This window comes from Rattus rattus, chromosome 2, assembly GCF_011064425.1.
Source record: "Rattus rattus isolate New Zealand chromosome 2, Rrattus_CSIRO_v1, whole genome shotgun sequence".
NCBI classification, from domain to species: domain Eukaryota; kingdom Metazoa; phylum Chordata; class Mammalia; order Rodentia; family Muridae; genus Rattus; species Rattus rattus.
The window spans coordinates 74,058,397-74,190,434 of record NC_046155.1 but is presented as its reverse complement, the minus strand read 5'-3'; the positions used below and the strand labels follow the sequence as shown (position 1 = coordinate 74,190,434).

At 49.3% G+C, this 132,038-nt stretch overlaps 9 protein-coding genes and 1 long non-coding RNA gene across 25 annotated transcripts in view; 6 read left to right on the top strand and 4 right to left on the bottom strand.

Annotated features, from left to right (window-relative positions):
* The first annotated feature begins 3,132 nt into the window (after window positions 1-3,132).
* On the top strand, window positions 3,133-8,381 carry LOC116893896 (cardiotrophin-1). Of its 4 annotated transcripts, none has more exons than XM_032895614.1 (3): window positions 3,133-3,225; window positions 4,368-4,486; window positions 7,160-8,381. In XM_032895614.1, the coding sequence occupies exons 1-3, from the start codon at window positions 3,201-3,203 to the stop codon at window positions 7,625-7,627; spliced, it is 612 nt and encodes a 203-aa protein (XP_032751505.1). In that variant the 5' UTR covers window positions 3,133-3,200; the 3' UTR covers window positions 7,628-8,381. The 4 variants fall into 4 exon arrangements, with proteins under 4 accessions (XP_032751505.1, XP_032751506.1, XP_032751507.1 ...); XM_032895615.1 differs by having other exon boundaries at window positions 3,145-3,225; window positions 4,371-4,486; XM_032895616.1 differs by lacking the exon at window positions 3,133-3,225 and adding an exon at window positions 3,385-3,466.
* A 799-nt stretch (window positions 8,382-9,180) lies between these two features.
* LOC116893894 (cardiotrophin-2) lies at window positions 9,181-17,083 on the bottom strand. The gene is made up of 3 exons (XM_032895613.1): window positions 17,068-17,083; window positions 13,823-13,962; window positions 9,181-9,644 (listed from the first exon to the last, which is right to left on the bottom strand). The coding sequence occupies exons 1-3, from the start codon at window positions 17,081-17,083 to the stop codon at window positions 9,186-9,188; spliced, it is 615 nt and encodes a 204-aa protein (XP_032751504.1). The 3' UTR covers window positions 9,181-9,185.
* A 17,903-nt stretch (window positions 17,084-34,986) lies between these two features.
* On the top strand, window positions 34,987-54,931 carry Fbxl19 (F-box and leucine rich repeat protein 19). 5 transcript variants are annotated; one of them, XM_032892545.1, is made up of 11 exons: window positions 34,987-35,310; window positions 36,417-36,617; window positions 37,786-37,929; window positions 38,057-38,143; window positions 38,223-38,441; window positions 38,934-39,095; window positions 40,110-40,621; window positions 48,878-49,041; window positions 49,124-49,285; window positions 53,431-53,649; window positions 53,759-54,931. In XM_032892545.1, the coding sequence occupies exons 2-11, from the start codon at window positions 36,441-36,443 to the stop codon at window positions 53,935-53,937; spliced, it is 2,025 nt and encodes a 674-aa protein (XP_032748436.1). In that variant the 5' UTR covers window positions 34,987-35,310; window positions 36,417-36,440; the 3' UTR covers window positions 53,938-54,931. The 5 variants fall into 5 exon arrangements, with proteins under 5 accessions (XP_032748436.1, XP_032748435.1, XP_032748434.1 ...); XM_032892542.1 differs by lacking the exon at window positions 34,987-35,310 and adding an exon at window positions 35,343-35,757 and having other exon boundaries at window positions 38,934-38,966; XM_032892541.1 differs by lacking the exon at window positions 34,987-35,310 and adding an exon at window positions 35,344-35,757.
* Window positions 54,932-55,478: 547 nt separating this feature from the next.
* Window positions 55,479-60,695, top strand: Orai3 (ORAI calcium release-activated calcium modulator 3). Its single transcript, XM_032892546.1, has 2 exons — window positions 55,479-56,216; window positions 59,254-60,695. The coding sequence occupies exons 1-2, from the start codon at window positions 55,788-55,790 to the stop codon at window positions 59,896-59,898; spliced, it is 1,074 nt and encodes a 357-aa protein (XP_032748437.1). The 5' UTR covers window positions 55,479-55,787; the 3' UTR covers window positions 59,899-60,695.
* A 1,497-nt stretch (window positions 60,696-62,192) lies between these two features.
* On the top strand, window positions 62,193-85,807 carry Setd1a (SET domain containing 1A, histone lysine methyltransferase). 5 transcript variants are annotated; one of them, XM_032892536.1, is made up of 20 exons: window positions 63,074-63,233; window positions 63,822-63,986; window positions 64,215-64,310; window positions 66,367-66,637; window positions 69,529-69,653; window positions 69,875-70,104; window positions 70,906-71,357; window positions 71,388-71,791; window positions 71,918-72,706; window positions 73,205-73,381; window positions 73,571-73,658; window positions 74,319-74,476; window positions 74,577-74,682; window positions 77,571-77,891; window positions 81,379-82,440; window positions 82,796-82,968; window positions 83,051-83,161; window positions 83,327-83,446; window positions 84,754-84,891; window positions 84,987-85,807. In XM_032892536.1, the coding sequence occupies exons 2-20, from the start codon at window positions 63,837-63,839 to the stop codon at window positions 85,158-85,160; spliced, it is 5,145 nt and encodes a 1,714-aa protein (XP_032748427.1). In that variant the 5' UTR covers window positions 63,074-63,233; window positions 63,822-63,836; the 3' UTR covers window positions 85,161-85,807. The 5 variants fall into 5 exon arrangements, with proteins under 5 accessions (XP_032748426.1, XP_032748424.1, XP_032748427.1 ...); XM_032892535.1 differs by lacking the exon at window positions 63,074-63,233 and adding an exon at window positions 62,193-62,592 and having other exon boundaries at window positions 70,906-71,791; window positions 74,595-74,682; XM_032892533.1 differs by lacking the exon at window positions 63,074-63,233 and adding an exon at window positions 62,193-62,972 and having other exon boundaries at window positions 70,906-71,791; window positions 74,595-74,682.
* Window positions 76,728-91,721, bottom strand: LOC116891460. The gene is made up of 3 exons (XR_004386837.1): window positions 90,782-91,721; window positions 83,684-83,686; window positions 76,728-76,780 (listed from the first exon to the last, which is right to left on the bottom strand). It is a non-coding gene; the product is annotated as an uncharacterized LOC116891460 (long non-coding RNA).
* Window positions 85,940-89,569, top strand: Hsd3b7 (hydroxy-delta-5-steroid dehydrogenase, 3 beta- and steroid delta-isomerase 7). 2 transcript variants are annotated; one of them, XM_032892538.1, is made up of 7 exons: window positions 85,940-86,377; window positions 86,731-86,902; window positions 87,112-87,267; window positions 87,481-87,589; window positions 87,663-87,762; window positions 87,973-88,042; window positions 88,456-89,569. In XM_032892538.1, exons 2-7 carry the CDS (start codon window positions 86,737-86,739, stop codon window positions 88,869-88,871), a joined length of 1,017 nt encoding a protein of 338 aa, XP_032748429.1. In that variant the 5' UTR covers window positions 85,940-86,377; window positions 86,731-86,736; the 3' UTR covers window positions 88,872-89,569. The 2 variants fall into 2 exon arrangements, with proteins under 2 accessions (XP_032748429.1, XP_032748428.1); XM_032892537.1 differs by having other exon boundaries at window positions 87,880-88,042.
* Window positions 91,722-92,581: 860 nt separating the features above from the next.
* Window positions 92,582-108,851, bottom strand: Stx1b (syntaxin 1B). The gene is made up of 10 exons (XM_032892539.1): window positions 108,745-108,851; window positions 100,312-100,386; window positions 100,029-100,128; window positions 99,877-99,951; window positions 96,515-96,588; window positions 96,267-96,375; window positions 96,024-96,097; window positions 93,454-93,591; window positions 93,241-93,351; window positions 92,582-92,997 (listed from the first exon to the last, which is right to left on the bottom strand). Exons 1-10 carry the CDS (start codon window positions 108,772-108,774, stop codon window positions 92,917-92,919), a joined length of 867 nt encoding a protein of 288 aa, XP_032748430.1. The 5' UTR covers window positions 108,775-108,851; the 3' UTR covers window positions 92,582-92,916.
* Window positions 108,852-115,507: 6,656 nt separating this feature from the next.
* LOC116893893 (thymosin beta-4-like) lies at window positions 115,508-116,100 on the bottom strand. The gene has a single exon (XM_032895612.1). The coding sequence runs from the start codon at window positions 116,034-116,036 to the stop codon at window positions 115,902-115,904; it is 135 nt and encodes a 44-aa protein (XP_032751503.1). The 5' UTR covers window positions 116,037-116,100; the 3' UTR covers window positions 115,508-115,901.
* Window positions 116,101-126,220: 10,120 nt separating this feature from the next.
* Window positions 126,221-132,038, top strand: part of Stx4 (syntaxin 4) — a 7,510-nt gene continuing 1,692 nt past the window's right edge. Inside the window, exons 1-8 of one of the 4 annotated variants that reach the window (XM_032892528.1) lie at window positions 126,221-126,768; window positions 126,962-127,063; window positions 127,143-127,242; window positions 127,381-127,455; window positions 128,372-128,442; window positions 131,410-131,518; window positions 131,589-131,665; window positions 131,862-131,999. In XM_032892528.1, the coding sequence (XP_032748419.1) occupies window positions 126,739-126,768; window positions 126,962-127,063; window positions 127,143-127,242; window positions 127,381-127,455; window positions 128,372-128,442; window positions 131,410-131,518; window positions 131,589-131,665; window positions 131,862-131,999 (702 nt within the window). In that variant the 5' untranslated portion in view covers window positions 126,221-126,738. The remainder of the gene's footprint in view (window positions 126,769-126,961; window positions 127,064-127,142; window positions 127,243-127,380; window positions 127,456-128,371; window positions 128,443-131,409; window positions 131,519-131,588; window positions 131,666-131,861; window positions 132,000-132,038) is intronic. The other 3 variants (XM_032892529.1, XM_032892531.1, XM_032892530.1) reach the window with 3 other exon arrangements.

The following is a 132,038-nucleotide window of genomic DNA, read 5'->3' as shown; positions in this document are numbered from 1 at the left end:
CCTTGGGGAGCAAGTGAGTAAGCAAAGTTCGTCCAAGGTTTTGCTTCAGTTCTGGCCTCCTTCAGTTCCTGCTTTAAGTTCCTGCCCTGACTTCATAACAGACTATAACTGCAAGCTGAAATAGATCGCGGTGTTTATCACAGCAGTAGAAACCTCACTAGGACGAAATGTGTCTGTATGAACACCAAGATATGTATACTGGGAAGTTCGGTACTCTTCATAATAGCACCAACCTGGGAGCCACTCAACAGAATGGAATGGAAAACCAGTTACAACCTGTTTATACCATGAGCACAGACAAAACAACCAGAAAAACCAAAGTCCTGCTATGTGCAACGGTGGGGATGGGTCTGCAACCAAAGAAGCCAGATGTGACAACATGCATTAGATAATTCCACACCTAAGTTCAGAACACAAGTACATTCATGGTGTCTTCCCAGAGCTTGTCACACTTGTCTTTAGTCTGTCAAGATGGACATTTATTACTTGTAATTTTTCTTGTGTGTATTATAGTTCAGCTAAAGGTTTACTTAAAGAAAATGAATGCTGTCAAGATGTCTTGGTGAACAAGGGACTTGCCACAAAGCCTGATGACGTAACCTCAATAGATGACCCCACATCATAGAAGAGGGAACCTACTCCTGACAGCTCTCTGACCTCCACACACCTGACATACCATACATAGCCAAAATAAATGTCGGGTTTTCTTTAAAAAAAAAAAAAACAAACCACCAGGTTGGTGGCTCACACCTTAATCTCAACACCGAGGAGGCAGAGGCAGGTGGATCACTATAAGCTTGAGGTCAGCCTGGTCTAATAACAAGATACATAGTAAGCAAGAAAATAGGAGCTGGAGATGTGGCCCCATGGTTTAGAGCTCGTACTGCTTTCTCAGAGAACAGTAGTTCTGTCCCCAGCACCCACGTTGCACAGCCTTCAGGGGACTCCATGTCCTCTTGTCTCCTCCAGCACCCACACTCAGGTGCACAGAAGCCTCCGAACACACATAAGTAAAGGGGAGGATGATGAGACTGTTTCAGCTGAGTTTTATTTGAAGCTGGCCCATCGCTAGATAGGACGTGTCTGCTGTGCTATGTGTGAGGGGTATCTGTAAGGCTTTGGTGTGATCCTGCACACCATGACTAACAGCATTTCCAAACTGTAAGAAGTAAAACCTCGGGCTGGAGAGATGGCTCAGTGGTTAAGAGCACTGGCTGCTCTTCCAGAGGTCCTGAGTTCAACCACATGGTGGCTCACAACCATCTGATGCCCTCTTCTGGTGTGTCTGAGGAGAATGACAGTGTACTTATATAAAATAAAAAAATAAATATTAAAAAAATAACATTAAAAAAAGAAGTAAAATCTCTCAGCTTGTCACTTGTTACCTGCATGGCTGCGGGCAAGTCCTTTGTCTTACTGCCTCCTCTGACATGGAAATAAGTTACTGTGTATAAAACATTTAGGATACTGCTTGGCACCCAGGAATACCCAATAAATACTGCTGGTTTGTGTGTGTGTGTGTGTGTGTGTGTGTGTGTGTGTGTGTGTCCACTGCAGACAGTGTGGCTTCACGTTCACCTGTGCTACACTCTGCCGGTGAACTTTGTCCTGACGGTCTGCTTGTGGTGACATTCCCACACAGGCTTTTTCAGTTCCCTTTCTCACAAGCTCCACTGAAGTGGGAACTTCTGGTTTGCTTGGGAAGTCATTTATATCAAATGAGTTTTCTGGGACACACAGGCTGAAAGGATGTCTTGCTAACACAGACACATGAAAGAATGTTTTGATATAGCAAACATATAGAAGGACCTGTGTTGAAGGAGTATAACTATGACCTCACAGACAGTGGGAGATTAGCACTGAGCATTGGTTTGCTTTGTTCTGCCTCAATATTTTTTGCTAACGACACACATGTATTGGTTCGCCTTACCTAGTATTGTCGAGCTCAACTTGTGATAACTCCAACATTGAGAGAAGCTCGCCCAAGAACTGCTCCTGAGGTTCCTGAGGCAGCTTGCTGCTTCTGAAACCTTTGACCTGTTGGTGAGCTTTGCAGTTTCTTCAGGACTAAGCTACAGCTGCTGGCTCCTGCCTGGGGTCTGCCTGCCTGGAGGACTGGACAGTAGCTGCTGAGTCATATTTGGTGTTTGCTACAGGACTGAACTGCTGCCAAAGAAGATTGGAAACATTGCTGAACAGGTCCACTTCCCCCATATCCTCATAACTTTTCTCTTCCACAACCTTTGTTGGGTGGTGGGCAAGAGGAGAGGTTGAACGTTTATTAAAAGTAGGTTGAGGGGTGGGGGATTTAGCTCAGTGGTAGAGCGCTTGCCTAGGAAGCGCAAGGCCCTGGGTTCGGTCCCCAGCTCAAAAAAAAAAAAAAAAAAGTAGGTTGAAAAAAAAAGTAGGTTGCAAAAGGTGTGCCTACACTCCATTATCTGAAACCTGAAACCAATGTGGATCCTCTGTGCCAGTGCCCAAGGCGCTTGGGAACCAATCGCAGAGGCAAGTGTGTCCAGTCCTTTCAGAGTCTACCCCGGGTTGATGAGTCGCTGTTTGGGTGTGTCCTCTAAGCTTGTGTTCACCTGTGTAGAAGACTGGGTCCAAACGCCTTAGTATATCTGCCTATGTGTGGGAGGGTCTGTAATGGTAAGTGAGGGGCAGGCTGTCTCACTTCTGATCAGTGTGACAGAGAAAGTAGAAGGCATCCAAGTTAACTAGACCGGAGGTGCATGCCTTAGGTGCACCCTAACCTAAACAGGGCTCCCCTGGCCTCTCTTTGTCTTCCCCCAAAAGGAGGAACTGCTGGCATTCTTCTCCCACCAGTCCTGCACCTTTCCTCTCGGGTTTCCCAGCTTTTCCCTCCAAAGCAGACAATAATCGTGCTCTATCTCAGGTCTGAGCCTGAGTCTCCTCCCAACAGGACACAGAACTGCGTTTAAAGGCCCAAGTTCCCATTCACTGTGCCAACACCTGCCTCCCAATTCTGGCCCCTTCCCAGTCTAAGCTCACAAGCCGGTTACTGAGCTCTGGGCCAAGGAATTTTGCCTGAAAGTAATGGTGGGAAGGAAATATTTGGGGTCTGAGCTATGATTGGCCGAGCCCGAGCCACGCCCCTAGCCCTTTCCCCCTTTTTCCCCCCTCCCCTCCTCCTCCCCGGTAAGGGTGTGTGAAGGAAACAGGATCAGCCTGGGGCCAGCATGAGCCAGAGGGAGGGAAGTCTGGGTAAGGGACTTAGTGACTGGTCCTGGGTCCCTGGTGGGAATAGGAGTCCGGGGTCAAAAGCTGAGGTTTGGATGTCTGTCAGCACCACCCCACCCCCAAGTCTGGGAGGGGAACGGCCTGGGCGGGGGAGAGGAGACGCCGGTGTCAGGTAACCAGCGGGTGAGTTGGGAAAAAGAGCAGGCGCAAGGAATTGAGGCTTCAGGGCCTTGGGTTCAAGGGTTAGAGCACCGAATATATATGGGTGAGTACACCCTGAAAAGGGGCTGGGGTCGGGTTGGGACAGGAAAAGAGTGTTTCTTGAGTATTAGGAAAGAATCAAAGCTAGAAGACTGAGGGAGAGGCCAAGTTAAGGAAGTCTTTGATCTTCGAAGAAGCTACAAGTGACAAGAGCACGAAATACAGGCTTCTAAGTGCTCCGCTGGCGGTGGGAAACTCCGACAGAGGGGATTGTCGGGTTGAGACTACATTCCCCAGCATGCATTGGGGTGCCAGCAGCGTGCATGTTGGGAAATGTAGTCGGCTTCCTATGGCACCCTCTAACCAGGGAAGGCCATCCTGTCCTTGATTCATTGCTGCTGCTGAGCCTAATATATCACGTTGGGGCAACATGAAGGGAATAGGTTTTCTGTTTCTCTATCTGAAGCGGCCGGAAAGGCTCGTTCAATGCTTCAAAGATACCAACTGAATTCAAACGAGTTGGAGGAATCCAAACATATGTGAACTTTGTCCTTAAAGAGTTTCTGGATAGTATTGGTGGTAGACAGTGGTGTCTCAGCATCAGATAGATTCACATGGATAAAAGAAGCTACTTTGGAAGTATGAACAAATTGCCTGAAGTGGAAGGAAGAAACTGGTTTGAGAGTAGGGAGAATGGAGGCAGCACTAAGAAGGAGGTGTCTAAATTTGGTTCCGATAGCATTTCAGTAGTGGTCTGGGGATAGGAGAGACATCTATGTGGAGAAACTGCTTTGCAGAAATCTGGTGCTTGGTTTTTCCTGAGTTGAGACAGATTCTTCATAGCTTGAATATTGGCATCCAGAGCAGAGCCTCTGGGTTCAAGAAGAGCCACCTTGAGAAAGATGGTTGAGGAGTGGGGTTTGGGTTGCCCTCGTAACCTCTCCTTCCCTCCTCTTTCCCACCAGAAGACCACCAGACTGACTCCTCATTCTCATTCCTACCCCATTTGGAGGCCAAGATCCGCCAGACACACAATCTTGCACGCCTCCTGACCAAATATGCAGACCAACTGCTGGAGGAATATGTGAGTAGGCGCAGGGTTGAGCGCTCGCTCTCGATGTCTTCAGGCACCCGTTTCTTCCAGCTCATCCCCAGCAATGGAAACCAAAGGTTCTGAGGGAAATGTTAACTTTCTCCTGGCCACATAGTAAAGGACCTGGCAATATTTATCCTTTTAAATATAACTACTATTTGTACCCACAAAAGACACACGAGGTGGGAGCTGTGTATAAGCCTGCTAGTTCAGTCAGGAAATTTTATTTTCTTAACTACCTACAAAATATCTATTTACGAGCCTGATTCTGCAACTCAACTGCTAGCTCCTTAGAAATCTCCTTCTAGCTGTCCTTCTACCAAGCTAGTTTACCTTCCTTCTGAGCTCCTCCAAACCCAGGAGGGCTCCTTAGCTCTTCCCTAGAATCCTGTCTCAACTGTGTCCTGCCAGCTGCTTCTCTACAAGCCCAGAGAGCTTCTTACCCAGAGCTTCTTCCATGAAGCTCCTCCAAGCCAAAAGAGGAGAGCCCCTAAAAGGTGCCCCCCCTCAAAGAAAGGTACAATTGCTATAAAAGAAGTCTTAAACTCTTCTCCCGTACCCTCGGGAGGCTGAGTTGTGTCACCGTGGTGGGGATTGGGTGCCAAGCCGAGTCAGTGGGAGCCCAAACCATTTTACCTTTCTGGTGGGACAGCTCAAGGCCATCCACCTGTCTGCCTTGGGTCCTAGCAATTTGCCTTAAAATAGGTAGGAACCTTCCATTCGTTAGCCTTCTGGTCTTACTAGGACTAGGCCTTAAAGGCGCAAATCACCTCTCCAGGACACATTAACTGCATCTGACAAACTCATCATCTTTCTTACCTTGGATATTTTGCTAACAGTTAGGTTTTCTTTGAACCACAATCAAAGATCCTGCAACAGGACCTGTCAGTAGTCACAGGATAATGTGCCTCAGCTTAGAGGCTCCATCCTCGGTGCCAAAAAATTGGAGCCATTCTGAGGGAACAAAGGGAACTCTGGAAATCGGAAACCTAGATCTGGGCTCAGTATGATGGGGATGTTTCAACTCTCTGGGCTGTAAAATGAAATAGGAGAATAATATGAACTATGAACACTCCCACCTGGGACATTAAGAGAAGCTAAGGGGCTGGGGATTTAGCTCAGTGGTAGAGCGCTTACCTAGGAAGCGCAAGGCCCTGGGTTCGGTCCCCAGCTCCGAAAAAAAGAACCAAAAAAAAAAAAAAAAAAGAGAAGCTAAGAGGGGGTGTCAGTCGGGGGCAAAAATTCTTCCCATTGAGGGTCCCTTTACAGAGGAAAGGGTCTTGCCATCAGCCTGGCCTCCAGATTACTATAGTGTAGTGGGGGAAGGCTGGTGTTTTGGTTCCGACAGACTGTGAGGTTGCTAAATTGTGACCTTGGTGGTAATGGTAACATTAAAATGTAACCATGATAACAAGTGGCAGTAGGGTGGATACAGCAAGCTTTGTAGACTTACCAGCTTTGATCAGGATTCCAGTCTGCTGCTTCTGGGATAGTAGCCTACTGCTTCGGGGGAGTAGTCTACCCTCAATCATTGTTTGTATTCAGGTCCTTTTATAAAAATTATATTCATTTATCTTGTGTGCTTGTGTGTGGCTACACAAGTGCCATGCTGTGTACATGAAAGTCAGAAGATAACTTAAGATAATTTGTTTCTCTCCTCTACTATATGGACCCCGGATCAAACTGAGGCTGGCAGGGTGGCAGCCATCTCAGTGGTCCCTATTTTCTTAATTACAAAGTGATCACCCATCACTGCCATCCTCACTTTTAGGAAGACACCTTATCCACAGTGGCAACCACAAGGCCTGCACCGGTGCCCAGAGATGTGCGAACCATAGATATTATTCTCACAGCATTTGGCAAATTACAAATCCCCTTTGTTTCTCACTTGTTCCTGCAAATGAAGGTTATCCACTAGGGGAAGAGGAAGTGAGTCTGATCTGGCCCCTGCACTGCTTCTGCGATTCTCTAGGGGCGTCTGATAGAAAGACAGAACAGGGAACATTGCTTGCTTTCAAAGATCAGACGGTGGAGCCAAAAGAGGGGAATGGTCTTGCAAGAACCCACAGCTAGTGAAGTGGCAGAAAGGAGTCAAGCCTAAGTCTGGGATTGAAGATACAGTTTAGCTGGTAAAGGGCTTGCTAGGCAATTTGGTAACCAGAGTTTAGTCCCCAGAACCCACATAAAGGTGGACGAAAACTGTGCAGTGTGGTACCATGCTCCCCCACACACATAAAAAAATAGTAGGGCACACACTATTTTTTGGGAGGCAGAGACAGGCAGATCTCTATGAATTTGAGGCCAGTCTGTCTGTTCTCAATAGTGAATTCTAGGCCAGCAAAAGCTCAAAATAAACAAGTTAAAAAAATTTTAAAAATAGCTAATATTTATTGAGCTCTTCCTGGGGACCCACACTTTGTTGTTCAGTCCCTGCACACTTCTGACTACATTATGAAACTGGCACTCTTATTGGCTGTTAGAGAAACAAAGGCAGTGGTGTGCAAACGCCCATGTGATTTTTTGGTTTTATGTCAATAGGCTCTGTCTCTCATTTGCAAGATGAGGAAACTAAGGTCCCAGGAGAGGGGAAGAGGGCTGTTAAGAGTGGACAAACCCCCATCACGTTCCCTGGAGCCCGGCTGACCCGTGGCTATGTCTCCACAGGTGCAGCAACAGGGAGAGCCCTTTGGGCTGCCGGGCTTCTCACCACCGCGGCTGCCGCTGGCCGGCCTGAGTGGCCCGGCTCCGAGCCACGCGGGGCTACCGGTGTCTGAGCGGCTGCGGCAGGATGCAGCCGCCTTGAGTGCTCTGCCCGCGCTATTGGATGCTGTGCGCCGCCGCCAGGCGGAGCTGAACCCGCGCGCGCCGCGCCTACTGCGGAGCCTGGAGGACGCGGCCCGCCAGGTTCGGGCCCTGGGCGCCGCGGTGGAGACGGTGCTGGCCGCTCTGGGCGCTGCAGCCCGCGGGCCCGTGCCAGAGCCTGTCGCCACCTCCGCCCTCTTCACCTCCAACAGTGCGGCAGGCGTCTTCTCAGCCAAGGTGCTGGGGCTCCACGTGTGCAGCCTCTATGGCGAGTGGGTGAGCCGCACCGAGGGTGACCTGGGCCAACTGGTGCCAGGGGGCGTTGCCTGAGACTCAGTACTTGTTCTTGCAAGCTCACTCTGTCCCGCCTCTTTGGCTTCTAATTCTCTGTCTCTCCATCTATGTCATCCATGTGTGTTCTTGGGCTGTCCCTATCTTTCTGCATTGTGTAGTCTCTTTCTCTTCTGCTCTCGCCTCCTCAGGGAGCTTCTTGTGCCCACTAATTTCTCATTTTGTCTTTCTCTCCTGTCTTGAACTCTTCTGTCTCCAAGAGGTTTCTGTTTCTGTTTCCTTGTCTCTTGGTTCTTTCTTTCTTTGCTTGCTTGCTTGTTTGTTTTTGAGACAGGGTCTTACCATATAGCTCTAGATGGCCTGGAACTTGCTGTGTAGGCCAGCCTGGCCTCGAACTCATAGAGATTCACCTGCCTCTGACTCCCAATTTCCCCATCTGTCTCCCCGTGGTCTATATGGGTATGTGTAACTCTTACTTCATTTCATGGAGGTGACCCTTTTTGTCCCTTCAGTTTCTTTGTTCTTTACTAACCAGAAAAGTGCCTACTTGTCCCCTGGTGGCAAGACCACCCACCCTCAGGACCTTCCCACCAGTTCCTTTGTAGGCAAATCCCTCCCCCTTTGAGGTCCTCCCATTTCTTGCCTCCCTACTGTGTTTTCAATGGCCCCCAGCCCTTAGGCTGGTCAATGGGAAGGGAAGGGCAGAAAAACATCTTAAGAGTTTTATTTGAGAATAAATTAAATTTTTGTAAATAAATTGTTTAACAATAAAACTAAAGTTTTATGAAGCATAGTTGCATGTGGGGAGAGTGATTTGAGGAGATGGGATCTTTAGAGTTCCAGAGGCTCCCCTTCCCGCTCAGTATCCACAAAGGCACAGGCCAGGGATACCACCTGTCCGTTCTGAACAGGAAGTGGATATTCCCCGCAGGAAACAGATGCAGCATAAGTCCTAATGGCTGGGATGTGCATTGGGCCACCATCACTGGAGAGCTCAATAGAAACCATTAATGGAGAGGTAGACCAAAGAAAGGAACTCCAGCAAAAAGAGACCTGTGTTCAGAAAGGCCAGGCCTTCATGTAGGAATCGAGGTAGACAGAGACACGAAGCCAGACCCCGGACTTCCTCAAACACAGGAAATAGAACATCAGGACAAGCCTGGGAGACCAAATGTTCTCTCCCTAGAGTAAAGCCTCTTCAGCAGGGCTCTTCTTTCCAACTAGGAAGTAAAAAAAAAAAAAAAAATCGATAGACTATTAGTTTAGTGATCCGTCAAATGGATCAGAGTGCCCTCCCCTCTGTATCTGGAAGGGAGTTTCTAGGACCTGGCAGGAAGACCCAGACAATAAGAAGTAAAGTTTGGGGGTTGGGATTTAGCTCAGCTGGTAGAGCCAATAAAAAAAAAAAAAAAAAAAAAAAAAAAAAAAAAAAAAAAAAAAGAAGTAGAAGTTTGACTTCCAAGGAATATTCCCAAATGCTTGGTACACAGACCCTGTCTGCCAAGTGGGATGTGGTGTGTTCTCAGTCTCAGAAGTAAGGCAGGAATGAGTCCTCTGAACGAGAAATTCTTGAGACGTCTGACAGAAGGCTGACCTTCTATGCTGGGTACTTGGCCTTGAGTAGAGCCAAGTCCCTCACAGCCCGGTCCGTCCAGTGACCATATTCCCGGGTCACTATGTAGCCTCGGCATTTCCTCTCAAAGGCTGAGGCCCCGAAAGGGACTATACCCAGAGTATCCTCTTCTGGAGGGACAGGCAGCCCCAGAGCAGTCATGATAGTCACCATGTTGCCCAGTAGGCCTTGGGCCCTGAGTCTTGCGGCTCCTAGCTGGGCCAGCAGGATAGGACTGCCAGGATTCAGGTCACTCTGGTCGTCCCCCACGAGCTGGAGGTGCTGGGTCAAGGCCAGGAAGGCTCCCTGGGCTTGTCTTAGCCGCTCTGCATCGCCCATCGCATGCCAGGTCTTGAAGGAGATAGCTGCGGAAGGCAGGGTGCTAAGCTGGAGCTCGGGAGCTGAGAAGCCAGGGTCACTGAAGGGGCTGCCCTGGTACTGGAGCTGCATGGATGAGAGGCAAAAGCAAAGGGGGTTGAAGGGGTGTCTGGGTGTATATCTTCCCTCTGAGACTGATACTGTCCCCGAGGAAGCCACCCTTCACCACCCTTTAGGAGCCTCACAGGTAATCAAGCGGACCACAGGTTCCCCTTTGTCCTCTGTGTATCAGCTGTGTCTCTCTGAGTCACAACAGGCCATAGCTCTGCATGACAGTGTGGTACAACAATAGGAAATAATGCACCTAAAAATGAACACACAGGGCTGGAGAGATGGCTCAGCGGTTAAGAGCACCCGACTGCTCTTCCAGAGGTCATGAGTTCAATTCCCAGCAACCACATGTTGGCTCACAACCATTTGTAAAGAGATCTGATGCCCTCTTCTGGTGTATCTGAAGACAGCTACAGTGTACTTATATATAATAAGTGAATAAATCTTTAAAAAAAAAAATGAACACACAGGGCTGGAGAGATGGCTCAGTGGTTAAGAGCACTGGCTGCTCTTCCAGAGGTCCTGAGTTCAAATCCCAGCAACCACATGGTGGCTCACAACCATAGGTAATGGGATCCGATGCCCTCTTCTGGTGTGTCTGAAGACATACGCACATACATAAATAAATTATTTTAGGGTTGGGGATTTAGCTCAGTGGTAGAGCGCTTGCCTAGCCCTGGGTTCAGTCCCCAGCTCCGAAAAAAAAAAAATTACCTTAAAATGAACACACAGCACCTAACAGCACCTAGCATGTGAGAAGTGATGACCACTGCCTACTGATACATGACTGTCAGCAAGCACTATGACTACAGCCGATGTCTCTTTTGTGTGTTTGTTTTGTTTTTCGTTTTTCTTTTTTCTTTTTTTCTTTTTTCCAAGACAGGGTTTCTTTATGTAGCCCTGGCTGTCCTGGAACTCTGTAGACCAGGCTGACCTTAAACTCTGAGATTTGCCTGCCTTCGTAGACCAGGCTGACCTCGAACTCAGAGCTCCACCTGCCTCTGCTCCCCCACCTAAGTGCTAGAACTAAAGGTGTGTGCTACCTTTCTTTTCTTTTCTCTTCTTCTTTTTTTTTTTTTTTAATATGAGTACACTGTAGCTGTTTTCAGACACACCAGAAGAGGGCATCAGATCCCATTACAGCTGGTTGTGAGCCACCATTGTGGTTGCTGGGATTTGAACTCAGGACCTCTGGAAGAGCAGTCAGTGCTCTTAACCACTGAGCCATCTCTCCAGCCCGCCTCTGACGCTTTCTTTCTTTTTTTTTTTTTTTCTTTTTTTTTTCGGGGCTGGGGACTGAACCCAGGGCCTTGTGGTTGCTAGGCAAGCGCTCTACCACTGAGCTAAATCCCCAACCCCCTCTGACATTTCTTATTCACAGTATTTAGTAGCTATAGTCTTACCTCATCTGGACAAGCCAAGACTCGCAGGTCCTTTTGGCTTATTTGTGGGTGGGTTGTTTTGTATTGTTTGCATTATTTTATGTATATATGGCTGTTTTGCTTACATGCAATCTCCATGTGTGTGCCCAGTGCTTACATGCAATCTCCACGTGTGTGCCCAGTGCTTACATGCAATCTCCATGTGTGTGCCCAGTGCTTACATGCAATCTCCATGTGTGTGCCCAGTGCTTACATGCAATCTCCATGTGTGTGTCCAGTGCTTACATGCAATCTCCATGTGTGTGTCCAGTGCTTACATGCAATCTCCATGTGTGTGCCCAGTGCTTACATGCAATCTCCATGTGTGTGCCCAGTGCCCTTGGAGGCCAGAAGCATGAATCAGGTCTCTGGGACTGGAGTTGCGGATGTCTGTGGGTGAGTACTGAGAACTGAACTCAAGATTTCTGGAAGGGCGGTCAGTGTTTTCCCCCACTGAGTGTGTGTGTGTGTGTGTGTGTGTGTGTGTGTGTGTGTGTGTGTGCACGTGCATGTGTGTGTGCTGTCTCCCCGGCTCCTGTTTTGTTTTGAAGACAGAATCCTGCTGTGTGATCCAGAACGCCTTGTATTCACAATCGTCCTTCTACCTCCTAGCTGAGGTGACAGGGATGTGCCACCATGTCAGACTTGACACTGCATGTATAATCTTCTTTTATATATAACCTTTTTAGAAAATACACTAAGTATTTCTTATGTGTGTGTGCACGCAAGTGCATGCACCTGACTAACGTGCCTTCCTTTCTACCTGTGGCTTCCCAAGACGGAAGTCGGTCGAAAGATTAGCAGCAAGCGCCTTCACCCACTCAGACAACCTGACAGTCCTTTTCTCCTAATTTTTGGTGTTTTTTTTTTTTTTTATCCAAAGTTTCATGTAGCCCAAGCTGCTCCTAAACTCGTTATGTGCCAAGGATGATGCTGACCTTGAACTCTTACAACTTCTGCCACCCAAGTTCTGACACTACAGATGTACGCATCATTCCTAGATACACAGATTCCTAATACACACTTACAGACCTGATAGGCCACCTAATCTCATATCCCCATTTTACAGGTGGAAAAGCAGAGTTACGGTATCTAACCATATACAGGGAATAGTGGTAGGGATAAGACTAGAACCTAAATATATTTTTCTTTTGTTTTGGTTTTTTTGAGACAGGGTTTCTTTTTATAGTCCTGGCTGTCCTGGAACTCACTCTGTAGACCAAGCAGACCTTGAGCTCAGAGATCCACCTGCTTCTGCTTCCTCTGTGCTGGGATTAAAGGTGTGCACCACCCTGTCCAGCTTAGAACCTAGAGTTTGTAACTGTAATGTTTTAAAGAACAATGCAGCAGAAGAACCGTAAACTCTAGGGTCTTGAGGCCAGGCAGCTGTGTAATTTAGGAAGGGACAGGGCTACCGTCAGGCCAAGTTTTGGCCAATAGGATCCCTGTCCTTTCCACTCAGAATGGAAACCAGCACCAGATGGGTTAAGCAAGTGCACACCCAAGACTCAGAAAGTAAGTGGCCAGTTTTACTTCTAGAGGCGAGTGAGCATGAGGGCGGGAGCTTCTAGAATGGAGTTCCACAGACCTGCTTCCAGACCCTGCTATTGCCCTCACTAGCTCAGTGCCCAAAGGCAAACCACTCCTCTCTACGACGCCATTTTGTCATCTATAAAATAGATCCTGGTTCCAACACTCAGAGGAATTTTAGGGGTTCATGAGCCAATGGGGCAGAGCACCAGAACAGACTAGAGCTGAAGTGAGCACAGGGCATGAGCTGGTTCCAAAAGAATGACTCCCTAAGGTTCTAACTGTGTCTTGTGTGTCCTCTGTGTGTATGTGTGTGTGTGTGTGTCCTGTGTGTATCTGTCTGTGTCTCTGTGTGCATGTGTATGTGGTGAGGTCCAGTAAAAACAGAGTCCCACGTTATTAGTAGCTTTTTAATAAGTGTTTGTTGCAGTTTTCCTCTTAACCCAGCTAGCTCCCAAATAATTGAGACTGGACTATTACAGCTATTTAACAAGTTTTAAGGGCACAACAACTGAGCAGTATTAATTTATTTTAATCTTTTAAGATATTTTGGCCACCTTCCAGTCAAAATCCCTATGATATTTTCATTTTAATAATAACCTAGGGGTTGGGGATTTAGCTCAGTGGTAGAGCGCTTGCCTAGCAAGCACAAGGCCCTGGGTTCAGTCCCCAGCTCCGAAAAAAAGAAAAAAGAAAAAAAAATGACCTGGTTCTCTCTGGGCTCCAAGTGTTTTCTCGTGGAGTTTCCTTGGCTCTTTCCCCAAGGCAAATCCCCCTTCCTCTCTCTCCTCCTCCCAGCCCCTGGCTGGGGGGAAGTCCAGCTCTATTCTCTCCCCTACCCAATCACTGGTTGATCAGCCTCTTTATTGGCCAATCAGGGAATAATTGGGAAGCAATGTTTACACAACACTGAGACAGGAGATTCTCAGAATAAGGATTGCAACCAGATACCAGGCACAGAAATCAGCATTTGAATAACACAAGGACAATCCTTACACAGGACACAATAACATTGTGCCTACAACACATAACTTGGCGAATGAGAAAGTCAGGACCGAGTTATAAGAGCTGACCAGGACAATGTCACTCAGCCATCAGTACCAACACAAGTAAATGTGCTAAGTCTGGCTAAGAGCCCCTGCCCACCTCAAATTCACAAAGGGGTCCTTTGGACTTGCTTTGCTCTCCCTGTCCAGACCAGCACCTTCTCCCCAACCCCTGCACATGCCCAATGTCACTCACATAGGTCTGCAGCAATGCTGATGTGTTCTTCTGCATGTAGAGGGCCAGGCTATAGGCTTGACCGATGGGTTCTGATGGGGAGATGGGGGCCGCAGGACTGAGGGGTGACAATAGCAGGCTCAGTAGGCAGAGGGGAGCTGCTAGGGGATATAAAAGACCATCATTAAGTCCCTGGCCCTCTGATTCATCATTCATTTATTCAAAGAATGTGCAAAGAAGTATTTGTCGCCTGTCTTGTCTATTCAAGTCAGGGCAGAATTACCTGATTGGCTGATTATTTCATGCCCAGAACTCCCCTTTGGGACAGGGTCTCACTGTGTAACCCTGCCTGTCCTGAGCTCACTATGTAAACCAGAGTGGCCTCAAACACAGAGATTCACCTGCCTCTGCCTCCTGAGTGCTCTGTACCTTATGCAGTTGTGGGAGTGTCGCTTATCTGAACAGTCATTAAAATGTCCCCTTTAGGGCTGGAGAGATGGCTCAGTGGTTAAGAGCACTGACTGCTCTTCCAGAGGTCCTGAGTTCAATTCCCAGCAACCACACGGTGGCTCACAACCATCTGTAATGAGATCTGATGCCCTCTTCTGGTGTGTCTGAAGACAGCAACAGTGTACTCACATACATAAAATAAATCTTAAAAAAAAAGTTCCCTTTATGGAAATCCATCCAACTCTACTAGGATACTTAGATTATAATGTGTACTTTTCAGTACATTTGTTACTTTCAATAAAAAGTTTGAAGTGGGCCAGAGAGACGGCTCAGCATTTAAGAGCACTGGCTGCTTTTCCAAAAGACCCAGGTTCAATTTCCAGCACCCACATGGTAACCTACAACCTTTCTTAACTCCAGTTTCAGGAGATCTGATGCCCTCTTTTGACCTCCTTACCCACAAAAAAAAAAAAAAAAAAAAAAAAAAAAAAGATAAAAATTAAAAACAATAGCAACAACAAACTTTGAAAAAAAAATCAAAGGATACACCCAGAATCTAATCACTTCTCTCCTTCTTGCCACCTATAGCACCTCAGGCCAAGCCCTGTCACCCTCTCTCTTCCCTGGTCTCTGTTCTGACCTGGTAGCCCTCTGGTATAGTCTCCACCCATCCAAGCATGTCCCTGTACTGCTGAAACATTCTCACGGCCCCCTCCTCATCCAGTGTGAACACAGGTCAGCAGAGGTTCTGTTCCCTCAGCACTGGCTTTGTTTGTGTTTTTCAAAACAGGGTTTCTCATGCAGCCCTGACTGCCCTGGAACTCGCTCTATAGACCAGGCCGGCCTTGAACTCACAAATTCACTTGCCTCTGCCTCCTTCTACTTTCATGTCCTGTAGATATACATTTACATTTATAGCTGGGCTGTGGTGATGCAGGCTGTTAATCCCAGCATTCAGGAGTTCTGTGAGTTTGAGGCCAGCCTGGTCTACAGGCCAGCCAGGGGGAAAAAACTTAGATTCTGCATATGAGAGAAATCATGCAGTATTTGTTGGAATCTGACTGATTTTGCTTAGCATAATGATCTCAGTGCCTTCATTTCGTTTGAAAATGTTATCGTTTCATTCTTTTATGGTTGAATAAAATTCCATTGTGTGTAAAGTAGCACATTTTCTCTTTCCATTCACCTATTGCTGGACATGTTAGCTGGATCCAGACCCTGTCCATTGTGCCTAGTCTTGTAATACAGATGTACAGATATCTCTGGTTTTGGTTTTGTTTTTTTCTGAGATAAGGTTTCTCTGTATCATGGAGCTCTGGCTGTCTTGGAGCTCACTACAAAGATCAGGCTGGCCTCGAACTCACAGAGATCCTCCTGCCTCTACCTTCCAGAGTGCTGGAACTAAAAGCATACCACACCATGCCAGGCCTGCCTTTTTGGTTTTGTTTTGTTTTATGTTTGAGACAGGGTCTCTAGCAGTGCAAAATCACACTCACTTTATGTTGTGTGGGAGAAAACCCCATAGCTATGTGCATGTAAGACATGTATTCTCCCATTGGAGTCAGAAAGCCTTTGTCTTGAGGTAGGGTCTCCCTAAATGCTCGGGCTGGCCTTGAGCTTTCTGTCCATCTTCCTGCGGCGTGCTCCAGAGTGCTGGGATCACAGGTGTTGGGAACCTGATTGTTTTCTATTTGAATACATGTTGACAAATGATCCTCCCAAATCCCTGGGGCAGCTTGTGCCCCCATCCACGGTGTGAGGTCACCCACCTGGGGAGGAGGGATGGAAATGTAGGGTGGTCTCCTTAGCTCTCTTATATTCCTAAACTCCCGAAGTTCAGAGCCACGCAGAAGAGAACCGAAAGTCAGCCAGGCTGTGTGTGCTTTTAATTCCAGCAGAAGGGGCAGATCTCTGAGTTCTTTATCAGTCTGGTTCACACAGTGAGACTCTGTCTCATTTTAAAAAGAAAGACAGAAGATGGAGCACAGAGATGCCTTCAACAAGGCTGAGTGGGCTCATCTCTTCTCACAAGCCATTATAATTTCCTTGTTTGTTTGTACACAGGGTCTTGTTATGTGGCCTAGGATGGAATTTGCTATGTATTCCAGGCTAGCCCCAAACTCACCATCCAGCCTCAACCTCTCAAATGTTGGGGATTACAGACCTGTAGCACCATCCCCCCGGTGACTTATTACTTTGTTACCTGTAGCACTGTGCCCAGTGTGACTTATTTCTTTGTTGCTTGGAGCACAAATCTGATAGGGTAATCGCCATCCCCCCTTTAGATGTCTGTTCCCTTCTGTGTATCCCAAATCTCCTTACAGTAGTTAGCCTTCTAAATCTACACCCATGCAACTGCAGATGCAAAATGACATTTGCAGTGGGCAACAACGATTGCTTTTCCTTGTCTCCTAAACGATACAGCACACTGACTACTCGCACAGAACTGACATCGCATCAACTGTTATAATAGTCTAGAGGAGATATAAAGTGTATGAACAGATGTGCATAGGTTATATGCAAATGTGACATTTTATTTAAGAGACTGGGGCATCCATCGTTGGAGTTTGTTCTCTGCTGGGCAAGTCCCAGAACCAATCCTCTGTGTATACCAAGAGACAGCTATACCAATACTTAGCGGGGCTTCCATAACCACTCCTTGACTGGATGGTGAGTAAGTCCTTCTATCTGTAAGAATGTACGTCTCCCAGCAGCTCTACAATCCTTGGGTAGCTGAGACTGAACAGCAGGATGAAGCTGGCAAAGCCATCTTTCCTCCTGGCCTCTGGGCCCTGGTGCCCTGTACCCTCACTCACCCAGCAGGCAGTACATGCTCCCTCCTTGGCTCCTTCCTCTGCAGTCTCTGGGTCTTTCCAGGGCACCTGTCCTCCTGTTCCTTGGGTAGCTTTATACCTGGGACTGAGCCCTAGAGCCGCCCAGGAGGGAGGGGAGCTAGTCCCTAGGAGAGCAGCAGACAGGGCCCTGCCAGAGAATGACACAGACCCAGCCAGGGGGCAGAATAGAGAGTTTTGGGAGGGACCAAGATGAGGGCATATATTCCAGACCAACCAGAAGCCCTCAGGGCAAGGAATATCCAGTGAAGGGGACACTGAGGTGACACCCTAGACCCCTAAAGCCCCCAAATTTGACCTTAAACCCTGGTGGTTGGAAAGGAGGGGGCAAGGGCGGGAGAGGATTATGGGGGACAAAGGGAGTCCTGCTCCCTGCTGCTCTGCACGTCCTGGGATCCAGTTTCCCAGGAGGAGGCCGCCCCCTGCTCCGCCCATGGGACCCAGGTACTGGGCCATGGCTTTCAAGGAGTTTGGAAAGGGAGCAGGAGGAGTGGTTTGAGAACCCCATGACCCACACCCAGGTGTGCCCCTGAATACAGGAACATGCACCGAACAGGCAATTTCACATGTTCATTTGCCCAAGGACTCGTGGGTCCTAAGCTGGTCCCTACTCCAGGTGCTTGGCACAGAATATGGAACAAGATAGGCAAGAATCACGCCCATGTAGAGCCCATCCTCCTAGGCATGTCTATACGCACATATCCTACCAGAGTCCTAGACAGATACGCACGTATCTGTGCAGAGGCACACAGACAGACAAACACATCCCAAACACCTGGAATCCCAGCTAGAGCACCTACACGTGCAGATGTGCACTTAGAGACAGTCACACTTCTCATATGCAGCTGACAGGAATCCTCGCCCAGCCATATCTCAGCCTCTGAGGCAGTCCTGTCCCTCTGCCTGGGTACACTATACATGTGCAGGTGGCCTCACATGCACGCTCCTGAGACTTGCTTCCTCCCTGAGGATGTCTGGGGGTGCAAAAAAAGCTCATTCTGGCCCCTCCTTAGAGCTTTGGGAACTTGTCCAGCATGGAGTGATGCCGTTTTCACTCTGTGTCAGAATGTGTCAGCCAAATGCTCATCCTTACCCCCTTGAGGGCCGGAGGACACCCCGCCTCCCCTGGTAGAGGGTAATGTGGAGAGAAACTCACATCCATTCACTTAATAGAGTATAGCACCTACTGTGTGTGACACTGGGGTAAATGGGAGGTATCCCAAGTGGAGAAGATCTACAAGAAACAGAAACTGATGAAAGCTAATGTTTCAGACAGTACGAAGCACATACTTAAAATCCCAGGACTGAGGAGGCTAAAGTGGGGGAATCTTGACTTTGAGGCCAGCCTGGACTACATGAGACCCTGTCTCAAAGTAAAATTTAGTAAAATAAATCAATACAAAGTTTTCTCAATGACAGGTACATAAGAAGGCAAAAAGGTTCCGAATGATAAGGTGGGGAGTGAGGCAAAATCAACTAAGGAATCCAAGGTCCAGAAACAGGTAGCTGCTTACCTGGAATCACACAGCAAAGCCCGGGTAAATCCTAGACCCTGTCCCCAGCTCGGGGATGGGAGTGGGTGTCCCGGATCTGAAACTGTGGACTCAGGAAAGAGGGTGAGGACACAAACCGTTCTGAGTAGGGGGTTTCTAGGCAGCATCTCCAAAGATGGGGGCTGCCAGGTTGGTGAGTAGGGCCAGTGCTCTAGGTAGGTGATGATGTCAGGGGATTAGGGAAGGCCTATTGATTGGGTGCACTGAGGCGTGGGCCAGGGCCAGAGCAGTGGAATAGAGGAAGGAGGCGGCGGGGAACAGATACACAATCTCTATTACTCACAGGTGAAGGCGTGCGTGGCCTCACCCAGAAGGGAAGGCCAGCCCCCACCAAAGAGCTGGAGGGTTCGCCTCCCAGCCCAGGGCCAGCTCTTTCTGTTCAAAGTGACCAGCTCGGTGTCGGGGAGGTCAGCAGCTCTGCCACCCTGTCTCACCTTGCCTGAGGGTCTGACTGACAGTACTGCAGTTCTGGTCTTGAGAGAAGCCAATCCCTTGGGAATCCTAGCAGTTTAAAGGTCAGTGGGCTTGAACGTCCTGCCTGTGTTCATCACTGGCTTGAGAAAGTTAATCTCTCTGAGATTTGGTCTTTACTTCCTTCCTTGTTGGCGGTATTAACAGAACTCGTGCGAGGCTTGGTGGCACACGACTTTAATCCTAGCACTAGGGAGGCAGAGGCAAAGGATCTCTGTGAGTTAGAGAAAGAGAGAAAGAAGTAGGGTTGAACCCAGGCCCTTCCTATGCTAGTAAATGTTCTTTTCCTGAGTTACATTCCTGGCATGCGATTTTGTATGTATGTATTTATTTATTTATTTAGGACTTATTTATTATATATACGTAAACTGTAGCTGTCTTCAGATACACCAGAAGAGGACATCAGATCTCATTATAGAAGGCCATGTGGTTGCTGGGATTTGAACTCAGTACCTCTGAAAGAGCAGTCAATGCTCTAAACCACTGAGACATCTCTCCAGCCCTGTTTTGTTTTTAAAGATTTACTTTTGGGGTTGGGGTTGGCTCAGTGGTGGCGCTACCTAGCAAGCACAAGGCCCTGGGTTCGGTCCCCAGCTCAAAAAAAAAAGATTTACTTTTATTATTTGTGTACATGTGCATGTGCTGTGTTCACACAGGAGGTGCTTGTGGAGGCCAGAAGATGGCGCTAAATCCTCCTGTAGCTGAAGGTGCAGGTGGTCGTGAGCTTCCTTTGAGCTGGTTCTCCAGTCCTACTTAGTTCTTCCTTTTTTTTTTTTAAACAGAGCTGGGGACCGAACCCAGAGCCTTGCGCATGCTAGGCAAGCGCTCTACCACTGAGCTAAATCCCCAACCCCTACTTAGTTCTTTTTCTTTTCTTTTCTTTTTTTTTTTTTCCCCCCCCGGAGCTGGGGATCAAACCCTGGGCCTGAGCTAAATCCCCAACCCCTACTTAGTTCTTTTTAAAGGACAGGGACTCATTCTGTAGCTTAGCCTGTCCTCTGACTCAACAAGTCTGCTACAGCCTCTCCAGGGCTGAGATTACAGGTGCGGTCTACAGTGCTAAGGACTGAACCCAGGACTTTTCAAATACTAAATAAACACTCCATCAATCAAACACCACCCCAAGCCCAATGTGCAAATTGTCCTCTGACTTCCCTTGCATGTGGGAACAGACTGCACACACACACACACACACACACACACACACACACACACACGCACACACACACACATACACATACACACACACACACACACACACACACACACACACACACACATCAACCTAAGTTGATTCTATAGCATCAGTGAGAAAATATCTCTCTTGTTGAGTTTGAGTCCCTGAGGTACAAAAGACCCTGCAGACTGTGGCCTTTATCGGTGGGTTGGTATTTTGAGACAGGGTTTTCCTATGTAGCTCAGACAGTTCTGAAATTCACGATGTCGGCCAAGCTACATTCTCAAACTCACAAGGATCTGCCTGCTTCTACCTCCCCAGCACTTCCAGATCCAGGCATGGCGGTGCACGCCTGGTGGCGGTGCACACCTTTAATCTGGGCCATACCTTCTGCTGGAAGCCTACATAAGGACAATGGAGAAAAGAAGACTTCCTTCTTTATCCGCTTGCACTTACTTGCCAGCACGTCTGTCTGTCCGGAGCCTACTTCTTCAGGATTCTGAAACATCTAGCCTCAGACTGAGCAACACAACTGCCCACCATTGAGTTAATTGGACTACAGACTGTAAGCCGTTCCAATAAGGTCTGTGATGCTGGAGAAGTCTAACCGATACAAATGTATTTATTTGTTCTTGTTTTATGAGTGTTTGCTTGCAAGTATGTGTATGTACCGTGTGTGTGCCTGGGGCTCACAGAGGCCAGAAGAAGGGTGTCAAATTCCCTGGAACTAGAGTTATAGCTGTGAACCAAGTGTGGGTGCTGGGAACTGACTTTGGTCCACAAGAGCAGCTAATGATATTAGTTGTTGAGCCACTTAAATTAACTAATTAAATAACTTGATTTTATCTTGTTTTTCCCAGTGCTAGTATTGAACCCAGGGCTTGTTATATAATGTTCTACCACTGAACTCAATCCCCTAGGCTTTTATGCAGGTGCTGAATATCAAACTTGGGTTCCTGTGTTCCCGCAGAAAGCATGTTACCACCGGAGCTGTTTCATCAGTTCCCCAATGAGGAGAGAATGTCTTGCCATGCTTTACTCCTGAGTCTAGTTCCTGTCCTAATTGCAAATGTGGTCCTCATAGATCTGATGGCTACTCATTCCCCAAGGAGCCCAAGCCCAATCCTAGCATCATCCAGAAATCGCATCACGAGGTTCACCCCAATCCTGTTTCTGACTGAAAGCCTTCATTTCTGTCTTAGACAGGAGCATGGTGGCAGGCTTCAGAAATGAGCAAAGCCATGGAAAGAGCAAGGCGATTGGTGGCTGGTGACATACTAGAGCTTAGGGGACAACAGGGCTTCTTGTCTCCTCCTACTACCCTGGGCCCTTCCCATGCCCCCCAGTCCCCTCAGTGTCTCCACCCCTTAGCCTGGCTTTCAAGACCTCCAGTTTCTGAGTCCCCCAGCGCTGCCTTTTGCTCTCCCCACCTTGTTCTCTCACCACACAACCCATTCACCGTTTCACAGGACATCACACCTTTGACCTGCATGTCTTTCTGACTCAGCCTTTCTCACATCCAAACATTCCACTGATTTCCGCCTCATCTGAGAAGCTCTCTGACCTTTACCCCTGGCTAGACTCTGCAGCTCCGTTGGACTTTCAGATCCTTGTGGCCCCTTGTCTATTGATTGGACACGTTCCTTATCCTTACCCTGTGTCAGTCTTTATCCCCTGCCATCTCCAAATCCCCAGTACAACAGAGAGGTGTCGGTGTTGGTTACCCTTTCATCTCCGTAAAAAGTACTTCAGAGATATCTCTTTTTTGTTTGTTTGTTTTGTTTTGTTTTCCAAGACATGGTTTCTCTGTAGCACTGACTGCTCTGGAACCTACTCTGTAGACTGGGCTGGCCCTCAATTCAGAGATCCACCTGCCTCTGTCTCCCAAGTGCTGAAATATAGGTGAGAACCACCACGCCTGGTTTTTGTGTGCTGGAGATCAGACCTGGGGCTTTGTGTCCGTGAGACAAGCACTACTCTATTGTAACTCCAGATCCAGCCTGGAGAGAAACAACTTAAAGGAAGACAATTTGATCTTTAGGACAGGGTCTCTCCATGTAGCCCTAGAACTCACTCTGTAGACCAGGATGGCCTCAAACTCAGAGAGCCATCAGACTCTGCCTCCCGGGTGCTGGGATTAAAGATGTGTGCCACCTTCCAGAAGGAGATATTGATCTTCACTCTTGGTTGCAGCTCCCTGTGCTTAGGCTGATGGCAAGGTGGGTGGGAGGGTGCAGTGGGGGACAGTTGTTTGTCTTTTGATAATTGGAGAGAAAGAGGAGTGATACAGTAGGGTAGAGAGATGTCTCAGTGGTTCAGACCATTTGCTGCTCTCCCAGAGGACCTGGGCTTAGTTCCCAGTACCAACTTATAAGGCTCATAACCTTACATGATTTCAGTTCCTGGGTTTGTGACGCCCTCTTCTGACTTCTGAGGCTATCAAGTAAGCATGTGGTACACAGACGTACACGCAAAACACCCATACATGTGAGGCAAGTGCTTTACCTCTCATCTGCACCCACAGCCCCGTTTTAAAAGGAGAATTTTGAATGTATCTGTGTTTGTGTGAATTTATGTGCATGCAGTTGCCCATGGAGGCCAGAGAGCATCAGATCCCATGGAACTGGGGCTATGTTGTAAGCCATCTGTGTTCCAGTGCTGGGAACTGAACTCTGGTCTTCTGTAAGAGCAGGGCGTGTTCTTTCTCAGTGCGCCATTCTCAAGCCCTCCAGTCCTTGTTGAATCTTCATTTCAGACAAGGTCTGACTAGCTCACCCAGGCTCACTCTGTAGCTTAGACAGAATTTATGAATAAAAAACACCTAACATTGCATCTGTACCAAATATGCACAGACATTTTTCTGGTCATTATTCTCAGGCGATAGTTTGCAGCAAGTATTTACACGAAGTTTACACTCTATCAGGTATCCCCAGCAACCAGTAGCACACATACACTCAGAAAAGCTGTCAGTGTGGCTTGGTTACCCTAGCTCCTGCTAGGATTGCTTGATGGCCTTCGATGGCCTTAGCACCAAACAAACAAAACAAGCAAATGCCAAATTAGGAATCATGGAATGATGTGCATTTCAATTGGGAAAAGGTAGCTATAGTTACAACGACTTGAAGCGAGACTGAAGAGAAAGAGAGGGAAAGAATGAGGGCCTTGGGCTGGGAGTCAGCCAGCCACAGCAAGCCCCTGATGGGTCCTGCTAAACTAAGGCAAGTGGAATTCCAGCCATTCTAGCAGAAGACAGAACCTTAAGTGGCAGCAAATGTAAGGTCTCAGAAGGTTCCAATGTCAGAGAAGCAGGACCCTGAGCCTCATTGTAGAATCCTTGGAAGCAGGAGTTTAGTGTAGCTACTGGAGGCATTGGAGGCGGGGTGGGTGGTGGGGAGTGTTAACCTAGGAGGTCTTTGTCCAGTATATCCTGGAAAAGCTAATCCCAACCCCCTGCTGTGGTTGTTTGAGTCGGCTTGGCCCAGGAAGAGGTGTGGCCTTGTTGGAGGAAGTGTATCTCCGTGAGGGGTGGGCTTGGAGGCCCTCCTCCTAGCTGCTTGGAAGTCAGTCTCTACTGGCTGCCTTTGGATCGACGTGTAGAACTTTCAACTCCTTCTCCAGCACCAGGTCTGCCTGCACACTGCCATGCTACCCGCCATGATGATAATGGACTGAACCTCTGAACCTGTAAGCCAGCCCCAATTAAATGCTGTCCTTTATAAGAGTTGCCTTGGTCATAGTGTCTCCTCCTAGGACACCTGCCCTTAGGTCTAAGGCTCTCTTCCCAATTTGGAAGAGAGTAAAAGCTGTAAGCTCAGCATAGAAGACAAATTAGTGCCTGTTCACTTAATCCAGTGGCAGCAACCAATGTTCACCTTGAGGTTTCCCAGGAAGTTACTTTTTTTTTTTTAATTTTATGTATACATGTACACTGTTGGTGTCTTCAGACACACCAGAAGAGGGCATCAGATTTCATTACAGATGGGTGTGAGCCACCATGTGGTTGCTGGGAATTGAACTCAGGACCTCTGGAAGAGCAGTCAGTGCTCTTATCTGCTGAGCCATCTCTCCAGCCCCTACTTTGTCATGTTTTTGTTCCCCAAAACTTTTCACTTTTTTAAAGCTGGGGTCTCTTTACATCTTCCTGGCCATCCTGGAACTCACAGAGATCTGTAGGGATAAATTTTTTGCAACATACTTTTTTTTTTCCATGTGGAAAGGTTTAATGAGAGAAGAAGAGTAGAAGAGGAGAGGAGTAGAAGCCAGCCATGAGCACGTGGAGGGGAGAGGGGAGGGGAATGGGGAGAGAAGGGACAGAGGGGAAGAGGGGGAAAGGGAAAGAACAAGGAGCAAGAGCGCAACATACTTTTTTTTTTTTTTTAAAGATTTATTTGTTTGTTTTATGTAAGTACACAGTACACTGTCATTGTCTTCAGACACACTGAAAGATCGGGTTCCATTACAGATGGTTGTGAGCTACCATGTGGTTGCTGGGAATTGAACTCAGCACCTCTGGAAGAGTAGTCAGGGCTCTTAACTGCTGAGCCATCTCTCCAGCCCAACATACTTTTAATAAGGGTTCAACCTCTTCTAGCCCACCACCCAACAGAGATAATGGAAAAGAAAGGTTAGCAGGCAGACATCAGGCACAAACCAGCAGCTGTAGTTCAATCCAGAAGAACCACCAGGTTCACCATCCTGCCTGAGGCAAGCTGCCACAGGGACCTTCTAAAGCAAGTTTCTCTCAATGGAGGCATTACCACAAGTTGAGGTTAACAACTCTATGTATGGCGAACCAATACATGCACATCATTAGTGAAGAATAGCAAGGCGGAGAAAACCAAACTAATGCTTGGGTCTCGTCTCCCTCTGTCTGTGGGGTCACAGTTATGCTCCTTTATCACGGGTCCTTTCACGTGTCTGCTATATCCAAACACCCTTTCACCTGTGTCTGCTTCAGGAAAACACGGTTTCCCGTGCCTGCTTTAGCAAGACATCCTTTGACCTGTGCACTCCAGAAAAATATCATTTGACATTACTGCAGTAATTTCTTACCGCAATAAGCCTGTATAAAAAAACACACAACCCAGTTATTATATTTATAAGCTATGTGCCTATTGGGCAGATCTATTACTGTACTAAATTATTCCCCAGCTATGAGATCCCTTGCAACTTGTGCCTTCTCCAGGCCATGTGGTTCTGCTCCATCTTCCTCCTACCTCCTCTGTCTCCTCTCTCTCCTTTCCCTCTATTTGATCTTCAGTCCCACCTTTCCCTTCTACTGTCCAATCATCAGCTCTAGCCTTTATGTGACTAGTCAGAATGGGGAGAAGGTTCAGTGAGATGACCTGAGTATCCTCATGGGGGTGGGGAGGCAGCCCCTCTTGAGGAAGTAGAATTAACATCTAAATACAAACAGCACCAGGGCAACCCACAACAACACTTCTCCCTTTTTGTCCAATTAAAAGGCTCTTTTCTGCTCAGGTATAAATTGAGCATAACCCTAACAATTATGTAAATCACAAAGTATGAGATACAATTAACATCCAGTCCACTAGTTTGTCAATTAAAGGACGTTACCACCTACTCTAACAAAGAGCTTATACCTTTATACTTGAGTTACGTTCTGATTTTAGCTTGCATCACCATCTGAAAACTGTCCTTTTAACTCTAACGCCTCTCAACAGTAAATAACCTAAGTTTACTTATGAGACTATAACTAGTCTTCAATCCTGTCAGAAATCCGAGAATGAATTAAATATTACCTGGGTAACATAGCTTCTAAAACTTAAACAAATTGTAGAGACCACTGACTGCCTGGACAGTCCCTAATTCCTTATAATGGTGGCCCAGAGCCATCTGGCAGAACTTATGTGAAGCTGGGTATGAAGGACTAGCTTACCCTGTTTTGGCAGAGCTTAGCAGTCGACTACCTCACATCTGTTTGCCCTTTTTGGACAGTATTTTGTCTGCAGATGAAACAGGCCATTTCTGCCCAGTGGCTGCACGATGAGCAACCTTGCCTGGAGGTGTGGATGCTCAATATCTTATTTGAACTGTGAATGGGGTACTGTCAGGAGCAGACATGTATTATATTATATACATTATATTAGATATATAATATTATTTAACAAATGCATATATTATATGTAAATATATTATACACATGTTATATAATTATATTACATATTATGTAATATATATGCTATATTATATATTATAATATAAAAAACTGTTTAATCTTATTAGAGACATATGTCAGACCATTGTTTTAATTTGTATACATATTCCCATAATGGCCGTAACTTCTTTTTTTTGTTTTTTTTCCGGAGCTGGGGACTGAACCCAGGGCCTTGCGTTTGCTAGGCAAGCGCTCTACCACTGAGCTAAATCCCCAACCCTTTAAAAATGTGTAGCCCAGGCTGGCCTTGAACTCGTGATCCTCCTGCCTCTGCCTCCTTCAGCAAATCCTACTGGTGTGTGCCACCACAACCGGCGTAACTTCTTTTTTTTTTAAAGATTTAGTTATTATATATAAGTGCACTGGAGCTGTCTTCAGACACAACAGGAAAGGGCATCAGATCTCATTACAGATGGTTGTGAGCTGGTTGCTGGGATTTGAACTCAGGACCTATGGAAGAGCAGCCAGTGCTGTTAACCACTGAGCCATCTCTCCAGCCCATGGCCGTAACTTCTAACAAATGTGTAATTACAGAATCAGCCTTTTCTGATGCTAAGGCAGTTGTCTACTGAAATCCTGAATCTGTGTCTACAGTATGATATACATATGCCCGTTAACCAAACTCTGTAAAACGGAAAACATCCAACTGTCAAATGTCATTTCTTTGGGTACCTTCAGGTTACTAAGAAACTAGAAGTTCTTGGGTTGAGGGATTTAGCTCAGTGGTAGAGCTTGCCTAGAAAGGCGCAAGGCCCTGGGTTCGGTCCCCAGCTCCAAAAAAAAGAACCAAAAAAAAAAAAAAAAAAAAAAACTAGAAGTTTCCACTTCAGAGATCCAACAGCCTCTGCCTCCTGAGTGCCACCACACCTGGCTGTTTTATTTTATATTGGAGACATAGGGATCTCCAGTATTTTAGGGTGGCCTCAAACTCCTTACATATTTTAGGACGACTTCGATCTCCTAGTCTTCCTACCTCCACCCACTGAGCGCTGGGATGATAGGTAGTGCCAGCAACCTTCATGTAGACCTGACTTCGTGTAGGGCTGGGGATCAAACTCAGGGTTTTGAGTGTGCTTGGTAAATATTTTGTCAGCTGGGCTACTTCCCAAGCTCGGTTCACTGTTACTGTGTATGTGAGTGTGTGTGTGAGAGAGATGATATCTGTTCTCTCTTTCTTTTCCTTTCTTTCTCTCTTTTCCTTTCTTTCTTTCTCTCTTTTTTTCTTTTTCTTTGTTTTGGATAAGGTCTAACTGTGCAGCCCAATCTGGCCTCAGTGCTAGTATGACAGCATGCAACACTCCCGTCAGTTGACTCTTTGTTTAAACACAGTTATTAGTTAGGCCATTTCTTTGGGTCAATGTCCTAAGAAGCCAAAATGCATCTATTCAAGAAAATGCTTTCCCCACTTCTGTCTTCAGGCATGCAGTTCCCGTCCCTAGAGGTAGCATGCTTGCTTTTTCCTGATATTTCTGGGAGAGTTTATGTATATTTGATTGCTTGTGTACAGATTTTTTTTTTTTTTTGTCTTTTTGAAACAAATGCTGGGACACCATATACATCGTTCTGGATATTATCTTATATTTTGCTTAACTTTTTTTTTGCTCAAAATCATTCTATTCTAGTTTGCTGACTATACTTATGGTCACATATCTTATTTTTACAGAAAAGTAAACAGCTGGGATAGAGCTTAGCGGTAGGATGCTCGATTAACTCTAGCACGTTTGTTCTCTAGCATGACGTAAAGAGTAAAGGCTGGGGGCTCAGGAGCTCGCTCGTTGGTAGAGAGCTTGAGCAGCAAAGACTGTGGACTTCATCCTAAGGACTGGGAATGGAAACCGGCACCACATAGTTGTATAGCCAGTGTTCAGGAGGCTCAGGCAGAAGGGTCTTGAGTTTGAAGCTGGTCTGGGTTTCCTTGTGAGACCCTGTCTCAAAGAGAAGAGGAGGAGAATTAAATACACCCATCACTGGTTGTGGTAGCAAGAAAAGAATACTTTAATCCTACAACTGCCCTGGAGGAATACAGTCCTGAGGCCAGCCTGGGTGTCTTAGTTACTTTCCTATTGTGGTAAAGTCAATTTAGAAAGTGTTTTATTGGGCTGGTGAGATGGCTCAGCGGTTACGAGCACTGACTGCTCTTCGAGAGGTCCTGAGTTCAACTCCCAGCAACCACATGGTGGCTCACAACCATCTGTAATGGGATTTGATGCTCTCTTCTAGTGTCTGAAGACAGCTACAGTGTATATAATAAATAAATAAAAAAAAAAAGAAAGTGTTTTATTAGGCTTATGTTTTTAGAGGGTTGGAATCCATGCTGCCTGAAGGAAGGCGTGGCAGGAAGACTGGCTGAGAGCGCTATTCTTGATCCACAAGCAGAAGACAAAGAGCACACTTTGGGAATGGTGGGATCTTTTGAAACCCCAAGCCTGCCCTAGTGACACACCTCCTCCCCAGTGACAAACTTCTTCCCCAGTGACACACCTCTTCCCCAGTGACACACCTGCTCTTTAGTGACACACCTCCCCCCCAGTGACACACCTCCTCCAATAAGGCCACACCTCCACCTCTCCTTTTGCAAGGCCACACCTCCACCTCTCCTTTTGCAAGGCCACACATCCTGAAACAGGTCTTTCTCATTTAAATCCTCAAACCCACACTGTGAGGCTAGAAGAACTAGTTCCAGGCTAGTCTGGGCAAATTACTGAGACTCTAATTCATGTGGGTTCTTTTGTTTTGTTTTCTCCCTCTCTCTCTCCTCTCTTTTGGAGATAGGGTTTTTGCTGTGTTACTCTTGGGCTCAGGAAATGCTCCTACATGAGCCTCTTTGGCTCAACTCATGTTTTCATTCTACAACTTGTATTTGCTGGTGGTAAAATTTTCACTTAAGAAGTGGAAAGGTAAGTGTTGTCTTCCTCCTTCCATTTTCCCTTTTCAGTGGCAGCATGGAGCTCAGGGTTTAAAGCATGGTAGTCCAGCACTTTCCCGCTGATAAGCCTGAGCCACACCCGTCCTTTCCAGTGTCTTCTATGCAATCTCCTGTCTGTAGCTAGGTGTAGAAACTCTGCTAGCACTGAAGGACTGACCACATAGAAGTAGTAACTGGGTGTGACAGTTCACACCTTTAAAGCCCAGCATTCAGGGATAGCGGCAGCAGGCCTCTGGTCTACCTGGTAAGTTCTAGGTCACCTGGAGCTACATACTAAAACCCTGTCTTTAAGTAAAAGGAAGAAAGGGGGTTGGGGATTTAGCTCAGTGGTAGAGCAAGCGCAAGACCCTGGTTCGGTCCCCAGCGCCCGGAAAAAAAAGAAAAAGGAAGAAAGAAAGAAGAAAGAAAGAAAGAAAGAAAGAAAGAAAGAAAGAAAGAAAGAAAGAAAGAGAGGGCTCTTAGTTCTCAATAAACTTTTGTGGTTGTCAGAACCTATAGGAGAGGACTTACAGTGCTTTTGGGGAACAGGGGAGTATAGTGCTGAAACTGGTATTTGAGCTTTATTTTTTAAACTTTTTTTTTTTTAATTTTTATTTATCTAATGTATATTACAGATGGTTGTGAGCCACCATGTGGTTGCTGGGAATTGAGCTCAGGACCTCTGGAAGAGCAATCAGTGCTCTTAACCACTGAGCCATCTCTCCAGCCCTTGAGCTTTATTTTTAATATGTTTGTATGTATGTATGTATGTATGTATGTATGTATATGTTTTTTGAGACAGTTTCACTGTGTAGTCCTGGTGGCCTGGAACTTACTGTGTAGACCAGTATGATCTCGAATTCAGAGACCCTCCTGCCTCTGGAATACTGAGATTAAAGGCACACACTACCGCCCAGCTTTTTCTTTCCTGCATGTGTGCACCTCGTTGTGGTTAGGTGTGTTTTCATATAGGTGCCCTCAGGTCAGAAGTGTCACAGCCACTGAGTTGAGTTACAGGCAGTTACATCAGTTACTGCCTGATGTGGGTGCTGGGAACTGAACTCCTGTCCTTTGGCATTCCAGAGCAATGACAAATGCTTTTTTTTTTTTTTTTTTTTAAACTAATTTATTTATTATTTATTTATTTCTGCTGTCTTCAGACACCAGAAGAGGGCATCAGATCTCATTACAGATGGTTGTGAGCCACCATGTGATTGCTGGGATTTGAACTCAGGACCTCTGGAAGAGCAGTCCATGCTCTTAACCACTGAGCCATCTCTCCAGCCCCGCCAAATGCTTTTGACCTCGGAGCCTGAGCTATGGTTCTTGTTTTGTTTAAAAGGGAAGCAGGTGGGGTTGGGGATTTGGCTCAGTAGTAGAGCGCTTGCCTAGGAAGCGCAAGGCCCTGGGTTCGGTCCCCAGCTCCGAAAAAAAAGAATTAAAAAAAAAAAATTAAAAAAGGGAAGCAGGCACTTTGCTCCAGCTGTTCCTTATCAAACAATTGCAAACTAATTCACAATCCTAGACTTTTGAATTTTTTAAAAAAAGATTTATTTATTTTATGTATATGAGTGCTCTATCCGCATTCCAGAAGAGGACATCCAATTCCAGGATAGATGGTTGTGAACCACCATGTGGTTGCTGGGAATTGAACTCAGGACCTCTGGAAGTGCAACCAGTGCTCTTAACTGCTGAGCCATCTCTCCAGCCTGACTTTAGAATTTTTGAAGATACATTGGAAGTCTAATTTTGCACTCGAATTTTGCTGTGCTCATGTTAAACACACGTAATGTGTTTGAATGTCTGTGTTACAGAAGTTCTCAACCTGGGCTCTGGACTTGAGTTTAAGTTTTGGCTCTCTATCATTTATCTGTTGTGTATGGTTGAGTGTAAGAAATGTCAACGATGAGCCTTCCATACCACACACTATAGAAATGTGTGTTTTGGACAAGGACTTAAAATCTTTTTAATTTCTCCCTTCTTGTCAGACTTCTATACAAATTTTTTATTCCTCCCCACCCTGTAAAACCTTTGTCTACACAAAGGCCAACTACTCTAGTCTAGGAATTTGATGGCCTGGAGCAGAGACTGTTTTCCCCCTTCCTCCTCCATTTCCTGTGCGCCAATTCTTTTCAGACTAGTCAGCTGAATAAGATTGTGAGGCCAGACTCCAACCAATGGGAAAAGACACAGTCACTACCTGAGGTAGAACAAAAACTAAATTCTTTGTGTGTTCACTCTCTCAAGCCCACTTTTTTGTTGTTATTTGGGTTTTTGGTTTGTTTTTGTTTTTCACGACAGGGTTTCTCTGTGTAGCCCTGGCTGTCCTGGAGCTCACTCTGTACACCAGGCTGGCTGAACTCAGAGATCCACCTGCCTCTGCCTCCCAAGTGCAGGGGTTAAAGGTGTGAGCCACCAGGCTTGACTGCTACAGGCTTCTTAGGATCAAACGAGAAGCTGAAAACACTAAGTATTCCAAGTAGGACTGAGATGTAACTCCTCGTAGAGTGCTTGCCTAGCATCAATGATACCTGGTTTGATTCCCAGCTCAGCAAAACCAAACAAAACCTGTGAGGTGCATTCAGAAAGCTTACAAGTTAGTGGAAAGGACGATAAACACTGCTCATTTGGGAATTACTAGAAGGCTTTATTGCTGCAATGGAATTTTACTCTTTTTTTTTTTTTTTTTTTTTTGAAGCTGGGAACCGAACCCAGGGCCTTGTGCTCGCTAGGCAAGTGCTCTACCACTGAGCTAAATCCCCAACCCTGCAATGGAATTTTAATAGGAACTTGATGGATAAACAACTGGGTGGAGACGTGGGATGGATGAAAAAGTACAACTTTGGTCCATACATGGACAGACAGCGCTAGAAAAAGATCAGAAAATAGCCCTTGCCAGTTGAAATACAAGTTGTGTGGTTTTAAAATGGACAGACACTTCCCTCAGAGGCACAACTGTTAGGTGAGCTGCAAGGACTCTCTTACTTAAGGCTAGTAGTTCTAGCAAACTGTGACTTGCCACAGTTTTGGCCGAGTTAACTTCCTAGGCAGAAAAACCACACCCACCAAGTCCCCAGCAGGGCTGGAAACCCATCGGAGATAAGGAAGTAGAGAGATTGGCTTGGGATAGTGGTGTGCAGATTTTCTAGGGCGCAGAAAGAAATCAACATGGCACAAAGCAGTCTCTTTGGCAGCTGAGAGTTCAGAGGAAGCCTCCAAGGCTAAAAAGACAAGGCATGCGGCTTCACAGCTCGCAAAGGCTACAATTCAGGTTGAGGAAATTTGGTCAGTGTGCGTCCTCTGTTAAAAGGAGAGAGGGCGCCCCCTGGGAAGAGTGCTGGGTAGAGAAGGTTGGAAGACTCAGATGAGGACGGAAGAGAGGTGGGGGTTAAGATGGGGGTAGCCCACTCGTCAATTTTCTTTTCACAGAAGCTAACTGTCCGGCATGATGGATTCCTGAGCTTCCAAAACGGCTGGGCTGAAAGGGATCTCGAAAAAATAACCGCTGCCACATGCCCCGTGCCAGAACTGGTTACTTTCTTGAACACTTTTAACCCTAATTCTGCCTGGAGGTGAGTATTAATCACACCCCTTTTCGGGTAAGAAACTGAGGTTTGATGACTTCTAATGTGGAAAAGAGATTTTGTATATTCCGAGGTCTTCTTCCTTTGGTCTGCACCACGTGTAAGGTATCAATTTGCAAAGGTTTAGGATAGAAAGCATCGTGTGCGAGAGGTCCAGTCTTTATAAGGAACAACAACGTGGGTATACTTTTCAGAGAGAACCACGCCTCCCTTGTCGCGACAATATTGGTTACGATTGCTTTCTTTTAACATATGAAATCCTCACCATCGGAGAAGGCGGACATTCTATACTCCCTGATCACTCCGATGTTTCTCTCTCACCCGCACTGATTCCCACAGGTGACATCAATTCTCCGCCACCGGAGAATGAAAGCTTGGGACTACATTTCCCTGCAAGCCCTTTAGAAAACGAGGCCAAGAGCAAAGAGACTTTCCGTTTCCGTCCGCTTGCAATTTGGCGTGTTCGCGGTGATACATATTTCAACAGTAGCGTCCTTTCTCTGTACAACTAAAGCAGAGACTACATACCCCAGCAGGTACTGGCACCAAGGGCAAGCGACTAGGTTGCCATCTCTGCAGTAGTCCTTTGCTACACATCCGCCGAGAATAGTCTTAGCGGGTGGACTACAAATCCCATAGCATCGTCTGCTCCTTCACCCTCCATCTTTGTGGTAGTCTCCGCCCCGCTGACTTCCATTGTCTCGACAGAAGATAAAAGAGAGGAACTGGAAAGACTACAATTCCCAGCTGGCTTTGCACCATCGAGTGCGGGATTTTGATAGTTCAGGCGGGCGAGGAGCTCCAAGTGGTAGAATGAAGCGACCAGGAAAGGTTAGGTATCCTGCCATCTTTTCGGTAGTCTCTTTATCCTCCGGGTTCTGGCATTCTTAAAGGAACATAGGAAGGCTAGAAAACTACTATTCCCATCCCACTTCATAAGATCAACTTATTAGGTGTACGCCCCTCGTTCGCCATCTTGCTTGTAGTCCTCGTTTCTTTTCACCTTTCCATTGTTCCTGATGAGTAGAAATGGCAGCGGGAAGGCAGCAGATGGACTGCGACTCCCGTCAGGTACCACACACGCGGAGGGTTGTGGACCAGAGGGCGTGTGAGTGCCTGGAAAGGAGGTCGGGTCGGGGGAAAAGGCCATCTTGCTTGTAGTCATCCTTCCCGCTCCTTCTCGGTCCTGCTACGGGGAGTCTCTGGCCAACTGGACTATAATTCCCGCCATGCTCGGCTCCCAGCGTGGCAACCCTTTCGCCATCTTATTTGTAGTACCGGCTGGCCCTAGTGTGCCACTTTTCCCACGATAGCGCTAGAATTTGGAGAACTACAACTCCCGTCGTGCTTTGCACACATTCGTCCTGGAAAGTAAAGGTGGTGAAGGAAGGAGGGAGAAGGGGGCGGGGTTCCTCTGGGAGAAGGAGGGAGTAAAAAGGAGGAGGAGGTGGGAAGAAGGGAGGGGAGAGGGAGGAGAGGAGGAAGGAGGAAGGAGCTGAGGAGGGATGAGAGCGGCGACCAGGGCCCGGGGCCGAAGCAGCGCGAGGCTAGGGGAGTAGGGGTGCTAAGACATCCCAACTGCCCCCACCCCCTTCCTGCCTCTGCCCCATCCTTTCCTTATACCCTCCCATTTTAGGAGTGGATTTATTCAAATTTTATTTAAATCCTTATATCTTGAGGGTCGCGCGTTTGAAGGGGGGAGGGCGGGGGCGCGTGCAGGCTGGGGGGGGCGGGGCCGGAGCAGCTTCCTTCACCCCCCTCTGCGAGCCCTGTCTCTGTAGGTCAGGGGGCCGCAGTACAGGGGCGGACCCAGGGGAGGGGGGCAGGTTGCAGCGACCCCCCCCTCCCCGGGAACCGGCGGTGGGCGGGGTTTGAACCCCGGAAACGGTGGGGGGCCCCTGGTCTTTCCCTGGACCCCTGGGCAGTTGGAGCTGGGAAGGGGCCAGTTAAGGGTCGGGGGCTTTGGGGAAAGGTGGGGGTGGGGAGCTGAGACTCATACCCGGGACTGAGTGGGGCCCGGGCAAAAGCTGAGCACCCTGCGCCCAAGGAGCCCCCGTTGGCCTGGGGGGGCTGAGGGACTGAGCCCCCCAGAGCAGGACCTCCCCCTGGAAGGGCCGCGCCGCAGCCCGTGGGAGGGCCTCGCCCCCGGCGCTCCCCATCTCCACTCGCTGCTGTCCCGGCCTCCGCCGGAGGGAGGGGCCGAGCGCCCTCGGGGGGCCGTGGACCCCGGCGTTCAGAGCGTTCCGCGCCCCGCGCCGCCCGGCCCCCCCGCCGCCGATGGCCGCCGACCCGCCGGGAGCTGCCGAGAAGGGAGAGATGGCTCCCGGGACACGTGTGAGGTGGGTTCATGCGGCTCCTCCTCACCCCCAGACCTGGGCAGCTCCCATTCCCATTCATCCTCAGCCTGGCCTCTCCCTGCCTTCCCCGCCCCCAGCCTCACCCTCCCTTTTCTCCAAACTCTTCTCCAACCTTCTTTCCTATAACCTCCAACCCTAGGGAAGTGGCCTTCCTTCCCCGACCCTGCTGCCCCTTGCAGACCTCCCCGTCCACCCCGCCTCCAGTCGCCGCCCTCTAGGCCCCTCCCCCGGAGTGCTGGAGGGCCCCATACCCTGTGGATGGTCTGGAAGTCCTTGGAAAGGGAGACGCCAGGGGGAAGCAGGTCTAAGACTGATTGGGAAGAGACCCCCTCCAGGCTTGCTGAGTCCATGTGGGATTTCAGAGGATCTGGTTTCCATGGGCAGGAGAGCCCCAGGGATTCCAGACAATTAGGGATGAAAAGCAGCCTGGTAAGATGTGGATGGGGGCGGGAAGACCTAAAACCGAGCCCACCTTGAATTTTGTTGAGATGTTAGGGCAGCTTGTAGAATCCCAGGGAATTTGGGAGATTACCCAGATTGCCTGAAGGATCCTATTGGATAAGTTGGAGGAGAAGGACTTCTGTGTGGGCTGAGAAGGGACACTTAAGCGTTTCAGGGGTGTCAGCCCTGGGAAGTTGAGAGCCCATTGGGTCATTAGAAATGGAGTGGATCTGGTTAGAATATCTAGGTTTGAAAGCTTTGGATGACGTACCCATGAGAGAAAGAGAGGGACAGGGAAGAGAGTGGTGCTTACCCCTGGAATCTGGAGGTAAATCTGTGAGAGAATGGGGCCTTTGGGTAACAGGTATGAGCTGGAAGCCCCCTGAGGTAGCCCTGCAGATAGGAAGCCTTTTCCAGGAACCTTGGCTTGGGATGTTAGAGGAGGGGCCTCAGTGTCCCTCCTTCCAGCAGGAGGGAATGTTAGAGGAGGGAGGTCTTGAGGGAGTGGCCCTCTGCTCAGGACACACTAAAGGGCTGACCTTCTCTGAGGGTAGAAGCTCTGCCCCATCAGAGGTGCAGTGAGCTCGCGGCCTGAAGACTCTTAGGCCTTGCAGGCCTTCTCTTACCTTACCTCCATCTGCCTACAGCCTTCGGCGTTGCTGACGCCCCCAATGTCGTCGAGCAACCGGGGACCGGGGGCCGGAGCGCGCCGACGCCGAACCCGCTGCCGTCGTTGCCGGGCCTGTGTTCGAACTGAGTGCGGGGACTGCCATTTCTGCCGAGACATGAAGAAGTTCGGGGGGCCCGGGCGCATGAAGCAGTCGTGCCTGCTTCGGCAGTGCACCGCGGTGAGTCTTGACCCCCATGCCCGGTACGAGAAACCTCAGGCCTGTTGGCCCAGAGCGCCATCAGTAGTAGTACAAGGCCCGAGCATTCTCTGGGTGTCCAGTGGCAGCTTCCCTGAATTTTTCCTTTCTTGTGCTGTTGGTACACTCACTTCCTGTGTTTCTTCACTGATTTGTGTCTTTGTGGAAAAGTGGGATACACAGAAGATTCGGTCTCAGGTCTGTAGAAAGCTCAGCCCCTGCTGTATTCCTCTGCCCAGGTATCTGTGTAAAAGGCCAATGTCTACCACAGGAGATAGCTTTTGCCTTTCTGTGGTCTTTCAGGCACCTTTAGGTATCTTGAGATTGAGGCCAGGACCCCCTTCTTATGACCTTGAGCAATTCACTCAGAACTTCAAGTACGTTCTCTGTAAAATGTTTCTTTTGCTGAATTGCAAAGATTAGATAGTGGTACACTATGAATGTCCTATTGAAAGACAGGCCCAGCATGGTAGTTATCTGGAAGACATGGTTTCTTTTCTGCCTCCCTCATCCTTTCAGCAGCCTGGGGCACCAGAATGGCTTTTCCCAGCAGCCCGCCTCTCTTCCTCCAGCTACTCTTTCCTGCTTGCACTTTCACCCCTCAGCTCTTTCTCTTCCTTTGTCCCCCAGCCCCTTGCCTCACTTTCTGATACTTCTCCCTTGATCTAGATCCCTGGCTGTCAGCATCCCTGATAGGATTCAGTGCCGCCATTGTCTTCCTTGAAGTCACATTGTCTGGAGACTGCTGCCTTTACCCAGAGACCAAAGCAGCTGTGTCTTCACATGTCCCCTGGGCTTTTCTCACTGGTCTCACTGGGCTTCCAGAGTCACCCTTGGACTGCCCCCTGAACAACCTTAGAATCACCCCAGACTACCATCTGGGTGCTGTCTCTTCCACTCCAAGCCATTTCTGAATCCTGTGCTGACAATGATGACGACAGTAACTGTCTCAACCCCTCATGAGTTGTCTTGTTCTTAAAAATGGTCTTGCAAAGGAAAGATCCCTCTCCCCATCCTAGAGATGGAGAAGCTGAGGGTTAAATCCAGTGTTAAAGGTCGTCCTGGCCTGTGGGTTCTGAACCTACTTCACCCTATAGCTGACACAGAAGAGTCTTTCCTGCGGTCTCTGATGCGTCCTCTTTCCCGACAGCCCGTGCTCCCACACACGGCTGTATGCCTCTTGTGTGGGGAAGCTGGGAAGGAGGATACAGTGGAGGGAGAAGAGGAGAAATTTAGTTTGAGCCTCATGGAGTGTACAATCTGCAACGAGATCGTCCACCCTGGCTGCCTGAAGGTGATAACCCTGGGAACCCTGCAGCTCGGTTGGGGTAGACTATCAGGGAGCCAGGAGGTAAACCACACTGTTCCTGGGCATACATGTACTGGCCCCTTCTACCCATTATTCGGTCTCTTTCCTACAGATGGGAAAGGCTGAGGGTGTTATCAATTCAGAGATACCCAACTGTTGGGAGTGCCCCCGATGTACCCAGGAAGGACGGACAAGCAAGGTAAAGCAGCGGCTAAGATAGGGGCAGGGTGGAAGATCCGGAACTAGGTGGGGCCTCATCCCCAGCTTACACTTTCCAGGATGCAGGTGAGGGTCCAGGGCGCCGCAGGGCTGACAATGGTGAGGAAGGCGCTAACCTAGGGGGTGGATGGAAGCTGACAGAGGAGCCGCCACCTCCACCACCCCTGCCCAGAAGAAAGGGACCCTTACCTGCTGGCCCTCCCCCTGACGATGTGCCTGGGCCCCCCAAACGGAAGGAGAGGGAGGGGGGGAATGAGCCCCCCACCCCAAGGAAAAAGGTGAGCAGAAGGGGAAGGCTGGTTTAGAACATGTGATTCTGGGAGCTGAAGTTTGGTGGGTGGATTGGTTTTAGAGCCAGGTCCTACCCCGATCTGGAGAATGAGACCATGTGGATTCCCCCAGAGGTATTTGTGAGTTGTAGCCAGAGCTGTTGATGGAACATGCTCACTATGAAGAAGAAACACAAGCGAGGGGTAACTGGTACAGGCCAGGAATCTTTGAGACCTGGAGGATTAGGGAGGAGCAACAGAGCATGCTCAAACTACTACAGAGGCGGAGGGAAGGGCTCAGAACAAGCCTGAGGGGGAAGAAGGGAGTTGAGGAGCATGCTCAGTAAGACAAGACACTGATTACAAGGTTAGCTTGCTGAGCAGTCTTCCTAGGATGGGGGCTTCTGGGATTTGTAGTCCAAGAAGAGGACGGGAACCTTAGTTTGGTCGCCAGGGCCTCTAATGGGGTCTCTTTCTTCCCTGTATCTCTTGCCCTGGTAGGTGAAAGGAGGCCGAGAGAGGCACTTGAAGAAGGTGGGTGGAGATGCCTGCCTCCTCCGAGGAGCGGACCCAGGCAGCCCGGGCCTTCTGCCCCCCAGGGTTCTGAATCCGAGCCAGGCATTCTCATCCTGCCACCCTGGGCTCCCTCCCGAGAACTGGGAGGTGTGCCGGGGACCTCCTCCTTCCTCCCCTCCTCCCCTCCTCCCCACCCCCTTCCATCATAGAGACTGAGACCTGTCCTTTCCTGCTCACTTTGTCTTGCCCTATCCCTACATGGTCCCTATGGACCCCTAGAAGGAGTTGGGTGGGAGAATAGTCTGGGTCCTGGGTCCAGGTCATAGGAACCCCTGATTTCCAACAGCCATTAGGATAGTGTTTAGACCATCTTAGTTTTCTAAGCCTAAGTGGAAAGAACCGAATTTAAATTGCTTGCCAGATCACTGATTCTTTACATTCTTTACATGGTCTTGGCAACTTGTTACCTACTCTGGGCCGGCAAATGGCTTTTTTAATCTGTGAGATGAAGACAGACTACTTTCCTTACCCCTTCTCTCATCTCACAGCCAGATAAATCCAATGAGATATAAAAGTAATACGCCCAGAGAGGTTAAAGATTGGCCCAAGGTCACACGGCAAAGCTCAAATTCTGATACTACTTTGTACTAGTAATCTGAACACAAGGTTCTGCCTGTCCAAGCCCTTCACCAAATACCAGTTTGTAATTTTGGACAAGTCACCTAGTCTCTTTGAGCCACACTCAGTTTCCTGGATGAAAAGGAGTGGCGTGGCCCAAGTCACCTTTGAGTCAGAAGAAGGATGCTCTACACCAAGGCTGGGAGTGATGGCTGTTCCTACACTGTGGGCTTGTCTAGTTTAGCTGTTCCACGTTGTAGATGGTCTGTTCTACATCCCAGAATTGAAAAGGCAAGCCAGCACTTTACACAGGTGCCGGGAGGTTCACGAGCCATTGATTGACCCACCAGGCTATCTGGACTTTGAATAGTTCCCTCACACTGTAGATAAGGAAGCTGACATCCAGTGATGGACAGTTTGGGAACAATCAGGAACTTAGGACTGTGTCTCCTGGGGCTGGTCATCCTCTGCTGACTCCTTTTGGGTGAGTGGTTGGGAAAGTGCACTCTAGAACCTAGTACAGCCTCACCTGTCTCTTTGCAGAAACCAAAGCCACCTATAGCTTCTGCTGAGGGCCCAGCAGTGCCATCCCCATCGCCACAGAGGGAGAAGCTGGAGCGTTTCAAGCGTATGTGCCAGCTGCTGGAACGGGTGCCTGATACCTCTTCTTCGTCCTCGGACTCAGACTCTGATTCAGACTCATCTGGCACATCACTTAGTGAGGATGAAGCTCCCGGGGAGGCCCGGAATGGGCGGCGGCCAGCGCGGGGCAGCTCTGGCGAGAAGGAGAACCGTGGGGGACGGCGGGCTATACGCCCTGGCAGTGGAGGACCACTGCTCAGCTGGCCTCTGGGCCCTGCCCCACCACCACGGCCTCCACAGTTGGAGCGGCATGTAGTAAGGCCCCCACCTCGAAGCCCCGAGCCTGACACTCTGCCTTTGGCTGCTGGATCCGACCACCCTCTTCCTCGGGCTGCCTGGCTTCGTGTCTTCCAGCACCTTGGACCCCGGGAGCTATGTGTCTGCATGAGAGTCTGCCGGACTTGGAGCCGCTGGTGAGTGGCCAGACAGGCCTGAGGACCATTGTTGCCATCATTCTTGCTAAGGGTGTATTATAGGTCTCTGATTCTCTCTAAGTCTTGGCCTGTCTTCTTGTATCTATATTGTCATGCCATCCTTTCATGGTTGCTGTGAACTCACTTAACCTTCCCAGTGGCTCTGTAGAGAGGAGAACCAGGAGTTTGAACCTGACCTTGTGGCTCCAGACAATTTCCCTTTAGTGTTTACATATGTTAAGAGTTAGCATGTGCCAAGTTAAGGTCTGTCTTCTGGAGAGTTGTCTGATTTGGTCCCAGTTTTCCTTTGAGAAAACGTTTACAGGTAGCCTTTGGCCTCTGAAGCAGCCACCCCTTCCCTCCTGACTCCCAAAACCCAATTGCCTCCTAACCATGTTTAGAAATGCTAGTCATCCCTCAAAGCCTGTCTTCCCTCTGATCCTCTCCTGACAGGCTTCCTCTTCTATCAGGCTCCCACAGCATGCCCTTCCCCTAATGGAGCCCACAGAGAGGCCTTTGGCGTGTGGACAAGCCTTCATTCTTTATTTTTGAGTTCTCATCAGTTTCTGGGGTTGTGGACGAATACTTTGTATTGATTTTTATCTTCCTATCTCCAGCATAGTACAAAGGCAGTATGGATAGACGTTCAAGAAATGTTTCACTAAGTCAATTCAAGGTTTTCTCAGGATTCAGATGTCCATCAAGGCTTCAACAATGTTGCATCTCCTGCCCTTGGGAGCTGAGGCAGGAGGAGCCTGAATTGGAGACCAATCTTGGCTACATAAGATATTTTCTTTCCCCAACCCCCAAAGGTGGAGTTATCTTTGTTCACATCATAGCAGACCAGGAGGGGATGAGGCACACTGGAAGCTTGCTAGTCAAGTTAGGGGCTAAATTAAAGCTCCACCCTTTTCCTCTGGGACAAGGTCTGGAGAGCCAGTACCTTTGCCTTTGGTTTCTGTGGAGTCAGGGAGGCTGGTATGCAAGGAGCCAGAGGCAAATGCCTCTGCTAGACTGTTTGCTCCAGTGAGTCTGTGCCCTCAGGGTAGTTCTTTAACTTCCTCATGCCGTTTTTTTCTCTTTTTTTAAAATCCTACCTCCTTCCGTCCTTTCCCTATACTAAGAATTGAACCCATGGCCTGGTGCATAGGCAATCTTATACCACTGAATTATACCATAAGCTATTTTTTTCTTTTATCTTTGAGACAGAGTCTCCAAGTTGCCTATGCTGGCTTTGTACCCTTTTACTGCAAAGTAGCTAGAATTAGAGGTCTACATCGGCAAGCCTGGCCTCAGATTCTTCATTTCTTCATATAAAACCAGGATAGTTCTCACAGCGGTTTTTGTGAGATAGTACACAAGAACTGAGTAGAATACTTGGGATGTGGAAACATCTTAGGGCCTTAACTGTGATCGCGACTTCTCACTCGCATGCTCATTGGCTCACCTGTGCTCTGGAAGAGGTCATAGACAGACCGCAGCATGGGCGCGGTCACAGAAGTCACTGAGGGTTACCATGCTCTCTGATAGAGTCTGAAAGATGTTTGCTCATGCCCTTCAGGCTCATTCTATGCTTGACACATGGGGTCCGGAAAAGACCTGGTGCTGAAAGTGGACAGAGTGCAGAGGCCAATGAATGCACAGTAGTTCCCACTTGGGCCTTGCAGCCTGGCCTATGGCTTTTGTCAGTGGTGACTTATAGCTCTTAAGGTCTCTATTCTCACTTGTAAGTCTGGAATGAATATTAATGTAATTGGACCTAAGGTCCTAAGAAGGATTGGCTCTAAGGTTTCCCTCCACTTCAGGACACCAACATCCAAACTCAGTGTTTGAATATAATCTATTGAATCTCTAGATGATCTATGGTATCGAATGCAATGCAAATGATATGTAAATGTCTATTAAATTGTATTGTTTAGGGAATAACAAAACAAGTCTCCTTCAGCACATAAGCAATTTTTGTTTTGAATTTCCATCCGTGGGTGGGTTGAATCCTTAGGTGCAGAACCTCAGATACTGAAGCCAAGTCCTATTTACCTTGTGGGATTTAATGAGGCTGTTCCTGCACAGCATTCAGCAAAGTGCCTGAGGTACTAAGCCCTCAGTAAATGGTGCCTTCAGGTGAGAAGAACCAGCTAAGGGCAGAGACCGTAGGGATCACAGGGGGAGAATGGTCAGGAAGCTCTGGTCAGGAAGCTCTGGTGGATCTGGTCACTGAAGTAGGAAGGGCAGGGAGGGTGCAGATTGAGACTTTAGGGAGACGAGACAAGGCCTTGCTGCAAGCTCTGCTCCTCCTGCTTCAGTATTGCTCAAGACCCCAAGGAAAGGAGAAGCGGCACCTGGGCGTGGGGGTGTGGTGTGGGTCTGTAATCCCCACGCTTGGAAGGTTGAGGCAGAAAGATTATGACTTCCAGGCTACCCCAGCAAACTAGGACACACTTCTAGGTAAAAGGACTGGGAGAGCTGAGGAGGGGTGAGCACCTTTAGTCCCAGCACTCGGGAGGTGGGGGCAGGACTGCATCTGAAAAAGATAAAAAAGGGAAGGGTGGGGGCTTGGGTAGAGAGTTCAGTTGTGAAGACTTTTAAGTTTCATCCCCGGAACCCACCTAAGAGGCCAGCATTGAGTCAGGAGAATTCCTGGGGCTTGCTGGCCAGCCCGCCTAACCTGATCAACAAGCCCTAGTTCCAGGTAAAAGACCCTGTTTCAGAAAAGAACAGGAGGGTGGGGGATAGTTAGAGAGACGGCTCACCAGTTCACAGCAGGCACTGCTCTCGCAGCAGACAGGGATTTGGAGGTGGAATTTGGCAGCAGAGCTTCCCCGTCCTAGGTTCAAGCCTTTGGACTGCAGCAGAACAGCGTAGACGTGCTGACTCATTGCCTGTGAAGACGATGGCGAGTATAAGGAGATTTGGGACCCAGGAGCCTGGCTGGGAGATAGCAATATTCTTAGCTTGGGAATCACAGAGGAGGGACAGACAGTTTCAGCAGAGAGAGAACTTAGGTTTGATCTCTCTGGTCTGAGAAAAGCTGGTGAGCCAGTCAGAATCCACTACTGAGAAAACAAGGTCTGGTGCTGATTTGTAAGTTTTTATCCTGTAGGGAACAGATTTGACAGAGCTGTGATTCTTAACCTTCCTAATGCTGTAATTCTTTAATATAGTTCCTCATGCTGTGATGACCCCCAGCAGTAAAATTATTTTTGCATGCCTTTAATCCCAGCACTTGGGAGGCAGAAGAAGCAGGCGGATCTATCCACCCTGCTCTACTGAGGGGGTTCCAAGACAGCAGTGGGGACTACACAGAGAACACTGTTCCCCCCCAAAAAATGTTCTACTGTTATAAACCATAATATAAATAAACGTGTGTTTTCTAGTGGTCTCAGGTGACCCCTGAAGGGGCTTCGACCTATAGGTTCAGAGCTGCTGCGACAGAGCAGAGACAACATGAGTACAAGCCAGAGAAAGGGTAACCCGAGATTCCAAAAAAGGGGTCCTACAAAAAGGCTGAGGAAGGAAGGAGTAGATACTGTGGTGGGTGTTGATGGGAGGTACAGGAGCTCAGGAACCGAGGGTGGTTGCTGGATTCACTGTCAATGGCTGGTAAGAGTGTTTGCCTAATATCCAGAAGATGGACTCCATCTCCAGCAACACTTTCACATCTAAAACCTTGCTGTGCTTAGAGAGCGAGACAGAGGCAAAGGCATCGACAAAGACTTGGTGCATTGAGTCCCCCTGTATCCCTAGTTTCTGGGAAGGCCACTGAGGCAGTATTGAGTGAATGAACATAAATGGAGAAACGGGGTGTGGGAGAGGTAGAAGAGGGTGTAGCTGGAGAGGGTTGTAAGTGGGAGAGCAGGCAGTTGCAGGCTTTCCTGTCTGGTGGCTTTGATTATTTAGAACTGGGAGGCAAAGGGCAGGCAGGAGATTGTGCAGGAGGTGCTGATGTACTAGTAGACACTACTGTTTTCAAGGACAGGCAGAGAAGGAAGTAAGGAAGGGACTGGCACATGGTCAAGGCTGGCTGGTGGGAGAATGGAGGACTCTGGTAGTGTCCAGAATCCCAGAGAGCTCTTAGGGAGAACTAGCTGTGATCTCCGCCCACGGTGAAGCCGAATCTGCCCAGAGCACTTAGTTAGGGCTGGCCCAGCTCTGTCCCAGGGGGTTCTGCAGGATGGGGTTTGAAACTGCTGGGTTTGCAGGAGGAGGTATGGATTTGGCTGGAGCCAGGAGGATGTTCAGGCCTGCCTGGTCAAGAATTCTGTGTGTTCTGTCCTGCGAGTGCCACTTGTTTCAGTGCCCTTCCCCTTCCCCTGGCTTGGCTCTGTGTCACCTCAACCAATTCCGAGTCCCATTGGACATAGGGCATATGCTGGGCTCCAGAGAACCCTTCCTATGCTGTTCTCTTTGTTGGTGTTACAAGCCTTTGAAGTCAACTCTTAACCCCATTTTATGGCTTGGGAAATGGAGGCCGAGAGAGGTCTCCTCAGGTGTGGAGGTGGAAGAGCTGGGGTTTAGATCTCGACAGCTTACAGTCTTCCCCTCTGGTTCTGTATCTGTGGCTGTGTGTGTGGCCTGGCTTTGCAGTCTTCTTCAACCTCTCTGTGGCTGCCCTGACACTTCATTCCTGCCTTTTTCCCATTCAGGATTCAGGCTCCATCCACATCATACCTATGGGTCCTTGAATGAGGTTTTGTTTTTGCTTTTAATTAATTCGTGTATATGCGTGTGCTTGTGTGAGTTTATATGCGCCACAGACATGCATGAGCGTGTTGGATTCCCCTGGAATGGAGTTTCAGGCAGTTGTGAGCTGCCATGTTGGCTCTGAGAACCAACCCGGGGTCCTCTGCAAGGGCAGTAAGCACTCTTAACTGCTGGGCTCCCTCTCTGGCTTGTGAGTACATTTTTAAAACCTCCCTGGGCCTTATGTTTCTTAACTGTGGGAAGATGGCGGTAATCATCTCACAGGGGTGCTGTGCACTCGAAGAACAGAAGGTGATGCCTAGTAAGCCTTGGACAAACACGTGCTATTAGTCTTGTAGTCATCAGCACCATTGTGTTGAGGTGAATTGTCCTCATTCTTGTCACCTGAGTTTCCCAGAGCTGCCAGTTGTCATGGTCCTGGGCAAGACCCCTGCCTTTGTCTCCCCCCCCCCCTTTGTCTCCTTCATGAGTAAGGCTGCTTTCTTCACAGTCTCATCTTGGGCATTGTCTCAGTAGGATGTTCCCCTCTCCTCTGAGTTGAGGTACTGTGCCTTCACATGCCCAGAGGAAGCCAGATACTCCTGCCAATAGGACTTCTACAGTTGTTGGCTATCACACTGAGGTTTAATCCCCATGGCTTGGGACTGACTGCAATGGGGTGAGTTGGCTCCAGCCAAGAAACGATCGGGGAGACTTCTTGAACATGAAGGTCTAGAGTTAAATCTTGATGGACCCAGGATAGGTGGCCTTCCCAGTAACACAGAATGTACCAGAATGTGTTGACACTAGACGCCATTGGATGCCTAGATAGGCAGGTATTCTAGTCTGGCTTTTGTGGAATACGATAGAGAAACAAAATTGGGGACCTGTGGGTACCCTCAAATTAGGGTTTTCTTTCCAACTGTGGACAGACCAGAAGGCCTTCACGGTGCGGGCTCTTGAGCTGGGACTCAAGGCTGGACTGAGAAGGGCTTTGGCACAGCAGGAGGTCAGAGTGCCAAGGGAGAAGCTGCCTGGATAAGGGTCTGCTCCTGTGTGCTTTCTGCTTAGAATCGGAGAGGTGTGTTTGTTGGTTGAGTGGAGGAATGAAGAGGGGAGACTGGAGTGGCAGAATAGAAAGGACGAAAGGAGGAGGGTATGGGAGGAAGGTAGCGGAGGACTTCCTTCAGATTGAAGCCCGATTTGTAGCCTTCGCTGAAATGTATTCCAGCTGTGGAATGTTGGCGAGGTTTTTTTCTTTGGGGTTGGAAGGGGTTGGTGGTTTCTCTCGTATGTAGCCCTTGTAGACCTGAGGCACTTGATGCTCCTCTTCTTGGCTTCCCTGGTGCTGGGATTGCAGGTGTATATTCCCACACCCAGTTTGTTTGTGTGACAGTAAATCAAAACTAGATCTGCTCTTTTTGAAAAGGAAGTCTAGCTGAGTAGCTCTAGCGTACTCGTGAGGCAGAGGCAGGAGGATCTCTGAGTTCTAGGCCAGAGTGGTGTACAGAGTGAGTTCTAGGACAGCCAGGGCTACAGAGAAACCCTGTCTTGAACACCCCGCCTTCCCAAAATAAAAGTCTATTGGGAGCTATTGTGTCTTTAGTACCTTGCTAACCTATATCACTTGCTTGACTGTAGTTTTTAGGTAGCCTACATCCATAGAAACCCCTGGCTAGAATGTAATAGTTTTCATTGTATTTATTTATTCATTTGTGTGCCCGCATGCATGTGTGGGGTGTGCGTGTGTGTGGTAGTGTGAGCAAGTGGGGTGGGGTGAGGTGTCATTAGACTTGGCACTAGTACCTTTACCTGCCAATCCTCTCAATGGCTTTTGGTGACAATGTCCACTTTGCAGGATAGACTTTTACATTTTTTTGTTAGGAGGCGGTGTGTTGTTAAGCAGATATCTGAAGAGTCTGTTTTCTTTCCACCTTTATATGGCTTCTATGGGTTCTGGGATGGAATTCGGGCTGGCTGGCAGGCTTACACAGCGAGCATTTTACTGCCGGAGCATTCTTAGCCCTGACGTTTATTTTAAGCTTCCCACTTGTGTGGACCACTGCTGTCTGCTGTTTTGTTTATGTTTTGCCTAAGAGAGGGTCTGATAGTCGAGGCCAGCCTTGAGTTCCTGATGGTCCTGTCACCACCTCCCAAGTGTGAGAATTGCAGGCGTGTGCCACTGTTCCCAGCACACTAGTTTTAAGTGCAGATAGAGGACAACTTGAGATAAACTCAAGCCAGATCTTAGAGCACAGGCCAGAAGTCCAGGTTGAAGTAGGAAGAATATCTCAAGGTCCTTTGTTATTGGTGTTGTTTTTGGTTTTTGAGGCAAAGTCTCTCTCTACACAGCCCTGTCTGTCCTGGAGCTCATTATGCAGACCAAGCTGGGATTAAAGGTATGCACCACCATGCCTGCCTGGTCCACCTCAAATTCTAAAGTAGTCTAGACTACCTAGTGAGTTCCAAACCAGCCTGAGCTACAGTGTGATATCCTGTATCACAAACAAACCAAGAAGTTAAGCCCAGGTTATGCAGAGAGGTAGATAGCGAGACAGTTGGAGTTCAGTAATTCCTCTTTCAACCTAAAACTTCCCTGGTCCTGCTAATCTGACCGCCCATTAGTTTAGCCGGAATTTCCTCACTCAACTTTGAAATTGACATAGAAAACCTGGAGTTTCGAGGAACTTCAGTGTATCACAAGATGTTGACAGCTTCCTTCAGGAGAGGCAGGGAAAGGTCACTTGATAAAGTATTTGGGCATCCTTCCACTAACTGCACGTTGGACTAGTTGAGTCTGGTGGTGTGCTGGACTCAGACCTGTTTACCTTTCTTCAGGTCCATGTGTTTACATTTGTCGCTCCAGCGCCTAGGACCTATCGGGCCTTCCATAAACACTTAGTGAATAAATACAAAGTGTGAATGAGTCGTAGAGTAGTTCACACTGGCTGGATTCATTCAGTCACATGTGTGTGCTGACTGACCTGTACTTCACGCCGGCCTTTAGTGTGTGTGTGGACGCTGGGGACCCAGGAGTGAAAAAAGCCAAACCTGCCCCAGACGTACTTACTTCCTCGTGGGGACAGACAGAAAGTCTCAGGGCTTAAGTCCAGCACATTAGCTACACACATGGCAGAGTAAAGCTGAAAGGGCCTGTGAGCCGACAGAACAGTAAAGGAGAGAAATGGAGAAGCCCAGAGGTCGAGTCTGGGGGCTGCTTTCAGATCTCTTTGGCATTACATCAAATAATGTATATGGCATTTGTGTGGCTATCTGGCAAAACGCTTTATAAGTTGTAAGGTCCATGGACTGTAATTACCTCATTTGATCTTACTCAGGCAAGCCCCCCGAGTCATTATCTTTAGTTTATAACTGAAGTTTTTCTGACAGGGAGAGGAATGGACTTGCCCAGAGTCCTAGTTCTAGTTAGTAATGAGGTGGGGTCCTAAATCCAGTCCTTTGAGCTGGAGGCCAGAAGAATCTTGCATTCCTTGGGATAGGAGAGAACTGGGGTGCCCTGACTGGTTGCCTAGAGACTTGCGGCTTAGGACTCTGTCTCCCCCCTGTGGCTGGCAGGTGCTATGACAAGCGTCTGTGGCCTAGGATGGACCTAAGCCGGAGGAAGTCACTGACCCCACCCATGCTTAGTGGGGTGGTTCGCCGCCAGCCACGTGCTCTGGACCTCAGCTGGACAGGTGTCTCCAAAAAGCAGCTCATGTGGCTCCTGAACCGACTGCAAGGTAGGAGTGGTGATGAGTCAAGACGGATGGGAACAGAGGCTGCTGCTGGATGAACGTCTAGCTCCCGCCTCCTTCATTCTAGGCCTGCAGGAGTTGGTGCTTTCTGGGTGCTCCTGGCTGTCCGTCTCTGCCCTGGGCTCGGCCCCACTGCCCGCTCTGCGGCTCTTGGACCTCCGCTGGATTGAAGACGTTAAAGACTCCCAGCTTCGGGAGCTGCTGCTGCCTCCACCAGACACCAAACCAGGTTTGACCACCATGATCATCTGTAGATGGGTTAGGTAAAGTGGAGGCGTGGGCCCTGTAGCCTCTTGTGACGGGCCAGGGGTCAGAGTAGTTAATAAAGGAATGGGAGAAGACAGGAGTTTGAGTGGGAAGAGCCCTCTTGGCCACGTTTCGTTCACTTTTCCTACTGTGTGCTTTGAACTGAGTCTTAAAAAGGTGGGGTTTCCCTCAGGAGGGAGGAGAAGGCCTGGTGAGGGGTAATTATACTCAGAGCATTCTCTCTGGACCCAGTTGTATATTCATAGCAGAGCCAAGAAAACTACCCAGAAGGGCACAGCTGTTGGTGTCACCCTGTGCTTTAACTGTCGTTCTAATACTATGATTAAGGGCCACTTTTTGGTTTTCCGTGCCTAGGGGACTCAGTCCCCATGTATGTTAGGCAAGCAAGCTACCCACTGAGCTGACAGGGTTGGTTTTTGTAGTTACTGTGGTTTTACACAGGGTCTTACTCTGCAGACCAGGCTGGCCTCAAACTCACAGGAGATGAACTTGCCTCTCTCCCCCATGTGCTGGAAGTAGTGTGAGCCGCCAGACTGGACCACTTCCTGGTTTTCATTTTGCTTTGCTTTTGAGACAGGTTTTGTTCTGTAGCCTAGGCTGTCCTGGAAGCAATTTACAGATGTGTGGAGTTTACAGATGTGCACCTCCATCCTCGGATAAACCAGTGTTTTTCACTGTGGTGGCCGAGGGCTGGCTAGCTTGCCCCTGCTGCCTTATGCTATTCCTTTATTTTAGCTATTTTAGTCTTGCCAAGTTCTCTCCAACCCTGGAGCCATTTTCTTTCCCTGATCTTCTTTGCCTTTTATGCTGTTATCTTTCTCCATCTAATTAGTAGCTGTCCTTTTTATTTATTATATTTACATGAGTACAATGCAGCTGTCTTCAGACACACCAGAAGAGGACATCGGATCCCATTACAGATGGTTGTGAGCCACCATGTGGTTGCTGGGAATTGAACTCAGGACCTCTGGAAGAGCAGTCAGTGCTCTTATCTGCTGAGCCATCTCTCCAGCCCCTACTTTCTTTTTTTTTTTTTTTTTTTTTTTCAGAGCTGGGGATCAACCCAGGGCCTTGTGCTTGCTAGGCAAGCGCTCTACCACTGAGCCAAATCCCCAACCCCTCTCCAGCCCCTTCTTCTGATCACTTGCTTCCTCCCAGTCCAGGAAGCTGTCTCAGCTCGCAGGTTATTTAATGTGGTCAGATTTCTCACTCTTAGGACATACACTGGTGCCCCCTGCACTTCTTCTGGTAGACTGAGCGCTAGCCGGTCTGTAAATGTGCTTCCTCTCCAGGCTGTGAGCTCCTCAGAGTCGTGTGGACGGTGGAACTCTGGGCTCGCCAAGTTGAATACCCACAGAAGTAGTAGTAGAAGCTGTGTTTAGGTGCCAGCCCTTAGGCAGCAGCACCAGCAGCCCTGGTGCTGCCGTTCATTGTCAGGGTAAAGTAAGTATGGGTTTTCAGGAAAAGCTCTGTATCCAAATTTCTATATTAAATAAAAATGCCCTTTTAGTGGCTGGAGAGCCCACTCATTGCTCTTCCAGAGGACCTAGATTTGAATCCTCGTATCCACATGGTGGCTCTCATTTATCTATAATTCACAGAGGACCCAACACTCTTTTGCTTCCTTGGGTACTGCACACATGGTGGCACTTATGCAGGAAAACACCTTTGTACTTAAAAAAACTTGTAGCCAGGCGGTGGTAGTGTAGGTCTTTAATCCTACCCTCAGGAGTCACAGGCAGGCGGCTCTCTGAGTCCAAGGCAGCCAGGCTTGTTAGTGGTATGGCGGCACACTGCGAGGTCCCTGTACTTCTGAGGCAGAAACAGGCAATGAGATACATTTGAGGGTAGCCTGAGCTAAATATTAAAATACTGTCTTAGGGGTTGGGGATTTAGCTCAGTGGTAGAGCGCTTGCCTAGGAAGCGCAAAGCCCTGGGTTCGGTCCCCAGCTCCGAAAAAAAAGAATCAAAAAATAAAATAAAATAAAAAAATAAAATAAAATACTGTCTTAAAAACAAACTTTAAATAAAGAATAATTCTAGTGGGAGCCTAGCATAGTGCGTTCTTGTGATCCCAGGGACTCAAGAATTTGAGGCAGGAGAATCAGGAATTCAGGGCAGGCCTAGGCAACTTTGAGACATTGATCTCAGGTAAATGAGGTCACAGCTTAGTGGAGAGGATTCACCTTACATGCGTGAGGTCCTATGTTCAGCACCCCCGCACACACATACACACCCCACATGCTGAGTTTTAGCACTGTGCAGATGCCATAGCACATTTTTGGAAACTTATCTTGGGCTGTGACATCTGGTGATGTTTTTCAGAGCCAGGCTAGTGCCTGGCAAGTGAGGATGGTATTGGGATAAGATGAGATAAGAGTGAGTCAGCCCCAGGCCTGGGGTCCTGGCTCTGTTACTTTGTAGTCATGTGCTCTAGGACAGGTGACTCTGTAACCTGAACCTCAGCCTTCTCATCTGTAAGCAGAAATGATCAAATGGGGCTTGGCTTTCTTTTTATTATGTTAAATTATATGTGTATGTTTGTGTGGGGTATGTTCACATGCGTGCTGTGCTTACATAGACCAGGGTGTCAGATACTCCCAGAGCTCAAGATATAGATGGGTGTGAGCCATCGGATAAGGGTCCTGGGAATTGAACTCAGGTCTTTCTGGAAGAGTGGTATATGTGGTTAACCACTGGCCTCAAGGCTTGGCTTCTTGTAGTTAAGTGTAGTTAAAGGCTCAGCAGTGTTATCACAAGAGAATTTGGAAAAAAAGTAAATCTAAGATCTTGGGCTTCATACAATTCTGGGTCTACTGCAATTCTGGGGTGGGGCCAGCAGTCCACCTCAGGGACTTAAGCCAGTACTGTGGGGGTAGGAGCACTCTGCACTCTTTCCCCTGGAGATACGGAAGGGGGAGGAGGAGAAGGCCTCTGGACTCATTCTGCAGTGGCTAGTCTTCTCTTGAGCATAGGTCATCCCGTCAGGGTTTATGGACAGAGCTACTTGTGGGATGTAGCCAGTGTTCAGGGATGGGGGTTAGGTTTGAAGCTGAAACAATGGTGAGACTCAAAGAAATCAATGTTGTATCAGGGAGGAAGGCTGGCCTAGTTAGTTTTCTGTTGCTGTGTTGAAACATGAGGTCCCCAAAGGACCTTGGGGAGGAAAGGATTCATTTCATCTCACAGTTTATGGTTCATTATGAAGTCAGGGCAGGAACTCAGGCAGGAAGTGCATGAGGTACACTGCTTACTGGCTCGTACTCAGTGGCTTGATCAACTTGCATTAGTTTTACTTTGCAAGTCTACGTGCCCAGGGTGGAACTACCCACAGTGAGCTAGGCCATGTCATATCGTAAATTGAACATGGTTGAACATTAAGTGGACATAAAGAGCATGCCCTCACCGACTAGCTTGTGTCAAGCTGGCAAAACAACAAAACCAAAGGCCCAGCTGGCACGTACTACAGGGAATTTCAAGAAGAGGAGAGATACTATTCCATCTGTATTAGAGGACATTTTGCATTGCCGCACTCGGGGAGGTAGAGGCAGAAGAATTGTTGCTAATTTGAAGCCAACTAGGTCTGCACAGGCAATTCAGGGTGTGGGGAGGGTGTCTGCAGTCAAACCTGGTTCTGGTGGAGAAGGAACAAAAGGAGTTCAAGCAAGACTGTTGTTAAGCCAGAACAGTGACCTCACTAGTCATGGGGAGGGTGGAGGGTGCTGTTATTGGATTATGGGTGAAAACACTGAGCATCCTACTGGGGACAGAGCATTGAACAAAAGTTCCTGCTTGCTTGGAACTGATGTTTTTATGGAGCGAGAAAAGGATCCCAAAGAAAACAATGTATATACAGTGTATCAGATCCTGGAGATGGGGCTTAGGACTGAGAGGAATGTTGAGACTGAGAGCTCTCCCGGAGGCTTCCCTGAGGGGAAGGAGCAGGTCAGATGAGATGCCATTTGGTGCCGTGGGTGTTGTGAAGAGCTAGTCATGTGGAGCCGCAGCAGCAGGGCAGACTCACATGTTGGGAGCAGGTGTGGAGCAGATAAGGAAGAGCATGAGGGTAGTTTAGGAGAGGCCACTAATGCTACTCTATCTGCCTAGGGCAAACAGAGAGTCGAGGTCGACTGCAGGGGGTGGCAGAACTTCGCCTAGCAGGCCTGGAGCTCACTGATGCCTCCCTGAGGCTCCTATTGCGCCACGCTCCCCAACTCAGTGCCCTGGACCTGAGTCACTGCGCCCACGTTGGGGACCCCAGTGTTCACCTCCTCACGGCTCCTACTTCCCCTCTCCGAGAAACACTGGTGCACCTCAATCTCGCTGGTAAGTGAGATCTCCTGTCCACCTTGCTTGCCTGGCAGTGTGGGGTTTCTGTCTACTGCCTGCCATCTATTCAACTATCTAGTCTCAGCTGCCACTGCCTCATCCCCAGGGTGCCACCGCCTCACGGACCACTGCCTTCCACTGTTCCGTCGATGCCCACGTCTCCGCCGCCTGGACCTACGCTCCTGCCGCCAGCTCTCACCTGAAGCTTGTGCCCGGTTGGCGGCGGCCGGGCCCCCTGGCCCCTTTCGCTGCCCAGAAGAGAAACTACTTCTCAAGGACAGCTAGTTGGGTGCCTATGCCTCCTTCCCCCAGGACTCAACAAGAGAACCTGGATCTCTTGCCTTCATTTCACCCCCTGTCGGGAGGCCAGGTTATTTTCTTCATGACTTGGCACTCCTCGGTTTAATGACTTGGGATTCTCGCCCAGGGGCTTGAGCCAGCCTTCCCTTCTCCCACCTGCACTGATATCTCTGGGGGTCTTCGCTTCCCATCTCTCCCTTCCATCTGCTTCATTGTCCGTCCCCTCGGGGGAGTGGGTCAAGAGGTACTGGGGAGGTGCTGAGCCAAAGGGATGGTGGGAGGGGCGGTGGAGGTGCAAGTCTTGAGTAGGGAAAAATGAGGTGACTTGGTATCTTGCATACAGGATACTGGGGGGGGCTGGGGGAGGTGATGGATGGGGTGGGGAGGGCAGAAATCAGACCAACAAGGGTTCAGGGAACAAAGACCAGTTGGGTGGGATGGGGGACCAAAAAGGGAAACCAGAAGAGCAGTTGGGGATCCGGGTGTCAAGATAGGGGGCTCTACAAACCAGGAAATGCCAGGACTGGGGGCTGGGAGATGAGCAGATGTGGGGTTAGTAGAACTCTCTGTGTGGGGTTACCTCTCTCCCCTTCCCTCTACCCAGATTTCAGTTTTCCCGACCTTGACTCCTTGAACGTCACTGAAAATGGCAGCTATTGCAAGGAGTAGGGGCCGCGGGTCTACCTGCTGTTAAGCGTGGTGGCCCGGGGAGTGGTGAGGGGTAGCCCAGACCCCTGCCTGGCTCTCTACACAATACTTGAACATTCATCTGTACTGAAGTGTTACTTGAACCGGGGAATCTCGGACTTGGGGGAGTGTGATGTAAGGGGACCAACTTGACCGAGACTGGGCTAGTGGGTACCCAGTTTGGACTGTCCCACCCCCAGCGCTCTTGCTTTACTGTGTTGAACAGCTCCACCCTTCCGACCTGAGTTGGGGGTGGGGGAATGTCAGCTTAAAGATGGGCAAGATGGGACTCCTCCAGTTTGGCTCTTCCCATTCTTTCATCGTCATGGAAACTTGTATCCTATTTGCCCAGGGAACTGCCACTCCTGGTTGCCATGGAAATAGCAGCCAATGGACACCTCCGGAAATCAGTGCTAAGACTGGAAACGGTCCCTCTTAGTTGCTGTGGGAACTTAGTAACAGACTCTTGGCACCTCCCCTCTCCCCACCCCTTTCCTTTTGCCAGTGTGGGGGTGGGGTCTCAAGAGCCTGAGGGAGGAGTCGGGTCTAGGTCCCACTCAGGCCAGGGGGAACTGGATTGTACCACATGGGGGTGGGGGGAGGGGAATCTATCCACATACCTCAGGTAACAGGAAGGTGCGCGGGTTGGGGGTGGGGGCTGGGCGGACCAAAGGGCAGGAGGGGGGGGCTGGGGTTGGAGAAAGGCTTGATGATGGGGCCGCTTGCGGGAGGGGAGGAGGCACCCCGGCAAGGGGCAAGTGGGGAACCCAGCCGGGCTGGACCCCTAACCCCACAAGTCTGTACAATAAGGTTTGCTATAAAACTCAGAATCTACCCGGGGCCGCTGACTTCCTGTGTCTGTCTGCGGTGTCGAGTCTATAAATGGTGGGTAGGGATGGTGGAAAGGACTCCTATGGTCACTTCGGGAGGAAAATGGGCTTACTTTTTCTGAGATGTCTGTTAAAGGAAGAGTGTGGAAGTCTGGACACCTGAGAATGTCCAGGTATACACTGGGTGGTCTGAGATCAGCAAATTCCCAGCAGAAGCTATGTTTGGGCATTCACATTGATGGCCTGGGTCAGGGGGTCCCTTGAGATCTCTGCCCATGGGCAGACTGCAGGGGTTCGGTCTCACGGCTCCACCCAATCATGTGGTCACCGGGCTCCTCCCCTGCCCCAGTTCCTGTTTCGGCCCCTGGGCCTTCTAGACGCATCGGTAACTATTCCCGCTGGCTCTGCCTTACTGCCTGGAATGGGGTCCCGCCCGCACTTGGGCCGTCCCTTCTTGGGGCTACAAGGCGCCTCGGCCCCTCCTTGACCGTCGGCGTTTGTGGTGTAGCTGCTCTCAGAATGAAGGGCGGCGAGGGGGACACGGGCGAACAGGCCCCCCTGAACCCGGAGGTGGACAGCCCCGCGGGCTCAGCCACGTACCGGGAGTTCGTGCACCGCGGCTACCTCGACCTTATGGGGGCCAGTCAGCACTCTCTGCGGGCGCTCAGCTGGCGCCGCCTTTACCTCAGCCGGGCTAAGCTCAAAGCCTCCAGTCGCACTTCTGCTCTGCTGTCGGGCTTCGCCATGGTGAGGGGTGGGATGGGGGGCACACTGGGCGGGTGAAGCACGTGGTGGGAAGAAGAAAATGGGTTCCCAGTAAGAACAGGACTGAGTACAGGGGTTTCTTTAGGGTAAAAGGAGCGAAATCCCAAGGGATTGGAAAAACTCTTTATGTCGGGGATAGGGTTGTAGTAGGCACGGCTCTAGGAATATAAACAGACTAAAGATCGGTCCCAAAGGGTCATGGAAGAAGGGAGTGAAGAGGTCCGCAGATGCAAACTGGTGAGGGGAAAGTCTGTTATCGAAGTGGCTTAGTTACCAAGTCCTCAAGAGTTGAAAGGCAGCCAGAGCTGAATGAGAGCCTATATCAACCAGATCGGGAAAGTGGGTAGGGCATGGAAGAGTCACCTGACTGAAGGGCCTGTTCTCAGAAAGATACCCCCACCTTTCAGAATGCTAGAATTGCCGGGAAAACCAAAACCAGGGAGGAAGCGGCTGGGGAAGGAAGCTAATCAGGGAGCTAGCCGATGATAAGAGAATCTGATAAACTGTAGGTGTGGGAAGAGAATGTCAGCTAACGGGCCCAGCAGTGGCCCTGGGAAGTGGGACTGAAGATTACAGAGTGTGGCCCACAGATGTGTCCTGGTTCCTCCCTACTTATAGCCAGCTGTGTGACCCCAAGCCAACCTCCACTGCGGTTGCCATCTGTAGGAAATTGAGACCATAGAAGGTGCTCTCTTTGTAGTCTGCCAAGCTCTTGTCCAGGAGGATCTAGGGTTCTTCTGGAGCCCCCTAGAACTAGGTGTGTTAGAACAAGCTCCATTTAGCAAAGGAGGTTCAGAACAGTGTGCTAGCAGGACTGGGTGGAAGCTGATGTTTTGACAAGGATGCTCAGCAGGGTATGGGTGTGGAGTGAACCTCTGCTAGTTTTAGTTTTCTTCACACTTGGAGGAGGAGAAAGCAGGCCTGGAGGGAGGGCGTCCTTCATAACGGAGGGAGCTAAGGTCATATAAAAGTAACCCTGTGATCCTGAAGGTTGCTCTTGACCTGAGGTGCTGGTAAGGGGCTCAGATTCCAAGACAGCCCCATAGTTCTTGAGGGTGACATTTGATTGCAGGGATTCAGTTCCCATCAGTACCACAAAAAGAGGGCACAGCAGCCTCTGTCTGAACCACATGGCTCAGCCTGCTTCTAAAGGGACAGTACAGACTGCAGGAGCTGCAGATTGTTGAGGTGTGAGAGCTTTCTCTGAGGATCAGTAGGCTGCATGTGTATGTTCTGGGAACAAGGCCTGCCCCCAGTCCTAACAAAGAAGAGAACACTGAGTTGGACCCTGGGAGACACCAGAATTAAGTCTGGCCCTGATCCCTTTGTGTGGACACAACCTGCTTATTTGTCATGGCCTAATTCCCCAAAATACTCAATTTTAAGTACCACTGCCCTCCTGCACCATTCCTTCTAGCCCCAGTGTAATCTCAGGGAGTCTTAATAAACACAAACGGGGAGAAATCCGCTTCGACCCAGGTGACCTGACATTAAAATAACATACAAATATATCACAGGCTGTGACTCTAGCCTAGTTGGTAGAGTGTTTGCCTACCATTCAGGAAATCTTAGGTTCAATTTCCATCAAAAAACCATATATGGTAGGGTACACCTATAATCCTAGCTAGCACTTGAGGTAGAATTAAAAAACCAAGGTTGTTCTTGGCTATACAGAGAGTCAAGGCTAGCCTGGGCTCCATGAAATCCTAACATTCAGTGTTCTGTATCTGATATACTGCTTATCACTAGATGGCAGTTGTTCATGTGAGAAGAGGTCAGAGGTGCTGAGGCACGTTAGACTGCACAGCAAGCTAGTGACAGGATTTTGACTTCAGCAGCCTGGCATTAAAGCCCAAATTTGTTCATCAGCTCAAATGTTGGCAAAGTACAGGCTAGCTGGGTGGAGTCGTATGGTTAAGAGACTCCCTGACCTGTCAAAAATGAAGTCACGATTGATCCTGGATAACTGGCACATTTGAATGCAGACCTGGTGTGACTAGGTGTGACAGGTTTTTTAGAATGATTTGGAAACGTGAAGCTTCTTGAATTGTAAGAGTCGGCCAATTACTACCTTTTGGGTTTTTTCTTTTTGTGCCGTAGACATTAGCACGATAACCTCTAATAGTCTGTGCCTGGCTCTAGTCATAGAACATAATGTTTAGTCTTAACTTTCTCAATGAGACAGTTGTCCCCATTTCTCAGGTAGGAGACTGAGGAAGGCACTGGTTCAGATTGAACCTATTTGGGACATTGAAGTAGGAGGGTAGTGAGTTTGAGGCAAGTCTGGACTAATAGGCTGCTGTGAGGAAGTTACAAAGTGCAGAACTAAGAGTGGACCCTAACGGCCCAGAAGGTTTTGACTGCTTATTTGCTTTGGGTCTATTGTGACTTTTTGTTGTTTTTTGTTAGTAGGGTTTCTACATAGCCCTAGGTGGCTTGGTACTCCTTAGTTCTGGGATTAAAGTCATGTGTCACTACACCCAGCAGTTTTGGGCTCTTTTGAGATGAAGTTTCAATCATTAGGAGAAGTATAGGCTACTCTCAAACTTGAGATCCTCCTGTTTCGGCTCACCACATGCTGGAAAGCATGTAACGCCACACCAGCCTGAGTTATTTATTTATTATGGGTTGGGGATTAAAGCTAGAGTGATGTGTCAAGGGTGCCATCATTGAACAACATTCCCAGCCTGAGTCTGCTTTTTAACCAGTATATTATAACCAGATAAAAGCTCAGAAAAATGTTAGCCAGCCCCTTTGAGACTGAAATGAAATCAAGGTCTAGCACTCAGGAAAACTGAGGCAGGAGGATCACAAGTTTCAGCTTAACCTGCACTACCCAGCAGTTCCAGACTAGCCTAAGAACAAGAAACTACCAGAAAGGGGGGGTTGGCGTGGGGAGAGCCCTCTAGGTACTGCTCTTAAGTTTTAGGGATGTTGCAGTCATGATTCTAAGCAGGCAAAGGGAAACTCCTGACAAGGATGTCATAGGGACTCAATGTCTTCCCTTTTATGCCCACAGGTGGCAATGGTGGAGGTACAGCTGGAGAGCGATCATGAATACCCACCAGGCCTGCTAGTGGCATTTAGTGCCTGCACCACTGTGTTAGTAGCTGTGCACCTGTTTGCACTCATGGTCTCCACATGTCTGCTGCCCCATATTGAAGCCGTGAGCAACATCCACAATCTCAACTCTGTCCACCAGTCACCACACCAACGACTCCACCGATATGTGGAGCTGGCCTGGGGCTTTTCTACTGCCTTGGGCACCTTTCTCTTCCTGGCTGAAGTTGTTTTGGTGGGCTGGGTCAAGTTTGTGCCCATTGGGGCACCCATGGACAAACCAGCTCCTGTGGTACCTATGTCCCAGGTGCCACCTGTCACTGTCTCCCTTAGTTTAGCCTCTAACCTCACACCATCATCTGCTTCTGTAGCCACAACACAGCAGCCTCCCAAAGCCTGTCCACCCCGGCAAGTGTGTAGTAGTGCTCATGGACCTGGCTGGCAGGCAGCTATGGCCTCCACGGCAATCATGGTACCTGTGGGACTAGTGTTTATGGCCTTTGCCCTACATTTCTACCGATCCTTGGTGGCCCACAAGACAGACCGCCACAAGCAGGAACTGGAGGAACTCAGTCGCCTGCAGGGGGAGCTGCAGGCTGTGTGAGCCCAGCTTTAGACTGTTGCAAGCATTGCCTCAGAAGCTCCAGGTATCTATGGACCTCATTCCTTGTCCTAGGCTGGAGCCACCTCCTGTAACCTACTCTCAGGTAGAAGCCAAATTCCTGCTCAGAGTCCCATGCTTCCAGTGACGATCCCCATCACGTTCCAGTGGGTTTTGTAAGTTCTCTGCTTGAGGAACAAAAGAGGAAGTAGACTGTCTCAGTCTAAGCATCCTGGGTTAGATGAGAGGAAAGGAGGCCCTAGTGAGATCCTTGGTAGTGTTGAGAAGTTGCTTGCTCCTCTCCAGGAAGGTGACATATCTGCACAACTGTCCCCAAGGCAGGCAGCCCTTGCTTACCTGTAACGTGCTTTACAGTTGGCATCCTGGGAGAGATTTTACATAGGCTCCTCAGATGAACCACTTTATTCTTGGTGACTTGTGTGGTGTGTCCCACTGCCCTGAGCACTTAAGAGTCTTTGGCTAGAGCCGGGGAAGGAGAGATCTTTGAAGACTGAGATTGTGCAGCTAGCTTGACAAGGGTTGGGTGAGTTTGAGGGGGAAAATTTAGCCCTTAGAATACAGAGCTCTTCTTCAGACACTGATGTTTTTCAAGCCAGAGTATCACTGTTTGTTGCTCTGACTGTCCTGGAACTCTGTAGACCAGGCTGGCCTTGTACTCACAGAGATCCACTTGCCTCTGCCTCCCATGTGCTGGGATTAAAGGCATGCACCACCACCGCCCTGCTCAGACACTGAGTTTTTGATGCACCTTGTTTTGTAAATAAAGTGTCTCTCACATATGTTCCTGTGGCTGTGAATGGGATGGAGGGGAAACCTTGCTCTTAAGGGCCGCATGGAGGTAATGCACCTGATAAGCCCATCAGGTGCTGACAAGATCTGATAAACTTCTGAATAGGGTAAATTATTCCCAGACTAAGGCCTCCAAACTCTTGTTCTTTTTTTTTCTTTCTTTCTTTTTTTTTTTTTTTTTCGAGCTGGGGACCAACCTAGGGCCTTGCGCTTGCTAGGCAAGTGTTTCATCATGAGCTAAATCCCCAACCCCTGAACTCTGGTTCTTAAACGTGGGAATTCATGCTTCTTTCTTGAACGATCTCTTTTATCTTATAGGACTATTCACAAGTTCTCTCATGTAGTCATCACAGACATCTCAGTAAACAAGTTTTATATTTCCCATCTTATAAAGGCAGCTGAGGTCAAGAGGCTGACCTGGCCCACAGCCACAGAATTAGTCTATGACCTCAGTTACCTTTACCATCTTATAGGGATTTGGGGGAGGGAGAGGGAACTGGTACCCTTCAATTGGGACAAAACAAAGGAACCTCATCTCCTATACCTTCATATGCATTTTCCCCTCAGCCTCAGAATTTTAAGAGTATAAATCTTGGGGTTGGGGATTTAGCTCAGTGGTAGAGTGCTTGCCTAGCAAGCGCAAGGCCCTGGGTTCTGTCCCCAGCTCCGAAAAAATGAAAAGAAAAAAAAAACAGTATAAATCTTACCTTGTACAGATTCCTTTTATTACTTGAAATGGTCAATTAAAATGCGTAAAACCAGGCTCCAATAATTTCCTACCACTATCGTGAGGATTGCAATAAATATCGACCAATAGCCATCTATTCTGGAGGGATAACCTGAAACTGAGGGAAGTCAAAGGCTTGCCCAGTATCCTATAATGAGGGGCTCTCAAAGAGGGGACACTTAAGGTATCTTCAGCCTAGAAGTAGACTTGGCGACAGTGCAGTTCTTCCACAGACCAGAGAGCCTCTATACACCTGGTGAAAGGGGTGTTGAACCTTGGGACCATCTCAGCTCCGAGTTCCCAAGTGAAGCCTGAACCAGGCTTAACCTTAACCTTAGCACTGGGATCCTATGGGTATAGGGAAGCCTTGCCTAAGAACTGCCCAAGGATAACTGGGTTACTTTCAGACCTTTACTTTTTATAGGGATCCACTTAAAGGTCTTTGTGACTTTTTTAAGCTCACGGAACCCTGAGACAGCTTTAAATTTTAGCCTCTACTTACGCCTCCCTAATAGCCAAAACGAACACTTTAAAACTGGCCCAAGGGAGGTGTGACTAAGGTGCTGGCCTAGTACACAGAAGGCCCTGAGTTAGATTTCCCAGCATGCTATAAGCCAGTTATGGTGTGCACACCTGTAAGTCCAGCACTCAGGAAATAGAGGCAAAAGGATCAGGAGTTCGAGGCCATCCTCCGTTATATAGCAAGTTCGACGTCTTGCTGTCTGAAAAACAACAAGAGCCCGAGTAGAAAAGCGGGAAGGAACCGATCATTTCATTATGTGCGCCGGTAGGCAAAGTGCCTGAGTCACCCCTCCTGGTTGTATTTTTCCACCTCCCATCCCGCCCAGGTTTTAGTGGATTCTACGGGAAGCGGCCCGTTACGCCGTGCTCCGCACGCCTGGCCACGCCTCTCTCTCACTAGCCCCGCCCACAACAGGATCCGCAGATTCGCTATTCGACTCCTTAGGATTATTTGGGAAGCTTTCCTTGTCTGAAAAATTTCATGAAACGCTGAGAAGACTTTTCCGTACAACCATTTCGCACTAAACAGGAAGTGGGCGGCTCCTTGAGTTGTTCTACTAAGAAAAATCCAGGAATAGCGGTCAATTCCGCCAACAGGGCTTGGCGAACCAGGCGTGATTTTCTTGACTCTACCGCAGGTGAGAAGAGGTGACGACCAAAGCCCAGAACGGTGTCGAATCTGCACTGCAGCCTCATAGGCATTTGGGCTGCGCAAGGAAGGGGCAGGGAAGAGGAGCTAAGGAGCGCGCATCCTGTCCACTCGTTTGCCCCGCCCGCCTCGCGAATCTGCGTCGTTGGACGCACCACTCAAATCTCCCGAGCTCCGGCTGGCGTCCTCCCCCTCGCTCCGCCCCCCTTTCCTCAGGGGCTTGTCGCAGCTTTCGTCGCCGCCGATTCGTCAGGAACCCCAAGGCCGGAGCAGCTGGATAAGGGTGGTGCAGTCCACTCTCCGGGGAATGCGGCCAATCTTCAGGCTCCCTGGGCTACAACTCCCGAGCCTTCCAGGGCGCCGGCCGAGGCAAGGCCGCTACCCTCGGCCCCGTGGATCTCTCCGCAGTACTTGTAGCGAAAGTGCGGATGCAGACGCTGTGCCCGCTGGGCCTCGTGCAGGTGGCGGTGGTGTTTGGTGCGCGCGCCGGGGAGGTGGTGGTGGGGGGGCGCCGCCGCCGCCACCGCTGCGGGGCCAGGTCTGCGCTGCCGCCGCCGCCGCCGCCGCCGCCTCACGCCGCTGAGGTGCTGCGCGCGGTGGGGGGGAGGGTGAGCCGCTCGCCACGAGCGGGTGAGTAGGCCCTGGCGCGCGTGCGCGCCGACGGGGTGGGGGGGGCACCGAACGCGCCCGGGCGGGAGGAGAGGGCAGCGGCGCGCGTTACCTCCCCCCACCCCCCCGCCTGGATTCAGGGACCGAAGCTGGGTCTCAGGCTTGGTCTCGCGGTGTTTCCAACGCCCCGAAGAGGTGCCACCTCTGGTTCAGAGGATTGGGGCGCGGGGACGCGAGCGGCTGTGTGGGAGCGGGAGCGGGGCTTGGCCCGGGCCGCTGGCCGGTGAGGAGGCGGGAGGGGGCGGGGCCTACGAGGGGACGGGGGAGGGGTCTTGCGTGGAGGCCAAGTGGGGCGCGCTAGGGAGAGCGGGAAGGTAAGGGGGCGCGAGATGGGCCTGGGCCCTGAGGGTAGAATTGAGGGTGGAGAGGAATGGAGTGCTGTAGTGAACCTGGATCCTCAAGGCAAAATCTGAGGGAGCCATGGGTCATGCTGAGGTGTGGAAACTGTACTGATGTGAGAACCTGTAATCTGGGCTAGCCATTGGGGGACAGCAAGGGAGTCAGGCCTAAGTCTTGGACCCCCATTGCGTATCCCTCTTTTCCTGACAGTGTAAATGAGCAGAGATGGACCAGGAAGGTGGGGGAGATGGGCAGAAAGCCCCGAGCTTCCAGTGGCGGAACTACAAGCTCATAGTGGATCCTGCTTTGGACCCTGCTTTGCGCAGGCCTTCTCAGAAGGTGTACCGCTATGATGGAGTCCACTTCAGTGTCAGTGTGAGTGCCCTAGATCTTTTCGTGACTTGTTTGGACCTCCAGTCTCCCCTCCCCACTTTCCCCTGTTCAGTGTTCAACACCCAGACTTCCTATATCTGTAGCTTGGTGTTTTGAGAATGAGCAAGCTATCCCAGCTCTTCTGTATCTTGGCTTCTGCATGGGCTTTATAGAGTCAATAGCCTGGTATATTTTCAGCCTGGTTTCATCTCTTTCTGTTTTCTTTGTTAGGACTCAAAGTATACCCCTGTGGAAGACCTCCAAGACCCCCGCTGTCATGTCAGGTCCAAAACCAGAGACTTTTCCCTCCCGGTACCTAAGTTTAAGGTAAGTGCCTGCTGGTCTCCCTATATATCAGTCCTTGGAGCATGTCGAAGATTCTAGTACCCTGGTCTTCACACAGCCTGTCAAAGTGTCTCTTCCGAAGGAACATTGACAGCCAGATCTCAATGGTTTTTATGTCTGCGAGACTGAGATGTTTTGGACAGAAGATGTATATATACAGAGAGAGAGAGCGAGAGCGAGAGCGAGCGAGCGCGTGTGTGCACTGAGGTGACTCTAGTATATATCTGGTATATCTAGTATATAATGATGTCTGGAAGGATAAGGAATGTATTCTGAAGCCGCGTGACATCGTGATACCCAAGTTACTCAGCAATTAAGGATACTGCTAAGACCACCGCCCACTTGGAGTCTTCTGTCCAAACTGTCATTTGTGTGTGCTCCTCTGTCCTGTTTGTAAGAGCAGCTTCGTTTCCTACTTTAGTAGGATATTTGGACTTGAGTCTAGAAAATTGGTGGTTCTTTGTCTCCTAATTTTGTTTTTAGTCTTTGTTTTCTTCCTCTGATGATTGCTAAAGTAATCTGTGCAGTGCCTTCATCCCTTTTGGTTTCCCCTTTCCCTGAGCAGCTTCACTGAAAGCTCTTTTGCCTGAATGTTTACTTCTCATACCTCCTTCCTGCCAACATCTACTGAGACACAGCCTTATAGATCCCTTTCTCTTGACTGATAAATGGCAATACCAGATACTCAGCTGTCCAAGCTGGAAACCTAGAGTCACCCAGAAGCCCTTTCCTTTCCTCTTAGTCTTTGGTTTTCCATGTTCTTCATGCAGACTCCAGAGTTCGCTTGGTTTCTGTGACTCCCTCCATAGAGGCTCCATCTTGCTGTTATTTGTATCTGGTTCTAATGTTTTCTAAGTCTGTTTTCCCTTTTGATTACATCGTTTTCATGTGTGCGTTCACAGACGAGCTTGCACGCCATTGTACACAAGTAGAAGTGAGAACACAAGGTGTGGGAGTTGGTTTTTACCATGGATCCTAAGGGTCAAACTCAAGGTTGTCAAGCTTGGTGGCAAGTGTCTGTACCCACTGAGCCATCTTGCTGGCACGTTAAGTCTGTTTTGAGGCACTGACATGTGTGGTTATTAATCTGGGCAGGCCTTATCACTTCTTTGACACCATACCCCTTTAATATTCAACTAGACACTTTTCAGTGTTTAGAAAATATCAAGATGGATAAATTTCATGTCTTGGAACTCTGTTGTTTTGGTAAACTTTAGGCATCTACAAAGTCCAGAAGGAATGATAGCATCTTTGTGAATCTTTTTCCTGATTTTTCCCTGTCTAAAGGATTCTTTTTTTTTTGACTCCCAGATACCCTGTCTACACCTCTGCTACCACCATGTCATATTGGATTATTTATATCTGGCTTATCTTTTTTTTTTTTTTTTTTTTTTTAAAGGCAAGTACTCCCTATCCCTAGGTAGCCCTGGCTGGCCTTGGACTGAGAATTTTGTGCTTCAGCCTCCCATGTGCTAGTGTTTTAGAAGTGCACAGCACACTCAGTACTGTCTTGTCTCTTTTCTGAATGGAAACTTTTCCCCTGTTTCTGTGTTTCTAGTATCTAACCTGTGCTAATCAATACCCCTGAACTAATAGATTATTTTTTATTTTTTTAAATATTTATTTTTATGTATGTGAGTACACTAACTGTCTCAAGACACCAGAAAAGGGCATTGGATCCCATTACAGATGGTTGTGAGCCACCATATGGTTGCTGGGAATTGAACTCAGGACCTCCGGAAAAGCAGTCAGTGTTCCTAACCGCTGATCTATGTCTTCAGCCCCAGATGATTTTCTTCTATCACTTTCTCCTGTGTATGTTGACTCTTGAGTTGTTTGTGTCTTTTCTTCCTAATTGTTGCTGTTTATCCTAAGAGGAATTGAAAGGCAGGTCAGTGCTAATCCAGGTCTCATGCTCCCGCTTGACTTCTCTATCACAACAGATTCGTCTTCATCTCATGGGTGTCTCTGAACTTTCCCAAATGGTAAGAAAACTGCTCATTATGGAAACCTGAGGCCAATTCTTGTCTTTCCACAGCTGGATGAATTCTATATCGGACAGGTTCCACTGAAGGAAGTAACTTTTGCGAGGCTCAATGACAATGTGCGGGAAACCTTCCTGAAGGATATGTGCCGGAAGTATGGTGAGGTGGAAGAAGTGGAGATTCTTCTTCATCCCCGTACTCGAAAGCACCTAGGCCTAGCTCGTGTGCTCTTCACCAGCACTCGGGGTGCCAAGGAAACTGTCAAAAACCTCCACCTCACCTCTGTCATGGGCAATATCATTCATGCCCAGCTTGATATCAAAGGTGAGGACTCCGCTGGCTGTTGCTTACAGTTGGTTTCTAGTAGGCATTATATATGCAAATACTTAATTGGGCTCAGCTAAGTAATCAGGTCAGGTCTGTACTTAATATTTTTTAAATTTTAGAGGTTCATTTATATATCTATTTTTATGTGTGTGCCTGTTTTGCCTGAGTATATCTTTGTACAGCATGTATGTCTGATGCTCATGGAAATCCAAAGGCATCAAATTCCCCTGGTTGTGAGCCACCATGTGGGTGCTGGGAACTGAAGTCCGGTCCTCTGGAAGAGCAGCTAGTCCACTTAACTGCTGAGTCATCTCTCCAGCTCTTGTTTGTTGGTTGTTTTAAAATTCTACATATTTTGTGCTTTCTTCAGTAGCATATATACTAAGATTGAAGCTTCAGGTAACTGAAGAACTAGAGTTTTAGGTCTTGGCAGGCCAAAGCCACAGACCTGTGAAGATAAAGATGAATGAGGCAGAGTTTCACGGGGCACCTGTCTACTGTCCTAGTGTTTGGGAGGCAGCAGGAGGAGGACTTTGAGGCTAGCCTGTCTTCAGAGATAATTCCAGGCCAACTAGTGCTACATAGCGAGAGCCTGTCTCAGAAAAACAAAGGAGCCTGGAGATAACTTAGCGGGTAATAGTGCATACTGTACAAGTATGAAGACCTGAATTTGAGTCTCCATCACTCATAAAGTCTGGATACGGTTGTGTATGCCTGTAACTGCATTTTTGTGTGGTGGAGACGAGCAGATCGTAGAATCTCACTGACTAGCCAGAGTACAGATTGGCAAACTCCAGTTCTAGTGAAACCCTCTCTCAAAGGAGTAAGATAGAGTGCAATAGAGGGAGATGCCAATGTCTTCCTGTGGTCTCCATGTGTGTACACTTGGAAACCTACAAGTATATCTTACACACAAAAATAAGGAAAAATGGAGCAGGTTCGAACTGCTTTCAAGGAATGATAGGGGAGAAATGTCACACTAGTACAGTGCCATCTAAGGGAAGAGGTTGTTAATTGGTGTTTGCAAATGGGAGTGAAAACCAATGTTCCCAAACTTGACTTTAGACTTTTGTATGTAACCTTATGGTTTTTATGTGTTTTTGCAACAGAATCTCACTATATAGCTTTGGCTGGCTTTCAACTCTCTGAGATCCACCTGCCTCTTCTGTCTTGAGTGCTGGGATTAAAAAGCTTCAGTTGTTGATTTGCTTTGTTTTTAACGTTTTTATTTGTTTTATAGGTCTCACTCTATAACTTAGTCTGCCCTTGAATTCCACACCTGGTCCCAGGCTTTATTTTTGGTGTTTTACCTTTAAAGATTTATTTTTGCTTCTATGTTTGTTTGTTTGTCTAAATGTATGAACGTGTGTGTGTGTGTGCGTGTGTGCGCGCGCCACAGAGGCTGGAAGAGGGTATTTGTTGGCTCTCTTGGAATCGGAGTCGGATAGTTATGGACCACCATGTGGGTGGCTCTTTACAAGAGCACAAAATGGTCTTAACTGCTGAGCCATCTTTCCAACCCCTTGTTTTGGTTCTTTTGAGAGAGGGTCTCTGTATTTCAGATTGTCCTGTCATTTGTAGCCAAGGATGACCTTGACTTCTAATCCTCCTTTATCCTGGCTCATAGACTTGTGTACTATGCTTGGTTTATGTGGTCCCGGGTATGAAGCCCAGGATTTTATGCATACTAGGAAGGCACTCTACCAGCTGGGCAACTCTCTAATTCCTGTTCTGTATTTTTCAGTCAGTCTTGCTGTCTGTCTCTGGTGAACTATACTCACTCTGTAGCTCATGTTGAACTGAACCCTTGGCCTTGCCTCAGTATCCCAAGTACAAGGATTATAGTCATATACCACTGTACTTGGCAACTCTTCAATTTAAGGCCTTCGTTCTTCTCGAAGTTTTGTCTTATATTTATTTTTTGTATGCATATGCATATCTATTCTTCGTGTGTGGCTTCATGTGCAGGTCAGAGGGCAATGGGGGGTGGGGGGTATTCTCTCCTTTTTCCACGTGGGTCCCAGAGATCAAATGTACGTTAAGCTTGGTGGCAGGCACTTTACCCACCAAATCCTCTCACCGCTCAATTCCTTCCAAGAGTTTAAAAGTAAGTTTAAAAGCAAATAACCCTCCCCCCACACACACACCCACCCCCGATGGCCTGGATTGACTCTTGTAGTTGCAATTCTGCAATCTTTAGTTTATAACATAAAGGGGTATGGGGCTTAGCAGCAGATAGACCTCTACTTTTCTTGAAGTTTATAAAATACTCTAGATAATGTATGTGTATATAGTATGAGTTTATAAAATGTGGTTCGGGGTTGGGGATTTAGCTCAGTGGTAGTGCGCTTGCCTAGGAAGCACAAGGTCCTGGGTTCAGTCCCCAGCTCTGAAAAAAAGAAAAAAATATATAAAATGTTCTATTGAATTAGGGCCTTTTACATGCTAAGCCAAGCTCTATTACCTTCCCATATTAATGGGATATATGTTTAATAAGTGGAAATGAGCCAGATTTTATTTCTAAATCTGAAAAAGAGCAGTATGTGGTAATAAATATCTGTAATTCCTAAACATGGGAAGAATAGGGCCAACAGTATCAGGAATTCTCAAGGTCATCCTTTTCTACTTAGTGAGTGTGAGACTAGCCTGGCTATTTGAAACCTTGTCTCAATCAGTCAATAAGAATAGAAAGAAGCACGGATCTACTCAAAATTACACCAACCAGGTAGAAATAATAAGGTAACGGTTTCCCAGTACTGAGGGAAGGAGGAAACTAACATTCTGAGACTTTCAGCTAAATGGGACTGTAGGAAACTGACCACCTGAGGAAGAGACAAAACCACCAACAGGGAGGTTCTGAGTGTCGATTCCTATTTCTCTTCATCTAGGCCAACAACGAATGAAGTACTATGAATTGATTGTCAATGGCTCTTACACTCCTCAGACTGTGCCCACTGGGGGCAAGGCCTTGAGTGAGAAGTTCCAGGGTTCTTCTGGTGCAACCACTGAGACGGTGAGATGCTTGTAGCTGCCACTGTTTAGCCACATGTACTTGTTACCTAGTCACCAAAAGCAAGAGCCATCTGGGGAGATCCTAAACTTTGCTATTAAGTATAGGAACGACTAAGGAAAGAAACCTAGGTGCCTTCAGAGACAAAGAGCTGGAGTCTGGATTGGGGCAGGGACAGTTTCACATCATGCCTGATCTTTTTCCTTGCCTCACTTTATCTTTAGACTGAAGCCCGCCGACGGTCTTCCTCGGACACAGCTGCCTATTCAGCAGGCACTACTGTGGGGGGCACCCCTGGCAATGGCACTCCCTGCTCCCAAGATACAAATTTCTCCAGCAGTCGACAAGATACCCCATCTTCCTTTGGCCAGTTCACCCCTCAGTCCTCCCAAGGAACCCCCTACACATCTCGGGGTAGCACCCCCTACTCTCAGGACTCTGCCTACTCCAGCAGGTATGGGAAACACTTTTCTTGAGGCTTAGCCATTTGACTCTGGGGGCTGTAGCTGGGAAGAACAAGCTCCAGGTCTCTGTGAGAAGGACTTGGAGGCTATTTATTTTAGTCTCTGGTTTCAACTGACAAACATGCTGTTTTCAGGGACACTGGTGTGGGACCTCATCAGCAATTTAGAAGCAGATGTTGAGAAACCTGTTTTGAGTTTTGTGTGCCTGTGTGTGTGTGTGTGTGTGTGTGTGTGTGTGTGTGTGTGTGTGTGCGCGCACGCGCGTGTGTGTCACGCATGCACGCACGCTCCTGCTTACCGGTATGTATGCATGTCTGTATCGCACACAGGCATTACCCAAGCTAGAATAGGTACAGGTGTTGTTACATGTGGGTATTGAGAATTGAACCTGAACCCTCTGCGAGAGCAGCCTGTGCTCTTAATTGCTGAGCCACCTCTCCAACCCCTCTTTTAAGAGTTTTATGTGTAGGGGTTGGGGATTTAGCTCAGTGGTAGAGCACTTGCCTAGTAAGCACAAGGCCCTGGGTTTGGTCCCCAGCTCCGAAAAAAAGAAAAAAAAAAAAAAAGAGTTTTACGTGTGTGAATGTTTTGCCTACATGTATGTCTCTGAACACACAGTGTTCCTTGTACCTATGCAGTGGATCACCTAGAGCTGGAGTGGAAATGGTTCTGAGCCACCATGTGGGTGCTAGGACCAATCTAGGTCTAGTGGGTCTTTGAATATGAGAACAGAACCAGTCAGGTTTGGTCACAGAGGTGGGACCCTAGCTAACTCCTGGGTTCTTCCTCAGCACCACTTCAACCTCCTTCAAACCCCGGCGGTCAGAGAACAGCTATCAAGATTCTTTTTCTCGCCGCCATTTCTCTGCATCTTCAGCCCCTGCAACCACCGCTACTGCCACCTCAGCAACTGCTGCAGCTACTGTGGCCTCCTCCTCATCCTCCTCATCATCGTCGTCCTCTTCCTCCTCGTCGTCTTCTTCCTCAGCCTCTCAATTCCGTGGTTCTGACTCTAGCTACCCAGCATATTATGAAAGCTGGAATCGTTACCAGCGCCATACTTCCTATCCACCTCGCCGGGCAACTAGGGAGGACCCTTCTGGGGCTCCATTTGCTGAAAATACGGCTGAGCGCTTCCCACCTTCCTATACCTCTTATTTGGCCCCTGAGCCCAACCGATCCACTGACCAAGACTACCGGCCTCCTGCCTCAGAGGCTCCACCTCCAGAGCCTCCAGAACCTGGTGGTGGTGGTGGTAGTGGTGGTGGTGGTGGTGGTGGTAGTGGTGGTGGTGGTGGGGCACCCAGCCCTGAGAGAGAAGAAGCCCGGACTTCCCCACGCCCAGCTTCACCTGCACGTTCTGGCTCCCCAGCCCCAGAGACCACCAACGAGAGTGTGCCCTTTGCTCAGCACAGCAGTTTGGATTCCCGTATTGAAATGCTGCTGAAGGAACAACGCTCCAAATTTTCTTTCTTGGCTTCTGATACAGAGGAAGAGGAAGAGAACAGCAGTGCAGGCCCTGGGGCTAGAGATGCCGGGGGTGAGGTGCCTTCTGGGGCAGGTCATGGGCCCTGCACACCCCCTCCTGCCCCAGCTAATTTTGAAGATGTAGCACCTACAGGGAGTGGAGAACCAGGGGCTTCCCGGGAGTCACCAAAGGCCAATGGACAGAACCAGGTGAGCCTGGAATGGAAGCTTATAGCTTATGGGGGAGGGAAGGTGCTCAGACATGAAGACCAGTGTGAGGGCAAGCTCAGGGAGCTCTAGCAGGTGCTGTCTGTGACTCTCCTCCATACCCCACAGGCTTCTCCATGTTCTTCCGGAGAAGATATGGAGATCTCTGATGATGACAGGGGTGGCTCACCACCTCCAGCCCCAACACCCCCACAGCAGCCACCGCCGCCTCCGCCTCCACCGCCTCCCCCTCCTCCTCCCTACCTTGCCTCCCTTCCCCTGGGCTATCCTCCCCACCAACCTGCCTACCTCCTCCCACCCCACCCAGATGGCCCACCACCCCCTGAGTACCCTCCACCACCCCCACCACCACCCCACATCTATGACTTTGTGAACTCCCTGGAACTTATGGATCGACTTGGGGCACAGTGGGGAGGGATGCCCATGTCCTTCCAGATGCAGACCCAGATGTTAACACGGCTCCACCAATTACGGCAGGGCAAGGGATTAACTGCAGCCTCAGCTGGTCCTCCTGGCGGGGCCTTTGGCGAGGCCTTCCTCCCTTTTCCACCTCCACAAGAGGCAGCCTATGGCTTGCCCTATGCTCTGTACACACAAGGGCAAGAAGGTCGTGGGGCATACTCCCGGGAGGCCTACCACTTGCCCTTGCCTATGGCAGCCGAGCCCCTGCCCTCTTCCTCAGTCTCGGGAGAGGAGGCCCGGCTGCCTCATAGGGAGGAAGCAGAGATAGCAGAAAGCAAGGCCCTACCATCAGCAGGCACAGTGGGTCGTGTGCTGGCCACCCTTGTCCAAGAGATGAAGAGCATTATGCAGCGAGACCTTAACCGAAAGATGGTCGAGAATGTGGCCTTTGGAGCCTTTGACCAGTGGTGGGAGAGCAAGGAAGAGAAGGCCAAGGTGAGGAGGTCTAGTGCTGGGTTTGTTAGCATGTTCGGTTTTTGTTTGTTTGTTTGTTTGCTGAAAGAGATAGACCTTTGACTTCCCTAGATTGCCCAATTCAAAGTAGGGACAAGAGAAAATGAAATGGATGGATAGTAAGACTGTGGGAATTATGGGGTAGGGAATTATGACACAGAGCAAAAGGTGAGCATGGGCCTGTGTCAGAAGAGCTTTGTCCTGGCTTCTCTGCTGCTTTACAGTAAACTGAACATTAACATGTTTCTGGGCTTGTATTTAGTTCTACCATTTGTAACCTGGTAAGAATTAGTAACTGTTTCCTAAGGGTGGATGGCCTAAATTATCAGACTTGAGACACTGCTTTAATTTGCCAGAGATTGCTAGTGTTAGCAGAGTAAATTAATGCATGTTGGTGTTCCTGAGCACACTCTTGGTTCTTGGGCAGGAGGTTATACCTGTGTTCTGGGTTCTTCAGCTTGGTCTCCCTACTATTTACAGCCATTCCAGAATGCAGCCAAACAGCAAGCCAAGGAAGAGGACAAAGAAAAGATGAAGCTCAAAGAGCCCGGCATGCTGTCCCTCGTAGACTGGGCCAAGAGTGGCGGTGTCACAGGCATTGAGGCCTTTGCCTTTGGGTCAGGTCTGCGAGGGGCCCTGCGGTTGCCTTCATTCAAGGTATCCAGGAATTTATTGGTGGGGAAGCGGGTGGGCCTCCCTTCCCAATGGTGGGAAATGGTGTATGGGAGTGGGGTGAGGCTGTGGATGATGATGGTTGAGGTGTTTTTTGTTTTTAATTTTTCCTCCCTTTTCCTCATTCTTGTCTCTGTTTGAGCTAAGTAGGCCCTATCTTTCTGCATCTGCCAGGTAAAACGGAAAGAGCCATCAGAAATTTCAGAGGCCAGTGAGGAAAAGAGGCCCAGGCCCTCTACTCCAGCTGAGGAAGACGAAGATGGTAAGTAGGAAATCAGGCAGAAGGAAAAGGCTGGTCTCCTTAGTCTAATAGGAAACAGAAGGAGAGATGAAGAGGTCAGGGTATCTCTGAGGGCAAGGCACTCAGTGGACTTGATGCAGAGTGAAAGTGAATGGAAGCATTGCAGAGGCATCAGAGTATCAGACAGGCTTCTCCTCGCATTTTAGTTGTGGTTCTTTTCTCTGCTGTGCTGACATAAGTGTTTTTGTGTCTTGGTGTTTGCAACTACAAAGTAGGAATTTCATTGTCTAGAATCAGAACCTGAAGAATTATCTATCCAGGTTCACTACCCAGTGCTTCTGTTGTGCAGCCTTCCTAGTCTGCTGAAGTCTGGGCTTTTGATTGGTAGCTTATGGTACTTGAGGCTACTTATTGAGTCAGATGTGTCTCCCTGAAGAACTCCCTGCCTTGTATTATTTCTTGGCCCAGATAAAACAAGTTGGCGTCCTCTTTCACCCGGCTTAGAAAATGATCAAAGAATGTGTGGGGTGTACTTCAAATTGTATAACATGCCAGTGTGTTCCAGTTTCCGGACTGAGTAAGGGGGCCCTGTTAGTACAGTGGGCAATAGTGTTCCTTGCCTCCAGGATGGCAGAGCAGTAACTACTGATAGATTGCAACTGCTCTGACTTCCTCTTGCAGATCCTGAGCGAGAGAAGGAAGCTGGAGAACCAGGACGTCCAGGGACCAAGCCTCCGAAGCGAGATGAAGAACGAGGCAAGACCCAAGGCAAACACCGGAAATCCTTTGCTCTGGACAGTGAAGGGGAGGAGGCATCCCAGGAGTCTTCCTCAGAGAAGGTAAGATGCTAGCTAGGCACCTGGTGTTGCCTTTCCTGAAGCTGGCACAGCCAGCTTCTCACTGAGGTGGAACCCAGTGTCGTTATCCTGTTAGTGTCAGTTTGTCTTGTTTCTTAAGGATGAGGATGATGATGAGGAAGATGAGGAAGATGAAGAGCGGGAAGAAGCTGTGGATGCCACCAAGAAGGAAGCAGAGGCATCAGATGGTGAGTATAGGCCATTGAGTAGAGTTCAGGTTTGGGGATGAAGGAATTATCCTCTCTGGTTTGTCTTTTTCTAAATGTTTGTGACTTTCCTGCTGGACTTCTGGCCATTCTTGCCCTTTGCAATGACAGTTGTTTCTGCAATGTCCATTGAAATCCTGGGACTCTTTAGAACGTGAACCCCTTTAATTCAGAATATTCCCTTTTCTGAAACCGGTCTCTCTGTGGATAGCTCTGCACAGTCTGTTTCTTTCCCCAGTCCTCGAGGTGAAGGGTATGCATTCTCCTCTTGCCCTTTGGTACTACCAATCTGGGTGATCTCATCTTAGAGCTGCTTTTCCTGGAAGGCCGAGCCGCCAGTCTGTTCCTTTCTTTTCCCTTCATCTCTTCTGCCACCAACAGACACTCTTCCGCCTAATTGTGTGTCTGTTGGCTTCTACAGACTGTACATGGTTTAGTGACCTGCATTCCTTCAGAAGTATGTATTGAAGGACTGGAAAGAGATAGCACAGTGTTTAATAGAACTAACTGCTTTTACAGAGGACCCACGTTTGGTTTCCAGAACCTACATGGTGGCTCACAACTGCCCTTAACTTCATTTCCAGGAGATCCAACACATTCTTTTCAATTCCACAGACATACGGCGCACATACATACACTCAAGCATACACATAAACTAAATTTTTTTAGAAGAAATGTACATTAAAACCTTTCTCTCTCTCTCTCTGTGTATGTTTGTGCGTGCGTGCGTGTGTTTTAAGAACTTCAGACAAAGCCTTGATGCAGACAAGATGTGGTTCTGCTTTTAAGAACTTGTTGGAGGAGACTAGAAAAAGGGCAAGAGACAGGTTACACAAGTCCCTGTGTCATTGCAGATAGATTACATTTTAAGGACACTGAAATAGGGCAGTAACTTCTAATAGTTAGACCCGAGGAAAGAGCCACTGTTGTCTGCATGGCAGTCAGGGAATTCCTCAGAAACACTGTTTTCAGAGTGGCCGGGGATGATAGCAGTGATGATCTTGAGGTCTCACTGAAGAAGCACAGGACCAGGTTACCTGCTAAGAATGAGGACAGCTCCCTCCTCTTGGTCCTTTGGCTCCTCTCTCTTCAGTTCCTACATGCATTTTGAGTTTGTCACCTTTGCTCTTCTGTTCTGCTTTTCTCGTTTAGGTTCTTAGGCACAGGGTCTTTAGCCCAGGAGGGTCTTACTTTTGTATCCTTTTCTAGTTGTTCTACCTAAACAGTGCTAGGACTACAAATAGGCCATCGTGCCAAACATCCAAACATGCAGGCAGTGCTGGGGATCGAACCTTTGGCTTCATGCTAGACTAACATCCTACCACTGACCTGTAGCCCCCAGCTTCTCTGCTGCAGTCTTGACTGATTTCTACCTCTATTTCCTTCCTTCTGTTCTAATTTTTCGAAATTGCTAATAAAATTGTCTTTTCTAAAATGTACTCTCCTCTCTACAAGGTCTTTGCTTGACTCCCTGTTTTCTGCTAAAGTGACCTACAGGCCATTTGTATAGTCAGAAGTCTAGACCCTGCACATACGTTCTTTTCAGTTAGTCTCACCTTGTTCTAGTTTCTATCCCCACTACCACCTTCTGTTTACTCCATTATGAATTCATCAGTACATCTGTTTTTTCTCTCCCCCCCCCCTTTCTCTCTCCCTGGCCTCATTGACTTAGCCTTTCAGGTGCTAGAATTACAGCCCTTTCCCATTATGCTTCTTTGGAGTTTCTTAGTGCTCTCTCACCCAATACCGATCTTCAGTAAGTGTGGTGTATATAATGTTGTAAGGCTATGCCATGGTATGTGTGTGTTGTTCCACCATGCGAGTTTTAATGATCAAACTCAGGTCATCAGTTTGACAACAGGTGCCTACTAAGCTATCTTGCTGACACCTTGGGGTTTTTTTGTTTGTTTGTTTTGTTTTGTTTTGTTTTTGAGGAAGAGTCTCACGTAGCCCATCTCGACCCCTAATTTGGTATATAGATGACCATGACCTTCAACCAAGTCATCTTTTTTTTTAAGATTTTATTTATATGAAAATACACACACACACACACACACACACACACACACACACACACACACTGTCTGTGTCTTCAGACACACCAGAAGAGGGCATCAGATCTCATTACAGATGGTTGTGAGCCACCATGTGGTTGCTGGGATTTGAACTCAGGACCTCTGGAAGAACAGTCAGTGCTCTTAACCACTGAGCCATCTCTCCAGCCCCCCAACCAGTCTTCTGCCTCCATCTCCAGATTTCTGGCATTCCATGTACCACTACCGCTTACTTTTTTCTTTTAATTATTTTTGGTCTTTCAAGACAGGGTTTCTCTTTGTAGCCTTGGATATCCTGGAACTCACTCTGTAGACCAGGATGACCTCAAATCACAGAGATCCACTTGCCTCTGCCTCCTGAGTGCTAAGATTAAACGCGTACTTTCAAGGCATGTACTGTTTATTCCAGAATTCTTTCTGAGTCTATTTTCTACAGACACACTAGTCTAGGCCAACTGCTTGCCAGTCTCCAGGTTCGTCAGCCGGTTGGTCAGTTGGTCTGTCTCTCTGTTCGTCCATCCATCTGTCCTGGAACTCTCTCTCTGTAGACCGGGTCTTCTCCATTTCTTTGTGATAGATTATCACCTTGGTTTTAGCATTTCCTTAGGCGGGGACCTTCCCAGACTTGTTTCTTGTAGCAGAATCCAGGCCTTTCTTTCCTTCATTCTCCAGTTCCTTATACTGATGTTTGTCACTGAACACATACTTGCTTATTTAACTTCTTGGGCTTCCAGCACCTGGCCTAGAGCCTCACATCCAGAGTACTTAGTGAATGAGCCCCCTCTTGACCACTGATTACCCCTTGTGGATTTCCAGGTGAGGATGAGGACAGCGACTCGTCCTCCCAGTGCTCTCTGTATGCTGATTCAGACGGTGAAGATGGTAGCACATCGGACTCCGAGAGCGGTAGCTCCTCTTCCTCTCCATCATCATCATCCTCATCTTCCTCATCTTCCTCATCAGAGTCCTCCTCTGAAGAAGAAGAACAGTCAGCAGTCATTCCCTCAGCTTCACCACCTCCCAGAGAAGTTCCAGAGCCCCTTCCAGCTCCTGATGAAAAGCCTGAGACAGACAGGGTTGTAGACTCCCCTGTCATGCCTCTCCCTGAAAAGGAGACATCATCCACACAGCCTGCAGGTAGGTGGCATGGGACAGATGCTATGACTAAGATATATGTTCATCGGTGTCTTAGAGAATGGTCTCCACCTACAGTCTATCCCTGGGGTGCTTTGTCTGTGTGGAGCAGTTAAATGGGCACATAGTAACACTAGTTCGTAGCTGAGCTCCTGTAGCCTTGTGTAGTCCTTGTTACTCTATAGCACATGCATATGATGGTCCTACTGCAGGGACTATTTATTCATACAGTAGAGTTTATTGAGCACTACTACTCCTACTACCAGGAGCAGTACAAGATGTGATGTGTCTGGTGGGCACTGTTCTCATCTTCATAAAGCTTTCAGTCTACAGGGAAATAAGGCCAGTTAAGCAATAAATGCATAGAAATAACTATAATTTCAACCCAATAAGTTCTATGAAGAAAGAGTACAAGGAATTCAGATTCCTGAGGGCATCTGTGGGCCTGGGAACATCATCCTGCTGAAGCACAGTTGAGCTAGAGTCTGGATAGAACAATGAGGAGGGAGGAACAAGCGGATAGACATGCTCTACATAAGGTCCAGAACAGCAAGTTAGAAGGCTTGGAAGAAAGCTCACCCTTGGGTAGGTTGGAAATTTAGGGCGCAAGGTGGCCAGAACTGTAGAACTCGGTGATGACCAGCCCTGCAAAATGCAGAGCCCATGTAAGGGATTTTGTCTCTGCGTTGAGGGCCATTGGAAGCTACGACTGGATAGTGGTGATTTGAAAGATGCATTACAAAGAAGAGTGAGAGCGGGGCCTCTGGAGAGGCCAGAAAGATGAAGGGTGGGAAGCCGGGACTTACTCACCCTCGTAATTAACATTCCCGGCATCTACGGCACCTCGTACACTCCAGCTACTCCCAGTCTCTGGGCAGCTGACGGCCACTTAGAAGGCATTGTTCTTCTTCCATTTTGGGGGCCACATTTATGTTTCAAGAAGACCATTGTGGCAGGAAAAGAGGAAGGAAGATAAGAGTAGCATTAGAGAGGATACAGATAAAATAAAGCCTGGGGTAGGGATACAGCCTAGTAGGTAAAATGCTTATCACACAAGCCCAAGAACCTTTGAGTTTCATCTGTAACACCTACCTGAAAGTGTGGTGGCTTGCATTTGTAACCCTAGGTTTAGAAAAGTAGAAACATCCCTGGGGCTGAACTCCTTGTCCCAGTGAAAGACCCTATCTCAAAACCCCAAAATGGAGGGTTGGGGATTTAGCTCAGTGGTAGAGCGCTTGCCTAGCAAGCACAAGGCCCTGGGTTCGGTCCCCAGCTCCGAAAAAAAGAAAAAAAAAAACAAACCCCAAAATGGACAGTTGAGAAACTACACTTGAGGTTCAGAGACAGAAAATTGGTAGAAATGGAGGAAGACAGAGATAGATAACTTAGTAATACTACATGCCAGGAAAGGATGGACTTTTAGTAAAGTGACCTAGGATTACGGGCACTGATGACCTGGAGTTGAGTGGAGATCTCTGCCCCTCCAGTTAGAAACATTAGCAATTGGGAAGAACAGGCTGCCCGAGAGCAGTGAGAGCATTGATGTGAACTCAGCTGTTCACTCGAACTCTGGAGAACACAGGATGAGAGAGGGTAGGCAGGGGTGAGGTAAGGGACAGGTATGCTTTGTATATCAAGCTAAGCACCACTTTAAAAGGATGGTAATAAAAACCTGGTGTTGTAGTTGTGTACTAATATAATCCCAGTACTGGGGAAGTGAAGGCAGGAAGGTCAAAAGCTCAGGGTCATCCCTAGCTACACAGTGAGTTGGAAGGCAGTCTTGAGAGACACATATGAGACATTCTTTTTCTTTTCCTTTTTAAAATGTGTTTGTGTGAATGTTTATATATACGTCTATTTACCACATGCATACAGTACCCATGGAGACCAGATGAGGGTGTCAGAATTATATGTAGTTGGGTGCTGGGAATTTGACCTGGGTCCTGTGTAAAAACAAGAGAACATTCTTAACCACAGAGCCATTTCTCCAACTTCTCTATCTTTCAAAAAGGAGTGGGATGTTAGAAAGATGGTTCAGTGGTTGTAATCATCAGTGGCTCTTGCAGAGGAATCAAGTTTCATTCCCAGGGCTCCTAGCATATGGGACCTAACAACCTTCTGTGAGTCTCATTTTAGGGGAGTCACAGGCAGGGAAAGCAACCATGTATAGAAAAGTTTTTTGTTTTGTTTTCTAAAGGAAGGAGTAGCCAGGTATGGTGGCACAGGGGTATAGTCCCAGCTGCTTGAAAGTCGGGCAGGAGGATATCAAGTTTGAGGCTACTCAGGGCTAATCTAAGCATTTTAGCAAGACCCTGTATCTAAATAAAATTTTAAAAAGGGCCAGCAATCTAGCTCAGTGTGGCATGCATGAGGTTCAGTGTCCAGTACTAACTGGATGGGTGGTGGGTGGATGGATGGATACAGGAAGGAAAGAAAGAGAGAGAAAGAAAGAATGAATTAGAAAAGGCAGAATTAGACCATGTTATGGGGCCACAGGAGAAGTTACAATAAGGTAGAAGTGTCTTGGACCTGATAGGTCATTAGAATTACAAGTTTCAGGTGAATGGTTTAGATGGAAGGCAAGCGTTAAGGGATGGAGCTGGCTTGGACTAAGCAGCAGTTTTGGTGGTGTCAGTCAGTGACAGCCATGAGGGAGAAAACTGGGAGGACTGACTTAACTGTGAGGACTGACTTCTAGGGCCTTGTTTCTAAGAATCTTGGAATATAGGAGAGCAATTCCCAGGAAAAAAGGAGCTGTAGTGCCTGCGGGCTGCATCACAATTGTAGCATAAGTTGAAGGCCTGAGGCAGGGAGGGAGCTCAGAGACATCTGTGAAGAAGCAGAGTTGGATGCTAAGTTGTGTAGTTTGCCAAGACCCACATGACATCCAGAGCCGAGGTGCAACAACTGAAGGACCTTTCAGTGCTCCCAGGTAAGGAGCCCTCAGCTTGAGGCAGAGTGCACAGCTGATCCCTGCCTGCCCGGTCAGACATGGTACTGACTGCCATTTAGTTCTGAAAATGTTAGAACCAATTGCTAAAGTTCTTATAAAAACAGGCTAGAATTCCAGTGTTTCATGGGATTCCTTCCCTCCCTCCTTTTCCAAGTTTAACTCGACTAGATTGATTTGATTGGTTATCCTGTTTGAACAACAGCTTCCTGGGCTTATCTGTCTGCTCTGAGTTTTCCCCATACCTGACCTGGACATATTCCTTTGTCAGCTGGAATAATGAACAGGTACAGAGCCCCATTCTGTTCAGGGAGCTCACAGAACTGAGAATGGTGTGAGCAGGAGAGAGGCAAGCAGCATCCCCTGTGTAACAAACAGGTTTGTGCAGATATAAGCACGAGTGCACTAGATGGAAGCTGAGGCAGAACAGGATAGAACTTGATGAAATGAGGCTGCCTTGCTCTAGGATAGTTGAGCCCATGTCTCCTACCCTGCCAGTTTTGTCTGATGGGGTCTTTGCCCATGTGTTTCCATCCTTAGGTCCTGCTGAAGAACCACCTCCTAACATACCACAGCCTCCCCCGGAGCCACCAGCTGGACCTCCAGACCCTCCCCCACGCCTGGATGAGCGCCCCTCTTCTCCTATCCCTCTCCTACCCCCACCCAAGAAACGCCGGAAAACTGTTTCCTTCTCTGCTACAGAGGAGGCACCAGTCCCAGAACCTTCCACAGCCTCCCCACTGCAGGCCAAGTCTCCTGGTCCAGTCTCTCGAAAAGTTCCCCGGGTTGTAGAGCGGACCATTCGTAACCTACCCCTGGACCATGCATCTCTGGTCAAGAGTTGGCCTGAGGAGGTGGCCCGAGGGGGTAGGAATCGAGCTGGAGGTCGTGTCCGCTCTACTGAGGAAGAAGAGGCCACTGAGTCAGGGACAGAAGTAGACTTGGCAGTACTGGCTGACCTGGCCCTGACCCCAGCTCGCCGTGGGTTGGCTGCCATACCCACTGGTGACGACTCAGAGGCCACAGAGACCTCAGATGAGGCTGAGCGCCCAAGCCCTCTACTCAGCCACATTCTCTTAGAACACAACTATGCCCTAGCCATCAAGCCCCCACCTACCACACCAGCACCTCGGCCCCTGGAGCCAGCTCCTGCCCTTGCTGCACTCTTCAGTTCTCCAGCTGATGAAGTCTTGGAGGCCCCTGAGGTAGTGGTGGCTGAGGCAGAAGAGCCAAAGCAACCTCTGCAGCCGCAGCAGCATCCAGAGCAGGAAGGAGAGGATGAGGAAGAAGATGAAGAAGAGGAGTCCGAGTCTTCAGAGAGCAGCAGCAGCAGCAGTAGCAGTGATGAGGAAGGGGCAATCAGGAGGCGCAGCCTCCGCTCCCACACTCGAAGAAGGCGGCCACCACTCCCACCCCCACCCCCACCGCCTCCTTCCTTTGAGCCAAGGAGTGAATTTGAGCAAATGACCATCTTATATGATATTTGGAACTCGGGCCTGGACTTAGAAGACATGAGCTATTTGCGACTCACATATGAGCGGCTGCTGCAGCAAACCAGTGGCGCTGACTGGCTTAATGACACCCACTGGGTCCATCACACAAATATCCTGAGCCACAGAGCCCATTTTATTTGCACCCTTGAGTAAGACACGGGGCTGAGGCTTTCCTTGGGGTCATGTGGCTAGAAATGTTATCCTCAGGTCATTCCTAGGGCTGCGCTGGCCTCCTGTCTATATTACTGTGTCTTGCTTAGCCTTGGGGCTCTCCAGCTGCCAGCTGTCTTTCCCCTCTGCCTTGTGTCTCTTCTGATAGAAAGGTAAGGTCTAGACTTGCCTTCTCCAGTCTCCCATTGCCATCAGACAAGCAACCCTGTGGATAGGGCCTGGGTTGGACAGGAGGTGTGGGCCCCGAGAGACTGGCCAGTGAGGAACCTGTTCTTTTCCTTAACACCCTGCACTCACCAACCTAAGCACTCCAAAGCGCAAACGTCGGCCCCAAGATGGGCCCCGGGAGCATCAGACAGGCTCTGCACGCAGTGAAGGTTACTACCCCATCAGCAAGAAGGAGAAAGACAAATACTTGGATGTGTGCCCTGTCTCAGCCCGGCAGCCGGAAGGTGTAGACACTCAGGTAGCCCTACTATGAGTCCTCCCTAGTTCGCTACCTCCTTTCTGTCCTTCAAACCATCACCACCTCCTTGTCTTGCTCACAGGGGACTAATCGGGTACTTTCTGAGCGGCGGTCAGAGCAGCGGCGGTTACTAAGCGCTATTGGCACTTCAGCCATCATGGATAGTGATCTGCTAAAGCTAAATCAGCTCAAGGTCAGGAGGGGAAACTGGAAGAGGGAGGAGACCCAGTGAAAAAAACTACAGCAAGGAGAGTTGTCCCTGTGGGATTCTTTGAAACAAGGAGGGCTGAAGGGAAGGGACGGGAAGGTGCAAATTTGCAGGAGCATCCAGCAGTTAAAGCTACCTTCTGTCCCCTAGTTCCGGAAGAAGAAACTCCGATTTGGCCGGAGCCGTATCCATGAATGGGGTCTGTTTGCCATGGAACCCATTGCAGCTGACGAGATGGTGATAGAATATGTTGGCCAGAACATCCGCCAGGTGAGGTTCCACTCCCAGCACCAGGCCAGTTGCTGACTGGACAGTAATAGCACAGCATTTCACCCTACCTCATCTGTTCCTGCCAGACCCTGTGGGGCACCCTCCCACCCTGGTGTCTCCAGCTCAGTGGCCTTTCTAGTTGGACTGGATTATTAATAGTGAAACCCAATGCCACATTTTTTTTTATTAATCATTCCATTCATTTACATCTCAAATGATATCCCACTTCCCGGTTACCCCCTCTACCACACACCTCTCCCTCAAATGCCACAATTTTATAATGATGATATTTTGTATAGAGCCTCCCTCATTGCTACCACTGCCACTCCCCCAGGGAACACTGAACAGCAATGATATTAAAAGATGGTGTTTGATACTAGAGGGTGATAGGTATTGTGGGGACCTGGAACCTCCCAGAGAGCTAAAGGGTAATGAATTCCCAGGGCAGTTGGATGTGTGTGTTCTTGTTCCTGGGATACCATGTGCAAAGGCTCAGAAGCTACAGTCCCTTAGGACAAGGCCAAAACATCTGTTCAGGCAACCTAGTCAGGGCCAGTGACAGGTATGAGCCTGGATGGAGAATGGCTCGGGAGCTCTGCAAGCAAGGAGCTGGCCTGTGAGGAAAGGAGCTCATGTGGGCTGGCCTCAGTGGGACATAATGGCAAATCAGAGCCAAGGTATGGATGAGATAGTGGCAGCAGAGGTGACAGGGATCTAGCCTGTGGGTTCAAAGTAGTTGTCAGCCAGGTAGTTGGCTGTGAGGGGTGAAGATAAGGTGGTGAGGCCTTCTCCGGCCGTCCCCATTAACTCTAAGAGTGTGGCTGAGCAGAAGGAACAGAAATGTGATCAAAATTTGTTCCTGCGCATACGTGAGGCTCAGAGCTCTGCAAAGCGGTGAGGTCACCTGGTGAGAGTGTGGCAATTGCATTAACCGATTTCCTAGGAGTAGCAGCCCCTTACAGAACAAGGCCTTTGTCCTGGCACAGACCATCTGCCATCTGCTCTCACCAGCTGCCCAGTAGGTGCCTGTATAGGAAGGCTAGTCCTAGGAAAGATTTAGTTCAAGGCATGGTCACTGCCATTTCAGAAGCTGCCCCGGGCCCACAGCATGCTAGGGGCTCTACTATGGCCACACGGTTCTCAGAAGAGCCACTGCTGGTTTCCCCAGAGTCCCTAGATTGGGTGGAAGCAGGTAGACCTGGATGCAGGCCCAGTCAGCATGACTCCAAGGGCTTGTGGCTTGGCCAGAGGGAGCAGGTCTAGCCATGCAGTGGCTGGAGTCTCAGTGATGTGTGTCCTCCCCTCAGATGGTAGCGGACATGCGGGAGAAGCGCTATGTTCAGGAGGGCATTGGCAGCAGCTACCTTTTCCGGGTGGATCACGACACCATCATTGATGCCACCAAGTGTGGCAATCTTGCCAGGTTCATTAACCACTGCTGCACGGTACGCTCAGGGCTGGGCCGGCCAGGGCTGGGCAGGGCTGGGCAGGGCTGGGCAGGGGGGAGGCGGGGTTGTGGCTTACACTGTCCCTCCTGCAGCCCAACTGCTATGCTAAGGTGATCACCATCGAGTCTCAGAAGAAGATCGTGATCTACTCAAAGCAGCCCATTGGCGTGGATGAGGAGATCACCTATGACTACAAGTTCCCACTAGAAGACAACAAGATTCCATGTCTGTGCGGCACTGAAAGCTGCCGTGGCTCCCTCAACTGAGGTGGGGCAGGACCGGTGCCCTCACCCCTATTTATTCCCCCTTGGTGCCCTAAGCTCCCAGCACCCCCAGCCTTATTGGGCTCAGCAGGGCCCACTGCCCCCACCTCCACATGTGGGATAGGGAGCTCTGAGTCCAGCAAGGGAGCCTCAGTCCTTTGAGGTTAACTTCTGCCTTCCCTATACCCCATGCCCAACCGCCCTCTTAATTTTTTTTTCTTTGCGAAGAAGAAGCTGTAAATGTTTTGTAGCTGCCAGCAGCTGTTTCCTGTGGAAACCTGGGGTACCAGCCTGTATAGATGCTATTCTTGGGGGCTGCATAGCCCTTTGCTTCATGTTAATGGGGACTTCCCCTTCTGCCCTATGTGCACCCCTCCCCAGTTTAGGGGTCTCTGGGGCAGTGGCCATGTTCTCCCCCTGGGGGGGCCTTTGGCCCCTAGTCCTGGGAACTCTGTGCCTGGAACCCTGCCTCATCTGTTCCTGCCAGACCCTGTGGGTCACCCTCCCACCCTGGTGTCTCAGGGCTCTGGCTCAGTAGGCCAGGATGGTGAGGGGCAGGCCCTTCTTGTTGGGCTGGACTGTACATAGTGTTAATAGTGAAACCCAACACCACATTTTTATAATTGTGATTAAACTTTATTGTACAAAAATGCCTGGTCAGTATCTTTGGGAAGAGCAGGTTGGGGGATGCAAGTTGACACTGGGTGAAGCAAAGAGAGGGAAAATGATGGCCTGGAGTTTGGGTGAATCAACCTGCAGACACAGTGCTGCTCTGGACCTAATAGGCTACAACAACCATGCCACTATCACCATGGACGCCAGCCAGAGTTATATAAGATCAGGTTTACCTCACTCTTCCTCCCCAGAACCACAGCGGGTGGTTCTATTGGGCAACCCACAGGAGGGAAGGACCAAGGTTACATAGCAGTGATGAGATACCCTGTCTGCTCTACCCCATTATCCCTAAATACTTCACATTACCAAGTGGGCAGGTGCCCTTGGAGAGTGGACTGGCCACCAGGGGGCACTCTGGCAAGAGAATTCCCTCCAAACTGCCTTGCCCGCCCCTAGGGGTGGAGGCTGGCTGGTCTCCTTCCTGGAATGAGCCAGGAGGGAGGAGCGAGCGGAAGGAAGGAAGCCTGTGTGCATCTAGCTGGTCCACCAGTCCAGGGCACAACATCTCCCAGTGGCCAGTTTGGGCGCCCTGGGACTTCCTACAGGTAGGCAGAGGTGGTACTGAGGCCCGGCTGGCTCTTCTCTTACTTGTTCTGAACCCTTCCAACCTCCCTGTCCAACTCCTTGCTTTCTCTGCCTATCCTTGCTATCTTTGCCTATTTAGTCATTTTTTTCCATCTGTCTCAGTCCCTAATCCCTTTCTGTGTCCAATTCTAGTGACTCAGCAGTTAGGGTCAGAGGGCAGGGAGCCTTAGTGCTACAAGCACAGAAAACTGGAACCTACAGCTACTGCTCAGCCTCTCCACCCATCCACTGCTCCCACCTAATAGCTCTCTTCTAGGAACAGTGGAGCAGCTGGTATCAGGCAATTCTAGTGAGCTAAATTCTCTTCCCACAGCTGGCCATGGCAGACTCTGCACAGGTGCCAGCCCTGGTATACCTGGTCACAGGTGGCTGTGGCTTCCTGGGGGAGCATATTGTTCGAATGCTGCTGGAGCGGGAGCCCAGGCTCCGGGAGCTGCGTGTCTTTGACCTGCACCTGAGTTCTTGGCTGGAGGAGCTGAAAACAGGTGACTGGAGTGAGGCAGTGAGGAGGAGGGAGGTCCCATCCCTTCCCAAACTGGGATACCTCAGCTTGTGGAAAAGATGATTTCTGTGTTTGTTCTCCACCCCACGCAGGGTGAGTCATTGGTTCACGTGGCTCCCAGGATATATGCAGGCCAAACTCAGCAGCTGGCTAAGACTCCAGCCCTGACACTGCCTCGCATCTCTCCACCAGGGCCTGTGCAGGTGACTGCCATCCAGGGGGATGTGACTCAGGCCCACGAGGTGGCAGCAGCCATGGCTGGATCTCATGTGGTCATCCATACAGCTGGGCTGGTAGATGTGTTTGGGAAGGCCAGTCCAGAGACCATCCACAAAGTCAATGTGCAGGGTGAGGTGCTACCTACCTGTTAATCCCCAGTGTGTGGCCTGACACTGGCCAGTGATTTTTATGCAAGGACCTGCCTGTCCTTTTGATAACCTTGTCCATTCATTGCTGTCCTACCCTGTCCTGACCTGAGGTGGTTCCCCTTGGACACTGGGTGGGGTGGAAAGAAATCAAGAGGCAGGAAGACACAGCTTGCACTGACCCTTTCCTTCACAGGCACACAGAATGTGATTGACGCTTGTGTGCAGACCGGGACTCGGTTCCTGGTCTACACGAGTAGCATGGAAGTGGTGGGGCCTAATGTCAAGGGCCACCCCTTCTACAGGTGAGCTTAGCCCCACGTAATCTCAGAGCCCTCTTTTCCCTCCAGCACTGATCTTTTCTCTCCCCCACTCTAGGGGCAATGAAGACACCCCATATGAGGCCATCCACAGGCATCCCTACCCATGTAGCAAGGCCCTCGCTGAGCAGTTGGTCCTCGAGGCCAATGGAAGGAAGGTACACAGCAAAGACTGGGGTGCAGAGGCAGAGCCCGATTCCCAGGCTGCTTTGCACCCATCTCCAGCCATAGTGGAGAGGGTGGGCGCATCTTCCAACATCTCCCTCTGCCACCAGGTCAATGGAGGGCTACCCCTGGTGACATGTGCCCTTCGACCCACGGGGATTTATGGTGAAGGTCATCAGGTCATGAGAGACTTCTATCACCAGGGACTGCGCTTTGGAGGTCGGCTGTTTCGGGCCATCCCAGCTTCCGTGGAGCATGGTCGGGTCTACGTTGGTAAGGACAGGGGAAGGCAAGGGGAAAGCAGGGCGAGAGGACTGGCTCTGAAGGTGGCAGAGGCACAAGTGTATGCCTGGCCCCACGAGAGCAGACTCAGGCAGACAGCGGGCATGTGGGCATTTTCTGCATGAGTTGTAAAGGAAAAAGTATCCACAGCAGTCGGGAGGGCCGACATAAAAACATGTCCTAGGTTCTGCCAAACACTGAAGCAATGGGAGCAACAGCTCCGCTGGGAAAGGGGTAGCATCTACATGGGAACCAAGTAGCTTCAGGATACCCAGGAGGGCTGATGGCTACAGGGCCTTGGAAAGAGGCAACCTTGACTCTAGAGAGGTGTGGGCAAAATCTACGTGGGGCAGACTAGGGGACTGGACCAAGGCCAGCTTCTCTCCCTCCTTCCCTACTGGTAGGCAACGTGGCTTGGATGCATATACTGGTGGCCCGAGAGCTGGAGCAGCGGGCAGCACTCATGGGTGGCCAGGTGTATTTCTGCTATGATAAGTCACCTTATAAAAGCTACGAGGACTTCAACATGGAGTTTCTGAGTCCCTGTGGACTTCGGCTGATAGGCACCCACCCACTGCTGCCCTACTGGCTACTGGTGCTGCTGGCTGCCCTCAACGCCCTACTGCAGTGGCTGCTTCGGCCGCTGGTGCTGTACACACCCCTGCTGAATCCCTACACTCTGGCTGTGGCCAACACCACCTTTACTGTCAGCACCAACAAGGCACAGCGCCATTTCGGCTACAAGCCCCTCTTCTCATGGGAAGAGAGCAGGGCCCGCACCATTCACTGGGTGCAGGCCATGGAGGGTTCCGCCTGGTGATGGCAGGGCCAGGAACTGGAGACCACTGTGGCACACTCCAGGTCCTGAGCCCCCAAAAGCCTGGATGGAGAGAAATGGCTACCTGTTGAAGCTGCTGACTCTGCTAGACACATCAGGACTCTGTGATATGGATCCTGCCACGTCTGTGCCTGGTTCATATCCCAGTCTCCAAGTTCTAGGACAGAGTCTGGGTGCAGGCCTATCTTTGGTGCCAACTCGGGCCTGCCAGCTAGTTGGCAAAACTGATTCCTGAATGGTCTCACTACCCCTTCCTGTTTCTAGTTTCTCAAGCAGGGAGGGACAGAGACTCCAGAGGTCTCTTGCTGGTCTGCTTACTCCAGGTACCATTTTCAGACCTGGCTCCTGCCACATCTGGTTCTCCTTAAGGAGTTACAGTTTCATCTTTTTCTTTTCTTTTTTTTTTCTTTTTTTCGGAGCTGGGGACCGAACCCAGGGCTTTGAGCTTGCTAGGCAAGCGCTCTACCGCTGAGCTAAATCCCCAACCCCGTTTCATCGTTTTCTTAAGTGTATCTTTTTTAGACATTTTTCTTTTAATTTGCTTTAAAGAAAACTGAAGGAATGAGTGGTTTTCCATGTCTTGCCTCTCTTAACAAATTCAGCTATGATATTGTTAGCTTCCTCCCTGAGGATGCCAACCTGTATCTGGCCACGCCTGGATTAAAATCCTTTGCCAAGTCTGTGTCTGCTTGTCCCCCGACCCATTCACCCAAGCGCCTTCCCTTCCCCACGGCGCCTGTCCCACGTGAGGACAGAAGGAACAGAGCACACAGCAAACCCGCTGTTGGATTGGTTGCTATTTCTCCCGTCCCACCAGGCCCAACCCGGCCCAGGATGGGGTTCGGGGGCACTGGGGACAGGACATGCAGGTCTGGGGCAGGGGGTCAGAATTTCCTGTATTTTATCCATTTGCAACTTGGTCACCAATAGAGAGAAATAAGACTCTGAGGGCTAACAGGAGGGTGGCCAGGCTTGGGCCCCCAGCTAGGCCCCAGGAGTCCTGTCCCCTCAGGGGAGGGGAGGAAGAGAGTTCTAGAAACCAATGGAGAAAAAGAGAAGGGGGCAGGGGCTCATGTCAGCAAACATGGCTACATCACATGACACGCCAGCGACACAGAAACACACCAACGCACACAGCTGCACAGCAGGGCGTGGGGAAAGGCTAGGTGGGGGAGAAGGGAGCTAGGGGCCGACCGTCTTGTCCTCTGTTGGGTAGGTAGGGCAGGGCGAGTGCATAGAACACACATGTGTACACGCTCAAGGTATGACGGGAGCATGATGACCCATGGGCACATGAGATGGACACGCAGTGTGCTTTGTAAGAGGCAAGGAAAGGGAGAATGGAAGCATCGAGTCCTGGCTTGGGCCTGGGACCACCAAGGGGGCATAATTGGGCTTGATGGTTTGGGGTGTGTGGAGGGCACGCAGCACACATCTGAGAACATGCAACAGACACCAGCCCCCAGACAACCATCCAGGATACACATGTGGACAGCAGTCAGCGAACATGTCCATCGTGTGAGGTGTGAGTTACAGCAGACTCTCAGGGACGGCTCATCTGTTTGAGGCTCAGTGGTGGGCAGCTGTGGGCCCAGTGCCATTCAAAGAGGCAGGAGCAGCATGCCAGCCACAGCCCTGTCCTTGTGAACACCATGACTGGGGTGTCAGGGAGGCTGCTAGAAACATCTGAGTTAATGGGAGTTCTGGCTGGGCTGAAAGAAGAAGGGAACTAGATCCTGGGGCCTCCTCTGACATCTCCAAAGAAGCCACGGTGGGGGCAGGAGGTGCTGGGCCCTGCAGCAGAATATTCTGGAATGGACAGGCAGCCTCCTTCCTCAGCACTGCTAATCTAGGGGTTACATACATGTGGACACGGGCACACACACACACACCAGGTGGACAGGCAGGGAAGAGATCAGTTGTCAGAGCTGGCTCAGAAGAGTCTTGTTATCTGGAAAGTCACATTTGCAGGGTCACTCCCTTCAGCCCGAGTTCCGCACGCACTTGTGTACACATACACTTCTTGTGGCTACCCTACTCCGGGGCGGACACACGCACCTCTGTATATCCCCTCCATATTCATAGGACTTCTAGCTCTGTCCTTATCCCATTTACCTCCTGCCTGCTCTCAAGAGCTCATAACCTACACAATGTAAGACTTCCTTCATTCCTCACTGCCAGAGAACAGTCCCTGTCTCACCTTCCTGTCACTCAGCTGTGGTTGAGGCCATGGAGGATGTTTCAGCAGAAGACATGTCCAAGGGACAGGTCCAAGGATGGCCCTAAGTGACCATTCAGGTATCTGTGAAATCCAGTTGCTCAAACACAAGTTTTTTGAGAAAGTTCAAAGCATCAGCTGGGGCAGTGGGAGGATCAGTAGTTTCTAAGGTGAGTTTGAGAGGCAGGAAGAGGAAATACCATGACTTTCCACCTGCCACGGGCAGCCCTTGACCTCTTGCTCCATCAATCCTACCAAACCCCTCCAGGAGGCAATCATGTACAGATGGCTGTGGTCCTTGGGGGCACTATGCTGCTTATGTGTGAGGCCCCAGCACCTATGTGTGGCCACCCTTCTGGAGCTTCCTCGGCCTCCGCAGTCATGGGCACACTCGTGTACTAGCTTTCCAAGGCTCAGTTCTGCTGTCAGGCAGAAACAGAACGGTAAGAATGTGCTTCCCCGTCAGATGGTCTGATGAGGCAGGAAGCTCCACCCACATACTTCTGAGGAGCAGTGTGTGTGGCTTGTGTTTTGAGGAGATGGAGAGGGAACCTGGATGAGGGCATAGCCTTAAAGAGGTGTGTGTGTGTGTGTGTGTGTGTGTGTGTGTGTGTGTGTGTGTGTGTGTGTGTGACATACAGAAGCAGGAACACATTATGTAAAGTCCCTAAGGATGCACACACGCACAAATACAGTCATATCTGAGATAGCTTAGACACAGATATCTGTACCCACCCAAAACTAATGTCTGGTTCACAGCGTGGAGGGCTCTGTCTGAGGAGAAAACTATGAATACATCACACACACACACACACACACACACACACACACACACACATACGTCTTGTACAGAAGCCCTTTACATCATTTGTTGAGGAAAATACACATTCATACAAACTACGCCAGTTGTTTATCACTTACACACATAGGCTTCCAGTTGCCTCCTCTGAACTCCAAGACCCAACACACACACACACACACACACACACACACACACACACACAGAGAGAGAGAGAGAGAGAGAGAGAGAGAGAGACAGAGACAGAGACAGAGACTACTGAGGGACAGAGAGACAGAGAGACAGAGAGAGAGGCTGCGAGAGAGAGTCCCCAGGACATGATGTGACCCCTGGCAGTAACCAAGCCAGGAAAGTTTGTTCTACATCACAAAAGATGTGTGGCATGGTCACCGGGCCACCCTGGATCCTCTGAGGATGTAAATTATCCTCACATATGCCTCCCACTCCAAATGTAACAGATAGGAGAGAAGGTGGAGGAAATGCTTTGGGTTTTCACATTCACAAAACTCCATGTACATACATTGTATGGGCACAGATCTACACACACACACACACACACACACACACACACACACACACACACCATGTCTATTCACACAGAACAGGTTGGGCCATGGTAGGCTGCTACAGTCAGCACAGCAACCGGCTAGAGAGGGAAGTTCAGACCACACAGGATGAAGGTGGCGGCAAGAAGAGGCTCAGGGCATCTACATACATCTACACAAGTACACACACGCTGGGGTGTCCACACGTCTTGAGCATGTGCCCTCGGCATGCATGTTGGTGTGCATGTGTGATCACGCCTGCTGCTATCTATGTGCGGCAAGGTGGAGGGGGATCCATGGCAAGGCGAGAGCCAGGGACTCCAGGGTCTGCGTGAGGGTGAGAGAGGCTGGAACTGCCTGGGTCTGTTTTGGGAGTGAGCTTGGAGCAGGGGAAAGAGTGAAAGGGTGGTGGGGGTATTGCTCCCGATGTGTGGGGAGGGTCCTGGGGAAGAGAAGGGTAGGGGCCTACAAGCCCAGTGTCCCCCCAATAGATGACGCCAAGACCACCCCCAGCACCACACAGCAAATGATGATCATAATTTTCTTCTGCAGGCAGAAAGATAAGAGAGAGAGGGAGAGGAAGAGGGAAAGAGAGGGACAGGAAGAGAGGTAGACAGACAAATGAAGGGAGAGTTGGGATGTGGGACAGGAGGAAAAAGAGGGGAGAGAAAACAGAAACAGGAAGCAGTCAGAGCCGTAGATAAGGCCTCTCGCCCATTTCATAACTGCCACACCCCACCCACTGATCAGCCTGCCTCCCCCTGCATCAGGCAACCTCCGCTGGCTTACCCTCCTGGCCTTGCTCTGATATTTCACAGCTTTCTTGGTGTCGGACACGGCTCGCTCCACATAGTCCACGGAATGTTCCACATTGTACTCAATTCGGTCGATCATCTCACCCTACACACAGAGGAAAGTGAGGAGGAATGGAGAGCGGGGCTGTCAGAAGCAGCCTTGGGTCTTGGGGAGGCTCCCGACCGGCCGGTGTGGCAGGGCCTGTACCTGGCTCTCCACGAGCATGGCCATGTCCACAAACATGTCGTGCAGCTCTCGGATGCTGGTCTCCAGTTTGATGATCTCATTGTGCCTCGTCTCTATCTCATTCAGGGCTTGCTTTGTCATCTGCGAGTCCATTTTGATCTGAGGTGATGGGAGGAAGATAGGGCAGTGGTCACCCTCTGCTGTGGTAACAGCTTTAGTTTAACAGAGGGCTTGGGTTCAAATCCTTATGTAGTGACAATTTGGGGATTTTTGTTTCTTTAAAACAAAACGAAACACAGGGATATCATAAGAGTATGTCTTTGGGGTTGGGGACTTAGCTCAGCGGTGGAGCGCTTGCCTAGCAAGCTGCTACTCAGCAGGAAGTGGTCTAACAATGATGCTACCCCCTTTCGCCTCCATCCTACTTTCTGTCCTAGTGTTAGGGTGTTGAAAAGGTGGAAGAGAGAAGAACCCCCAAAGTAGCAACACTGGGCAAATACATCCTTGGGCAAACTACTGACCCTCTTCTGGGCTTTGCTGGACCAGCTAGAAAATACAGGTCCCAGTAAGCAGCTACCTCAAGAGACTATTGCGAAACTGAACGCTTTGCCTGTGGAGCTTCGATTGGTTCCTGGAACACCTTAGCCATCAAAGAGAAGTTTGCGAATTGCAAGAAAAAAGCTGATATAGAACCCACAACCTTGCTCCAGGGCGCACAGCAAGCCCAGGGAAGAGAGATGGTCAAAAGCTGACAGGGTGATGTGGGAGATACAGCAGGTAGGAAAGAAGCAACAGACAGGGAGGCTCGGATGAGAAGGCAGCGCGTCCACAAGTCGACAGGGGCCTTCATGAGGCAGGGGATAAATAAGGAGAAAAAAAAAAATGCACCACGGGCCTCAAGAACAGGAGCAGAAATTCCAGCTCTCGGCTACAGTGCCCCTCAGCTCCTGACATGGTCACCACTGAGCTTAGACTGCAGTAGGCAGTCCCTTTCCTCTAACACCGGCCAGTAATCCCTATCACCACAGGCCACACACTGCCATGCTGGCAGCCAAAGCGGCCTTCCATTCTGCCATATTCCCTGCCCATACCGTGAGAGCTAAGGTCATCTGCTAGCTCCCTGCAAGTGTCCCCTACCCTTTCCGTGTTGTTACTGCTCCTTTCCAACAGCACCTAAATGCTCACTTGTCTTTTTTACTTTAGATGTTTAAATGTGTGTTCTCAAATGTGAATTCAAGTGCCCACACAGGTTGGAGGAATTGGATGCCCCTGGAGCTGGAGTTACAGGAAGTTGTGAGCCCCTGACATGAGTGCTAGGAACTGAGCTTGGGTGCCTGGCATTACCGTTGTCTCTTAAGGTGTGTCTCAATGACATCTATTGACATCTTCCTTGACTCTAGCATTAAGAACCCCCCAGGCAACACCCTTGGCTCGCTTGCAGTTTCCTCAGCCCTCACCAGGCTCCTAACTACTGGCATTGTTATGAAACTAAGTGAGTTTCACAAAGATAGTTTCCACTCCCAAAATGGAGTGGCAGGGGGCAAAAGTCAACTTTTTGTTTTGTTTTGTTTTGTTTTTCCAAGACGAGGTCTCTCCCTATAGTCATGACTTTACTAAAACTTGCTGTGTAGACTAGGCTGGCCTTGAACTCACAAAGATCCTCCCGTCTCTGCTTCCCAAGTGCTGGGATTAAAGGCATGCGCTACACCTGGGCAGAGGTCAACTCTTGCCCACTAACGTAAGACCTCTTGGATTCACCCATCAAGCTTCTCTCCAGTTTCACACAAAAAGACAGATGGTCTGAGGAGAGCTGTATTCGGAGGAGGAGAATCTAACTGGCCTACAGCCTATCTACCTGGCTTAACTCAACAAAATAAACTGTTCAAATACTGGCTTACTGCAAACTGTTAAGCAATCACGAAGATTGCTTTATACCTGGTTCGCACCGCTTTCCCAAAGTCATCTGGCCACCGGGGCAGAAATGGAGGCAGGACTGGGCAGGCCAAGACAAAAGTCCACAAGGAAAAAGGAGAATGTGGGTTTGGGGAAAGCCCGCCCACTCATCATATATGACAGGACCAGGCAGTGTGGAAAACTTAGGGCAAACAACAGCAAAGCCTTCAAAAGCGAGTTGCAGGGGACTGGGCTGTGGGTCATTGTCCGGTACCACACTGAAGAACTCTGACTCATATATTAGACTGTGGAGTTAAGTTCTTAGCAAATCCGTTCACCTTCTGGCCCAATTTTCCTCTTCTGTGAAATGGGTTTCCTCTGAGATTGTGGGGAAGAGTAAATGAAAGTGGTCATAGTGATGGATGCCTGTAATTTCAGCTGAGGCAGGAGTATTGGGAGTTTGAAACAAGCCTGGGGCACCTCGCATGATCCTGTCTCAAAACCCAAAATGGAACCCTGCACGTGTGTAACACCTGGCACACCACTACTGACCATTTTTAGAAGAGGTACCTTCCTCCTGCCCTGCCCCCGTGGAATCTTCCAGTTCTTGGTCCAAGCTGTTGGAGATTCCAGGGTGGACAAGGAGGAGGGACAAGGTTTACCCAACAGACCCGGACCCCACCCGGGCGGGAGCTCACATCGTCCGTGAAGATGGCCAACTTCCCGCTTTCCAACATGTCTTCCAGCTCTTCGTTGGTAGTAGTCCTGCCGGCTGTGTGGAGAAAGGGCCTCCTGCTCAGTAAGTGGGCCTAAGGAAGAAGGGGGCAGGACCCCAGGACCCACCCTCCCACTAGGCTGAGGCCGGGCATCAGCTCCAGAGAGGAGCCACCAGGAGGGGGCCTGGCAAGTTCTGGGGCTTTGGGAAAGGGAGGGGCACTCACTGATCTCCAGCTGCCTCTGGATGCGGTCCTTGCAGCGGTCCCGGTACTTAGACTGAGTTGCATTATATTCGGTCATTACCTCCACGAACTTCCGTGAGAGTGTGGAGTGCTAGGGAAATCAGGGGAAGTCACAGCAGTACATCAGGGACACAAGATCCAGAAGGCTGCAGCACCACTCTCCCACACAGATTCAGGACCCTAGTCCCCATCCTTCATCTGTCGGCTGGGCCCCTGCTCCATGAGCCTACCTGGGTCTTACGGATACGCAGGTCTGCGGAAGAACGATTCAACCCCTCTTCCTGCTCAATGCTCTGCTCGATCGCTGCAGAGAAAAGGCAGTAACAAGCTGGAGACCCGAGGCTGGTGTGGGGGACCTGGGTCTGGGGCATGGGAAGAGACAGGCTCCAGGCCTGAGAAGAGACACCATGTCCAGTAAGAGCTTTGGTGACGTTTATTTGCAGGCTGCCAACTGCACAAGCTAGGGTTTGAGGGGGTTCCCTAAGGCAGGTAGGGAGAGTCAAAAGGTCACCAGACAGAAGGTTTCTTCTGTTGGAAGGATTTTTGCCTTGGAAAGAACCCAAGCCCACAAGGGAATAAAGCTGCCGGTCCACTAGAGAGGACCGCCCCAAATAATGTTCAGTTCCTCTCACCTCTGAACAAGAAGCAAAACCCACCAGCTATTTTTTTTTTTTTTCTTTTAAAGACGAGATGTTATTACATTGTCTGGAACTCGTGGACTCAAAGACATTCCCGCCTCAGCTTGTCTTAGGGTTTTACTGCTGTGAACAGACACCATGACCAAGGACAACATTTAACTGGGGCTGGCTTACAGGTTCAGAGGTTCAGTCCATAATCATCAAGGTGGGAACATGGCAGTATCCAGGCAGGCACGGTGCGGGAGAAGCTGAGAGTTCTACATCTTCATCTGAAGGATGAGGATCTTAAAGGCCACACCCACAGTGCCATGCCCCACAATGCCCTACCTACTAATCGTGCCCACTCCCTGGGCCGAGCAAATACAAACCACCACAGTGGCCGTTCCGCTTACAGAGGGACACCTTAACAGAGGACCTTTAGCTCCCCTCCCCTGCCTGTCCTGTGAGTCTCCACTTCTTTTTTTTTATCTTAGTTTTTGTTTTGTTTTTGTTTGGTGGAGAACATTTCTCTGGGTACTCTTGGCTGTCCTGGAACTCAGTCCTCTGCCCGCCCCCTGCAGCCCCGGCCAGTGCTAAGATTAAAGGCATGGGCCACCACCTCCCAGCTGAGTTCTCACTTCTAAAGGACGCTTTGACCTTCTTCTGGGCCATGTCTTCCTGGCGCCAACATTCAGATTGCCTGAGAAGAGCTTGCAGTAACAGCTTCTTCAAGTCACATCAGAAAATGCAACAGGGACAAATCCCCGTGCTGCTGAGACTTGTAAAGGCCTGTGGGCAGTCTCGAGTGCCACCTCTCTCTGTCCCACTGCTAGGGGGGAGGAATGGAGGTAGATGGCACCTCAAGGCTGTCCTGCGAGCAGAAGTGGGCACAGCGACTGAGTGCTATCTCTAGGTGTGCCAGCGGGAAGAGAGCACAGGCACACACGACCAGGGGCCAGGAGCCGGGTAGCCCTGCCTGGGCCTTATTACCAGGCCTGGGGCTAAGGCCAATGCAGGACAGAGGGGTCTTTTACAACTGCTGTGGGAACTCGGTAATACTGGCTGATATCTCACACCAGAAACTGGAGCTCCAATTCATGAGAGTTCAAGGTCACCCTGATGCCACCAACTGGAGGACGACGGCAAAGATGGAGTTTTGGTTTGTTTTTTTGTTTTGGGGTTGGTTTGTTGTTGTTTCGTTTTGGTTGGTTGGTTGGTTTTTGCTTTGTTTTTTTCTTGCTCGGTTTCTTTTTTTTTTTTGTTCTTTTTTTCGGAGCTGGGGATCGAACCCAGGGCCTTGCGCTTCCTAGGCAAGCGCTCTACCACTGAGCTAAATCCCCAACCCTCTTGCTCGGTTTCTTAAACTACCTTCACTTTTTCTGTATTCTGTCTGGGCCCATTCCTGAACCCCTGACCACAAAGTTTTCTCGTGGACTTCTAGAAACCGCGTGGTGTTCTACATCGGGACCGATGGGTCTGAAGAGACTAAGGAATCCTGGACCAGCGACCTGCCTGCCCGTCTCACCCTTCCAAGTGCTGAAGCACAGGAGCAAGCACTATGCCTGCCACAGCCTGACTTTTATGGTGTCTGCTTGAGAATTTATCACCTTACAACCCTGGCTGCGCTGGAAGTCACTCTGGCCTCTGCTGAGACTAAAGGCAAGTAGGGCACCGCTCTGTCCACTTGTATGTTTTATATTTGAGGTTTTTTTTTTTTTTTAATGTTATGTGCATTGTGTTTTGCCTGCATGTGTGTCTATTGTGAAGGTGTCAGATCCCCCGGAACTAGAACTTCAGACACTTGTGAACCTTCATGTGGGTGCTGAGAATTGAACCTAGGTCCTCTGGAAGCCGGTGTTTAACCACTGAGCTATCTCTCCAGCCCCTATATTTGAGATTCTTGGTAAGACATCATCTGGAGAAAAAATACTTTGCAGTCAAGACTAGAAGAAAAAAGAAACTGTGTAATTTCTTCAGAATTCCCTTCTATACGGATGAGCAAACTGAGGACAGGAACCGTCTACAGTGAGTGGCACTAGATGCTGGGCTCCTCCACGTAGACTGCGTGAGCATGACCCTCTGAGTATAAAGGTCTTGTTTTTATTGGTTAGCATTAGAGGTTCTCGCATGACCTCCTCGTAAGTACAAAAGGACCGGAACCTTGTGTCTTCATCACCACACTCAAGGTTAGTGGCCTTGGGGACAACCCTCCGTCCCCCCCAAAAAGCCCACCCAAAGCCTAGCAATGGGCCTTAGTGCTAGGGCCACTGTGGTAAATGCCCCACACTGCTGAATTACCGGGGTACATAAGTGGCTGCTCCTTAACGCTGCTATTCCCCTGGCACCAGCAGACAAGGAGGTTCCCAACCCACAGTGCTTTGAGGGAAGGTGGTTATTAGCAGCACCCAAGTTCTTAAATTGGAGTGAATACATGAGCATTTGGCAAGGCCCTCCTGAAAGCGTGCCAGCCCCTGATGTCAGCCACACAGTCCAATCTGTCCTGAGCCGAGGATACTAATTCAGAAGCATTTGCTGAGCCCACCTACTGGGTGCTCCGTGTCGTGCTCGGAGCCTGCCCAGGACAAATGAGGACTGATCAAAATTAAAACCCCTTGGAAAAGTACATTTCTCTCGGTTTCTCCCCACTCCCGCTCCTTCCTGGATTCTTTGAAATAGAGTCTCACTACCTAGCCCACACCATCCGGAACTCTCACTCTTCCTGAGTGCTGGGATTATAGGACCTCCCCACCTCGACTGGCTGGAAATCTGTGTTTTTCTGATTGATGGCTCTCAGGTGTAATTCAGGCAGAAACCCTACCTGGCTCATTTCCCTGTCAAGTGTTTCCAAAGAACGTGAGCAAAGGTGGGCTTGTACATCTCTCAGTGTTCAGGACTCTGACCCCCAGAACCTTGTTTTGTCTGATCTAACGCAGGGCGGAGGCCTTTGTTCGCAGTGGCAGGGCTGTGTTCCTCACCTTTCAACTTGGACCGGACCTTGTTTGCCGTCTTTTTGATGTCTGCCGTGAGGTCCTCCAGCTCCTGTTTAGTCTCTGGGGGGGAGGGCAAAGAGGGAAGTGAGAACCCGGATGGGGCCCCAGGCCCTGGGTTCCCCAGAAGCAGCACTCACTCTCATCGGGGTTGGGGGCAGCAAGAATGGCACTGTGCTGCTTCTTCACTTGCTCCACGTCCTCGGACAGTTTCTCGATGCAGCCTCGGATCTCTTCCACCTGGGGCAGGAAATCAGTGACACCTCATCCAGGTTGGAGGGCCAGGTGAGACCTAGCCAGTGTTCAGTGAAATCGGCCAAACCCAGAAAGCCAAGGAGTGTGCAGGGACAACGGGATACAAAAGGCAAGGGAAGCTAGGGGAAAGGGCAAGGTTCCAGTCCAGGGCTATACAGGGAGCTCTACCTGCTCAAAGAACTCATCCATAAAGTGGTCTCGATCCACATGAACCACTTCCTCTTCATCGTCACTGTCTTTCGCCTGGAAGCAAAGCAAGGCCAGATCCATGAGCAGTCCCTACATACATATGGGTAGTATCAGTTCCTCACTCAGAAAAGGGATTTGGAGAAGGGATGGCAAGGACACCAAGACTCAGAGCCAACACTGGATACCTTGTAGACCAATGTCCTAGATGCCAGTGTACCTTAAAGGAGTCAGTGAAAAGCATTCTCTGAGATCTGAACAGCCTCATCTGTTCAGAGTCTCCCTGGAAAAGAGACACTGCTGTTGACTGCTGGATATGGACAAATTTCAATACTTTAACACCAGCTAAATGTCAGCCTTGTGATGACACAGTCTGGGCTCCAAGAAGGATTCTAGAACGGTTTTCCAGAACTGTGAGCCTCCCTACCATCCCCTAGCAAAGCCTGCCCAGGTCTCCCCTTTCCCTGCCACAACCCAGACCATCCATTCCCCTCCCAAAGGTCACATCACTGCCAAGCTCCCAGTGGCTGAGGCCAAATTGAGCAAGCATAGCCAGGCCCAGTAAGGGCTGGCTGGGTCGTGTTAGCAGTCCTCTGACCCACTTCATCCCACACTCCCTCCTCCCACTGCACTGTCTCTTGGAGAGCCTCTTCCCCACGCTAGCCACCCACTTCTTTCCAATCCCTTCCAACCACACACCCACCAACTCTCTCTGACTCCGGATTTCCCAGTTGCAACCTGCAGCTGCTCAGTCCTCCACCCTCAGGGCTCAGAGACACAAAGGGATTCACCCACCCACACTGCCATCTCCGGGCAGACCAGTGACACAGACAGAAGAGCTGACACACACGCACACAGAAATAGGCCCCCCGACACCCACATCGAGCTGCACAGCCGTGCCGATAGTCACTGCACACAGACCCAGGCAGAGCTGTCTTGCTGACACGTGGGCACGCAGGGAGAGGAGGAGGGGGCTGCCTGCTCACCCAACATCTTTGAGCCCCACCACTGCACGTTTTCACCCAGAGTTGGGCGGAAGGCACAAGAGGGCTCCCCTGGGAACCGCATTCCTCTCTGCTTGGGACAGAATTCTCAGGGTAAAGTTGAGCTCAGCCATCAACAGGCATTAAGCCTGGAGCCCTAATCAGCCCCGGGGTTCAGCTGGGATCTCAGACAGGTTGAGTCAGAGTTCAGACAGAAGGGAGCCAAGAGAACCTGGATGAAATCGAGAGAGAAGCAGCACAGCAGCTGCCTGCAAGTGGAGCCGCTGGGACCTGGAGGGAGAGCTGACGGGCTGGAGCAGATCACTGACAGACCTCATGAAAGTCAGACAGGCTAAGAAGGCGCTGCTCTTGGCTCGGATGTATCTCGGTCTGTTCGGATTGAACCTAGACAGCCAGATGGGACTGAGATGTAACTAAGACACGAAGATCACTTGGGATCTGCAGAGTGGGGGCAGCCCTGAGACCAGCATGACCCAAGGAGACCTCCTGTGGCAGGCCAGACAGTCACCTGCTTCTGCCCAGGTCTTCCTCAAACCAAACTCGAAGGTCTCAAAGACCCCGCTAGGATTTTTGGCTTCTCCAGCCTCAGGAGGGACACCAGAAGACGTCGGCCCTGGAAGTCTGTCAGGAGCAGGCCTCATCTACAGGATGCAACAGTTCTCACACTTGCTTTCCAGCTTCTCATCCTCCAGGGTCACAGTCTCCTGCTGACCTTCTCAGCCTTCTCCCTCCCACCCACCCTCGACCAGCTTCGCACAAGGCAGGGGAACCCTTTGCCAGTCTAGGCTCCTGGGAACCTGTCAAGGAAGTCCTTCCTAAAGCCTTATTTTAGTTTCGCCTGTTTTCAAAGCCTCTTCCCTTAGATTCTTCCTAGACTAGCCAGGCTACCTGTTTACTTGCCCTTGAGAGAGGTAAAAAGGAGAAGGGCCTAATTTGGTTGGCTAATAACTACAAAGAGAGCTGAGGCTCCGCTATGTGTACAAACTCACTCACTGTCGTGATCCCTTTGATCCTCACAACCACAGCCCAGTGAGAAAAGCTGGGCAAACGCTGTTTCCATTTCATAGATGAAGGAGCACGGAGCCAGAGTGGGCAAAGGACAACGATTTGCCTGAGGGCACCAGCAGAATGGAACCAGGACGCCATAGTCTACTGACCCTAGGTCTGCTTCCCCAAAGGCTCCCTAGTCACTATTTACCTTGTGTTCCTCCCCTCCCCCTCCCTCCCTCCCCATTACACCCCCCATCCTGCCCCACCAGCTCCTCCTGCTCAGGCCTCTGCATCCGGACAAGCCAACGTCACCTACCAGTGCCTCCTGCAAGCATCTTACATTCTTCACCAAAACTCTAGAGAGAGGGGCTGGAGCCATGGCTCAGCTGTTAAGAGTGTGTTGGTCTTGGAGAGGACCCAAGTTCAGTTCTCAGCATCCATGTGGGTAGCTCACAACCACTTGCTTGTAACTCCATTCCAGGGGATCTGATGCCCTCTTCTGGTCTCTACAGGTTCCTGCACTCATACACACACACATACACACACACACACACACACACACACACACACACACACACACTACACACACACATTTTTTTGAGCCTGGTGTGGGGTGACCTTTAGTCACCAGCAGTCAGGGGACAGAGGGAGGCAGATCTCTGAGTTTGAGGCCAGCCTTGTCTACAGAGTTTCAGGACCTTCAGGGCTACACAGAGAAACTTGGTCTCAAAAACAACTATAACAACTATAAATAAGTAAATCTTTTTGTGAAATCTTCAAAACAAAAAGTCTGGCGAGATGGCTCAGTGGTGACGAGCAGGGCCTGCTTAGCCTGCACGAATCCAGATCAGCTGGGGCTACTGAATGAAATCCTGTCTCCAAAACAGGCATATGCCTGGCAAGCACACACTTTTAATTACCGTAGAGGGAGGTGGATCTCTGTGTCTTCAAGGCCAGCCTGGTCTACACAGCCAGTGCCAAGCTGGACAGGACTACACAGTAAGTGTTTGTTTAAAGCAAACAAACTCTGTGATGACCACGGACCCGCCCAACTGCCACACTGACAAACACCACAGAGATTCACCAAGTGCTGGGTGCTGGGTGCGTATTCTGCACACGCTCATCCACTTTACTCATTCTTTTCGAGACGACTCATTGTACGTGCATTGGTGCTTTGCCTGCATATATATCTGTGAGTGTGCCAGGTCTCTTAGACTGGAGTTACCGACGGTGGTGAACAGTCATGTGGGTGCTGGGAATTGAACGCAGGACCTCTGGAAGAACAGCCAGTGCTCTTAACTGCTGAGCCTCCTCTCCAGCCCCATTTAATTCACTCTTGACCTCTTTCTGTCTTTCTGCCCACCCTACCCCCCCGTGTGTGTGTGTGTGTGTGTGTGTGTGTGTGTGTGTGTATGTGTGTGTAACCCCGACCTCAAGCATTCTTTTTTTTTTTTTTTTCTTTTTTCTTTTTTTTCGGAGCTGGGGACCGAACCCAGGGCCTTGCACTCGCTAGGCAAGCGCTCTACCGCTGAGCTAAATCCCCAACCCGACCTCAAGCATTCTTAAGCAACACTCTGTCGCTGAGTGACAGTCCCAGCTCCTGGGTTTCTGAAAGTCTCACTGTAGCTCAGGGTAGCCTTCAGCTTGGAATCCTCCTGCCTCCACTTCCCGAGTGCTGAGATTTTAAACCACATCACCACCAGACTCATTCATTTAATTCTTACAACAGCGTCCCGAGACAGACATTATCACAGCCCCGTTTTATGAGCGGGAGAACTTTAGAGAGAGGTCAAAAAGCCAGCAGCTAAACAGCCTTGTGGGCCTCGGCCTTCCAGGCCTCACTCCTTCCCTCAAGCAGCAGACTCCTCCCCCTGAGGGCCCAAGGAAGCTCAGAGACCTGCAGGGAAGTGCCGACTGCTGCTAGGGGAGGAATCTTGTGAGGGTGGACTGTGAGTTCCTGTGTCTTCTGTGTGACAGGGGAGGAGACAGCTCAGACGTACTGCCCTATGCCTGAGGCTTCACAGCAAACAAAGTCAGAGGCTGAGCTTGAAGTGGGGCTTGTCAGGTCTCAGGTGATTTCCCCTCTATCCTGCTGACAGATGCCAGTCCCTCTGTCCTTACTTGGCCACAAAGAGAGCTATCCTGCCCACTCTCTCTTGCTCTATTTCTCTGTCCCTCCTCCCACTTCTCTCTAGGGTCTCACTGCGTGGCCTAGAGTAGCCTGGGACTTGCAGCAATGCTCCTGCTTCACCCTCTCAAGTGTTGGGATTCACATATGAGCCCAGATCCAGTATGGAGTTCCTCACACTTAATCTCACGATCATGAGGTAAATGCTCTTATTCCTATTCAACAGATGAAAAACCAAGGCACAGAAAGATTACATAACTTGTCTAAGGGTGGCCATCCAATAAGGTGTTGGTGGATGTCAGGGCATTGCTTGTCACTGTCCACCAACTGGTGAACACCTGGAAGGATTCCATTAATAAAAGCTTTTGATTCCTTGCCTTGAGGCAATCCAAGCTTCAGACTTCCATCTGGCTTCCTTACAGACAAAGTTTTCCACATCAGCAACAAGAGTGTCTGGTGCGTGTGTGTGTGTGTGCGTGTGTGTGTGCGTGTGTGTGTGCATGTGTGTGGTGTGTGTGTGTGTGGTGTGTGCGTGTGTTTGGTGCGTGTGTGTGTGTGTCTGTGTGTGTGCATGTGTTTTGTGTGTGTGTGCATGTGTGTGGTGTGTGTGTGTGTGTGTGGTGTGTGTGTGGTGTGTGTGTGGTGTGTGTGTGTGTGTGTGTGTGTGTGTGTGGTGTGTGTGCATGTGTGTGGTGTGTGTGCATGTGTGTGGTGTGTGTGTGGTGTGTGTGTGCATGTGTGTGGTGTGTGTGTGGATGTGTGTGGTGTGTGTGTGCATGTGTGTGGTGTGTGTTTGGTGTGTGTGTGTGTGTGTGGTGTGTGGTGTGTGTGGTGTGTGTGTGTGTGTGTGTGTGTTTGGTGTGTGTGTGTGTGTGTGTGTGTGGTGTGTGTGGTGTGTGTGTGTGTGTTTGGTGTGTGTGGGTGTGTGTGCGTGTTTCTGTGTGTGTGTGTGTATAGTGTTGAGGACTGAACTGAGGGTATCAAATATACACATCTTTTTTTTTTTTTTTTTTTTCTTTTTTTTTTTGGGGGACCCGACCCAGGGCCTTAAGCTTCCTACGCTCTACCACTGAGCTAAATCCTAACCCCAAATATACACATCTTTACACACGCTACCATACACTGTCCTCAGGGTTCGAGCACTACATCATTTGATCTAGAGCCATCAGACGCTCTCTTGCACCCCTCAGGATTCTGTCCATCTGCCTCCTTAGCTTGGGCCTCTCTCCCCACTCCCCCAGTCTCTCATGGTCCAGCCTAGCCCGTCACTTTTCCTTTTCTTCTGGCTGCCCTCAGGTAATTCCAAAATCAAAATCCACTAGGAGACATCCAAATGGGCTTACATGAAGCTCCAGAGGAACTGGAAAGTCACCTAGGAATAGCAACCACAGAGCATGGCTGTGCACCAGGCCCTTTCTTGGATATCTTGTAAGTATTAATTAACTTTTAATTCTCATAATAATTCTGTGAAATGAGGTGGTACCATTACTCTCCAATGACACCTGGGGAAACTGAGGCTTAGATGTGGCCATGACAGAGTACCTGTTCAGTGTATTTGATACCCTCAGATCATCCCCAGTAACACACACACACATACACACAAACACACACACACACTCACACACACACACACACACACACACACACACACACACACACACACACACACACACACACACACACACACACACACACACACACTCACACACATACACACACATGTACACACACACATGCAAACACACACATGCACACGCACACACACACTTATTCACACAGACACACAGACATACACATACACTCACATACACACACATGCAAACACACACAGACACAGACTCACACACACACACACAGACACACACACACACACACACACACACCCCCCAAAACAAACAAAACCCACCCACTACCACCAAACCACCCCGAGTACCAGGCAGGTTAAGTAACGTGTCCAAGGTCACACATGTAATAAGTAAATTAGGACATGAGCCCAAACATCTGGTTTGTAAGTCTGAACCCTCAACCGCTACATGATAAACAGATTCGAAAACTCCTTGGCCAGACAATCAGGCCCCTTAGTTAGCACTCCTGATGCCCCTTGACCATGTCCTCCAGCTCACTGCCTTCCCATGGCTTTCAACTCTGACTCTTACACTCAGACATCCGGAGCGCCTATCTACCCCACCCCACCTGCACCCTCCAAACCTCCACTTTCTTCCCTAAGCTGTGAGTAACAGCAAAGCTGTCAGTATTTACCCAATCCCCTCCACCCCAGCTCTCCACATTTGCCTGCTGCCTAGCCACCTGGCTTCCTCCCCCAGCAGTCCTGGCCACAGGTTTCCTCACCTCTGGGCAGGGAGCCCTGACTCACTCGGAGGACTTCTCCTCACTCTTGTCTCCCTCCCCCTCTAATTAGACCACAGGCCCACCCCCACCTTATTGCATTTCTCTAGGTTTGGGAGTCATGGAATATTCTTGGCTGTTGGAGATCTGAGTTTGAATTCTATATTCTCCCTTGCTTAGCTGTGTGGCCTGAGGAAATCTTTAAATCCTCTGGGCTTCAGTTTTGCTAAATATTAGACAAGGCAGACAGACTCTCTGTCTACCTTACCAGGAAGTTGGTTGGGATCTAACGGAATTGCCATGACAACCTGCTTTGCGAACTGCACCTGGAGGGGAGTTAGGATACTGAAACTGCTGGTCTGGGTTTGAATCCTGCCTTTTTCTAGCTATGTAACTTTGGCCAAGTTCCTTAATGTCTCTGAGCCTCTGTTCCCTTTTCTGTGAGATGAGATCATGCTAACACCAGCCTCATACGATTGCCGGGAACCAGAGGTGATTTCCTATAAAAACACGCACAGTACAGTTGCCATTGCTACTATGGTTTTCTTCACGCAGTAAATATTCCTTCCAACCTCCTCCCTCACCGTGGGCTCCTCCATTCTTCCCACTTCCTCTCCAAGCAGTCTCTGTGTTCCTTCCCTGTACTGCCTTGTGAACAGGGGTCCCCAACTCCAGGCCCAGCCTTTGGAGGTCCTCTAACAACACAGCTTTTTGTCTCCACTCTAAAACTTGTGTTTCAGAGGCTGGAAGGTATAGCCCCACGGTCAGCTCGGCAGCCTGGAGGCCCCTGAGCCATTTGACCTGTACCACACACATACTTGCTTGATGACCTTGGGCCAGGCTCTTCCCATCCCTGAACCTCAGTTTCCCCATCTGTCAGGTAGAGTAACAATCCCTTGGGATTCTGGCCTACCCCAATCCATCAGAACACAGTGACCAGTGGCCACTACCACACAGCAGACTGGAACCTCAACCTCCTTGGGCTTGTGTCATTCTTCAACTGTCTCAGCACCCTCCCTGCCCAAAACCATTCTCGTCAGGCCTTCACAGTCCCTCCAAAGAGCAGCTTGCCCTGCAGCCCCTAGCTTAGCCTCCAGCTCTGCTGGCCAGCCTCCTGGAGCCTGGCCCCTGGCCGCTCCCATGCTCCAGTTCCCCCAAGCACTGTGTGGCCTGTGTCACACAACCCAATTCTGTGACCTGGTGGAGGGATCCTTCTCTCCTCTCCCACCTTTGGGGTCACCGAAACTGAGGCTCTGGCCCAGGGGAACTCAGACACACACACACACACACACACACACACACACACACACACACACACCCCCTCTGAGCAGTGCCCCTCTCCCCACGGAGCAACACACCAGTGCGCGTGCGCGCGGGGACACACACACACACACACACACACACACACACACACACACACACACGCACACACACGCACACACGCACCCCACCACCACCACCACCAATATCACCACACACTTCATTCACTGCCAGGTGCTGGCTGGCATCTAGTCCCAACCTGTGTCCTCCATAGCATCCCAAATCTGGGTCCTACTGGACCCGGCCTGGCCAGTAACCACCCCCTCCATCCGCCTAATTTGACAAACCCGCTCTAGGGATGATGGTGTCCCCCAATCCTCTCTTGACATTCACTTTCTCCCATCCCCAGGTTAGACTCTAGGGTCCTCCCGGGCATTTGGGCTGCCCAGGCCCCTGAGACCTCTCCTGCCCCCTTGTGTCTTAATGGCCTCCAACTCCTTCCAGCCACTGTCCTCCAATTGCAGGTTCACTGGAGATATTAGGTGCCAGGAGACGGTAAGGCTCCTGGCTTCCAACCTCTAGTCTCATCATTTGCCCCCCATGTCCCAGAACCTCCCCTACTCCATCCCCCAAGCGCTCCCCAAATACAGGGTCCCGCCTCCCCACCTCTCCCACCCCTTAGCTCACACTCCGCAGCTCCTGAGTCCGATCCTTCATCCTGCGACGGGCTCCTCCTCCCCTTCTTCGTCCTCCCGCCTCCGCTGCTGCTCTCTGCCTCTTGCCTCTGTGCTGGAGGCCGGGGTCTGGGGGCACCCGGCTAGACCTCCGAGGGATGTGCGGGTAAGGTGCGCGGCGGGGGGGCGGGGAGCTGAGGCCAGGCAGAGACAGGGGCCTGGGCCGACTGGGCTCTGCCTAGGCTGCGGTGGCGATGCGGCTGCGGCACAGGGTTGGATGGAGGGATGCGGGAGCCGAGGCGCGGGGGAGGGGGGCGGAGGGAGGTGAGGAGGAAGGGAGGGAGGGGGAGCGGAGGGGGCGGGGAGCAGGGGGCATGCGCAGCGCCCCGGGCTGGGGGCGCCTGGGGGTTGTAGTCCGGGGAGGGGCACCCAAGGGAGGGGCACTGGGGAGGCCCAGAAGTTGGGAGGGGGGAGCCCAAGAAGCAGGGAGAGATGCGGAGGCAGGGATAGAGATGCTGGGTAAACTGCAGTTGGGGTGGACCGGCAGAGAAGGTCTAAGGCAGTGGACTAAGGGAATAACCTGAGGGAAGCGGAGTGTCTGTGAGCCTACGCTCCTTTTATCCTGTCCCTTCGGCTCTGCAGAAGACTCTTTGGGCACTAGAAATAACAAACCTGACGCTGTCTGTGGCTGTTGCTTGCTGAGAAGGGCATGGGGCTTGTTCTGACATCCTTAGTCACCCACCTGAGAGTGCCCTGGCCCTGACGGGTCTCAGCTTGACTACTCCCAAGAACAGGGTGGTCACTACCTGCTGAGACTTCTAGTCAGAGATTTTAGATGACTCTGTTAAAAATGACATTTATCCTGACCTAGAGTAAATCTCAGTGGTATATTGCTTGCCTAGATGCCTGCAAGGCCTCGGGTTCCATCCCCAGCACCGGGAGTTGGAGTGGGGATGCAGAAGGAAGGAAGATGCCTCCTAGGAGTAGGACCTTGACTCTAGTGCTGCAGAAGATGCAGGGAGCCCTCCACCCTCTGCTCTTCCTCCTTCCGTCTCACCCTTTAATAGCACTTCAGTTTGGACTCCCAGTGGGGTGGGCTTCGACCCTGCTTTTGCCAAATACTCAGAAATTACCTTGAGACCCCATTCATATGTGTCATGGCAGGGCCTAACATCCGTGACCTTCAACAGTTCCTACACCCAGTGGCCTTCTGGTGAAGACTCTGATCTCCTCGCCTTGCCTGGCCTGGGTCCCACGACCTTAACCTCTGGGATCTGCCTCCCACCTCCTTCCAGCTCCTCCTTGGTTCTGTGACCCTCCGTCAGGGCTCCTAGGAGCTAGTCTGAGTTCTCATCTTCCCTTAATCCCCCTGACTTTATGTACACATATGCGTGTGGGGGTGCTCACTTGTCCATGTGAAACGTGTAGGTCAAAGGTCAGTGTTGGGTGGCTTCTGTCATTCCCCACCTTACTTCTAGTTTTCGTTTTAGAGGTGGGCTCTCGCACTGAGTCTCTACCATTTTCTATATACTGGTTGACCTGGAACCTTACTGTCTCTGTGCCTCTGGGGCTTACAGGCTTACAGGGTTATAGAGGTGTGCAGTTGGACACAGCTTCTGGATGCGTGCTGGAGATCTGAGCTCAGGAGCCCGTCATCCACTGAGCCTGGGTTCCCATCTTGGCCACTATACCTTCCTGCATCTTCAAGCCTGCAGTACCTACCCACCTATACCCGTGAACCAGGTGACCCCAGACGAAGACCCTGCTCTAAGTCCAAGACACACAAACACACAGATGAAACACGCTATCGGAGACTTTCCTATAGCCAGTATGGCCAGGACTCCGCTGTGGGGACCCCAAGGACACAGTGTCAGCCTCTGCTGCTCTGGAAGGGCTTCTTCCTGTTTCCATCAACCTACTCAGCCACTCAATGGAGCAGTATCTGTCCCTGCTCCCTCCTCTCCCCAAGGCGCTTCTACCATATTCTGAGTATCCCCCATGCCCTCCTCCCTACATGGTAACTCCTCCATCAGGCCTCCTAACCGCTACTGCTATCCCAAGTCTACATACACATCAGCAAGCTGGGGCTTCAAGGGAGTAAGTTTTATGTCCAGTGTTACAAGATGGGGTTCTCTTTGGCAGCATCTCCTCCCTGTAATGCTAGAGATTGAAGCTAGGCTCGTCACATGCCAGGTAAATGCTCTACCACTAAACTACAGCTCAGCCCTGGTTTGCCACATCCTGAACTTCCTCCTGTCAGAACTACTTCAGGTGATTCTGTGTTCTCCTCACCTTCCTTTCTCTGGGCCACCCAGGGACAGCTCTTCATTGGTCTTCCCTCTTGAATGCCTTTCCCTTTCCATCCTCCTTCCTCCCTGATCCTGGTGTGATTACCTCCAAGTTGTCTGAGTAAGCTGTTACCTGTGGAGCCACCCACCGCCTCCCACATCCCATGGCTTCCAGGATTGTGCTCAGAAGCTAATCTAAGGCCTGACACGGTGGTGGCTGCCTGTAGTCTAGGAAGACGTCAAGTTGGAGGTCCGAAAAACAAACAAGTGGGCTGAGAAACTGTTCAGCAGCTAAGAGCGCTGTGGTCTTCCAGACCACAGGCTTCGGATCTCAGCCTCCGTGGTACTGCCTGTGACTCCTGTCCTGGGGGATCTGATGCCCTCCTCCTGGCCTCCACAAGCACTGTACCCAGGTACTATGTTTACTACACACAGGCCTCACACACTTAAAATAAAATCAAAGTTAACGAACTGGAAAGATAGATCAATGATTAAAAGCACTTGTTACTCTTGCTGAGGACGCAGGCCTAAGGTTCTGTTCCCAGCGCCTACACGGCATCCACAGCCATCCGTGACTCCGTGACAATGGGTTTGATGCCCACTTCTGGCCTCCTCAGGCACCAGCTATGCATGTGATTGGTATACAACATACATGCAGGAAAAATATTCATGGGTTATAAAATAAAAAGTTTTTAAAACAAATAAACACCTACTCCGCCATTTGATTACCCCAGTATCACCTCCTTTTCCCCATCATCTCCCTTCATGCCAAGAAATCATAGCCTCCAAGCATCTAGGAGCCCCCGCTGTGTCTTCACTGTATGTAGAATAGTACTGAGTCCCTCTCGGACAGTCATACTTTCGTCCTGTGAGGCCAAGGTCCAGTTTCCCATCAGAACAGCACAGGCTGAACAACTGGCAACATTTCCCCAGGAACTGACACAGGCCAAGCACAAAGTGGTTGCTCACCGGAAAGCTGAATAATGGGCATGTTGACTCACACCTTTTCCCAGGCACAAAGATAAAGAAAATAATCCGGACAAGATTGGCATGTTTTGTCTGTGGTGTTCATTGTGGTTTCCCCAGGACTTGGTGGATCCTTGAGCACAGTGAGTTCACAGTGGGCGTTAAGTCAGTGGATAGAGTGAATGGACACAGACAGGAACAACAAGCTATGGTGACAATAGTAATTCCTGTCGTTGTCCAGAGATTTATTTACTTTTCTGCTTGCTCGTGTGGGGATTGAACTGTGGGTATGATAAGCAGGCATTTTACCATTTATAGTTACAGTCCTTCTCTTTAAAGATGATGATGATGGTGGTGGTGGTGGTGGTGGTGATGATGATTTAAGACAGGGACTCATTAAGTAGCATTGGCCAGCCTCGATCTCACAGAGACCCACTTGCCCAAAAGCATGTGCCACCATACCTTGCCCAGATTCACTATTCTTCTCATTCTGTGTATGTGTATAGTATATATACATGTGCACATGGGTTCGTGCACATGCATGCAGGTACTTATGGAGGCCAGAGGTGTTGGATCCTAGAGAGTTGAAGTTACAGGCATTTGTGGGCTGCTCTGGGTGCTCTGAACTAAACTCGGATTCTCTGCAAGTGCAGCGTCCTCTCTTAACTGCTAAACTGTCTAGGTAGCCCCTACATTTAAACACTTTTTAAAACTATTTACTTAATGCACGTGTGTGTTCACTATGCATGTGTCTGGTTCCCATGGAGGTCAGCAGACAGCATCAGACTCCTTGGAATTCATGTTACGGATGGTTGTGAGCCACCACGAGAGTTCTGAAAACTGAAGCTTGGTCCTCTGCAAGGGCAACAGGTGCTCTTAACCACTGAGCCTCGTCTATGGCCCCTCCTTTAACAATTTTCATTTTGAGATAGAGTACTGTCAGTGTGCTCAGGCTGACTTTGAACTTGCTGCCCCTCTGCCGTAGCCTCCTAAGTAGCTGTAAGGGTGTGTGCCAGGGCCATCGAGGTGGCTCGGCAGGTGGAGACACTCGCTACCACCTAAGATCTGAATTCAGTCCTTAGGGCCCTTGCCGAAGGGAGAGAGCTTCCTCTAGCAGCTCGTCCTCTGGCCTCCCGCCCTGAGTATGGTACACACAGACTCATTCATAACTGATCCTTAAAGGTGTGCGGCGCCATGCACACCTCATCCACCTTCTGCTGCTTGTTGTCTCATGCTGCCTGAGGGCCTGGGGATTGGATCCATAGCCTTGTCTGACTAGGCAAGCCCTTGCTAGATCCTTAATGACTTCCACTGGTCTCGTGCCTCCAGGATCACTTGACATCTACCAAATAAACCTATGAGTGAGACTGCAGCACGCGTCAGCATCTTTTGCAGTCTCTCTCTGTGAGCCTCGGTAACCAGGCCCCCTGCTCAGGAAGGACCCTGTTCCCTGTTACTTATATTGGATATGCCGCCATGCTGCCGATTCCATCCTAAGTCACTGCCCACGCTTTCCTCCCACCACGCGTGCCTCATGTCCTGTCTCCTGGAGGTCTCTTCTCCATCATAGCCTTCACAGCTTAGCTCCTCCAGTTCTTCTTTTTTTTTTTTTTTTTTTTTTTTTTTCTTTTTTTCGGAGCTGGGGACCCAACCCAGGGCCTTGCTCCTAGGTAAGCTACCACTGAGCTAAATCCCCAGCCCCACCTCCAGTTCTTCTTAACCCGTACGGAGTTTGAGGGAAAGCCTATTAGATTTGTAGAGTGTGTAACCCCTTTCCTAGAAATTCTGGTTCCATAGATGTGGCCTGGGACTAAGGAATCTGAGTTCTTAGCAATTACCTCTGAGGATTCTTATTTGCAGTCAAGTTTTTTTTTTTTTTTTTTTTTTTGGAATTGGGGACCGAACCCAGGGCCTCGCGCTTGCTGGGCAAACGCGCAGTCAAGTTTGAAAACTGTTGGATATTAGGTTAGCTGTTATGCCACAAAAACAAAACAAAAAACAGAAACAAAAACTAAAACCAAAACCAAAACAAAAAAAAAAAAAAATCCTCCAACCTCGAGTGATTCAAGAGGACAGAAATGTTTCAGGCTGGGCGTGGTGCCTCATGCCTTTAATTCCAGCACTCTGAATTCCAGCCTGGTCTACAGAGTTCCAGGACAGCCAAGGCCACACAGAGAAACCCTGTCTTGAAAACACGGACTACAGAAGTTTGCTTTTGTGGTGGGTCAAGTTACTTTCAGAGATTCCATTCTCAGAGAAGACCCAGCGCTTCAGGTGGAGGAGAATTTATGCACAGCGGACCCACCTGTGAACTCTGGCTAACTCTTCCATCCACTACACAGGACTTGCCACAACGATCTGGTCCAGGAGTGGGTGAACAGCTGTCAGGCCTGAGCATCCATCAGCTAGTGTCTCCTGAAGCTCTGTTCACAGGTTTTCGTATTAGACACAGCAGAGAGTGGTGCAAACATCAGTACTAGCCTTGTGGAGTGCACCTGGCGTGTCTGAACCCCGGTTTCTAAGCTTGTAAAATAGCTCTGATATATTCTGGTTTGGGTGTGGAGAAGGGACTCATTGAGAAAATGATCAGGGAGGTCATTTGGAAGTAAGAGATCTCCATTCAAGCAGCCAATGACTCTGGTGTCCGCCCTTCCTGTTCCTCTGTCGTTTCAGCCTGTTTCCAGGTTTATCCAGATCACAAAGGACTTGGAAGTTGGTTTGATGTCACTTTTCTCACCATATTCACTGCTGCATGGAACCATTATAACCTGAAAGTGACTACAATATCATTAACCATAGTGTTGGTCTTTTTATGCTAACTTAAAGATTAATAGAGAATATTTACTGATTAATATTAGATAATTAAATTATTAATTAATTAAATTATTAAATACATCAATAAATTAAATAATAATGGTGATGCTGACATATCATTTTTACAAAGAGCTCATCAGGTACCAAACTCTGTTTTAAGTAATGTAGGCATTAACTCATTTTTCCCTCTCAATGGCTATTTGAGGTCTCTACTATTGTTTCCATTTACAGATAAAAAAATGAAAGTATAAGGAGTTGAAGTGGTTTGCTCAAGGCAAGAGGTAACATTAAATCCATCGAAAGCCAGATATTCTGCTAGTCACCTGGTCTCTATTCCAAGGGGTGCATTCAGTCATTCAAACTCAGTTACAGAGTAGAGGCTAAATTACAGCCCGCCTTTCTAGATGTGTTCTGAAGAACTGATGAATTATAACATCTAGTCTCCTTATCCATTTACATGGTATAGATAACAATTTGGGATTTCTTCTTTAAAATTTTTTTTTTCAGGTTTTAAAACTTTATTTGCAGGCTGGAGAGATGGCTCAGCGGTTAAGAGCACCGACTGCTCTTCCAGAGGTCCTGAGTTCAAATCCCAGCAACCACATGGTGGCTCACAACCATCTGCAATGAGATCTGATGCCCTCTTCTGGTGTGTCTGAAGACAGCTACAGTGTACTTATATAAATAATAAATAAATAAATCTTTAAAACTTTATTTGCATATTAAAAATTGTGCATTCCAATAATTAAAATCGTTTGGACAAAAAAAAAATGGCACTCTGATTAAACTGCATTTTTATATCCTGCAGGACATGTTGGGCCATCTTTATTTTACTCTCAATTCCACCATCTCCCACCCAGCCTTTTCCTTCACCAACATGCAAGTTCTTTTCCCTCTCTGCCAGCCAGACCAGCAGGTGGGCGGGAGAGGCCGGGGAGCCTTCCTGGTCAGCAGTTCTGATTCTTTGATGTGACAGGGGCAGCACAGTCATTTAAACTTCATCCCACCTCTTTGCATCTTACAAAGTTAAACAGCTAAAAGCAGTAACATAAGAAGGCAACGCTCGCGGAATGTACAGTGCGTATTGGCGGCGCTCGCCTCGTTACGACTCACCAGCTTGCTTCTCTTGTTCAATTGTTTCTTTTGAAGGCAGAGGACTTTTCTCTTGCTTTTCTGTCTTCTTCAACTTCGACTTATCGAATTTCTCGATCTCAGCCATATCGGGTTTGTCAGACATGGTTGTTGGAAGGAGCTGAGCGAGATGGGCGAACAAGGAGAGTCCGATCTGCTCGGAGGCCGCTGCCGACTCTTATTTTGTTTTTTAATTATGTGTATATCTGTGTGCTGGCTAGTCTTATGTCAACTTGGCACACAAAACAGAGTCATCTGAGAAGAAGAACCCTCAACTGAGAAAATGCCTCCATAAGATTTTCTTAACTGGTGATTCATCTATGGGGGAGGGTCCAGCACATTGTGGGTGGAGCCATCCTTGGGCTGAGGATCCTGAGTTCTGTAAGAGAGCAGGGTAAGCAAGCCATGGGGAGCAAGCCAGTAAGCAGCATTCCTCCATGGAATCTGCATCAGCTCCTGCCTCGAGGGTCCAGTCCTGTTTGAGTTCCCATCCTGACTTCCTTCAGTGATGAACAGTGATGTGGAACTGTAAGGCAAATAAACTCTTTCCTTCCCAACTTGCACTTGGTCCTGGTGTTTCGTCACAGCAGTAGAAACCCTGACTAAGAGCCTGTGTCTTTATGTGGGTGTGTGTGTGTGAGTGCCTGTGGAGTCTAGAGCTACAGGTGGTTGTGAGCCATCGGTGCTGGTGTTGGGAACTGGACTCTGGTGCCCTGCAGGAGTAGAATATACTCTGTTAGCTTCTGAGATAACCCTACAGTTCCAACTTAGCACTTCTTTAAAGTTTTCCATTAAACTGAATTATTTAGCCAAGTGTGGTGCCAAGACGGAGGATTGTCATAAAGGTAATCTGGGCTACATTGTTAGAGCTTGTCAGTCACTGCGGCCCACACCTCTAGTTCCAGCGACATGAGAGGCTGAGAAGGAGGCTCCCTTGGGCCCAAGAATTCCAGAGATCAAGGCTAGCTGACGACATAGCAAGATCATCTCCTCTCCCCCTCCCTGACCCAGACTCAGAGAAGGTCTTACTAGGTAGCCCAGGCTGGCCTCAAATGCACAGAGATCTGCATTGCCTCCTGAGTGCTGGGGTAAAGGCACTGCCCACCATACTTTATTCTATGGATTTGCAGCAAGAGCTCTTAACTGATAGTCTCTAATCCATATATTTTTAAAAGAATCATTTTTTTGGTTGGGAGGAGGGACTGAAAAGATTGCTCTGCAGTTAGGAGAACTGGCTGCTCTTCCAGAGGACATCAGTTCCTGGTCATCCAGTTCCCTCTTCTGTCCTCCTCAGGCATTAAGTATACACCTGACACACAGACATACATGCAGAAATACACCTATACACATGAAATAATCATAAAAAAATAACTCACTGGGCATGGTCGTGTGCTACTTTAAATCCAGCACTCAGGAAGAAGAGGCAGGCAGATCTCTGTGAGTTCGAGGACAGCCTGGTCTACAAATAGAGGACAGTCAGGGCTACACAGAGAAACAAACAAATAAAACATGACAAAAATCCTTTTGTGCCTAAGTCTTTTTACATGTTAGGGAAATGTCCATAAGCCTTATCCCCAGTCCTAAAAGATGAACGCTTAGGCTCTCCTTAGTTGTGTAAACAGTATTTTCTACATTTCCTTCATAGTTTACTGCCATGACTTATAAACACAATTATTTTAAGGTCTTTCTCTTACACTAACAAACTTACTTATCACACAGGCAGAAAGAGAGACCTAGGATGAGCTAGGGCCCTCCTGCACCTTGGTGTGGAGCTTCCAACCTCTGATGTAGGCTCATCTCCATGTCTCAGCCTCACTGTGTCTCTCTGAGTCCTAACTTACCTCTCAACTAGCCTTCAGAGCCAGAGATCTCTTCAGAGCACTCTCCTGTCTCTACGGTGTCAGGTGACTGTAAGAAACACTCAAGCACATGATACCAAGGATGTACGTGGCACTTCTGTGGTGTTTTGTAGGACGCACTTTGGCATGGTCATCTGTGGGGGCCCCCACTGGGATCGATGCTACATGAAAATCTGATCACGGTGTCAGTTTCCAACTTCATGGTCATGTGTACACCTCTCCAGTTCCCATGTGACAGAGCCTCTGGAAGGTGGCTGTCTAGCTGAGGGAGGCCTTTAAAACTCGGACGCTTGTGATGACATTGGCATGCAGTGAGTACATGTGGTGGCTGGAGAGATGGCTCTGCAGTGAGAGCACTCGCTCTTAAAGGCAAGCAGTCAAACAAAACAACAACCAAAACGACCAAATCTTAAACCAGGCACGGTGCCGCATGCCTTTGATACCAGCACTGGAGAGGCAGGTACAGGACTCTGAGTTTGAGTTCAGCCTGATCTACACAGGGAGTTCAGGGACCCAGGACTACAGGGAGAAACCCTGACTTACAAAGAAACAAAGATAGACATGAGAGTAGCAATACTCAACCTTCCTGATACTGTTACCCTTTACTGCAACTCCTCAGGTTGTGGTGACCCCCAACCCATAAAATTATTTTCGTTGCTACTACACAACTGTAATTTTGCTACTGTTATGAATTGTAATGTAAATATCTAATATGCAGGATATCTGATATGTGACCCCATGAAAGGGTTGTTCCACCCCAAGGGGTTGAGACCCACAGGTTGAGACCTGCTACAACAGAGTATCCTCTCTGTCACGTGGATACTTCAAGAAGCAGGCAGCCTTGCACTGGTGAGATAGCCCAGCAGGTTAAAGGCATTGCTATGAAGTCTGATGACCTGAGTCCCTGGAACCCCAGGCTGTCCTCAGACCTCTGTGTGAAGGTACACACACTGAAATCGCCAGACTGTCCCCCACCTCTGTGTGTGTGCGCTAAAATTAAAATAGTTTAGTACCCCTTGCCAGGGACGACCCTAAAAACCTGGACCCTGGACTTCCAGCTTCCAGAAGCAGAACTAGGCTCCTGCGCCCAGCTATTCTGCCTGTGGACAGAACAAGCACGGCTGTGGTGTGGCTCGGCCCCGTAACCCCTCCAAGAAGCCCCCGCTCCCTGCTTCTTTGCTTATTTTGGTGATGCCAGGGATTAGTCTCTGTCCCCAGTTACTCTCCTCTCCTTAGGATTTCTTCTCTGTTTTTACCCTCCCTCCTCAATATAGGCTATATGTGGCCATAAACACATGATCCTGTGGATATTGTCTCCTTAGTAGCTGGATGTAGAGGTACAAATACACACACACACACACACACACACACACACACACACACAATTTACATGTATATATACACACATATAAAAAAGAAACTCAAAAAAAAAAAGAGAAACTCTATATAGTAAAATTGTTGCTCTAACAATTTTTCTAACGACCTTGTTGCCATGAGATACCTCAGGGCACTTTTCTCTCTTATTCTCCAGTGCAGGTCATTGGTTGTAGTTTCTGTTTATAGATTCATTTTGTGTGTATGTGTGTTTTACCTGTATGTTCGCGTGTGCACCATGTGCATGCTATTGTGGATGGCTGTGAACCACAGTTGGCAATATCTAGGTGTTGGGAACTGGATCCTGGTCCTTGGCAAAAGCTTCTTAACTTCTGAGCCATCTCTCCAGCCCTGAGCCCTTCTTATAGAACTTCCCGAGATTTCGTTAAGAGGGTATAAGAAGCAAACACACACTGGGTCAGCAGAAAATCCACTCAGCCACTCTCAGAAAAAAAATGGTTGTTTTAGCCTGCTAGTAATTCCTTCTTCCCAGAAGTGGCTTCTTACACAGCAACCGTTACACCCAACATTCTCAGGAGTAGGATTTCTTTTTCACAACATGTATTGCTGGACATAGAGGCTCACAGCCACTATATCTCTAGTTCCCGGGGATCCAATGCCCCCTTCTGACACCCCCATGCCTATGGGGCACATATATACATGTAGGAGAAACATCCACACACACAAAAGAGGATAAGCATTTTAAAAGCAGATATTCATTTTTGTTTTTTTTTTTTTGGAGCTGGGGACCAAACCCAGGGCCTTGTGCTTGCTAGGCAAGCGCTCTACCACTGAGCTAAATCCCCAACCCCGATATTAATTTTTTTTTAAAGATTTATTTATTTACTGTATATGAGTACACTGTAGCTGTCTTCAGATGCACCAGAAGAGGGCATCAGACCTCAGTACAGATGGTTGTGAACTACCATGTGGTTGCTGGGATTTGAACTCAGGACCTCTGGAAGAGCAGTCAATGCTCTTAACCACTGAGCCATCTCTCCAGCCCAGCAGATATTCATCGATTGACATGATTAGATATCATTTGCCTTCCGACCACCCTGGGTGAGGAAATTGTTTGCCCACTTAAGTTACTTATCTTGTTTGACTTAGAATAAAGTGATGTTTCACTATTACTTTAAATTTTTGGTGCTGGAACATTGAATTTCAGGTCTTGTGCATGCTAGTAGGCAAGCACTTCACCACTGGGCTACATTCTCAGTGCTTAATCTATAAAGATGGGGTCTCTAGGCTGGTGTGGAGCTCACTTTTCTCCTGTCTCACTCCTCCAGAGTCCCAGGATGACAGCCTATCCCACTGTTTCCACTCCGCTTTTATTATTATTGTTTTGTTGTTGATGTTTAGGATATTGGACATCTATATGTATGTTTAAGACACATATTTTTAGAAATTGACCTGTTCTTTGTCTATTTTTAAATTTTTTTTTTAAAGATTTAATTATTTATTATATATAAGTACACTGTAGCTGTCTTCAGACACACCAGAAGAGGGCATCAGATCTCATTACAGATGGTTGTGAGCCACCATGTGGTTGCTGGGATTTGAACTCAGGACCTCTGGAAGAACAGTCTGTGCTCTTAACCGCTGAGCCATCTCTCCAGCCCTATTTTTAAAATTTTAACTGAGCCAGGTGTAGTGGCACACAACTGAGTGGCACTCAGGAGGCAGAGGCAGAGAAATCACTGTGTGTTCGAGGCCAGCCTGGTCTACATACTGAGTTCCAGGACAGCCAGGGCTACATACCTGACTTGAGAGAGAGAGAGAGAGAGGGAGGGAGAATAAACACAACTTGCGCTGATCTTGTGTCAGTGTGTGGGACCTCTCTGAATAGTAGATAAGCCATTGAGAATCCAAATACACTTGCATCTTGTCTGTCCTTTGGTTTTGCATGTTTCTGTTACACCAATGTTTTATTTTCTTTACACAGCTACAAAGGATTTTCGCCTCTTCTTCCTCCCTGTCCTCTCCATTTTCTTTCTTTGAAAGATTCTATGATACAGGTCGGCCTCAAACCTACAGTGATTATTCTACGTTAGCATCCTCAATGCTCAACTTCCAAGCATACAAATGCATGCTTAGCTACAGTTTTGCTTTTTTTCTTTCTTCCTCCCTCTTTGGAGATAGGGTCTCTCTACATAGCTCTCACTGCCCTGGAACTCACAGAGTTCTGCCTGCCTCTGCCTCCCAAATGCTGAGATTAAAGAGTTGTGCCACCATGCACAGCTGGGTTTACTTTACTTATAACATTAAAAAAATTATTTATTTTTATTTGATGTACATTGGTATTTTGCCTGCTTATATGTCTATGTGAGGGTGTCGGATCCCCTGGAACTGTTACAGACAGTTGTGAGCTGCCATTCGGGTACTGGGAACTGAGCCTTAGTCCTCTGGAGGAGCAGTCAGTGCTCTTAACCACTGAGCCATCTCTCCAGCCCCCTCTATCACCTTTAGAATAGAGTCTAAGGACAAAATAATGGCCTGGTGATCCAGTGTTACCCATAAGAATGGTATACATTTAACAAAGGATTTAGTTTAGGAGGTTTCCAGAGCATGTTTGGTACATGTTGGGCCTCCAGGAGGGGACAGCCAGGCTGAGATCTCTAGGAGGCCTACTGATTCCAGGCCTGGAGCTCAGGAGAACATGTGTACTAGTGTTGTGGACTGGGGGCCTACAGACATACATCAGGAAAAGGCACAGAAGTGCAGGTAATTAGAGGAATGGGAGGTCTCAGGTGGAAACACCCCCAAACACACTCCTCAGGAGCAAACCATTGTTCCACAGGGGAAACAGGGTATTTAACTGAGATGAGGTTATCCTTGGCTCCTGGGGACACAGCAGAGAAGCAGGCTAAGATCTGCTTCAGTTTCAACACAGCAAGTGTGGGAGAGAGAACCTGGAACAGAGAGGAGGATCAGTCGGTACTCAGTCTGTCCATGGAGCATCAACAAGTGACATCCCTGGGGTACTGGAACTCCTTCCTTTCTCCCCTTTCTTTCTCTTCCTCTTTCCTTCTGACAGCTAAGACTTGAACTCAGGGCTTATACACACGAGGCAAGTACTTTAGACTCAGTCCCTAGCTAGTGATCTCAGTTACGGCACAGATCAAGGCTCGGGTGTAGTTCATGGGCAGAATGTTGCCTCACATGCAGAAGTCCTGGGTTTAATTCCTAGCATTGCATAATGTAGAGCAAGGTGGAACATTTCTACAATCCCAGCACTCCACTGTACAGGGAGCTCCAGGCCTACGCTCTACAAGATCCTACCTCAAAAATGAAACAAAAAACCACGGCATCTGAAGGACAGCAGAAAGTCCTTCTGCCTGACTATCCATTTCCTACTCCCCCCCTGCTGGCCAGTGCTTGCTATACTGGTATTCAGCGAGAACCTCAAAACAACAAAACCAACACACAAGAGGACAGATCCCAGAGCCATATTTTCTGGCTTCAAGTCATTTACTAGCCATGTTACCTTGAGCACCTCAACCCCAGTTTCCTGTTCTCTAAAAGAAAGACAGTAACAGTGGTCCTACCTCACAGAATTCTCCTGTGGCTTCCAATGCTCCCCCCCACCCCCTTAGGTTTTCTTTATCCCAGACTGACCTTAAACCCATGCAGCTTAGAATGATCCTGAATATTCAATCCTCCTGCCTCCACCTTATGAGTGCTGGGACTACAGTGTATAGCACCGTCCTGGCTGATGCAGTGCTGAGGATAAAACCCAGGACCTCATGAATGTCTCATAGAATCTGCCAACTGAGCCGCATACACAGCCTTTGTTTTGTTTCTTCAGGCTGGGTTTCATGTAGTCTTGGTTGGCCTTAAAGTTGCTAAGTAACCGAGGCTGCCCTTGAACTCTTCATCCTCCGGCTTCTACTTCTCAAGTGCTGGGTTTACAGGCATGCGTTACCATTCCCAGCACAGTGAACTAAAATATAAAAATGTTCACATTCGTGCCGTGCACGTATTAATGTTATACAAAGTTTAAATGAAAAAGAATTTCACTCATCTGTGACTAGCTAGTGTGTACCAGGCACCATTGTGGGTGCCAGGGATGCAGCAGTGACTAAGGCCTGTGAATTCCTGTCCTCATAGTTTAGAGTCCCGTGGTAAGCAAAATATAGGGCCTGAGAGGTGCAAGTGGAGACAGAAGAAATGTACAGGATTGGCAAGACTGCTGCCCTAGCACCTGGTGCACAGTGGGGCTCAGGAGATAGAAAGGAAAGAAGATCCTGGACCAGCAGCAGAGTAGAATCTCTGACTGAGACACCAGGGCTACTGAGGAACAATCACCATCCTCAACACCATTTAGCAACAGCAAATGCACAATGCTATCCCATGGCAGCTGCCACTTAATTCTTATATTTTATTTAACCCTTATCAAACACTAGGAGTTTAATGTTATTGTTCTCATTTTTCTTTTCAGATGGAGACTAAAGCAGAGAGGCTAAGTAACCTGACTCACAGAGATTACCCTAGCCCAGGTCATCTGGTTCTAGTCTGGGTGGGATCTAACCTGTAGGCAGAGAGGATGGGACAGGTTGCTAAGTCTCGGGACCATGCGGATCTTGAACTTCAGGCAGAACGGAAGGAGTGTGTGTGTGTGTGTGTGTGTGTGTGTGTGTGTGTGTGTTTTCTACTAATACCTAACACCCAAGACCCACTTCAGTCAACATAGGATCCATGGGTACGAGGGTCAGCACTGGGGAACCCCCCCCACCCTAGTCACCATATATCATTCCACTTGGAGGCTCTCAGCATCACGAAACTAACCAGTTCCAGCCTCTTGGGACCTTAAATTATCATCTTAAAACTGTGATCATGGGTGGGGCAAGGTGGGGTACACCTTTAATCCCAGCACTCAGGAGGCAGAGGTAGGCAGATCTCTGTGAGGTCCAGGCCAGCCTGGTCCACTAAGGGAGTTCCAGGACAACCAGGGCTACACAGAGAAACCCTGTCTCAGAAACAAACAAACAAACAAACAAACAGCAACAAAAAAAAAAACCCTTGTGATCATACACAGAGACCACAGATGAGATGGTGACGACTATTATAACCTGGAGGTGCTTCAGAGAAGCACCAACAACTCCATCCTGCAGCTGAAGGCCAAGAGGCTGGTAAACAGGCAGGTATGATTGAAGGCCTGAGAGAGACGAAACTCACAGGAGCGAAGCCTAGAAGGAAACGGTACCCATCTACGAGCCCCTACCACATTATTCCTGACCTTATCCCTTTTCTTTATTTCTTTCTGTGTTTTTTTTAGACATGCTTTCTCTGTATAGCTCTAGCTGTTCTGAAACTCTCTGTAGACCAAGCTGGCCTCGAACTCAACTGCTTCTGCCTCCTGAGTGCTGGGATTAAAGGATTGCGTCACCACTGCCCAACACCTTAACTTTCCTTGATACCATCCAATTCTTACCTTTGGCAAGGAAGAAACTGTCAGACCAAACTATCAAAGGGGGAAGTTGAATTTCGGAGGGAAACAATGAAACATTCATGGCAGGGCTAGGTAACAGCTATCCAAGAGTCCCCCACCCCCTTGTAATACTAACTGGAGAACAAGGCGGAGGAGACTAGTGGGAGGCTAGCAGCAGTTAATCAGAGAGGCAGCAGCTAATATGCAAGCATACCCTTGCAAAATTCATTTTTTTTTTGTTTTTCTTTTGGGTTCCTGGGGCATGGGAAAACTTAAGACTTGCATTTGGAGGCTATCAGAATCATGAGGCCTTGAAAGCCAGAGCCCACAGCAGGCAGTTTTCTCCACATTATCTTCAGGGGACCAAAGTAGGCAGACTGGGCTTCTGGAGAAACCCACCAACAAACACTACATCCCCTGTGTGAGGTGGTCAGGGTTGGATTATCCTTGCTCCCTCATTCCCGATCCCAAGCAAGCTGCATTCTAAAGGGGAAAGGACCAAAGCCCCACACATGGGATCAGGCAGCACGTGACAGTTTCCAGTCTTGATAATCTTCCCAATCCTTTGCATTCACACCTAGTTCAGAGGTGGGAGACCAAGGTCCAAAGACAAAACTCCATAGCAACTCAGACTCAGAAATCTAGGTTTCTCCACCAGAACCAGGGAGGGACTGACTGTCGTTTCCTTTGTTGAACTTTTTCTCAGGTATTTGAATATTCATTTTTAGCTGTTCTGACACCTGCTGAGGGACTTTGGGGGCTTCTATACAATGGAAGCTCTACAAGTGCATGGGACTTTGGTCTGTTGGTCCTTGAGATGTTGCAGCCCCTAAAACAGTATCTATTCCATAGTATGTGTCCAATAAATGTATCAAGTGAACATATTTCCAAAGCTGGGGAAATGGCACAGTGAGAGAAGCCTGAAGATCGGAAAGCCACGGGCTTTAGTTGCAGATACAGGAAAGACTGATATTCGGATCAAATCTTCTGTGGGGGCCTAGTATGTGCAAGCTACTGAATTTGGTGCTGGGATTCCGTTAAAGAAAAGCAAGTCATGCTCAGACGTCAGTTGTAAGGCAGGGCTGCGGAGGTAACGAGTACATTTTTTCAGTCTGAGCTGCTCTGAAATCATCTTGCTGCTCAGAAGGTAGCGAGCTCAGCGGGACTGCAATGCTCATGCAGGGCATAGGCCGCCCACCTGTCAGAGGCTGTGCCAGAAGGACGCGAGGGAGCAGCGGGGGGAGCTCCACCTTGGCTGAGGTCACTTCCCACCCCCAGATTCTCTGCCTACAAAACCCTGCAATTCTCTGACGCTGTAGACTCGGGTCTTATTATTTTCTGACTTTCAAGGTCTCATGATCCTGACAGCCCCAAATGCAAGTCTTCACTTTGCCCACGCCCTAGGACCCAAAATTAAAACAAAGCAAAAAAAAGTGAATTCTACAGAGTATCCTCAGTAGGTGGCTGAGAGTAGGCAGTGTACCCTTCCCCACCTCGAAGAAGCTGTAGGGGCACAGCTCAGACGCTGGGGTGTCAGGGACGTCGCGAGACTGAGGTCCGAGACGTCGCTGACAGCGCCGGAACACGTGACTGGCTGTCGGGCGAGCAGCCCGCGGAGCTGGGCCCGGCCTGTCACGTGATGAGGGGGCGCCATGGGGTGATGTGAGATACGAGGCTCTCAGACTGCGTGCAGATGACGCATTCCCAACCCTTTGGGCAACTAGATTTCAGTTCCAATATGAGATGTTCCGGTAAGGGAGGGGGGAGGGCGGGCTCTGGAGCCTGGCAGCCTCGCTTCCGTTCCGCTGCAACTGCTGCTTCCGACCTCCGCCTTTCCCTCTAGCGAGGACGAGACAAGGCCTCGCGCGCATGCTTGGAGTCATCCTCCGAGGGGCGGGGTTGCAGTCGCGGGAGCAGGATGGGGGGAAGAGAAGGGAATTCCAACCTGTAGAACTTTGGGGGTCCTATGGTCGGGTTCTTCCCCACCACTGTGAATGGTGAAAGGGGTGGGGCCTTTGGCGGCTCCTGGGGGTATTGGAGTTCGCAAGGTGAGGGAGGGGGTGTCAAGTGTGAGAGAGGTGCAGGACTTCCAAATTTAGAACCTTGAGGCCCTTTGGGCTCAGGTCCAGGGCACTCCGGCCACCATGCGCGACAGGACCCATGAGTTGAGGCAGGTGAGAAAATAGGATCGTGAAGACACTCTGGAATGGAGAAGTGGGGCCGGGCGGGAGCGCTGGAGTGAGGACTCCTGGTTTTGGGTCCGGGACGGGTGGCTGAGGGCCAGGAAGGAAAATCCCGGAAGCCCATGGTTCCTGCGGGACGAGAACCGCAGAGAGCAAGTGGTGCCAATGACTCCGATCCTGGCAGGGGGATAACATCTCAGACGATGAAGATGAGGTTCGAGTCGCGTTGGTGGTGCACTCAGGTGCCGCCCGGCTGAGCAGCCCGGACGACGAGTTCTTCCAGAAGGTAAGGGTTAGGAGGACCGAGGAGTAGGGCGCACTAGAGTGACACTTAAGTCTTCAGCCCTCTCGGTGATCCTTCCTAGGTGCAGACAATTCGGCAGACTATGGCCAAACTGGAGAGTAAAGTCCGGGAGTTGGAGAAACAGCAGGTCACCATTCTGGCCACGCCTCTTCCCGAGGAGAGTAAGCGAAACCTCGGGCTCACGCAGGCAGCCCGGTGGATTATGGGAGTTGTAGTTTTATTCAGGTGATGACCAGGGTGGGTTTGGTTTTGGTTTGTGGTAGAAGCTGTGGTTTGGAAGTGTTGACTTTCTCATTTAGGCATGAAGCAGGGCCTGCAGAACCTGCGAGAGGAGATCAAACAGCTGGGGAGAGAAGTCCGGGCACAGCTAAAAGGTGAATGAACTTCAAGGGACTCAGCCATATCTTTCCCTTTGATCAGTCCTGTTGCTGGTGTATCTGGTTGTTGCATACACAGTCAAGTGATATTTCCAGGTCACACAGCAGATCTGGGTCTAGGATCAAAGCTATGATACTTTTCAGAGCACATTATGGCCTCTCAGATTCCTTTATTATTGTTTTAAGTTTGAATTCAAAACTACTTACTGTTTTCGTTCTTTCAGCCCAGTGTGAATTTTTTCTACAGGCAGATGAGGGGTTTCTTAGGAGGTTTCTTGTGGGAACCCTCTGATGTAATTCAAAGAAAAACTTCTTTCAGAAGTTCAGAATTAATCCCCTTCTCCCCCTTTCTCTCTCTCCACCTCCTCCCCCACCTCTTCTTCCTATGTAGACCAGGCTGGCCTCAAATTCATAGAGATCCATCTTTCTCTGCCTCTTGAGTGCTGAGATTAAATGAAAGGCCTGCTCCTTCATTCTTTTTCTCCTCTTTCTCTTCTTCCTCCTCCACCTCCTCCTCCAACATTATGTGTTATACCAAAATACATTCCTGTTCATAGTCACTTTGTAATAAAAATTTTAGGAAGACAAGAACCTCCTTGCTGTGTAGCTGGAATGGAGATGTGGCCCTGTGTTCTGATCCCTTTTCAGTTTTTAAAAATTCGCTTAAAGTGTTTTATTATTATATGTCTTACTTTTTTTTCTTTTTTTTCGGAGCTGGGGACCGAACCCAGGGCCTTGCGCTTGCTAGGCAAGCGCTCTACCACTGAGCTAAATCCCCAACCCCGTGTCTTACATTTTTATTAATGGGGTTGTATATGCTCAATATGTAGATCAGGCTAACCTCAAACAGAGTTCGGCTGGCCTCTCCAACAATTTTTGTCTATTTCTATCCATCCTTATATCTCTCCCACAGCCATAGAGCCCCAGAAGGAAGAAGCTGATGAGAATTATAATTCAGTCAACACAAGAATGAAGAAAACCCAGGTGACTTTCATTTTCCTAGGACTAAGGAATTTGGAAAGTGTTTCTTAGGTTACTGATTGTTGGCTGTGGAGCCCGTAGAGAGCCTTGATTCTGGGATCTCTGTCCTGATGCTTTTCCATATGAAGAAGCTTAAGTTCAAGAGAGAAAGAACTGGGTGTAGATAGAGAATCCAAATTTCAAGATGCTCAATCCATTATAACCCCCTGCTTCCTCCATTCAAAGATAATCTGCTGTGTCAGACATGACAGGTCTGGTGTGAGACACATACTTTCCCAAAACTGAGACGGGGAATTTGGACCATTCTGACTAAGGATCAAAGATATTTCTCAGGTAGCACTTAGTGCCTTATCTTTCTGCCCAAGGGAAGAAGAATCAAACAAAAGTGACAAGTGGTGCTGGAAAGATGGCTCAGAGGTTAGGGGCACTGGCTACTTTCCTTCCAGAGGACATCCTTGGCCCCATAGTTAGAATTCAAGAGATGAAAGGGTGACAGAATACATCAGTGGGTAAGGGTAACCTGATTCAGTCCCCCGAGGAGGCGAGCTGATTCCTGCAGGGTCTTCTGACTGGTACATGTGTGCCCTGGCACACATACCTGCCCCAGCGCACACTAGATAATAAAGTAGAATTTAGGGGCTAGAGAGATGGAGTCCTTTTCTCAGAGGAACGAGTTCAGCTGTTCCCAGCACCCATGTGAGGTGGCTCACAACCCTCTGTAACTCCGGCTCCTAGGGGGAGGCCTCTGACCTCAGACACCAGCACTACTTACTTATGAACACGCACAATTAAACCTAATAAAATATTCAAAATCAAAAAGTAAGTAATCATAACAATATTTAAAGTCTTTATATATTTTAGAGAAAAAAAATTTAAAAAGAAGTGAATTCTTCTGGGGCAGCAGTGAAAAGGAAGCCAGGTCAGGTTGTGTCTTAGGGAAGAGGCTTGCTGTGATTTGACTGGGTCCCTCCGGTTGCTTGGTGCAGAGTGAGTGGGGAGTGGGATTTCTGGAGGCCAGGGTTGGAATAGGTAGGGAGGTTTGGGCATCTCGAAAGCACGCAGGAGTGGGAACTCAGGAGAGCACCCGAGGAGGTCATTGATGTGAGAGGACCCTGTTGTACTATGGTAGTGGCTCAGTGACACTGGTACATGCGTGAACCTGCAGTCCACACAGCAACATTGACATTCAGCTTTCAACACATGCACACCGAGTGCCTGTGCACTCCTGCCCTTGAGACTTAGCTCCTATAAGGCAAGCTGCTCAACAAATAAGTAAATTATTTTCATTTTTACTTACTGAGGCAGGGTCTCACTAACTAGCTCTCACTGGCCTGGAGCTCACTGTATAGCTAAGGCTGTCCTCAAACTCAGATCGACTTGTGTCTGTCTCCCCAGGGCTAGGATTAAACGCATAGGCCACCACACTGGGCTTAACTCATTTTATAATCTAATGAGTATTAAGAGACAAAACAGCATAAACCGAGGGACTGTGCTGACAGAGAGAAGGAATGTAATTTAAGCAAGGGGAAGAGTTGAACTATGTGCTTAGCATGCTTGAGGCCCTGTTTTTATATATATGAGTACACTGTAAATTCAGACACACCAGAAGAGGGCATCAGATCTCATTACAGATGGTTGTGAGCCACCATGCAGTTGCTGGGGATTGAGCTCAGGTCCTCTGGAAGAGCAGTCAGTGCTCTCAAACTCTGAGCCATCTCTCCAGCCCCCGAGGCCCTGTTTTTAATCAGCAGTGATATAAAAAGCTCCTCTACTTTTCCTTCTGTGAATGTGTGTGAATGAATGCACACACACACACTACAGTGCTCATGTTGAGGTCAGAGGAATGAGTTTTCCTCTTTTCCTCTTGCCAAGGTGGGGTCTGTGTGTGACTGCTGCTGCACTGTGACCCTCTGGCCTCTGCCTCCCAGCTCACCTTAGGCATGCTGGGATCACAGAGGCATAGCACACATCTGGCTTGTGATGGATTCTAGGCTCACTGGATGTGAGTTTCCAGGCTTGCACAGTGGTGTTTTTATAGCTCAGCCATCTGCACAGTCCCGATCCACCTGGAAGTGTTAAAACAGTTGGAGTGCTTGTCTAGCATACCCAGGCCTCTGGTTAGGTTTCCACCACCATATGAGACAGCTCTCTGTTGGTATACATCAGTGATGCTAGCAGGCCAGCCTGGGCTATATGGAACCCAGTCTCAAACCAAATAATAGTAATAATAATTAATAAATAAGATCAAAATCAAAAACTCAGAAATAGTTGAAGCCAGACATGACCTGTAACCCAGTGCTTGGAAAGTAGAGAAAGACGATCAGGGGTTCAAGCCCAGCGTGAGCTAGATGAAGCCATGTCTCAAAACCAACAAACAAACAAAAAATAAGTAAGGTGGTGTTAGAGCCATGGCTCAGCAGTTAAGAGCACTGGCTACGGGCTGGAGAGATGGCTCAGCAGTTAAGAGCACTGGCTACTCTTCAGAGGGCCCGGGATTGATTTTCAGCCCCCACATGGTGGCTCACAGCCTTCTATAACTCCAGTTTTGGGAGTCTGACACCTGGCTTCTACCGTCAGCAGCACATGTGATGCACTGATGAGCAAATAGGCAAAACCCACAGACACAAAGCACCCACACACAAAGCACCCACACACAAAGCAATACAAATTTGAAAACAATAAATGGTTGAAGACTTAAGGGTGCTTGAGAATGAGCGTTCCAGGCAGGAGGAGCACTGTGCCAAGGCAGATGCGAGCATGTTTTGTTGAGGGAGAAACCACTGGAGGAAGGAGAAGGAAGGAGGTGGTGAGGTGTGGGTAGGAAGAAGCAGTTATGGGTGTCATGGGGGCTGACAAGACCTTTGGCTTTCTTTCTGAGCTGTGAGGGAGTCTGCCGAGATCAGAAGGTGGTTATGGCCCCACCACCTCGTGCCAGTTCCTGCTGATGCCAGCTAGACTTTCTGTTCTTAGCATGGGGTCCTGTCCCAGCAGTTTGTGGAGCTCATCAACAAGTGTAACTCAATGCAGTCCGAGTACCGAGAGAAGAACGTGGAGCGCATTCGGCGGCAGCTGAAGATCAGTGAGTTCGGGTACCTTGTCCTTGGGGTTTGGGGGCCCCGATCGGTTCTGAACTGGCCTTTCTGTTACAGCCAATGCTGGAATGGTGTCTGACGAGGAACTGGAGCAGATGCTGGACAGTGGGCAGAGTGAGGTGTTTGTGTCTAATGTGAGTGGCCACAGCCATCCTTCCTCCGTGGGTTTCCATCTTTGAGTCTTTGTATGCTAGGCAGGCCAGGGCCCAGTCGGGAATGAGTTAGAATGCTGGCTTCATAGGTTAGACGGCTGTTTGAGAAGCTCAGTTAAACTTTTGAACCAGATGCTTGTTTCCCTCTGACATCTCCAGTTCCTGGCTGTCCCCACAGATACTGAAGGACACACAGGTGACTCGGCAGGCCCTGAATGAGATCTCTGCGCGACACAGTGAGATCCAGCAGTTGGAACGCAGCATCCGTGAACTCCATGAGATCTTCACTTTTCTAGCTACCGAGGTGGAGATGCAGGTGCGTGCCCAGAAGCCCTATGCGACCTTTAGTCCTAGC

Bases quoted from the DNA above. Each gene is read 5' to 3' on its own strand.
- LOC116893896 (XM_032895614.1), top strand. From the start codon at position 3,201: ATGAGCCAGAGGGAGGGAAGTCTGG. The intron at 3,226-4,367 runs GTAAGGGACTTA...CTTTCCCACCAG, and splicing joins CCAGAGGGAGGGAAGTCTGG to AAGACCACCAGACTGACTCC. The intron at 4,487-7,159 runs GTGAGTAGGCGC...ATGTCTCCACAG, and splicing joins ACCAACTGCTGGAGGAATAT to GTGCAGCAACAGGGAGAGCC.
- Orai3 (XM_032892546.1), top strand. From the start codon at position 55,788: ATGTGGTCACCGGGCTCCTCCCCTGCCCCAGTTCCTGTTTCGGCCCCT. The intron at 56,217-59,253 runs GTGAGGGGTGGG...TTATGCCCACAG, and splicing joins TGCTGTCGGGCTTCGCCATG to GTGGCAATGGTGGAGGTACA.
- Hsd3b7 (XM_032892537.1), top strand. From the start codon at position 86,737: ATGGCAGACTCTGCACAGGTGCCAGCCCTGGTATACCTGGTCACAGGT. The intron at 86,903-87,111 runs GTGACTGGAGTG...TCTCTCCACCAG, and splicing joins GCTGGAGGAGCTGAAAACAG to GGCCTGTGCAGGTGACTGCC. The intron at 87,268-87,480 runs GTGAGGTGCTAC...TTTCCTTCACAG, and splicing joins CCACAAAGTCAATGTGCAGG to GCACACAGAATGTGATTGAC.
- LOC116893893 (XM_032895612.1), bottom strand. From the start codon at position 116,036: ATGTCTGACAAACCCGATATGGCTGAGATCGAGAAATTCGATAAGTCG.
- Setd1a (XM_032892535.1), top strand. From the start codon at position 63,837: ATGGACCAGGAAGGTGGGGGAGATGGGCAGAAAGCCCCGAGCTTCCAG. The intron at 64,311-66,366 runs GTAAGTGCCTGC...GTCTTTCCACAG, and splicing joins TCCCGGTACCTAAGTTTAAG to CTGGATGAATTCTATATCGG. The intron at 71,792-71,917 runs GTGAGCCTGGAA...CATACCCCACAG, and splicing joins AGGCCAATGGACAGAACCAG to GCTTCTCCATGTTCTTCCGG.
- Fbxl19 (XM_032892541.1), top strand. From the start codon at position 35,587: ATGGTCTGGAAGTCCTTGGAAAGGGAGACGCCAGGGGGAAGCAGGTCT. The intron at 38,144-38,222 runs GTAAAGCAGCGG...TACACTTTCCAG, and splicing joins AGGAAGGACGGACAAGCAAG to GATGCAGGTGAGGGTCCAGG. The intron at 39,096-40,109 runs GTGTGCCGGGGA...GTCTCTTTGCAG, and splicing joins TCCCTCCCGAGAACTGGGAG to AAACCAAAGCCACCTATAGC.
- Stx1b (XM_032892539.1), bottom strand. From the start codon at position 108,774: ATGAAGGATCGGACTCAGGAGCTGCGGAGT. The intron at 100,387-108,744 runs GTGAGCTAAGGG...CTTTGCTTCCAG, and splicing joins GGACTCAGGAGCTGCGGAGT to GCGAAAGACAGTGACGATGA. The intron at 93,592-96,023 runs GTGAGCTCCCGC...CCATCACCTCAG, and splicing joins TGGCCATCTTCACGGACGAT to ATCAAAATGGACTCGCAGAT.
- LOC116893894 (XM_032895613.1), bottom strand. The intron at 9,645-13,822 runs GTGAGTGACATT...TCATCCATGCAG, and splicing joins CAGCATTGCTGCAGACCTAT to CTCCAGTACCAGGGCAGCCC.